General features: G+C 38.5%; 3 protein-coding genes across 4 annotated transcripts; 1 reads left to right on the top strand and 2 right to left on the bottom strand.

Moving 5' to 3' along the window:
• Window positions 1-30,654: 30,654 nt before the first annotated feature.
• Window positions 30,655-43,206, top strand: COX7A2L (cytochrome c oxidase subunit 7A2 like; the record flags this gene model as incomplete). Of its 2 annotated transcripts, none has more annotated exons than XM_084234673.1 (3): window positions 30,655-30,726; window positions 40,856-40,987; window positions 43,066-43,206. In XM_084234673.1, the coding sequence occupies 3 exons, from the start codon at window positions 30,655-30,657 to the stop codon at window positions 43,204-43,206; spliced, it is 345 nt and encodes a 114-aa protein (XP_084090799.1). The 2 variants fall into 2 exon arrangements, with proteins under 2 accessions (XP_084090799.1, XP_084090798.1); XM_084234672.1 differs by having other exon boundaries at window positions 43,006-43,206.
• A 17,914-nt stretch (window positions 43,207-61,120) lies between these two features.
• Window positions 61,121-142,891, bottom strand: EML4 (EMAP like 4; the record flags this gene model as incomplete). Its single annotated transcript, XM_084234941.1, has 24 exons — window positions 61,121-61,594; window positions 62,625-62,755; window positions 65,544-65,642; window positions 66,156-66,243; window positions 72,724-72,821; window positions 74,202-74,290; window positions 84,684-84,751; window positions 85,733-85,864; window positions 85,950-86,075; window positions 87,608-87,759; window positions 90,306-90,441; window positions 90,547-90,681; window positions 91,565-91,660; window positions 93,323-93,433; window positions 94,855-94,924; window positions 96,930-97,079; window positions 98,505-98,628; window positions 112,410-112,442; window positions 112,638-112,663; window positions 113,120-113,248; window positions 115,151-115,324; window positions 118,011-118,140; window positions 132,881-133,063; window positions 142,825-142,891. The coding sequence occupies 24 exons, from the start codon at window positions 142,889-142,891 to the stop codon at window positions 61,121-61,123; spliced, it is 3,021 nt and encodes a 1,006-aa protein (XP_084091067.1).
• On the bottom strand, window positions 124,413-124,995 carry LOC311171909 (large ribosomal subunit protein eL43). Its single transcript, XM_084234942.1, has one exon. It carries the CDS (start codon window positions 124,869-124,871, stop codon window positions 124,593-124,595), a length of 279 nt encoding a protein of 92 aa, XP_084091068.1. The 5' UTR covers window positions 124,872-124,995; the 3' UTR covers window positions 124,413-124,592.
• Window positions 142,892-144,179: the final 1,288 nt, after the last annotated feature.

Here is a 144,179-nt window from a genome sequence, read left to right as displayed (position 1 = left end):
GAACATAGGGGTAGCTCTGAAAGAAGATTAGGACTGAAGTAGGAAGAGTCCTATTTTAGCATCCTGTTACACAGATTACCACCCCAAATAGAGAACTTCTACAAATCAAAAAAGAAAAAACCTAGTATTAAAAAAATGGGCAAAGGATATGAACAGTCTCTTAATAAAAATAAATTTTGCAGGACAATGAACATTGAAAAGGTGCTGAGGGTGAGAGGTTCCTGTGCAGACAGGTCCCAGAGTGAGGGGTAGCTTTTTTTTTTTTAAGAGTTATTTATACAAGAACTGGGGCACAGCCAGAGGTGCAGGGGGTGAGAGGATTCACCAGAGACAAAGTAGGGAGCATAACAGGCAGATCTACTGAAATACACTGCTGAGGGGAGCAGCGGGTAAGACAGGAGAGGTCTACTGCACCAAGTGGGTAGCTCCCTGGCCAACCAGGAATCGAACTAGTGCTGTAGTGGCTGGCAATAGCTTGATAGCGCTGTCTTTAACCCCTGTGCCACCAGGAGGCCCTGGGGGTTAGCTTTTGTTCCCTCTGAGGGTAAGCATTGTTTACAATGCGGTAGGTCAGAAATTTCAACTCCATGTCTCCTGTGACTTCTGGGCTTCTAGTGTAAGCAGGATTCTCAGAGGGTTTGTCCTTCTGGCCCCAAACCCACAAAATGAAGGCAGAGTCCCTCTCCTGCCCCCAAGACACATGAGAACTTTCCCTTCCCATCCCTCATTTTGATGCACATTTAAAGCTCTCTGGCATCACGTGGACCTTCTCACTTTCGGAGCAGAAGAGAGAAACCTTTTAAATCTGTACAATTGGTACACGTGTTGGTAAGCATCATTTTCCTCTCTCACCCAGGTCCCTCCCTTCCCCTGTAGGTAACCATTTTTATGTTGTTGTTTCTTTGTAATTATAACTATTTGTCTGTGAGTTGTCTTTCCAGTGCTTATGTATGTGAGCAATTTTCCCTTCTTTCTTCACACATGAGAAGTAACATTATATGTATATATGTACACATACAATGCTGCATATATATAAGTATATACTGTACTTTGCTTTTTTTTTCACTTAACAGTGTATTCCACAGAGTCTGTCCATATCCAGTTAGAACTTTTCCTCACTGGGGCCTCCCTGGTGGCTTAGGGGTTGAGTCTTGGTGTTGTAACCGCTGAGTTCGATCCCTGGCCAGGGAGCAAACCCACTTGTGGTGCAGCAGAACACTCCTGTCTCACTGGCTGCTCCCCTCAGCAGTGTATTTCAGTCAAATCTTCCTGTTCTGTTCCCTACTCTGTCTCTGGTGGATCCTCCTGTTCCCCAACCCCTATACCTCTGGCTTACACCCCAATTCTTCTATGCATAAATAAAATAAATCTTTAGAAAACAAAAAGAACTTTTCCTCATTGCTTTTTATGGGTACTCAGAACTCCATTATGCTGCTGTATTTTAGTTTATTCAGCTGGTTCCCTAAACAATGGACATGTTGAATCTTTTTAATTTTGTACTATTACAAACAATGCCCCGTGAGTAACCCTGTGCTTAACTTCAGCTGCCCATTAGTTTTCAAAGCAGTTGCCTACAACCCCATCCTCTCTCCTCCTGCTCTGAATTCCCTCTGTCCTATTCTGAATTATACCTCAGTGACTCCCTACTTCAGTCTCTCCAACCCTGGATTTGAGACTTGGGCATGGACTTTCAGGGGTTGGGATCTCAATTTTCCCAGGGGTCTCAAATTGCTTCTCCAGCTTTCACTGCCCACTGTGCACCAAGACAGAAATGCTTCTCTCAGTCCCCCTCTCTTTTCTTCTGGAGGACTTTGAAGAGGTTACATTACAGCTTATTTTGCTGTTCCCCATTGGTTTTTGCTTGGTTGGTTGGTTGAAGTTTTTACTATGAAAATTTCAAATGCAGGAAAAAAGAAGGAATAAAGTAATGACAGCCCAATACCTTTCCTTGCCTAGATTAATATATTAACATTTTGCTACATTTGATTCATCTATGTATATTTTTCTGGAACTATTTCAATGAAAATTATAGACATCATGTGTTGCATTGACAACACCATACTGACAAATGGGAGTTGTGGAGCAAGCTGTAGGACGCAGGATGTTGCTGAAGAGCAAGATCCTGGCCTTTTTATTTATAGAATAATCATACAGCATCAGTTGTGAGGGGAAGGAGGGCAACGAGAAAAGGGAGGAGGTGAAACTAGAAAATGTGCTCTGTCATGTACAGCATCAGGGGTTGTGAGCACTTCTCATCTGCTTGATGACTTGGTATTGTAATTGAGATCAAGCCCTAGATCCCCAGCCAGGTTTCAACCTATCAACAAGGCGTTCCACTGATCAGCTTCTGGGGTCCCTTGTATACAACGGTCCTCAGTCCTCTGGACGTTCCCCGTCATAGCCTTCCCAGAGTGATCAAGCTTTAAGCTCTTGGTTGATTTGAAAGGCACCTTGTAAGGTTTGGCTCCTATGACTTGTTTGACCAGGCAGTTCTGACCTTGTTCAGGAATGTAGAACTGCAGGTAACAAAAAATGGTGGCTGAACAGGCTGCTTAGGAGTAGTAGTCCCACAATCATGATACTTGACTTCTAAATATTTCTGCATTTAATCCAAAAAATAAGAACATTCTCCAACATAAAAATCTTTACCACACCTATCAATAACAAAAAAAGCAAACTAATTCCTTATTTGTTAATGTGTAGTCTATATTAAAATTTTTCTGGTTGTTCCAAAAATATCTTTGAAAACTAAATTTTTTTGACTCAGTCTCCAATCAAATACCACCTTTTGCATTTGGTTGTTATGTCTCCTTTTATTTAGAACAGGACCCCCAACTCCCTTATTATTTTTAATCAAATTGACTTTTTGAAGAGACCTGGCCAGTTGTCTTGTGATGTATTCCACATCCTAGATTTGTCTAATTGCTTCCTCTTGTTCCTTTATCCTCTGCATGTCTTCCTCCCTCACTTTTTTTGTTTTGTTTTGTTCATCCCACGTGATCTCTGTTGATTTGCTTTGGTATCTTTCCAGGAGAGGTTTTTTTTCCTCCCAAGTTCCTAGACTGATTGGAATCCCTAAAGAGGCTGATGGTTTCCCTTATAATATACCGGTTGGGTCCTGTCCCTCAGCCATCCCCTGAGAATAAGAAGTCTCGCTCCCCAAGAAGATGCTTCCAGTTTCCTGCCTGGAGGGTGAAACTTGGGAGCCAGTGGGGAAGGGGTTTTGGGCGTTTAACATTCAGTCTTGCAAAGGAAACAGAAAGGCAACAGTCTTTCTGGTGTTCCTGGTGAATGAATTACCAGATCCAAGGCGGCAGTCACCTTTCCAACTGCTCCCTCCCCCCTTAGTCACCTGTCACCTGACATTGAAATTTGAAACTATGACCAGCAGTGGTTCCAACAAAGGCTCTAAAAGCAGAGACTTTAGAAGCAGCCAGGTAACCCTGCAGAGCAGGGAGATGTGGGTTGCTGCATGGGCTCAGAGCAGATGGGAAACTGTCCCCCTCTTCCCAATATTAGAGGAAGGTGGCAGAGAGACATGCTCGAGTTCACACCCACAAAACATTTCCAACATTTAGCATCATTTCCTCAGGTCTGATTCCCAGGCATGGGCTTTGGTACATCTTGACTTCATTTGAATTGAATTGATGACAGAATTCTTTAGCCAATTTCAGATGTTCTACCCTGTGAATAAAGAGATCCCCCTAGGGCCTCTCTGGTGGCTAAGAGGTTAAGCACAGCACTAGGAAGCAATCCACTGCCTCTGCAGGATGAGTTCAAACCCTGCTGGCCAGGGAGAAACGCACATGATGCAGCAGACCTCTCTTGTCTCGCCCGCTGCTCCCCTCGGCAGTGTATTTCAGTCAGTCTGCTTGTTCTGTTCCCCACTCTGTCTCTGGCGAATCCTCTCACCCCCTGCTTCTCTGGCCTGTACCCCAGTTCTTGTATGCATAAATAAATAAAAATCTTCTTTAAAAAATAAAGAGATTCCCCTAGATTCTACTATATCTCTGGTAGCTAAACTTAGGGGCCAAATTTTATGATACATGTAAGAGCATGTGACACCATAAAACCATCTTTTATTTATTGAACTAATCAAAAACCAAGAGATAAAAAGTGTTAAAAAGAGAGAGGAGTATGTGTGAAACACTCACTGTTTTGATTAATGAGGAGGCTCTGGTACACAGCTTTGCCAGGAAGCTGCAGTGAGAAATTTGGGCTGTTACTGTTGCCACATTATCTCTCCCAGACTTCCAATATTCCGGGGGTTAAGCTCCAATTCTTGGATTCCCTACTGACTATAAACAGGCCAATCTTGGGGGCACTTTTGAAAGGTAGAAGATGCTGGAGGAAGAGTTTGAGCTTGTGCTAATTAGCTGTTGTGGGTGGGGCCTGGGCCAGGTGAATCGATTGGCTCTGGGCCCTCAGGCAGCTCCCTGGGGCTTGTCTCCTGGTCACAGAAGTAAGGAGATTGGAGAAAGGTGGGCTTCTGGGCTCGGGCTCTGGATAGGGTGCTGTGAGGAGGGTATGTCTGCCTTGGGGGTTTTTAATGCTGAGCATTGAAATAGAATCCATAATACCATTTTAGAGATCTCTTCTGCCCTGATTTTCCCCCTCATTCTTTTTTTTTTTTTAAAAAGATTTATTTATTTATTTATACAAGCACTGGGTACAGTCAGAAACGCGGGAGGGTGAGAGAATCCACCAGAGCCAGAGCTGGGAGCAGAGCAGGCAGAAGGACCGAAGTACACTGCTGAGGGGAGCAGCGGGCAGTAGGAGAGGTCTGCACGCCATGTGGGACCCTCACCCGGTGGCCGGGGAGCAGCAGGGATCGAACTGGTGCTGCAGAGGCTGCCGGCAGCTTCCCAACCCAGCGCTCAACCGCTGTGCCACAGGGGAGGCCCTTCCCCCTCATTCTTAATAAGACACAAAAATACAATGAAGCAAATGGGCCCTGCATTTGAAATGCAAATCTGGCCTGCAGAGCCACATCCTGGCAGAGCTGCCCTGGAGGAAATAATCTAGCAGCTCTTACCAGAAGAGTCCTTCTAGAAGATTCCCCAAGAGGACCATGGGCTTGGGCAACAATAGCACTTCACCTCTGAATGAGGGGAACGGTGATGACCTGGGGGAATTCCTAAACCAAAGCTGGACTGCCCAGAGAAAGAAATACCCCAAGGAACATTGTTGAAAAGAGTCCAAATTGGACTCTTAGAAGAAATGAAAATATAAGCAAATCAATCATGGTCTCAGACAGATTTAGAACCTGCAAGATAACTCAATCTACGAATGCTGGTCCAGAATTGATCTATAGTTCACTGAATATTTGTTAATGTTTTGAATGAACTAAGAAAAACAGGCCTTCCTAAGGAAAGAACTAAGACTTCCAAAAAGATCCTTCTGAGAAAGGGGCAGAGCTATTCTACCAGATCCAGGGGGCCTCATTCAGAGGAGTTTGATAAACAACTCACAGCCTTTTCTCCTCAGATTTTATTTTCTCCCTCTTGATCATTCATGTATTTCATGACTTCCTCCTCCATTCTTTTACCCTAGGGAAGGGTCACAGAGCAATCACGGATACATCCAGGAACAGAATATTAAAAGCACCATCCTTGTTCTGCATTGAAGACAGAACATCGTCCATCCATGGAAAACAAAGCAAATTGTTCATCTAGGATGCTGTAGTGGCAGGAATTGACCACAGTGCAGGTTTTCTGATCCAGCAGACCGGGTAAAGGAGGAATCAGAGTCCTTAGTGGCTTTTTGCAGGTCTTTTATTGGGCTTACCAGGTACACGGCAGGCAGGGGTGCTGGGGGGCTGGGAGGCTGGTAGTCCTCCCAGCCCCCAGCAAGTCTTCACTCTATCTGGGCTCTCTGGCTTTCTCTACTTCTGCTTCTCTTGCTTCTCTCTCAACTTCTTGGCTTCTTGGCTTCTGCTGCTGCTGGCGTCCCCGTGACGCCGCCCCTAAAAGCACAGTCCTAGCCCAGGTGAATCCCATCCACCCATGCCCACACCCCACTCCAGGTGCCCGCCACCAGGCATGCACCCAGGACCCCAAGGATCCATCATCCATCCCGACAGCGGGAGGGCAGAAAAGCCCGACACTTCCCACCCCACAGATGCCCAGAATAGATCATTTCCTGGGCTCTGCACCCGCCATTCACCAGTGAAGCCAGAGCTTTTCTAGAGGAGTTTAAAAGATTTTATTCCTAATCCATTTCTTTCCCTAGAGCTTTGGAAATATGGGTTCTGTAATTTAATGATTACAGGAGATGAGCAAAAGAATGAACTAAATAAGATAACATTGGCCTGCTTTGTACTGAAGATCCAAATTTTCCAAATATAGAGCAAAATCCAATTGTGGTGCTCTTGTTTATGTTTCCTGCATAACACTCACATGAGAGATCCCTCGGGAACATGCACATGTCCCTTCCCACATAAAGAAACTTCCCCGTCCCTCCTTACAGAGTGGGGGGAGTGAAGCCCTGCGGCCTGTTTCCCTAAATTGCCCTCTCCACCTTGTACCACAGCAACTTTGCTGATGGAACAAGCATAGGGTGGAACAAGTCGTGCCCTGAAGCAATGAACATTACCATCAGTTAGCATTAGAGACAGCAAGTCCCCCAAATTCCAGGGAACTTTCTGCAGCCGATAAAAGGTAGTATATAAAAGTGATGCCACACAAAATGCAATGTGGTGTCCTGGAGTGATTGCTGCAATTGTAAGAGGACCTAAGTAGAAAAACTGGTGAAATGTGAATCAGGTCTACAATTCAGTTATTAGTTCTGCTCCAGTGCTACTTCTCAGGGGTAATAAATGCATCATGGTTGGGTAATATGTAAACGTTAGGAGAAACTAGGTGAAGGGCACATGGGTATTCTCTGTACACTGCACTATCATTGCCCCTTTTCTGCACATATAATTGATTTCCAAGTAAAAAGTCTATTGAGGGCTTCCCTGGTGGTGCACGGGGTTATGCACCGCACAATGAGGCTGTCCATGGCCTCTGCAGCACGAGTTTGATCCCCAGCTGGCTGGGGAGAAACCCAGATAGTGAGGCGGACCTCTCCTGTCTCACCTGCTGCTCCCCTCAACAGTATGTTTTGGACGGTCTGCCTGTTCTGTTCCCCACTCTGTCTCTGGTGGATCCTCTTACCCCCCGCATCTCTGGCCTGTGCCCCAGCTCTTGTATGCATGAATAGATAAATCTTTCAAAAAAAAAAAAAAAAGTCTATTTTAAAAAAAGGGAGGCCACGTTTTCATTTGTTACCGGTGGGGGTAGAAATGGGCACAGACTCCTGACGCTATTCTATAAGGGCTTCAGAAACATGCATGCCCATTGACCTATAATTTCACTCCCCGGAATTTGTCCTTAGGAAATAGTCAAGGGCATTCATCTCTGAGTCTGGGAACAGGGAAAATTGGCTGCAAACTACAGGACCCAAATTAGGGTTCTCAGGAACAATGATGTAGTCACAGCGAGGGATTTATGAAGCTACTAAAAGCAAAGATTGAGAAATAAGTTGGATGACGTGAAAGACTCTCACCCTATATTGTTGCATGAAAAAAAAAAAAAGCAGGTTACAAAGTCATCTGCATGGATGAACTCATTTTTAAAAATATCTGTGTGCTTAGAAGAATGGGAGAAGATACACCAAAGTATAAATAGTGGCTTTCTGTAGGTGAGTGAGATGTGGGTGCTCTGGGCTGAATTGTGTCCTCCTCAAATTCATATGTTGAAGCCTTAACTGTCCATGTAACCGTATTTGGAGACAGAGCTTTTGGGAAGAAATTAAGGTTAATGAAGTGACAAGGTTGGGGACCAAATTCTATAGGTTTGGTGGCCTTAGAGGAAGAAGAAAGATCTGTCTCTCCAGCTGCTTGTAACAAGGAAAGGGCGCGTGAGCACAGGGCTAGACGCCAGGAGACGCTTTTACCACCTAGTCCCTCCCGGAGGCACCCTAATCCACACTTCCAGATCCTGAACTGTGAAGAAATAAATATCTATTGTTTCAACCACCCAGCCGTGGTATTTTGTTAGCATCTTGCGCTAAGACAGTAGGTATTCTAAGTGTTCTTGGTTTTGCTCTCTTATTTGTCTGCAGCATTGACTATGAATTGCTTTAATGTTCAAAGAACAATAAATTGGAAACATTTATTCTTAGGGTTTCATTTTACTGTTGATGGAAAAAAACACATATCCCTCGGTATCCTTCAGGATTAGTTTTTGGCAGGAATAGAAAATCACCCAAAGACTTTTAAATCACCCAGAAATGAATTTTCCTCATGGAGTCACCCTGTTGGGAGACTCCTTATGTCCAGGTACTCGGAGGGGAAATGGACCTTTCACTCCTGTCACGGGCAGTAAGTTGTAGTTCAGTTTATACTGTAATTTGTAAATTGAAATGGATAAGGCAGTAATACCACTCCTTCTAATGAAGTTTGGAGACATTTTGTGACTTGCCCAAGGTTCCATATCTAGCAGTGGTGGGCCCAGGACCAGGAACTGGGCCTTTTGACCCCAAAGCAGGGTCCATCTCTGGCTGTGCAATGCTTTCTTGTGGAACAGTACTAAACCATCTCATAAGGAGGCTTCAGAGATTCCTCAGTCCTCCTGAGTTCCACCCCAGGCAAATTCTGGTCTTCATAATATTCATCTTGGAAATAGAAAGATGTTACACTCTCCCACTTCCATGCCAACCACCAGCTATTTCTGGGACATGTGTTTTCCGGAACCTCAAAGGCTGTGTAGGTTTTGATAGAATCTCAAGCAGCCAGCCTTAATTTATCCTGTACATCCACCCAATTGCAAGGTGATGCCTGGACCCCGGGTCCCAGGAAGAAGGCTGTGCTTTCTAAAAATGCTCTTCTGGACCTGGGCAAGTAAGGAGTCTGTCAGTGTTGGCATCTAGCTTCAGGTCTATCTACTTATGTATTTATTCTGCATTGGCAAGTATGAGCTTTATTCTGCATATGGAAAGTATGAGGAGAAACATCTTTAAATCCTCTTAGGACTTTGCAGTCTTTGCATTAGTGAAAAAGAGCAATTGCAAACATCAGCATTTGCTCAATTTCTTAATGTTCAGAAAGTTAAGTCAAAATTTAGGTGACTAACTGGAAGGCCCAGGGAGAGTTTGGATTGGCCTAGGGATTGCTACTGCTCTTGTTGACTATGGAACTTAAAAATTAGTTTACTCATGAAGTATCTGAATAAAAAATTTAAAAAAGCATTGTACTCTATGCACTACATGTGCACTTAACAGACATTTCTAGACTTACAGGAGATGCAAAGTTGAGCACAAAAGTTGAATCCAAGGTGCACGTAGTCTTTTTGGGGAGACTGGCATGAGTACACATCACTGCTGCCATGGCAGTGAGATTTTCAAATCCAGAACATGGTAGAGAATGTGAAAGCAATCATTTTAATTGTAATAATCACTGGGGAATATTTATAGCATTTGGGCAGGTCCAGGGATGCAAAACATCCTGCAATCTTGGGAAGAGTTCTAGACAACAAAAATTGTTGGACTCAAAATGTCTGTGTGCCTTGGTGAGGAAAAGGACAGCACAGGGCTTGGGAGAGGGCTGCAGCTGAAGCTCCATTAAAAAAGACTCTGAGCTGATGCCGCCTATCTGGTGGGGTTCTGACACGCACCAGTGGGCACAGGTTGGGGGGATCAGGAGCTGAGGCCAAAAGTGAAAACAGACAGTGCATTTTCTCAGAATGACAGGTAGTTGGAGTTTTGGACAATGGAGATAAGTCTGGGAACATGCAGTAACAGATCTTGCCCTGGAAGAAAGTTTATGAACAAGACAGGAAACAAGAGCAAAATTGTGCTTAGGAAGGTTGAATTTGGGCAATGTGAGGGCTGGGATGAGGGAGTCCACTCTACCCCTTCTGAGGTCTGTGACTTTGGGCAGGTTCTCTGCATTCCTCTAGGCCTCATTTTTTCATCTGCAAAATAACTAACATGCAGATTATTGTGAGAATCTAATGAGAAATAATGTATGAAAGTGTCCAACACATATCGCACAAAGCCAGAGAAAAACCGCTATTAGTATTTATGACTTTGGGTTTATGGATTGCTGTCCCTACCTCTAACAACTCTGGCTAATAAAGCCGACCAAAGATGTATCATTCGGTGTGTTTTAGCACACGGACTTGTTAGAAGCTGGTGAGAGGAAAAGTTGGTGAGAGGAAAAAAAAAAAAAGCTGGTGAGAGGAAAGTTCTGGGCTTTCCCCTTGGCCTTCCTTCCCACTCAGGAGCTAGAAGAGACAGAATTGGGGCCCACCCCATCCTTGTGCCCAAAAGGACTGCCATAAATCTCAGTGGAGCTCTTGGAGTCGATAGGATTTCAGAGGTGAACTTGCCCTTGAAGTTAAACTTGCATTTCATCTCGCTGAGAAGGAATTCAGACCTGAGGAGTCCTGGCCTCGTGTTCCACAGAGGAGCAGTGTGATCAGAGAGGCGACCAGCCCAGATCTGGAGCACCAGTCCCTGCTTCCCTTTACTCTTCTACATGGAGGAGGAACTGGATACAGATAATTTCCCTGCTTTACTCTCATACCCAGAAATCTAGAAGGCTCTCTGAGAGGAGAGGAAGGGAGATGTCAGTCAGAGGAGGCAAGTGCAATCTGAGGGAGACCCTTCCCTGCTCTAAAACTTCCCATAGCTCCCCAATATGGCGGGATCATGTTCAGGTGTTTCAATATGGCCTCCAAAACCTCCCTGAATGCCCAACCCAACCTGCAGACACAGACCATCTCTCCCATTCCAAGAATGTCCCTGCTTTTCCCCACACTCCCCACTGACTTTCCTAGAAACCCTTGTTTGGTGTCAGCACTGGAGTCCCTGCATCATGTTCCATTGTCACCTTCTTTCCCCCACTGTAATTCTGTGCATCTTTTCCAGTCCAGCTCAGGTGCCCCAGGCTCCGTGAACCTTCTTCCCAGCACCTCTGTCCCCACCTTGGAAAGGGCCATGGCCATTGGTCTTGTCACAGAGGATTGGTGAGCACCTGCCATCCATCCTATAGTACAGACTGTTTAATTAGCCCCTCAAAGGTGGCACTTGTGTCTTTCAATTTTGGCATCCTTAGGTCACCAGAGGTGCCTTCATCTCTTTCATAACAATAAAAGTTTCTTTACTGGGATTAAATTTTCCTTCCTCAACTATTTGATGCTTAGTAAATGGCCAACAACTCTTTGTTGAATTGCTTTGAGGAAGTGAGGAAAGATTAGAGTCCCAATTATTTCTAAGAAATAGCAGAGGCCTGCAGTTATAAATGACAACTGGCAGTTGGCTGATGGCCGGAGTGTCCCAGCTCTCTGGAGCGGCTGTGGTTGCTTTGCTAATGATCACACTCCAAAAATTGGGAAGGCTGGCACCCTGCAGAGCAAGGGGAGGCAGGTGGGCAGGAAGGGGGAAGGGAAGGCTTGGCAGCACCTGTGGCTGTATGTTTGAAAGGGAAACAAGCATTTCAGCCTGGATGTTATGACACTCTTCCAGCATTTCCTGTCATAAAACCAGTAATGGTGTCATTAATGATAGTTTTTAATTTAGACAGACCCTTTCACCTGAGCAATTTTGGGGTTTAATGACCAGTAAGCTGATGACTTGGGAGGTTGCTTTAATAACTTTATTTTTGCAAAATGAAGGGAAATAGCTGCAAAAGAACCAGGTGATTTTAGACAACACCACAGTAGTTTCAAAGTCCAACCAGAAAGGGAGACCCCACCCCAAACCCCAGTTAGAGCAAACCCACATGGTTGCTCAGCTCTGGACATTCAGAAGCTGTTGTCCTATATGCAAGAACTAGGAGGTTCTGTGGTGTGTTGTGCCAAAATCTCATTCTTTACCTTTCCCCAAGGGTGTCTCCAGAGGGTCTCTGAGGAGGCAAGGGGGCAGGAGGGCAGCTTAGTAACCTGCAGGGGCCCCATGTGGTCCTGACCCAAGGTGTCAGGCCTGAGGACACTTTTTATTTTTAAGTAACTTTTTAAAAAAGGATTTATTTATGCATACAATAACTCTTTAAAAAAAGATTTATTTATGCATACAATAACTTTTTTAAAAAAGATATATTTATGCATACAATAATTTATTTATGCATACAATCACCCAGAAATGAAGTGTAAGTCAGAGGTGCAGGGGGTTGAAAGGATTCACCAGAGAGAGAGTGGGGAGCAGAACAGGCAGAATGACTGAAATACACTGCTGAGGAGCACAGAGGGCGAGACAGGAGAGGTCTGCCACGCCATGTGCGTTGCTCCCTGGTCTGCTGGCAATCGAACATGTGCTGTAGTGGCTGGCAGTAGCTTGACAGAGCTGTCTTTAATCCCTGTCTCACCAGGGAGTCCTTGAGGACACTTTGACTAGTGTTTCCATTGTGGGGAAGCACATTTCCAGCCTCAGCCTTTTACCGATTTCTTCCTGTACCTCTAGCAGGGCCAACAGGATCTGGGTTTATGGACCCAAGTGATGCTGGAACGGCTCAGTGGTTTCAGGCTCTCTTTATCTATCTACTTGGTATTCCATTGGCAATGGAAAAAAGAAAAAGATTTAAGTTACCAGAAACTGGCTTAGGTCACTAAGATGTGACGAGAGACCAGATACAAGTCTTGAGGTTGGGAAGGGGACTTGAGTTGTGACTTCTGGCCTCCAGTCTCTATGGTCATACTCGGGGGAATGAATGTTAGACCTGCCAACGATGACCTTTAAACACCTTCACTTGACTTCCGGGCCACTGTTGCCCCTTCTTGTTGTTGTAATGCCAGCTATGGACTGCATCTGCGTACTTCAAGGCTGTTGGAACAAGTCATTTATTCTAAAAAAAAAAAATCCCGTTTTTGAAGATTATAGCACATCTCACAGCTCAGGGTGCCTGTCAGGGAGCAGACACGGGTCTTTGGGCTGTTTCAGGCCATTAACTTAATGCCTCTGATTCTCACAAGCTCTACTGAGGACAAGAGTTACCCTGAACATATTCTAGCTGGAAAAATCTGTGTTATTGTTTTCTGAGTAATGGTTGTTTGAAGTAATATGTGTATTTTTTCCCCTCTGATTATTGTGAAGATTATTTCAGCCCCTTTGGAAAAATGGTAATGGCCTCAAGAAGCTCAAAGAACAACAGACTTTCCTTTCCTTCCAATCAGATCGGATATTATAATCATCTTGCACGTGTTGAGGACTGGGACTCAGCCATCACTGCTGAGAAGATAATTAGGAGATAATGTCAGTGGCAGAGAAAGTTGTCAGAGCAGAGTGGTCCCCTGCTGCTCCCAGAGTGCTGAGTGTGGATGTTGGGAGGGTGGGGGGGGAGCGAAATCCTTATTGGAAATAAATGTGGAGGAAGAGCCAAGTCTTCCTTTGCTGCTAAGGAGCTGATCCTCTTGCAGCAAGATTCTGCCAATGGCATAGCCTACAAATGCTCATCTAGCCATCCTCCCCTTGAACTCACTTATATAGAGATTGGATATGTGTGTGTGGCAGGGAGTGGGGGGGGGGTACATTGCTGACTATAACAAGGCACAACCAAGATAAAGAGGCAGCTCACTGAATTTAATTCACTGAGAAGGCAACTAGTTTGTGCTAAAGCTTAACGTCCGGAATAAGTATTTTGCACTTGATGTTCATTCCCTGAAAATTGAATGCCAATGTCTTTCAAGATAGGTTGTGCAGCTGAAAGCAGAATGGTGGGCAGGCAGGGAACAGCCTGGTGGGGACCCCAATGTGGGCTCTGGCTGGTATCAGTGGGTTGGCCTGTTCCTCCCACTACTTGGCCTGCTTCTTGAGGGGCAAGGAAGCCTTTGGGATGGGATTCTAGGTCCAAATTTAGATTTTCCAAAGTAAACAAAAATGCAACCCTCTCTCTCCCTGCTGTATGTGACAGGCTAGTCGAGCATTCTGGAGTGTGTGTTGCTTATTTATGGAAACATTCTTCCTTAAGGTTTCAAATAGTATGTGATACCATGAATTTCTAAACGTTGCCAGTCACCAGCAGTCAACACTTGGCAGTTGACTCTGATTCCAGTGTCTCTCTGGGATGGGGATTATTTTTAACCTCTCCTCTTTCTCTGTTCCCTCTCCGTTCTTGTTTGTTCTATTTCAAAGCTGACCAGATAGCATCCCAGGCATTACCCACTTTATTCCTCCAGGGAAACGTAACTCACATTTATCTCTGATTGAGTACTTAGCACAGTACCTGGCTCCTAGTAGATACTCAGTAAGAATTGGTGGGATGAATAAAGTGAAAATTATTTTCCTTTTTAAGAAATTAGACAGGAGAGGTGACTCCCATGACTTTTGGTCATGATGCTTGAAGCTTTGATCCACAAAACCCCAATCCAGCCAAACTGAAGTTTCTCAGGGAGTTTTATATTTGCACCTGGAACCAGGCAGCTGGCCACTGCATATCCCAAAGGGTGGCATTCCCCGCTGCAAAGACTGGAAATTCACTTGCGGTCATGTTCAGAAGCATCTGTCACTGATGACAGATAGTGTGATGGCCTTTTTCTTCAAAGTCCAAACTCAAGAACCAAAAAATGAACACAGACATTCACACAGATAGGTCCTGGCATGGGACATTCATTGTCTGAAAACAGTCAGATAAGACAAAATTAATTATAACAAAAAATATAAGGAAAAAAGAGTTCATCTCAACAGAATGAATTCAGATTTACCATTAATGAGATTTATTTTCTCATGAAAAGAGACAATTATCAGAGATGGACTTTGGGCAACTGAGACTGGAAACAGATAATTATTTAAAAGATCGTGGCAAGTGTGGGGTTGGGAGAGAGAGGAGAATTAGTTAATTCAAGTCAGAAGTGCCAGTGGAATGTTTTCTGTACAGCGATCAGAGGGGAGGAAGAAGAGGCAGCTGACCTGGAGGCTGAAAACCAGTCATTCTTGAGGTGCCCAACCACAGGGTTTAGGATCTTGAGGGGAAGAGCAGGTATATTTTTATAAAAAGGGCATGTTTTTCTTTTTGTAAAACTTTGTACAATCTTAAAAATACAAAAATAGATAAAGTTGAAGGTGTACATTCATGGAATACCACATCCTAATAACAACCTACTGTTGAGCAGATGTCAAAGGCCCTAGACCTCTAAACCCATAGTCGCTAAGCGTGAAGAAGGGAGTCTGTATAATGCACAAGGCCTCCAGAGGTGCAGCTGGAGATCCTTCCCAGCCAGCTCCAGGGAGTGGGCAACTGTGACTAGATTGGTGTGTGGCTTTCACAAACCAATAGCCAAATGAATAATTGTTAGGAAGCCAGCAATGATGGCTCGGGAGAAGTTGCCACAGTCATCTTAGTGATAAGAAATGTACATTAAAACCACAACAGAATGTCATTTTTTGCCTTTCAGATTAGTTAAAATTTGAAAAATAGTAATGGCAGCAGACTTTAGAGGGTGCTTAAGATGTTCCAGCCACTGTGGTAATGACTTTGAGATTCTCTGAGGAGCACCCCAGCAACCTTTGATGTCAGTTCTGACATCCTCATTCCTGCCAGGGAATGAGGCTTAGTGAGACTAAGCAGGCAGCATAACCAAGGGGAAGCCAGAGGTGAGGACTCCACAATATGGTCTGCACGCCTCCCACTCAATCTAGGGTGGGTGAACAGGGGTGGCTGCTGTCTTTATGGGTGGTAACTTAACAATGTCTAACAAAAGCTCAGTGCATGTCCTCAACAAGCCAGTGATTTCACTTCTAGTATGAGTATGTAAAGGCACATGTGCAATGATATTTATTACAGCACTCTTTACAATGCTAAAAAGTAGATATCAGTTGTTCATTAATGGAGGCCTGGTTAAAATAAAGTATGTCACATTCATACAAATGGGGTATATAGCTAAGGGCAAGTGGGCCACCCGTGTGTGTGTGTGTGTGTGTGTGTGTGTTTACACAAGTATGTAAAGGGAGAGATCTTGACCACTTGTGTTGTTGAGAAAATAGAAAGATGTAGAACTATGTAACATCATTTCATTTGGGTAAAAATGTATATCTATATTGTAAGTTCTTTAATGAACATGTACAAAGTCAAGGCAAAGAACATTACCATATTTCCTGTCTCATTATTTGAGTAGCTTTTAAACTTCTGCCTCATTTCTTGCCAGGCAGTGTCCTTCCAGTGCCCACACAGCCCTGGCTCATTTCACTCAGGGCCTTTAGCCATACTGTCTGGCTTCCTCCCCACCATACCCATAATTAAATCTTCTTCCAGGTCAGCTCAGGATTCACCCACCACCCCTTCCATGCCTCCGGGAGAAGTTCCCAAACTGTCGCAGATACTGGGCAGTCTTGTCTCAAAAGTACCTACTTCACATCCACACACCCAATTTCACATTTTTGTAAGCCCTGTGTTTTGTGTAAGTGGCAACCACAAGATTGAGTGGTTGAAAGTGGACAGAGATTTTTCTCTCAGTGTAGGGGACCAGCAGGGCCTGAGGGCAGAGGTGGAGCCGCCTTCAGCAGTGATTTCTGTAGTGCCTTGGCAAATAGACAATAGAGCAAAAGAAAGTTCAAACACTCCTGGTTCGCAACACTTGGTCTTTGTTCCTTGAACCTATTAACCTATGGAGTTATAATGGCAAAGGTTACTAAGGTTGTTTTTATTTTTTTTTCTTTTTACAAAAGCCAAAACATTGATAATAGAAATATTGTAGGGAAAAAGCCCCCAAAACAAAAATAAAAGTAGGTACTTATAATTTCATTCCCTTTTTATGAAATATAGAAAGAAATTAGGACTAGAAAAGATCCTCTCTCCATCCCAGAGCTAAGCCTTGTGAGTTAGTGATTTGGCACAAACCAGGCTTGACTTCTGCTTCCATGCTTATCTTAATTGTACACTCTCTCCACATCCATCTAGCTACCTAGCTATCCCCCAGAAAAATGAGCTTGTATTCCCTACTGTGAGCAGTACTTATGCCCCAAACCCCAGGACTTTCTGCCATGCTCTTCAATTTGTATTCGCTACCCATAAGCTTTGGAGATGTGAAAAGATGTGAAACATCAGCAGTCATTGCGGAAATGCAGATCAAAACTACAAGGAAATACCACTTCATGCCCATTAGGATAGTTATTAAAAATGAAAAACAGAAAATAAGTGTTGGCAAGAATGAGAAGAAATTGCAAACCTGTACATTGCTGGTAGGGATTTAAAACAACTGCAGTTGCTGGAAAACAATACGACAGATCCAGCCACCCCACTGCTGGGTATATGTCAAGAGAAGGGAAAGCCAGAATGTGAACAGATATTTGAACATCTTCATAGCAGCATTATTCACAATAGCTTAACAATGAATGCAAGCCTGGTGTCCATGGATGGGTGAATGCTTAACAACACGTGATTTGTACTTAAAGCAGGATATTATTCAGTATTAAAGAAGAAGGCCATTTTGACACAAGCTACAACATGAATGAACCGTAAAGACATTATCCTAAGTAAAATAACTTGGTCACAAAGGACTATATGAGTTTCCAAGAAAAGTCAAAATCAAAAAGCAGAATGGTGGTAGCCAAGAGCTAAGGTGGAGAGAGAAAGGAGATGGATGGTTTAAGTGGTACGGCGTTTCAGCTAGGGAAAATGAGAAGTTCAGGAAATGGATGGTGGCGGCTGTACAACAATGTGAATGCACTAATGTCATGTCACCGAACTGTGTAATTAAAAATGGTTAAGACAGTAAATTTTATGTTACATATATTTTACCACCCACCCACATAGCTTTGCGAAGGGGTCAAGGATGGTGTTGTTCGACAAGGAAGCACAGATCTTGTCATAAAGCCAATTTTTGAGTCTTCCATGTGTGCCAGGCACCTAATAGCAGTTTACAAGTATTATTTCATTTTGGTCTCAACAACCCTGAGGTCAGTTCTACTGCTGTCTTCATTGGACAGCTAAGAAGGCATAGTCTGGACTGGTATCCAGGCTCATTGAGACCAGTTTTTAGCCCTCATATTTCACTTCCTTTCTAGTAAAAAACAAATCATTGGACAGCCTGTAGCTCTTGATAAGGGGTTAAATGCAGGTTCTGAAAAAGGAGCATAAGTAGAATCTTATATTCATGGGACTTGGATAAATTCCAAGTGGTTGGCCAGTTCTGGGTTCCCAGGCCCTTGACAGGGACTTTTTTGGGCAGAGATGATGGTGGTTCCCTGTACTTTTTGCCACTTCATCACTCATTACCGCCGCTATTACTTCTCCTCTCTGCCCGCCCTCCCCTCCTCTTGGAACTCACTGCCTTTTTGACATGAAAAATGTACTATAATGAGTCTCCTGGTTAATTAATTGAAAAGGAGAAAAATCCCAATCTTCAAATATGAAATGATTAATTACATAAGCATTAACACCCCTGCACACTCAGAACGGCACGTCTTCAATTTAAACTTTTTTAACATATTATTTTCTGCCGATGTATGTGTTTTCTGTCCACACGAGGCTGATTTCTCATACACCCCAGTCCATTTCACAGCAAATGGCCCCGAATGGTGTTTATCCTGCTCATTAGAAGCTTGGATCAATTAAGCAGGCTTAACCGAGCTGCCTGGCCAGAATGCACAGCCTAGGCTTGTGCATCCGTGTTCTTTGTACCCAAAGGTTGGCTGGGACATTCCACACTCACCTCTACCACTTAGAGGACTGTGCCCCAACTGGCAGACCCAGTCTGCTGCAGGTGACTCCTTGGTGTTTTTCACAAGACCAGGGCAGAGCTCTGACATCAGAGCCCTGTTGCGTGGTGCTTGCACTTTATGTTTCTTTAAAAGCTTATTGTCTGGCTCAGACACATGGCTCCAAGCTGCAGGCTTACTGGATCTTTCAGTTATTTATTCTTAACCAGAAGTGCCTCATTGTCCTATTCCTCTTCCGCTTCCCAGACTGTGCTCTGCTTGTTCCACCTCATTGGTACCCCTTCTGCTGGGCCTTTGCCTTTTGCAGGGTTAGGGCCACGACTTTAGGTCCTGCGCTGCAGGGCTGCTGGGGACTTGGACCTGAGGGGGGCCTGCGGTGGGCTGCAGGAGAGCTCTGTGTGCTGCCCCTTTCCTGGTGCCCACTGTCTGTGGATGGAGGCCACTTCATCTCCGGGGATTCACCCGATTCACCCAGGCCCAAGGGGTAGTGCTCAGATCCCCTGCTGTGAGCTAGTTGCTAAAGAATAACCAAGAAAACACGAATGTTTCTCCAAGGAGTAAGTGGCCACTTCACAACAGATGGCATGGTTGTCTAAATCAGGGTGGAGACCTGGCCTGTCATTAGAAAAAGAAGAACTTGTTTATGCTTCAATTTGTAAAAATCATAACAGCTGAAGCAAAGATCTACGGGGCTGGAAGATGGAGATAGTGATGGTGGGCACACACTGAGAACAACACTTCTATTTCCCAGAAGCATAAAATGGTATTTTTCCCACTGAAATTGTAAAAAAGAGAAGCTATTGTGGCTCAACATTTAGACAGGCATTAAAGCTCTTTTCAGTACAAATTGAAATTATTTTGTATTCCTGCAGGGTGAATTCATCAGCAGATGACTTGGAGTTCCTTCTTTCAGATAGATAGTTTGTTCTTATATCTCCTTTGACTTTCCCATCATGAGCCCCTGAAATTTGCGATCCACTAGCATAGCCACTAGTCATATGCGGCTATCGAATTAATGTGAAAATTAATTAATTAATTATTAATTAATTATTTAAAGTTAAAAATGAAGTTCTTTAGTTGTGTCAGCTACATTTTGAGTGCTCAGTAGCCATGTGTGGCCAGCACAGACTATAGAATGCTAGCATCTCCACAGACTGTTTTGTTGTATTGTTATCTACCTATATTATCAAAGTTAACTACATTTGCCAGTAACATTTATTGAATAGCATTTTGTATCTTTTTTTTTAACGATTTATTTATGCCTACAAGAACTGGGGTACAGGCCAGAGGTGCGAGGGTGGAGGACTGTGAGAGGATTCACCAGAGACAGAGCGGGGAGCAGAACAGGGGGATTGACTGAAATACACTGCTGAGGGGAGCAGCAAGTGAGACAGGAAAGGTCTGCTGTGCCCTGTGTGGGTTAGCTCCCTGGCCAGGGATCGAATGTGTGCTGCAGTGGCTGCCAATAGCTTCATAGTGCTGAGACTTAACCCCTTGCGCCACTAAGGAGGCCCCAGCATTTTGTATCTTACAAGGAATTTCAATAACAATGAAATGGAACAAAGTGTATATTTCCCTCCACCCCTGTCTCTTCTTCCCCAAGTCCCTAGGCACACACAGACCCCACCACCCAGCGCCCCAGCTCCATGGCTACATGAAGATGTTTCTTAGGTGGCCCTTCTTAGAAAAGTTCTCCGTGGAGGTCTGCAAGACCAGGAAAGGGCATAGATAACCAAGCCAGCATCTGGCACATCCTTCAGTCAATGGCCTTGCTGCTATCCCTTTTCCATTTGCCCCAGTATCCACCCTGGTTCCTCCTCAGCCCAGTTCCACCCATTTTCCCCCAGGGGCCATCCATGCCTTTAGGGGCAGGACAGCATCAAACCTCAAAACTTAATCTGAGCAGGTTGCTCAGGCCGTAAGTGCAAAGCTCCATTTGTGCCCACGAGGTGCTACTAAATGGTTTTGGGCCTCCAGTGGCCTTCAACTCAGGTTACACATGACTTCATCACGGGAATTTAATGGAAAGTGATTCCTCTGCTGCAATATTTGCAATCAATATAAAGGCAGGTTTGGTCTTTTTTGCTTTGTTTTTAATTCTGAAGCACAAATGCTCAGGGAGAGTAGTTATTCTTGCATCATTTAACTTAGAATCCTACTGAGTGGCTCACCCTGAAGCTTGCAGGATAAATGGCACATTTACAACCCACTGGAAATTAAGTGCTAGTTGACTGACAGCATTACGGCTCTCTTGGAAAAGTCTGCAGCCACCACTCCTAGCTCTTCAGTTGATCAGCTCCCAGAATGATTCAGTTAGGGATGGACAGCTGGAGCCATCCCAAAGCTTGAGGGAAGTGGATCTGCTGACCTGGTTAGCATTCATGTAGTTAAGACCTTGTGCTGAACACCGAATGTTGGCTGGACAGGCTGTGATCAAAAGGCTCTTGTGCAGCCTTGTCAGGGCTCCCAGGGAAGGATGATTTGGAGGTTCATGGGCCCAAGGGGCCTCCTTGGCCTTCCCCAGGACTGACTGATCTTGCTGCCTCCCTACCCTCATCCATTTCCAGGCTGGTGAGACTTCCCTGTACCTGTTTGTGTTGCGGGTGAAGTCTGAAAAACTTCCTCTGGATGAAAGCCCTCTGGAAATGTAGTCTCATTAGCCTATTGAGAAGCAGTAATACTCTATTGTTTCTGAAAGAATATTTGCAATTAGAGCAGGCAGAGGAGAAATTATCACGGAACCAAGTTATTAGATCCAGTCCATGGAACATTTTTTAAAAACCAAGCTCGTTTTCCTGAGAGAAAATTTAATGGATTCTCTCCCTCTTTTAAAAGTACCTGATGCCAGCATTCTTTGCTTCTAGAAGCAGACCAATGCCAAAAATTAAGGGACATTGTGGTGATGTGTCCCAGGAAATGTGCAGGGGTGTACATCAGACAGGACAACACTTAGAAGCCAAAAATGAGAGCAAAACCAATAAATCGAGACCTCCCTAGTTGGTAAAGACAGCACCAGGGCTTAACACACAGACCCGTTCTAACAGATGGTGTAGGTGGAGCAGGCAAGCAAGTCAGTCTAGAGTTGGACAGACATTCCTGGGGGTCCAGGAACCACTAACTGGGGATAAGAGCCATGACAAGTCTTAGAAACCACCCTGTCTGCTTTGGGCCAAGGCTGGGGTAGAGAAATATTCTTGGGATTTGGCGAAGCCTGTTCCATCCTGCTTTGCCCGGCCGCTGCAACTATTAGTCATAACAGTAACTGCTAGTTTAATGAGTATGTTCTAGGCATGCAATCAAAGTAGATATTGTTTCCATTTTATAGATAAAGAAACTGAGGCTCAGTGGAGTTAAGAATCTTGTGGCAGGTACCACCAATTAAACCCTGCTGATAATTAGCATCACAGACCTTTCAGTTTGAGTAGGTTAACAAGGTCCTCATTATACAACAGTGAAAAAAGGAAAGCAATTCTTAAGACTTGAGAGTGGTTATGAGCCTTTAAAACAATACAGTGTTCAAATCTAGTTGTTACCTGTGTAATTCATATCGCTATAAATCATTTATTTTGACTGAATAAGTGGAATTGGTTTAGAGAGACATTGAATGTAACCTATTCTTAAATTTGCAGAGATTTTTGTAATGCTCTCAATGTTTCTCTTTAGTGGGTGTGGGAGAGCTGGGGACAGGAAGGAAGGTGGGGTGGTAAAAGGCAAACATAGAAAAGATTCTTCATAAAAAAAGAAAACACGTCTAGAGATGATTGCTCCATAAACAAAACATGAGAGCACACAGCAATTTCATGTTCTCGTTCCACCCACTCAGTTGTTCTTAATGATTCAAGAACAGAACTGCCTGGGCAGACTTGCAGGCTCCACGTTTCTGACATCTGTGCCGAAACTGGGCTACGTGTGTTCACAGGGAGCTTCTGTCCTGAGCTTCTGCTCAGGACAGAAAACACAAACACCTTGGTTTGATGTTTCCCTTTACCCTGATTTAAATGATAATAGATGCAGTTGTTCTACAACAACATCCAGTTATTTTCCAGGCACTGCAAGGATGTGAATGTGTGCTGGGAAAGGACCAGGTAGCCTTAAGGGACAGGGTTGAACAAGAAGCGCAGAGCACATGAACACCAACAATCATGTCTCTTTCTGCCCTTCACACTGTTAGAAGGCTGGGCTTCAGCAAGTCTCTTGCTGGAAACTGTTGGGTTGTCTAGAATGGTGTGCTCACAAATTCCTCTTTTGGATCAAAGCCAGCGAGGACAGGGGTGTTGCTGGGGTTCCAGGCAGAGAACCAGTTCCCCTTGACTTGGATTTTCTGAGTTTCTAGTTGGGGTTTGGGAATGTCATCCCTTCTTTTAGGGGAGATTTACCTTTCATTAGACACTTCCTGAGATTCATGACATACTCCTTGATTTTTCCCGTGGCTTTATTTCCTATACTGTAATAGTGAAGTCAGGGGCCTCTCCTTTTTTTGAAGACTCAGGCTGATCTCCCCAGCTTTGTCATTCTGGAATCACATGGTGGGCTGCACATGCTAGTGAATTAATGCTTTCTAGTCCTGTGATCTGGAATCTTCAATTCACTTCTCTCTGAACCACAGTGGGGAAATAACTTCCCCACCATAACTGAGGGGTCAGAGGAGGGCTTGGGATTTAAATTCAAGCTGGCCTGTTACCTGTTTATCCTTTTCAGATGGTGATCTGTATTTAGGGCTGTTACTTTGGTTTCTAGCAGAAACTAAAGAAATGTCAATTTTCTGTTTAAGAATTATAAGAGGAAGGGGAAACAAGTAAAATAATGGATTTGGCATTTGAAAAATGATGTGTTTTTTTATTTTGATGCTAATTTTAAAAAGTTGGCTGTTATTTCAGTGGGACACTCAAATTCTCTCTTTAACCTTCAAACTTTCAAGGTAGATTCCTTGTCTTTGGGGGATCTTTTCACATTGTGTTCTTACCTGATAGCTCTGTCTGGTTGTCCCATGCCTTAACTAGTATTTATTAATAGGATAGACATTATCTAATGTTACTCTTGGGGAAAGTAGCAAGGAAGATGGGAGAGCAGAAAGGAGAAGTGGGTGGGAGCAATTTTTATTATAGCCAGGTAACCTTATACAAACACAAAATCCAATAAATTAAAAATTCTCATCATGCTAAATTAATTTTTGGCTTCTGTCAGTGACTATAAATCCAGTTTTACTATTTCTACTCAATATTATTTCCAATGTGCACTTCTGTACATTCCATATTTTCTTTAAACTTTTCAAGCACATATATCATTGTACTTAATCCTTGCAATCACACTGTCAAGTTGAAATCTTAATTCCATGACTGAGAGAGGTTAAGAAACCAGCCTACAGTAACAAATCTAGTCCAGGGATGGGATGTGGGCATATTCTCGATAGCTATGGAGCACCCCATGCTTTGATGTTGGGTAGAATGAGATAGATTTTTTTTTCTGAATGCAAAAAGTTCTATTACTTGAAAAGAAAATGATCCTTCAAGTTTTACCTTCTTGAGCTCCAGATATATGGTTCTTAATCTTCTTTGCTGCTTGATCACCACTTTTTCACATACATAGCTACTCAGCATGGTTGCTCATTTCTCACAGCAGCATGTGGAGGTAGTGTGCATTCATTTATTAATTCATGCATCCATCTATCCACCCATCGATCCAGTCATACTTTCTTTTCTCCAACATTGTGATCAAGAATCACATAGTGTCACCTCTAGTGGGCAGAATGGCCCTTGAGTAATCCTTCTTCTCGTTAATACTTGGGCACTGTCACTCAATAGGCTCCTTGCATCTCTGCAGGAGGCAATAAAAGAATATTCTAAATTAATTAGTATTTATACTATATAGAAAAAATTTTTTTTTAAGATTTATTCATTTATTTATACAAGCACTGGGTACAGTCAGAAGTGCGGGAGGATGAGATAGAATTCACCAGAGCCAGAGTGGGGAGCAGAACAGACAGACCAACGAAACACTGCTGAGGGGAGCAGCAGGTGCGGTAGGAGAGGTCTGCGCGCCATGTGGGACCCTTGCCGGCTGCCGGAGAATGAACTGGCATTGCAGAGGCTGTGGGCAGCTTCGCAGCCCAGTGCTCAACCACTGTGCCACCGGGGAGGCCCTGGAAAATTTTTTTTTAAAGATTTATTTTTTTATGCATACAAGAACTGGGGTACAGGCCAGAGATGTGGGGGGTAAGAGGATTCACCAGAGGCAGAGTGGGGAACAGAACAGGCAGATTGACTGAAATACACTGCTGAGGGGAGCAGTGGTTGCGACAGGAGAGGTCTGCTGCGCCATGTGGGTCACCTCCCTGGCAGGGGATTGAACTCACGCTGCAGTGGATAAGTGGATAAGCTTCATATTGCTGCCTCTCAACCCCTTGTGCCACCAGGGAGGCCCCTGTGGAAATATTTTTTAATTCTAATTTTTATGCCTTTTAAGGATGTCGTAATTATATGTGTATATGGACTTACAAAGTAATACATGCTCATTGTAAAACAGTGCAACACTGCAGACTATGTGAAGTGGAGCGTGAGAATCTCCTATAATTAGGAACCACCCTCTGACCTAAAACTGGAGAGGGCCACTGCTAATCCTTTCATTCTATGGATGGGACAACATTCTATATAATGTATTTTTATAGATGATGTTAATGTAAAATTGCATGAATCTTGTTCTGGATCTTAACTTTTTTCTATGCATAATTAAGTGTATTTAAAATGATTTAAAATAAATTATGAGTCATACCTCAGCCTTTCTTAACCAGTGAAATGAAATGTGATGTGTCAAAATTGAGTTAAATCCATAATTTCTGTGGATGTGCTTTTGACTTGCACATAACGACAAGCAGGCAGGCAAAAGTAAGGCAGCCTCACACACCATATTGACATTCAACATGGAGAAGGTCAGAGCAGGGAGTTGATGTCAATATGTTCTTCTAGTGCTGCAATAAAGCTGTCCCAGCAACTGCAATCCCAGCTGCCATTTCTCCTCCTTTGGGTGAGCAATGCACCCTGCAGACCCTCAACTCCCTTGCTATGAAAAATACCATGCTTTAACAAGGGTTTAATTGTTTTTCAGTAATACTGATATAACCAAGATTTCAGGTTTCAAAGACAAAATTTCCACACCAAATAGGGCTTTATTTGACAAAATCACTAAGAAATGACAGCTGAGACTTCTAATTCTGCCACATGAAAATTACCAAATAATTGCATGACAGGTATCATTCTGCGAATCATAAAGTGCATGCAATTCTCTATTTTGTTTTCCAATATTTTCTGGCAATGTTCTTCTTGGGGATATCATTAGCAGTTTAAAATGTTGGAAAATTTTTTTCTTCTACCTTTTTTGTTTTTTGTTTTTTGGCCTAAGAGAGAGTAGATATAAATCACAATCAAGTAGGTTAACACTTCACCACAACACAATACTGCAATAGTCCATGTTCCGTCAGGGAAACTACCTTAGTATGGGTTAAATCCACATGCACAAATGTGTTTCCTCAGGTTAGAAAATTTCTAGATTTTGGACTTTGCAAAGAAATAGTAAAGTGAGGGCCTCCCTGGTGGCACAGGGGTAAAAAGTCTTGGGGCTAACAAGCTTTCGCCAGCCACTGCAGCACAAGTTCAATCCCCAGTCAGGGAGCAAACCACATAGTGCAGCAGACCTCTCTTGTCTTGCCCACTGCTCCCCTCAGCTGTGTATTTTAATACACCTGCCTGTTCTGCTCCCCACTCTGGCTCTGGTGAATCCTCTCAACCCCCGTACCTCTGGCCTAGAGCCCAGTTCTTATAGGCATAAATAAATAAATCTTCAAAAAAAAAGAAAAGAAAAGAAATAGTAAAGTGAGGGAAAGAAGGGTTTCCTGGACACCTGTGTCCTGCAGAGACACTCTTCATGGTAAATAAGCTTGTAACAAAAGCTCAGGACTCTTATTTCTCCCCCCCAGCTGGTCACACCAATGCCAGGTGATACATGAGCCCTTCTGAAGACAGGAAGGATGGACTGAATCAGAAAGAGCTCACAATAACCTCAGCTACTACAGGGCCTACACTGGCTTTAATTTTGCCAGACCTACCAAGTGTCAAATTTAAAAAAGTCAATTCTAAGAGAATTAGAAAATTAAAAAAATTGGGCCCCCCTGGTGGCGCCAGGGGTTAAGCACAGCACTATGAAGCAATCCGCAGCCTCTGCAGCATGAGTTCAATCCCTGGCCGGCCAGGGAGCAACCCACATGGCGCAGCAGACTTCTTCTGTCTTTTCCACTGCTCCCCTCAGCAGCGTATTTCAGTTAGTCTGCATGTTCTGTTCCCCGCTCTGTCTCTGGTGAATCCTCTCACTCCCTATACCTTTGGCCTGTACCCCAGCTCTTGTATGCATAAATAAATCTTAAAAAAAGAAAATTAAAAAAATTAAGAACTATTTCACAAGGAGGCAGTTCCTATCTACATTCAGTACAAGCCGATTTAAAATTTATATTGGTCTTCCATCCATTCCTGAGTGCTTTCACAAAGCGGCCTGCCAGAGGCTATTAGCGCACAGGCCTCACAAATGGGGATGCAGCAGCATTCTGATTCACTGGAGCCAGAGTGGCTTTTGCACTCACTCAAATCACTTGGTGATTGACAAGCTTGCCTGCACTGTGAATTGTGGTTACTTCCCCTCAGAATAGAAACTAGAGAACAATCTGAAGGGATCATGATAAAAGAAAGAGCAAGCTTTGATGTTGGGTGGGACATACAAATAAGATTGAGAATACGTTGCTTTAGTGTTGTCAGAGTATGCTGCATTTTATTTAGGAAACGAGACAAAATCTTCCTATGATCAGCCACTCCATGTGACATCCCAGCCCACACTCTGCTACTGACATTTATCTCCCACTGAACAGCCTGGCTGTTGTAACATTTTCAGGATTCTTAATTTATGTCTTGCTGGATTTAAAATCAGATGGCAGGAACTTTAAGGAAATAACCAGTGTTGACAGGAAACTTTGTACTTCCCGTAGCTGGCACACCTTAGTGTTACTAAAAGTTGGTGAATGCACTCTACCTTCTTCTTCCAAAATATGTCTAAGGTGTCAGTAGGATGGAGACAGGGAACTGTCCTAAATCATTTAATTTCTCTGTTCAATCTAGAGTCTGTGAAAGCTCTTTCCTTTCACCCAATATTTGCTAACAAATTTGTTTTCTCCTTTTGGTATGAGTGGTTCATCATTAGGTAAATTAAAATTCAATTTTAGGGCCTCTCCAGTGGCGCAGCGGGTTGAGTACAGCTCTGTGAAGCTGTCCGCAGCCTCTGCAGTGCGGATTGGATTCCCGTTTGGCTAGGGAGATTCCCACATGGCGCGGCAGACCTCTCCTGTCGCCCCTGCTGCTCCTCTCAGCAGTGCTTTTGGTCCGTCTGCCTGTTCTGCTCCCCACTGTGTCTCTAGTGAATCCTCTCACCCTCCCGTGCCTCTGGCCTGTACCCCAGCTATTGTATAAATAAAATAAATAAATAAGTAAATCTTTTTAAAAAATGAAAAAAATTTAATTTAGAGTAACCAAGAAAAGTTAACTGAGATTCTTATACATAGCCAAGAGCTGTGAGAAAGTAAAATGACTCAAAGGTAAGATCAGCAACTAATATCTGTATAAGCTTTATAACTGAACTGTTGATTCTCAGAACATTAGTGAGGAAAGGTATTACGATGATTCCCACCCTACAGAAGAGACAAACAAGGCTCAGAAATGGAAATGACTGGTTGCAAATCACTCAACTTTGAAGAAATTGGGACTCAAACACAAATTGCATGTTTTTTCTATGATATCACAATGTTACTTTGTAAAAGCAGTGACTTTGGTACAGCTGATTTTTTTTTAAGATTTATTTATTTATTTATTTATACAAGAACCCGGGTACAGTCAGAAGCGCGGGAGGGTGAGAGGATTCACGAGAGACAGAGCGGGGAGCAGAACAGACAGACTGACGAAATATACTACACTGCTGAGGGAGCAGCCAGTGAGACAGGAGGGGTCTGTAGTGCCATGTGGGACCCTCGTCGCCGGCCGGGATTGAACCGGCGCTGCAGAGGCTGCAGACAGCTTCACAGCGCGGCGCTCAATTACCTGCGCCACCAGGGGAGGCCCGGTACAGCAGATCTTATGAATGTGTTGAAACTTTTGTTCTTCAGAGTGTTGGCAGTCCTGAATTTGGGCTTACACCTGCTGGTGTACACTCTAATTCTGGAGTACTGGGTCTTCATTCTCTTCTTGTCAGGATGGATTTATATTGATTTATAATGCAGTGCTTAGAAGCACAAACTCCTGAGACAGGCCTTAGCTCTGTCACTAATAGCTGACCTGGGCAAGTTACATAACATTTCTGGGCCTCATTTTCTTGTAGTGTTAAGATGGAGATGATAATAGCACCTCCTCATAGGATTGTTGTAAAGATTAAATGAGTTTGCTTATGAAAAATGTTATATACAGCTTAGTCAGTATTGCCCATTGTTCACCACATGCTTCATAAAGGTACTATAAGATGTTTGTGAAAAATCTCTGGTTAGATTCTAAAGCTAAGAAAAAATCTTACCTCTAAAGTTCAGAAACTAGTACACTCTTTTTATTAAGTACGGGAGCTCCCGGTGGCTTTCTCAGACTTTTATTGAGCTTTTACATGTAGTGCAGCAACCAGGTACATGGCAGGTAGGGGGTGGTGAGGGGGGTTGGGGGGTTTGGTGGCCAGGAGGCCAGTAGGCCTCCAAGCCCCTGGCAAGTCTTCACTCTGGGCCTCTCTGGTTTTCCTTCTTCCCTTCTCTCTCCTGCCTCTTCTTTCCTTGGCCAATGTCTCAATACTGCAGGCATGGCCCACAGAAGCAAACAACACAACTTCTAGCAATGTTACAAATGCAGGGGCCCCATCAGGCAGGGCAATCCTAATGTGGGGAGGGCAGAAAAGCCTGAAAATCATTTACCCTACACTTGCACAGAGTAGAAGCTTTAAAATCCTCTTTAAATTGAATAAAATTAATATTACCAGAACTGAAAGTGGTAGCTGCAGATCTTTCAAGCTCAAGGTCCAGATGTTTCAAGTTTTTCTAATATACCTGCCCTCTACTCCCTAACTCATTTATCTGAAAGGGCAGAGACCAGCAAAAGGATGAGTAACAATTCCTATAAAATTCACGTCAGAGTTCTGTGACACTGCAAAATTTTTATCCCCGTGCCTTAAGTTTGGGTCACTATTCATTTCTTTTGCACACAGTTCAGGGGTTTATTTTTAAGTTATTGTGGCGAAACACGTCACATCCCTGGGTATTAAAGAGCCTCAGCAGGGGATTGCTAATTTTCTCTCATTCTTAGGTTTCCCGCAAAGCTCGATCGATGGGGCCATACTCGGGCTCACCGAATGAGAGCGGAGCGATCCACAAGGTGACCAGGATAAGGAAGGAAAGAATAAGGCTAAGAGCAAGTTTGGTAAAATAATATAACCTTTTCTAACGCAACTACTAGGTGGCGACCTTGCAGCCTTGCAGCACTGCCTCTGCCCACCCATAGGGCAGTGCTCACTGGGCCCCGCCCACAGCCGCGCTAGGTCCCGCCCACAGCTGCGCTAGGCCCCGCCCACACCCTCACTAGGTCCCGCCCCAAATCGACTCAGCTGAATCCGCCGCCTCAGCCACGGGCTGGTCCGCAAGGCGCTTGCGCATTTCCTAAGGCGTCTTGAGACTGCCCGAATCTAAATAGGGGGGAAGATGACACTTCGTATTTTCCACCTACCCCAAACCTGCGGTTTTATGCTCTTTTCTGGAGGTGGTCTTGTCCTTTTCGATTCTGAGGATCCGACTTGTAGGCTATTACAGTTTAAGAGCGCTTGTTTTAAGTTAGGCGATATTTAGACAGCCCAATTTCTGGAGCAGGGTCCTTAGGCTGTGCCGACGGGCGACAGCCAGGAAGGCGGGGTCCTTCTCTTCGGGCGGTCGCGCAGGCAGCGGCTGCGGCTGGCTGGACACCCGGCGTCATGTACTACAAGTTTAGTGGCTTCACACAGAAACTGGCGGGAGCATGGGCTTCCGACGCCTATAGCCCACAGGTATGGGTAGTGCCACGCCGGCTCCGATAGGAGCAGTGCGGCCCAAGCCTCTCTGCCTTGCAGTTGAGGCGCCGTTAACGGGACGAAGTTGCTGCCAGCGGTTCGGTTTATTTCATCCTGCATTTGTCCGCGCCTCTATATCGGCTTGTTGCGGCCAAAGAAACTTCTAATTATGTAGCTGCTGTTGCGGCGGGGCTGTCCTGGCGCGGAAGTTGGTTGTGGCATTCAGCAGGTGTCAAGGTGACCCCCAGGCTCGTTGCTTGTGGGTGTTGGGGTGACTCGTGGGGTCCGCGGCGTCCAGAATGCCACCCGGCCGAGTCCAAAGTTAGGCTCTCCTCTATTTCAGGAAACATGGTTTCGGTCTCCTCAGTGCCCCATTGTCAACCCCTATTCCCGCCCCCTTCTTCTACCCCCTTCCCCCATACACACATCCCTGATGCAGCCCCAAAGGTTGCCTCGTCTAAGCATTTGGGGAGCTGGGATGATGCCACCGAGGGAAACCATAGGGGCAGAAGGGATTCATGAGTTCCTTCAAATTCCAGGTGAGCTTGGGCAGTTACATGCACGGAGCTTTCACTTTCTCATTGTTAACAAATGCCCCCCCCCTTTTTTTTAAACTTCCGAATTCACTCACATTTTGCCATTTTAGAGTTTGAATTTCCAGCTGTGGTGTAGAGATGAAGTTTACATTCCTACACTTAATTTGGCCTCAAAATTCTGGTTTGGCTACTTTGGTTTTATGACCTTGACTAGGTAAATATGTTGAGTTTCACCTGGAGAAGTTTTAGTCCAGGTTAAATGAGGTGTTTGTCAGGTGGCAAACAGTATTAAGCAGGTGACTGGTACTGGATGAGTAACTTTTCCCCGGAATATAACTTTTCCCCTGAAGCTAAGTGCAAGACCCTGTCATATTCCTATCCTCAGTGTGGGAAGGGTTGAAGTATGCATTTGGAAAACTGGACTTGAACAGTGTGGGTCCCAGGTGCAGCTGTAAAGGAAGATTCATTATTGCAACTTTTTCTGTGGGATACTGCAGCTTGCCTAAGGGTGAGAATTTCAATCTAAGATTAGATACACTATTAAGTAGGATGGGGAGGGAGCTGGAAAGGCAGTTTTTGTGGGTGTGGTATTGTGGAGAAAGGGTTCAGGTTTATAAATGTTGAATTTGTGGTGACCTGTCATGTCTGGTAGCATTTGGATTTTCATTGTGGCCTTTAATAGATGTGGTAGGTGGTGGTAGAATCTGTGGTGGAGACATCACCCAGGGAGTCTGTAGGAGAAAAAGGTGGGAATATAATTACACAACAAAAACATTAGGGATGGTGGAGGAAATTTGTCAAAAAGAACAATCCAGGGTTAGAAGGAGAATCCGCATTACTGAAACAAAAATAATAGCAAGTTCTAAAGAAGGCATTGGCAGCTGTGATCTTGTACCGATTATAGGAAAATAGCTATTTCTATCATATCTTCTCTACCAAAAAGAAAATATATTTTTCAGTGTACAGATTTTAAAGTATGTACATGAACATACTTTTTTTGTTCATGACAAAAGTATGAACTTTGTAAACCATACCCCTGTTAACATACAGAACATTCCATCACCCCTAGAAAGTTCCCTGTTACTCTTGCCCTGTCAATTCCTGTCCACCTTCCTGTTCTGACTTATTACTATAAATAGTTTTGCCTATTTATAGTAAATTTTAAATTTCAGATAAAAGGAACTGTATGGTACTGTTGTGTAAGGCTTTTTCTTTGAAGTTCATTCATATCACATGTTTTTTGTTGCTGTGTAGGATTTCATTGTATAAATAAATCACAGTTGATCTAGTCTGTTGGTGGTTGTAGATGTTCTCTTGATTTTTACCATAATTTAGGTTTTGTTATCTAAGAAGGAAAAAGTGATGTTTTATACTAAAGGTGACAGATTGAAATTAAATTGGCACTCAAGAGCAGAGATTACTCCGAGATCCGTTTAGTATGGATAGGGCTTTCAGATTTTCAGCACAGCTGAATTGTTTCTCTTGGGAATTTGAACTTGTTACTTAAGGATTTCTTAAGTTATGTTGAAGGAAGTAATATTGTGTAGGCTTTATATGAATTGTAGATTTCAGAGTAATTGTGACAGGCACCCTCCAAACCAGGTGTTCTGACTTTGGTAATTAGGAATACTTCAGTTTTTCCTTTCTTGGAAACATTAGCACACTGTAAAATGTAGATGCTTCTACCTTGCAGTGTTATATAAAGAGAATAACGTAATATGCATTAAATAACCTAATAAGGAAAAGCTAGTTCTCTAACAATAGTACAGGTAGAGATTGATGGCAAGTAAGTGTGGTGAGGGTATTTTTCAGTGGTTGGTTGAAAAGCATTTCCTTGTCTTTCTGTGTCCTGTGTTAAAAATAAAGTGAGGACCTCCCCTGGTGGCGCAGCGGTTGAGTGCTGGGCTGCGAAGATGCCTGCAGCCTCTGCAGCGCTGGTTCGATTCCTGCCCGCCCGCGAGGGTCCCACGTGGCGCGCAGACCTCTCCTGCCACGCCCACTGCTCCCCTCAGCAGTGTACTTCGGTCCTTCTGCCTGTTCGGCTTCCCGCTCTGGCTCTGGTGAATTCTCTCACCCTCCCGTGCTTCTGACTGTACCCAGTGCTTGTATAAATAAATAAATCTTTTAAAAATAATAAAAATAAAGTGAAGCCAATAAGCAAGTGAAAAGATAATATTGGTCATTAGGGAAATGCAAATCAAAATTACAGTGAGATACTGAAACAGAGCTATAGGGTGCTGCAACGTCAGTGGAGGAAGGGCCAAGATGGGCTTTTTCACCCTCATGCACAAGTACAAGACCATTCAGCCTCAGGGAACAACAACAGTGGGGTTTATTTAACAAATGGGTAACAAAGTTTCTAAGGCCACAAGTGGCCGGCTCTCTCACCCCAGTTAGTGTCCACAATGTCCAGAAGTTCCAAATGAAAGGTGGCTCATCCAAGATGTTGCTGTCCTGTCAATGAGGGCTTGGACGGCAGCAAGCAGCGGGCCAGGAGCCAACTTCAGCACAGCTGGAGGTGCTTTCAGGTGGGGCTGCTGAGATAACCTGCAGCAACAGTCTGAAGGTGAGGATGGACAGCACCAGATGCTGGACCAGACAGCAATAGAGGCAGCAGCACTGGGAGGCAGTACCCAATAAACAGGATCGGTTAACAGCTTTCAGAGGGGACGTGGACACAGAGTGCTGGTCCCTTGTCAACAGTGCTGGGTAGGACTGGCCACTAGTCCCAGTCACCACTAGTCATTACCAGTCACTAGAAGGCAGTGTAAGATATACCAGCATTAACAGCTCTTTGTGAGTTGTTGGCCCACACCAACAACAGCTCTTTGAGACACTAGGGCCGGAGCCTTTGGTGCTCCTTTTTAGGTAGGGCTAGAAGACAGTGGCCCCAGGCCTCTGCAGAGCTCTTCAGCTTTCTTCAGCTGTCAGCTGCTGCTGCTTTTTTCTTTATTCTTCCTTTTTTGGAGACCAGGAACAGAGAGTCCCAAGCTGGTGCCTGCATTGACTTATATCGTCTTTCTGGGTGCCCCACCCATAAGTCTGATTGGATCATCTTCAATCCTATGGCATGTTAGACCATTTAGCACTAATCAGCTCATAGCTCATTCATTCTCATAGCTCATTCATTTTACCATCTGCACCTGGTAGCCCTTCAGCTTGTGCTGTGGGGTCCTAATTTCAATACTACTTGTTATCTGTTAAATTCAAGGGCAAACAACATGTGTTAGTGGCAAATGTGGAAACCTGCAACCCCACTACATTACTGTAAGGGTTGTAAAATGGTGCTGCCACTTGGGAAAACAGTTTGGTAGTTTCTTAAAAAGTTAAATGTAATTTTAGCATATGACCTAGTAATTCCTGTCCTAGTTGAGATGGCAGAATGATATCGTAGCTAAAGAGAATTGTGAGAATGAAGGAGAGAGCATGTTGAGTTTGGGCTGTGGAGGGAGATAGATTATGAAGTACATAGCATGGTTGGACTTAATTTTGTGAGATATCAGTGCCATCAAGCAACTTGATGCAGAAAGTTGTAGAGTTTTATCCAGAGGTGAAACAAAGGAGTGCTTCTTAGCTTCGGTTTCATGAAAAGTTCATGATGGAGAAGCAAGTACCATGACCAGATCTACACTTTGAAAAGATAATCTCACTGGGAGAGTCTCATGTCAGGAATGCCTATTATACCCATAAGATAGTTTTGTATGTAAGAATGGAGAAAGTATTAGAGGTCTGGGCGATAACGACTTAGCATTGAGATGAGAGAGGTTTTTAGGGATGAGGAAGGAGGACTGCAAGATGGCCTGGCATTGGAAAGCTGGTAGAGCTTTCCACAAGAACAGGTTGCTCCTGAGCTGGCATGTGAAAGAAACTGGGTGAATTTTGGGTGTGCAGAGTATAAGATCTTGGGGTATCTTGGCAGTGGTAACATCTGGCTGGAACAAATGAAGGACTGAGTCACTGGATTGAACCTTGTTTCTTAGTCATAAATCAGAGTATGTTTTGGGTTTCTAGCATTTAAAAATTACATTGGGGGGGGTAATCCTCCCTCCCTCACAAACTGAATGGTAGAAGTAAAGGAAAACTTGGGGGAAAAATTATACTTTAAAAATTTGGAGCAACTTAAGTAGACTAGGAAGAATTCAACTACTAAATGTGGCTGTGGTTGAATGGCTCTGTGCGTGTGTGTGTGTGTAGGTGGGTAGAACTGCGCTCTTAATTGTAGAGGTAGTGATTGTGTAAACAGCTAAGAGATTTCATATTAAAAGTAAAACCTGTGATTGTTACTTAGTCTATTTTAACAACAGTGTTCAGCTGTTTTCCTGTTGCTGTGGGAGTTGTGGGAGAATTTACCATCAAATGCTGATTTACGTGACTTTGGTTCCGAAGTTCTTTTGTAGATTTATACAGTTCAACAAATATTTACTGAATGTACACTCTGTGCCAGTCACTTTTCTTGGGAAATAACAGTAGTGAACAAAACATGCCAAATCTTGCCCTCCTGAGCTTTCCATTGCAGTAGGGGGAGACACAGTAAACAAAGCAGAATGGAGTATGTTAGATAGTGATGAGTGCTGTGGAGAAAAATAAGGCAAGAAAGGGAGAGGCAGGGTAAGAGGGAGGACATGCAGTTTTTTTTTTTTTTTAGAGGCATGTTTATTTATTTGTTTGTTTGTTTTATACATGCACTGGGTATAGTCAGAAGCGCGGGACGGTGAGAGAATTCACCAGAGCCAGAGCGGGGAGCAGAGCAGGCAGAAGGACCGAAGTACACTGCTGAGGGGAGCAGCAGGCGGCAGGAGAGGTCTGCGCGCCATGTGGGACCCTCCTCCGGTGGACGGGGAGCAGCCGGGGATCGAACCGGCGCCGCAGAGGCCGTGGGCAGCTTCGCAACCCAGCACTCAACCGCTGCGCCACTGGGGAGGCCCAGGACATGCAGTTTTTAAAAGGGTAGAAACATTAGGTTTCACTGAGAAGGTAACGGGCAAAATCCTGAAGGAAGTTGAGGGTGCAAGCCACATAAAGAGCTTTCTAGATAGAACACGCTTGGGTAGTAAAGTGAACTGGAGCAGAGAAAGGAAGATATAAGGGGAAATATTGAGGGGTGCATGTTGTGGAGCCCCGAAAGACATTGCAAGAATTTTTGAGTTTTTCTCAGTGAGGTGGGATGCCTTCATGAGTATGTCAGCTGAGTAGTGACATCATCTGTTTTCACAAAATCACTGGTTACTGCATTAATAGTAGAGTCCTGGAAATGAGAACAGGGTGACCAATTAGGAGGCCATTGTAAAAGTCCAGGGGTTTGAGCAGAGTATAGATTAGTGGAGATAGGTGAGAAGCAATCAGATTCTGAATACATTTTGAAGATAGAACTAAAAGGACTTGTGGTGTGTGAGCAAGAAGTATTAAGAATAATTTCAAAGTTTTGGAGTACCCGGAAAGGTAGCATTGCCATTTTTTGAGATGAGCAGAGGTATTTGAGCTTTTAAGTTACTGTTAGTTAACTTTAGCACTGGAAGAGAAGGTGAAGGAATTTGCTCTAGACCCTTTTCTGTAAATGCAACTTCCTGGTCCAGTCCATGCTTGAAAGCCCTAGTGCTTGAGAACCCTAGTGCTTGTCCTGTCTAGCTCTGTAAACATTGGAAACATTGATTGCTCTCAAATTGTGAGGAGGTTTAATAGTGAGTAGTTGCAATACCTCACTACAGTATCTGTTTTATCTGTATGGCCAAATCAACTGACTTATTTATCCTGTGGTGTAATAAAAGTGGGTTAATTCCATCTCCCTTGTGGCATCTCTGAGTTGTTTTAATCATCTGTAACATGGGCTGATCATAATGTCTCATTTATAGTAAATTTAGTTGTGAAGATTGTGTAAGAAGCTGAACAAAATGCTAATTAATAAATGAGAACAGCCGAATATAGGATTTTACACGCTCTCTGTAAAGATACTTAAATATACCTGTGAAAAAAGACTGGAGAATATACAACTATAAATAGTTGATGTGATGAGGCAATGGATTTTTAGGTAACTTTAAATATTGATATTCTAACTTTTATATTATAAATGGAAATATGGAACTATTTGAGACTGTTAAGGTGGCTGTTACTCCCGTTTCCAGTTGATATTGTACAAAAACTGCTGTAGTTGTGAACATTTGATGGGTGAACAAACACACAGAAGCTAGGTGTAATCCCATCTAAAAATGCTCCTGGCAGGGCCTCCCTGGTGGCGCCAGGGGTTAGGACACAATCTGTGGGGCTGTTTGCAGCCACTGCAGCATGATTTCGATTCCCTGGCCAGCCAGGGAGCGACCCACATGGCATAGCAGACGTCTTCTGCCTTACCCGCTGCTCCCCTCAGCGATGTGTTTCAGTGGATCTGCCTGTTCTGCTCCCCTCTCTGCCTCTGGTGAATCCTCTCACCCGCACCTCTGGCCTGTACCCCAGCTCTTATATGCTGAATAAATGAATGAATGGATGAATAAATGAATAAATCTTTAGAAGAGGAAAAAAGAAAAAAAAATAAAAATGCTCCTGGCAAAACATGAATTTAATTTCAGACCACTTTTATAAATGCTTGGTAGGAAGACTTTTAAGATTTTTGCATTCAAGGGGAAATGATCATTAGGAGAAAATACAAAGAGCTCACAGAGTAAGTATCTAAAATTCCCCAGTTCAATGAGATCCCTTTTGACTTGTTATCTCTGTAGTTAGGGCCCCAGTTCCTTTCTCTGCCTCCTGAGTGTGTTTAAGTACTAGATATAGGCTAAACGCTTACTCACCAAGCTTTCTCTTTGTACGGATTCTTGTTTGTAAGCAATAGTTAAGGGGCAACGGCAAGGGCAGGTAGTGGAATACTTAAAAGCCAGGCCTCTGGTCTTTAGAGAGGCGTGAGTTTGAAATTTGATTTTCTTTGATTCGGTTTTCTCCTCTGTAAAGTGAAAATAGTTACATATCCCTAGGGGTGCATTCAGGATTAAATGAGATGAAATATTTAATATGATGCTGGTCACTTAACAAGAGCTTGGTAGATATTAGCTACAGTTATTTTATAACATTAATATCCATAATGGCAGAGATTTTATCTTACTCATTGTATATGTTCAACAAAGTATAAGTCCTCAGTAATATATATTGAAAGAGTGCATGTAGTACAGAAAAAAGACAGTGATTCATTCCTATTTATGGAACTGTGTGAGAAGAAATGGAAGCCAAGTTTAATAACTTGTGTTGCCCTTTTGATTCTAAGGCCTGCCTGGTGGGAGAACATTGAGGTTTTCAATATTCTATTTCCAATATTCTGTTTTCAGAATTCTAGATATGTCCTAGAAGGGCTCAAGAACCTGTGGTCTGATGACTGTGTCAACTTGGGCAAAGGTTTCCTTTTTCATTTATAAAATGGCAGAGGCTAGGCTTGAACTCTGCTTTATTTGTCCTAGTTAGAATTTAATAAAAGGATGTTACTTTATGGTTTGTAACTCTTAGCTCCTTAGGCAGGTTATTTTGGTGAGCTACTATAGATTGACTCTGTCAGGGAGAAAACCACAGTTCCCTTTAGGTTCCTTTTAAATGTTTAATTTTTTAAAAAGATTTGTTTATTTATGCATATAAGAGCTGGGGTACAGGCCAGAGATGCAGGGGTGAGAGGATTCATCAGAGACAGAGTGGGGAACAACACAGGCAGACTGATGAAATACACTGCTGAAGGGAGCAGCGGGCAAGACAGGAGAGGTCTGCTGTGCCATGTGGGTTGCTCCCTGGCCGGCCAGTATTGAACTCATGCTGCAGTGGCTGCGGTTTCTTCATGGTGTGGTGCTTAACCCCTTGTGCCACCAGGGAGACCTTCTTAAATGTTTCATTTTTTATAAGTATATTCTACATATGACATTAGTAACTTTATTGAGAGATAATCCAAGTATCATATATTGATCATTTAAAGTGTACTTCCATTGGTTGTTAGTGTAATCACAGATAATGTACAGTCATCACCATGTCAGTTCTAGAGCATTTTCATCACTTCAGAAAGAGACCTGGATCCTTCAACTATAACTACCTCCCCCCCCCCCCCCCCCGCTACATTTCTCTGTAGCCTTAAGCAGCCTATAATCTACTTTCTGTCTTTTGTAGATTTCCCTCTTCTGGATTTTCCTGTGAATGGGTTTATATAATATGTGGTCTTTTGTGACTGGCTTCTTATATTTAGTGTAATGTTTTCAAGGTATTCTGTTTTTCTCCCCCTACTGGGTTCTTTTTAAGCCTGCATTTGTCCTTCCTTTACCCATGTCACTGCAGAAACTACAAATAGCAAGCTTATGTTAACCCTTAAATCCATTTAACCCTCAGATATATTAGTGAGTACCTGCCGTATTCAGGTATTCCGTAAATACCTGCTTTAGGTACATGTTTATTACCATACAGTCCTTTCAGTGGTAGCTCTTATAGCTATTACACACATACACAGATGAGAACACTGGTATTTTCCTTTCCTATTTTTGGCCTTTGTCTTTTTCTTTTAAATGTTTTATATTTTTTTATTGAGGTAACATTGATTTACATCATTGTATTTGTTTTGGGTGTTGTATGCTAAAGCCTCTCAAATAAGTGTTTTCACACTGTACCCACCACCAGAGCCCCAGTAATCCTCCACTATGCTCCTTTGGGCCTCCTCCCTCTGCTGCATCTCCTGCTTGCCTCTGTTGCAGCCAGAGGTCAGGGGTTTATTATTGCTTTGGTTTTGTCTGATCCTTTGTTTTGTTTCTTTCTATTCCACATGTAACTAAAACCATCTGGTATTTGTCTTTCTCCTGACTTACTTCACTTAGTATTAAGTCCATTTTAAGGTTACAGATTCCATATTTGTGTATAACTTCACCCAAAGGAGAAAAGGAACAGCCATTAAAACTCTTAAAATCTAATTAAAAGTTCATACAGGTTATAAAGATTTTATTGGTTTGATAAGAATATAGGCACATTAGGTATTTCTAGAAGCTCAGATTGAACTTTTGTTGTTGCTTCTCTCACCCTTTGCATCCTCCTCCATCTTAATAGCAGAGAGTTGTTCTGACAGTTTGCTCTGGGAAAAGCGGGTGTTCTGTTGAAAATTTAAGAATTTTCACATTAAACTTAAAATGAAAAGCCTTGTGGGCCTCCCCGGTGGCGCAGCGGTTGAGCTCTGGGTTGCGAAGCTGCCCGCAGCCTCTACAGCACCAGTTCGATCCCCAGCTGCTCCCCGGCCACCAGAGGAGGGTCCCACATGGCGCGCAGACCTCTCCTGCCGCCCGCTGCTCCCCTCAGTAGTGTATTTCGGTCCTTCTGCCTGCTCTGCTCCCCGCTCTGGCTCTGGTGAATTCTCTCACCCTCCTGCGCTTCTGACTGTACCCAGTGCATGTATAAACAAAACAAACAAACAAATAAATAAATAAAGTTAAAAAAAAAAAAAAAGAAAAGCCTTGTAATGTTAGCGATACCTTCCTTCCTCTTGTGTGGTTGAGAAACTAACTGCCTCTTCTATTCCAGACAGCCTGCGCCTTGAAAGTTTTGTTCAGAGGCCCAGACGTGCTTTCAACTTGACATTTTCTTTTTTCGTACAGGGATTAAGGCCTGTGGTTTCCAGAGAAGCACCGCCTATCATATTTGCCACACCAACTAAACTGACTTCTGATGCTACTGCATATGATTATGTTGGGAAAAACAAAGTTCCAGAGATGCAAAAATTTTTCCAGGTGAGAGAATACGCGTTAGAACAGAGAAATCTTTGCAACAGATAGACTTTAAAAACCCTATGAGGGGGGCCTCCCTGGTGGCACAGCGGTTGAGCGCTGGGTTGCGAAGCTGCTCGCAGCCTCTGTAGCACTGGTTCGATCCCTGGCCGCCGGGCGAGAGTCCCGTATGGCGCGCAGACCTCTCCTGCTGCCCGCTGCTCCCCTCAGCAGTGTATTTTGGTCCTTCTGCCTGTTCTGCTCTCCGCTCTGGCTCTGGTGAATTCCCTCACCCTCCCGCGCTTCTGACTGTACCCAGTGCTTGTATAAATAAATCAGTAAATCTTTAAAAAAAAAAAAAAAAACCCTATGAGGGGCCTCCATGGTGGTGCAAGGGGTTAAGACGCAGCGCTATGAAGCTATCTACAGTCACTGCAGCACGAGTTCGATCTCTGGCCTGGGAGGTGACTCACATGGCCAGCAGACCTCCCCTGCCTCATCTGCCGTTCCCCTCAGTAGTGTATTTCATTACATCTGCCTGTTCTGCTCCCCACTCTGTCTCTGGTGAATCTTCTCACCTACTGCATTTTTGGCCTGCACCCCAGCTCTTGTATGCATAAATAAATAAATCTTAAAAAAAGAACAAAAAACCCTATGAAACTGAGTCTTAATCTAGTTTACTACCCACTTTTCCTCTTTTCCCTTAAGTAGAATTCTCTTGAGCCATAAACTAGAACGGTTTTGTAGTAGAAACTGCTAAGAGGGAAGGGTGATTAATTTTTGCATCTGTATTTAAGAATATGCAGGTTTTTAAATTACATATATAATTGTTGATTATCCTGTGGATGGAGGAAGCACTAGCGTGCATAACAACACTGAATAATCCAATATATATTTGACTTTGTGCACATGCAATGACATTTGGCAGAAAGTTTTCTTCTACTTCTTTTTGATAATAAAATTTACTGAACTGTTGCTAGAACTAGAGGAAGTTTGGGTTTGCTGATAAAACAGATGCCAGAATTGGCTCTTTAAATATTAACAATTTCTATATAGATAATTGAGAGGTCATTGACCTGATATATATCCATATACATCTATATGGGAGTGTCAATGCTTGTTTCTCTTGTTGCTCCTCAAAAATATGTCCTGATGCAGTACCAACATAGAAACTTTTGATGTGTTCAGTCCCCTTTTATCTGAAAAGTAAGACCTGAGCAGGCATTTGGGGTCTTGAGTTGCTGTGGAGAGGGAATTTGGAGACTGCAAGATAATGGGTTAAATATTTTGGAATCTCATTATTAAGTGGGGGTTTTTAACAGGCTTATCAGAATGAAGTCAGTTGAATACAAAATGGATTTGAATGATTAATTGACCTGGTGTGCTTAGACTTCACTCACTAATGATCAGAAGTCAAACTAAATGGAGAGTCTTTCTTTTTCTTTTTTTTTTTTTTTTAATATTTTCAGCTGTTTAATTTCTTTTTTTTTTTTTTAAGATTTATTTATTTATTTATACAAGCACTGGGTACAGTCAGAAGCGCGGGAGGGTGAGAGAATTCACCAGAGCCAGAGCTGGGAACAGAATAGGCAGACTGACGAAGCACACTGCTGAGGGGAGCAGCGGGCGGCAGGAGAGGTCTGCGCGCCATGTGGGACCCTCCTCCAGTGCCCGGGGAGCAGCTGGGGAGCAAACCGGCACTGCAGAGGCTGCGGGCAGCTTCGCAACCCAGCGCTCAACTGCTGCGCCACCGGGAAGGCCCTGGAGAGTCTTTCTTATGCCTGTAGTTTTTTGTTTAGTTTACCTTCTTAAAAAAATTTTCACCAGTGCTCCTTTCCTAGTTAAGCAATATGTAATAAAATCCTTAGAAATTTGGAATTTGTTGCATGCACGATTTGGAGGCTGCATTTTAGAAAATAACTTTGGAATTATAAGCCTTAGCACATTTATAAGAAAATGTCAGTATTTCCGTACTGAATCAGGGCTTTTCTCACTGCAGTGTGTTAATGAGTTATGAGGTGGAAACTTTTGTGCTTTGTTAGCCTATTGATTGTAAAATGTTTTTCATAACAACCTTGTCCTTAATAATTCTTGCTTTCAAGAGATCCGATGGTGTGCCTATTCACCTGAAACGAGGCCTGCCTGACCAAATGCTTTACCGGACCACCATGGCACTGACAGTGGGAGGGACCATCTACTGCCTGATTGCCCTCTACATGGCTTCACAACCCAGAAACAAATGAGTCAGCTTCATAGGACTGGTTTGCTTTTTGGCATAAACCCTTTGAATTTTCATTTTTCATTGTTTCTGTAATTTTTTTTTTTTACTTGAATGGCCTGCTTAACATTTTACAAGAAACAGATATTAAGACAACATTTTGGCTTGTTTATGAAATTCACATGGCCTTTCAGAGCTCATTCAGCAGTTAAAACTTGTTTAAAGAAATGCTGCTGCTCTCCTTGTTTGGGGTCCTGATTTCCCTGGTGGTGCTGGATGAAGGCTGTACACAGGCTCGTTAACAACAGTGTGTGCTGAGGTCCATGGGGACTTACGTGGTTGAGCATGCGGGTGTAGAAGTCTTTCTGGATTTGGATGTGACTGAGGAAGGAAGACAGAAGCCAAGACCAGGTGCTTGAAAATGAGGGGTTTGAGTTAGTAGTCGCCTTGGGGATTTTGTACTCATGTAGTAAAATGTTAATAGAAATTATTTGCAGCCTGCTTCTATTCATTGGGCAGTATGTTTCAAAGGGTTTTTGCCTCATCTCAGATCGTGACTGAAAATTTATGTATAATTGTTATGTATTTATTCCACCATGGGAACAGAGAACACCTGTTTAGTGTTGCACTTTAGACTGATGTCTGTTTCATTAATGCAGCTGTGACAAATTCTCCTTTACCTTTTAAAAATGTTATGGCTTTAAATTATGATTTATTTTGATTGTGGAATAAATACATGAATGAAAAATCTCAAGTTTGAAGTCCTTTTATATGACCTTTTTAAAGTAATTTCCGAATACCAGAGACATCTTAAACCTGATTCTAATTTGTTTTTAATTAGGCACCAGATAATCTTTACAAAATGGTTCCTTAAAATCAAATAATAGGAAGCTAATGGCATATTGATGGTTACCATATGGTTCCTTATATGGAACCTTCTGGCCCCTTATGAAATGTGCCTGTAACACGCTGTTCATTTAGACATTAATTTCCTGTACTATCACAATTGGTAGACTTCACATACCCTATATTTTGAAATATAGGTTGAAATAGCTGAAAAAAGTAGAGTTTTATGATGCATAAACTGGTGGTCTGTATCTTGCAATAGCAAAGAATAGTGACCTCTTAACTGGGGATAAAATAGTGTTTGAAAACAGGAGCATTCTTATAGGTTAGGAAGCTCTCATTTTTATAGGTCTAAACTTTCTTCTGTGCTAATATTTCTAAATTTTTGAAAAATTAGACTATAAAAAGATTGTAAGAACAGTACAATATACACTGTATGTCCTTTATTAGATGACTGGCTATTGTCGCCTTTGCTTTTTCTCACAAACACAGGCACACACGAATGTACGGATGTGTATATTTAGGTTTTGCTAAGCTATTTAAGGTTAAGCAATGGAATTACTGTAATTCAGCCATAAATACTTTAGCCAGTATCTTCTAAGAATATTTTCTTTCATAACAAGGATTCAGTCTTTACACTGATGGTAATACGACTACTTATTATATTACAGTTGACCCTTGAACAACATGGGTTTGAACTGCAAGGGTCTGATTTTACATAAGTTAACTTTTTTCCAAACCACTTAACCTAGAAATATTGAAAAAAAAATTAAAGAAAAGGTATGTCATGGATGTATAAAATGTATGTAGATGATAATCTATTTTGTCATTTATAGTACTGTTTTTTCTTCTTACGATTTTCTTTAGCTTACTTTTGTGTTGTAAGGAAACTGTATAATACATATAATAAGCAAAAGATGTGTATAATACATATAATAAGCAAAAGATGTGTTAATTGACTGGTTATGTTATTGGTAAGGTTTCTGGGTGACAGCAGGCTTAGTTAAGTTTGGGGGAGTCAGAAGTTATTCGTGGATTTTCTACTGGGGGGGTGGGCATAGGTGCCCCTAACCTTTCCATGTTCAGGAGAAACCTGTAATCTATATTTAAATTTTCTCAGGTAGCCTAATAATACATCCTTTATAGTTGTAGTTTTTAAAAAACAATAGCTTTTTAGGATATAACTCATAAGCCATATACATCACCTACTTAAAGTACAATTTACTGACTTTTATTATATTCAGAGTTGTGTAGCCATTGATTGCCACAATCAATTTATAAGTATTTTCATCACCCTAAGAGGATATCCTATCCCCATTAGAAGTTATTCCCCTTCTCTTAGCCCTGGGCAGCAGCTAATCTATTTTTTGTCTCTACAGATTTATCTTTTCTGGAGATTTCACATAAATATAACTATACAATATATGATCTTTGTGACTGACTTTTCTGTAACCTCTGATTTCAAGGTTCTTCTATGTAGTACGTATCAATACTTATTTTACTTCCTTTTTATGGCCAAATAATATTCCATTGCATGGACAGACTGCATTTTTTTTTACCCACTTACCAATTGATAGAATACTGGGTTATTTCCACTTTTTGGCTGTTACGAATAATGCTTCTATGAACGTTGGCGTGCAAATTTTTGTGGGCATATTTTCATTTCTCATGGATATATACCTGTGAGTAGAATTGCTGGTTCATTTGGTAACTCTGTATTTAACTTTTTAAAGAACTTTCAGACTATTTCCAAATCAGTTGTACATTTCCATGAGCAGTTGTAGTTGAGCAGGTTTTTATTTTGGGTCCAGAGTCCTCTAAGGATTGCATATTGCATTTAGGTGTTATGCCCCTTTAGTCACTTTTTATCCACAGTGGTCTCTAGTGTGCTTCATGATGGCCTATTGGAAGAGTTCAGGCTAATGTATTGCAGAACATTCTTCAACTTTCATTTGTCTCATCTCCTTATGTTTGGATCTAGGTTACACATTTTTCTTGGGAATTCTTCATATATGATGTGACATCCTATTTATATGATGTTATTGGTACTTGATATCAGTTTGCCCCATTATTGATTAGAAGTTAGACAATTAAGGTGTTTGCTACATTTCTCCCTAGTAAAGATACTTTTTCCCCTTCTACCTAAGAAATAATCTGTGGGGTGATATTTGAGAATGGGAATTCTTTGAATCATTTATTACTAAAGTAGTTGTGAAAAAGTGATTTTCTAGTCTATCATTACTTCTACACTGTTGACATTTTCTGTGAAAACGAATACTTGCCCCTTTAAAAAGTTGTAGTGTAAACTTCTCAGTGTGATAACCATTTCTTACTTTCATTCATTCTGATGTTAAAATTCAGCTCAAATTTGTCTTCTCTGTCTTACTGACTTGTCCTGTCAGTCTTTGAGCATCTCTTTACTTCAACACACTTGCTTTCTAGGTTTACTATGTTTTTACTCCCCCCAGTGTTCTCCCCTAACTCTCATGTGTATAGTACTCAGAGATAGATGGAAAGATATGATCATATATATAAAGGAAAAACATTTATATCTATAACATAAATATATACATATATGTGTGTGCATGTGTGTGTGTGTGTGTGTGCATATATATATAGATGCAGTCCTACTGCTCATAGTTTGAAGATTGTTCTCTGCCTCATTTTTCTGCATCATATCCCATTTTGTGACTACACCGTAATTTAACTCGTCTTTTTTTGGATATTTAGTCTTAAATTTTTTGTTTTCACACTCCTTTAATGTATAAATCATCTTTCCATGTCATTTTTACATATTGTTGGATGTTTGATAGGATAGTTTCTAGAAGTGAAACTTACAAAGCAAAGAGGAATGTGTGTTTTCAATTTCAGTAGCGAGTCCTCACTAAAACAGATGGTGCTGAGGTACCTTCCTATTTAGCCTTGATGAGGGTGCCTGTTCCTCCTCCCTGTGCCAGGAGAATGCATTGTCCTCATTTTCATCTTTGCCAATCTAATAAATGGTAGAATATCTTTGATTTAAATTATCTCTTTTTGTAATTAGTGATGTTGTTTATCTTATTTAAAACTTATTTTTAGGGCCTCCCCTGGTGGCACAGCGGTTGAGCACTGGGCTGCAAGGCTGCCCACAGTCTCTGCAGCGCCAGTTCGTTCCCCGGCTGCTGGCGAGGGTCCCACAAAAACCAAACAAACAAACAAAAAAACCCAAAAAAAATTATTACAGTTTTTTGATCTTTTCATTTTCAAGGTAAGTTAGATTTCCTTTTTTCGGTGAATTATCTGTGCATGTACTTTGGTCTACTTAGGTCCAGATATTTTTTGATAATGCTGTAAATGCGTTTGTCCTTTAGGCTGACTTCCTCAGGAACAGTCTCTGTTCACTTCTGTCTGAGTCAAACCTGAGTGCAAGTCAAGAAATTCAGTAAAACCAGTTAATGCAGGAAGGGGGATTTTCCAGATCCTGAGTGGAGCTGGGTCTTGTAAGGATCACCTTTGGGACCAAAGTGGCCATGCAGCTGTTGAATTTTCTTTCCGCAGATCAGCTATCTCCGTTTATCAGTATGCATGGTAGGAAATAGTTGTCTGAACATTGGAAACCAGCTCCAAAATCCTGGAGAAAGAATCATTGACCCATTTTGGGTTAGGTGTTTCTCACTGGACCAGTGAACTAATTTGGGGACAGATGTTAAAAAGCATAGATTGTCCCGTTCTTGGGTCTTAACTGATGACTTTGAACCTTTCATTGTATTCTCAGTTAGGATTATTCCTCCTAAGCATGTTGCTTTGAACCTTTGCCAAGTTGGTTGGTTTACTCAGAAGGGGCCCATGCCCTTTGTCAGTGCTGTCTGGATGAGATGTTGTCAGAGGGACCTTGACTTTCTTTGCCTCTTCCAGGCATGTGGATAGACCATGCCACATACAAGTCTTTACAGCCATGATGTGGGCTTACATATCCCTGGGAGCAGGAAGACTCCATGGGGTACTCAGGCAAGGATAGTTTTAAGGGAATCAACTTTTAAGTCCTCAGCTTCTGGTACACTTCCTAAAAATGAGATGCCTGGGAATATATCTGGTTCGAGGGATCTCTTATGATTTTTTCCTATTCTGTGAAGACAGACAAGTCCTCACCCATTCTAATCAGAGCATTCTGAGATGGTGCTGCTAACAAAACTTATAAACCCTTCTATTTATAAAAGCGAGCTTTCTCGGGTTAAGATTTATAAAAACAAAAAATAAGAATGGAATTGGTGCTGAAACTCTTTAACAGTAAGCAAGTTTCACCTGTGGAAATATGAACCAGGTCCTTCTGTCTATTAGGAATACATGTTGCTCAGTTTTAATAATTGTCTGTACAGTTTTCCCCTGCTATCCAAAATTAGCACATTCCTATTTGGTAGGCTATTTTTGGGTAACATTTAGCTGGTGCTGGTAGGGGAAGCTGGGCTTCTGTTGTGAGGAACACATAGCACTTGACGTAGTGGGTTGGCTCCCTCGTGGTTGAGGGTAGCATCAGCTGACCCTTGTTCTCATTGCACAAGTAGTGCAATTGGGGTGATGCAGCCATCTCCTGAGGTAGGAGGAGGTGGAGTGGTTATCGCAGTCTCCTGCTGCCAGCGGCTGTTACTTACATAGGCTTAAATCGGGACTCCTGACCTTCGTGTGGCTGTAGGTGATGGGGCGCTGTGTAACTGCAGGATGGGTGGATTTAGACCAGATGCTGCTTGCTCAGAGTCTGGAGTGTGTTAGATCTGATTTCCAAGGGTGCTGCTGCAAAATACTCATGGAAATGGGGCAAGCAGAGTGGCTGGGAATAGTGTTCTTTAGATAATAATTTTTCCTTGAGGTCTTGCATAGCCCTCCTGGGACATCACGCCTTCTCTTGCCCTGACCTTACCCTCGGTGCCGAGCTTGGTCATGGTCACATGGCTGCACTTCAGGACGTGCTTCTGAAATAGACCCTCCTGGCCCGTGACTCTGATGAGAGGAGCACATGCTTCATGCCATCCAGCTTGTCCTAATCAGATTGGAATAGTTGCCAACTCCAAATGTCACATTTTGATGATTGTGGGTTGAAGTGGCTGCCCCCAGGCTGTAAGAAGTGGTGGGTTACCTTTAAGCAGGAAGAAGTTTAGAAAGAAGTAGAAACTCATTGCAAAAAGTATTTGGTATAGTTAAAAAGTTTCCAAAGACAGTAAAGGAGAGGCCCTGGGCCCTGGGTGAAGTGCCAGGAAGTAGGCTCAGAAATAGCAGTGATTCTTGAAGGTCCGTAGTCACGTAGGAAAGCCCTGGCAGTGCCCTTCACACATGTCAGCACTCCGAAGAGAAGTGGGAAGAGGGTAGTTGGGAGAGAATAGAGTGGAGGTGCCTGAGCCAGGGCCCACCTCAAGGTTCAGCTGTACCAGCTTTGGCTTAAGTTGTCGAGAGGGTCAAGGAACTGGGAGGAGCCAAGGAAGTTGCTGCTTGGTTGTTAAGAGTCCACCTCTCCTCAGGGAGGCCCTGGCTCGAGTTGTGGAAGTGCCTTGCCTCTGGAGAGGGAGGGAGGGGGAAGGATGTAAGATCTTCCAGAATGGATAACAACTGTCAGGCTCTAAGCTCTTCTTCCCCTCCCCCATAACTCCCCTGCTTAGGCCACAAAACCTTCATGTTAGACAGCAGATTAATTTGAAAATTGAGTTGCAGCTAGATGAGTCGATGTCAACTTTAAAGTTCAGTGGTGTTTAATTAAAGCCATCCAGAGACTAAACCTGCTCCCAGGAAATTATTCTGACCGAATAATTAAAGAGAATAAAGGTTAGATTTGTGTTTCTGGATAAGTCTGTGTTGCATTTGGCATCTCCAAAACATGAATTCCATTAACCTTTCATGAACCAACTTTAAATTGCTTTCAATTAGTTGTCATTCTAATTAACATAGAGTCACACAGAAGAGCCTTTATCCTTGGTGTCTGTTTCTTTTCGCCTCTGGAATTATGTCCTCTTGAACAGCGGTCATTTGGAAATGGTTTATAACTTTGTGTGTCTGCCTATCCTTCCCTAGTCAGATCCTGTCAATTGAGCTTCAGAAAGAATTGTCCAGAGGAAGTAGGCCACTGCTGCAGCGGGAGGGCTGGGGTAAGTAGTTACTACTGTGGTTGGATGGAGGTTTAGCCTTGGGGTGAAGTTAAGGAAGAGTTAAGGTAGCCTGCCAAGCCCAGGCCTCCTCAGGCAGATCTTGGGGAAGTCTCGGGGAGCTGAGATGAGGTGAGGTCTTGCCTTGTGAGTCTGGAGAGGAGTGCCTGCCTTTTCTGCTCTTTACCATACCTTGACTTAGCTTACCTTGAGCCTTTAGGCCTTGGTGTGTGTGGTCTTGCTCCTGCCAGGATGCATCGGAGTCCTCGACTGGACCTGTATGCAGCCTCAGTCTCCTGTGAAAGCCGCACTGCCAGGCTCCTGTCCAGTGGTCACAGCTGGTGCAGTTGGGGAGGACTAGGACACAGCACTGTGTACCTGCTGCAGGTCTTAGTTGTTTGTGTATACTTCTTGAATTTTCTTGATTGATGTGGATGTAATACATTACAAAGAATTTCTGAGTCAACCTGGAGTTCCCAAGGTGTAGGCCATTCCAGGCCCCCAGAACTCATGAGGAGGGGAAGGGAGATCTATGTTCTTCAGCTCCAGGTGTGGACAGTGTTCATTGGTGATGACCAAACCCTTATTTGAATTTCTTGGGGCCCAAAATTATGTTGGGGACACTTGGGGGCCTTCGTGGAGCTCATCTGGGTGTGTGCGCCTGTGCGTGTACAGACACAGATCTCCTAACATTAGTGTGATGAGAGTAAAGAAGAGAAGAATGGAAAAGTAGGGGAGAAAATATTTTCTCCTCCATACTCTGAGTTCTTAGCTGAGACCCCATCATAAAAGCCACATGAGAGAAACAGCAGAAGGTTATTAACAAATATACCTCGAGAAAAATGAAAAAAATGAAAGAAAAAAAATACCTCCTGTGTACATAGATGATACCCGGGGGGAAATGACTTCCTCCCTGTGTGGCTTGGAACTTAGCGGTGTGTTTAAATGTGTTAACGGGGAATGGGGCGTGGAGATGACCCTAACCCTAACCCTAACCTCCTAGAGGAGAATTAGATTTTTAGGAAAGACTAGCGGGTCCTGGGAAGAGTAGATGAGAGGGGAATCCTCTCATCTCTAGTTTGTGACCGAGCTCGTCTGGCTGTGGTGTGGACTCGGCTCCCCTCCTGAGCCCATCTTCCCTGGTGGATGAAACTCCTGGGGCAACGAGGTTGTCATAGTTCCTTTTGGAGGCTCTGTCTTTAGGTAGATACAGGAGTTCAGAGAACGCCTTTCCCAGCATTTGCTGTTTTTCAAGTACCTATAATATGGCAACACAGCGTATTGTGGGGTAATATATTCTATTCTTCAGAAGTAAGGATGGCAGGAAGGAAGGAGAGCCAGGAGAGAGGACAGGGAGGAAAGAAACCTGGAGCCAGTGGTACCAGGAGAGGATCAGGTTTTCAGGAAAAGGGATGATGACCAACATCACCCAGGCCCCGAGGTCGCCCCCACACTAGCTGCTCGGAGTGGCGAGGCTGTGGGCTGTGTCCTTGGGCTGCACTGCTTGTCTTCCCACGTTCAGTAGTGGGTGTTCCTTGAGCTGTCCAGTGAGTGGCATAGAACAGACCCTGACATTGACTCAGAACAGGGGAGCAAAGATTTCCCAGTCAAGGGCATTCCTGAGAAATCTCTCGTGCTTTGTCCACCACCCCCAGCGGTGCGTATGGCCGTGTCTGTGGTTTCCTGAGTGCCCTCCCAACAAATCCCTGTGTTTAAAGTTGATAATGTTTAATAAAAAATGTAATTAACTGTAATTTAATTTAAAAGAACTTCCTTCTATTTTAATGTGTGGGTTTCCCATAGAAACCACTTCAGCTTTGGTGGCTGTGAATGGCAGCTTTATTAATGGAGCCATCTGCAGGCTTTCCTGACAATCTGCTCACTGCTCTTTGCTTCCAGTGCAAACACTGTTTATTGTGTTGGAGGCCTCAGTCAGTCATCTGGAGGGGACAGACTTCCCACATCCGAGGCCGGACAACTAATCCCTTCTCTGCTCCCTGAGTGCCAGGCCTCCTAGAGCAGGCAGCAGCAGAGCTCAGGTGCTCTCAGGACCTCCCTCCAGGGGTATCAGAGGGTTCTGGTGGGCAAAGCCCTTATGCTTTTCTTTCCACCTGTGACCAGGGGAGTGTGGCCTCCTGACAGTACAGACAGTGCCTAAATTTACCTGCTCCGACGAGGAAAAATGCCATTTTCATTGCTGTATTTCGTTTTTTATGTTGGATTCCTCACTTGTCCCAGGGAAGGCTTGGCCCATCATGACAGGAAAGGGGTTGCTTGGCTCTCACTGCTCCTGGGTCCTGTGTGGGCAGAGTCCTAACACATTCTTTCACGAGAGAGGGGATGCTTGGCTCAGTGCAGAATTAATTCATCTTCTAAATGGAAATGTCAGAGACTGGCAAACATTCCTGCTAATGATTCTGGTGATGAGATATTCATGGGCCGCAGTCAGCCACATGGAAATGGATTTTGCTGATGAAGCTGGGGGCTGTACGCTCAAGGGAAAAAAGCCTGATCACCTAATCTCACTTCTGTAGCAATTTCATGAGGGCCTGCTAAAAAGGAGATTTTTTCCCCCCCTTGTTTTATTAATTCTGAATGAGGGAAAATGATTCAGCCTAAGCACCCGAGGGGAAGGGGTGCGGGATGGAGGGTGGTGCTGGCTTCAGGAGAGGGTTTCCAAGAAAAAGGGAGTTGGCACTAGTAGTCACATCAGTCAGAAGGGAAACCAGTAAGAGTCAAGTAGGAGGGATGAGGGGTACAGAATGCCCCAGCAAAGGGGGAGCCACCCAAAGGCTCCCTCCCATCATCGCTGGTGGTGTACCAGCTGCCTCAGCCATGTGAGCCGACAACTCAGCTCTCAGTGCTCCTGGGCTGTCTCTTGCCCCTGCCGCCCCAGAGACTGAACTTTACGATCACACCTCTGACCAACACCCCTCTCTTGCCTGAGGTTCCTTCATACCCCCTTAGAGCTGGGGGTTCTGCCAGACCTCGCAGAGCAGAGCCATCGCTGGAGTGGCCGCAGAGCACCGGGCTCACAATCAGCAGTGTTATTGGAGCTGCAGGTACAGGGCCTCAAGCTCACGAGGACAGAAACTACTAAAATTTTTTTTGCATTAAGCCCCATTTTCTTTACATTGATTTCAGAAGCATAAAGGGAAGGTAATGTTTCTACATCATTATTATTTTTAAAACTTTTTATTTTGAAATAATTATAAACTCATAGTGAGTCATACATAGCCGGGTGAACATTTCTTTCGCGTCCCCTAGTGGGAAATCGTATGTAATGTACGATCCTGTTAAGACCAGGGAATTGACTGTGGTACAATGTGATAATCCAGATAGAAACGTACTTCGTTTCCACCAGTTTTGTGTGGTGAGCACATGCGTTCCTGTAGTTTTATGCCATTTAGTCCCATGTGTAGATTCACATAAGCACCATCACAACCAAGATTCCAACTGTGCATCACAAAGAAACCCCTTTTTGCTACCTCTTCATAGTGATAGCTCCCCTCTGTCCTGATCCTCTGGTAATCTATTCACTAGAAGTTCTGTCAATTCAAGAATGTTATAGAAATAGTAAATTTTCAAGATTGACTTTTTTCACTACCTTATGCATATCCTTGAGTTTCCAAGTTTGCATGTTCATCCCTTTTTATTAAGTAATGTTTCATTTTATGAGTTCTATTTTATTTTTTAGCTATCAAAATTTCACTTTGTGGACTACCAATTATAAAATTTAGGCAGTGGATAGTTGATTTCAACAGATGACCAATCCAAGATTCTTCATAATATTTACATGTTTCATGTATAGTAATGTAGTCAGAATTACCTAATTTTAAGGGAACCTGTCATTGCTGTATACCAATTCTAACCTATGCACAGCTTGTCTTTACAAACCTAGATATATGCTTCATAAGAGCCAGGGCTGAGACTTTCCCATTATTTGGCTCCCGTGCAGCCCTGCAGGGCTCCTTGCAGGAGGCAAGTTCGTAACGTGTCAGGTGAATGGACGACTTCTCTGGATCCTAGTCCACGCAAACTCCCCAGTATTCCAACTGGCTACCATTTTGAAGGTGTTGGCATGACAAGTCATTTTATTGTAGAAACTGCAGACTGAAATCTTTAGAACCATCTGCCTTATCTGGACATCTGATTTACAGTAATTGAAATTGAGATCTGCAGTTAACATGGTAAGAGAATGTCAGCTTCTGATTCCCTGATTCCAACAGGTTTTCAAGTCAGTCCAACCAGTAGTGGCTAAATGGGCATCACTGTGCAGAGGTGGGCTCCAGTGTGCCCTGTGACCTTTCCCAGGATGTACTCTGGCTGGTGGCTATGTGAACAAGGATGAAATGGGATGATCAGGTATGAGAACTTTTGCTTTTTATTAGAATGTTATTTTTTTCCTCCCTGAAGCTATTTTTTTCCTACTACCCCCTTTGTTTTCAGTTCCTTTAGTGAGATATGGTAAAAGTAAACTGACAGGAGTTGAAATCTGCCTCTGGAGCCAATTTTGTGTGATCCCACTGAAATGTTTACCCATCCGCATCAGCTACTATGTATATTCGTCGCTGTCAGTGGATGGCTCCATAGGAAAGTCTATTTTCAGGATATTGTGTTCACATTGCTGAGGAAAAGGAGATGCAAGATCAGAGTCCTGTGGCTGAGCATGGGGCTCGCAGAACCTCTGACTTGCCAAGGTTTGTGTGGGATGGAAAATGAGGACAAAGTGGAGAAAGCCCTTGGCCAATGACAGAAAGAACCTACCATGCTTCTATCTTGGTGAAACAGAAATTGTCCAAAGGTGGCAAAATAAGGGAGCAGCATCTCCCCACAAATTGGTTTAAATTGAACCGTAGAGGACTGAGGACCCATGTGCTTATGACTAAGGAAAGCAGGAAGAGCAGGCAGCTGCTGGTAGCAGGTGCCTGAGCAGACACGGACCTCTCTTGCTGGCTGAAGGGATGATAGCAGAGTCCCTTCCCCTTGTGATAGTTCCTCCTCTCCCCAAGCTAATCACTTTCTGTAGTTTTTCCTTAATCTGAATTAAATCCTTCCTACCAGAAGTTTTCATTCATCCTGATTAATAGTCACTTAGCTGGGCCTCCCCTGGTGGCGCAGGGGTTGAGCACTGGGCTGCGACCCTGGCCGCTGGTGAGGGTCCCACATGGCATGACAGACCTCTCCTGCCACACCTGCTGCTCCCCTCAGTAGTGTATTTCGTCACTCTGCCTGTTCTGTTCCCTGCTCTGGCTCTGGTGGACTCTCTCACCCTCCGGTGCTTCTGACTGTATCCAGTGCTTGTATAAATAAATCTTTAAAAATAAATAAATAAATAAATCTTTTAAAAAAAAGTCACTTAGCTGTCCCACAGTAGATCTCTTCTAGCGTGCACTGGCCCCAGAGCATGGTGACTGACCACAGGGACTCTGGAGGCACGAGGACCTGGCTTCAAATCTGGGCTTGGCCACTTAGTTTCCTCATCTGTTACTTTTTTTTTTTTTTTTTTAAAGATTTATTTTTATACAAGAGCTGGGGTGGAGGCCAGAGGCACAGGAAGGTGAGAGGATTCACCAGAGACAGAGAGGGGAGCAGAACAGGCAGATGACCAAAATACACTGCTGAGGGGAGCAGCCAGCACGACAGGAGAAGTCCGCCACACCATGTGGGAGTGTCCCTGGCTGGCCGGGAATCGAACCCGCACTGCAGAGGCTGCGACAGCTTTACAGTGCTGTGCTCAACCCGCTGCGCCACTGGGGAGGCCCTACTTTTTTTTTTAATGAAGAATTAGATCAAGAATATTCCATACCTTCCTGTTTTGCCAACATGGAAATGGTGGGGCTTTTATTACCTTACTCATCTTTGATACATATCTTCATACATACTTACTTGTCAGGTCTAGCCAGAGTAGCTGATGGGCACCAGAACAGATTCACTAAACAATGCAGCTTTTTTTTTCCTGTTTGAATATAATTTTTTTTCTTTTATATATTTTTTACATCATTTTTCATTTTTGTACAATGTATGGATTATTATCTTGGTTATAGTCCCCATACAAGTCCTACCCCCCTTGTTTTGATCCTACTCCCTCCTCCCCCCCATAGTGTCTGGTTCATAGTTGCTTGTTGATTTTGCTTTTTACTTTATTATAGTTAGTCTTTCTCCTGGTCCCTTATTTAAGTTTTCTAGATTCCTGCTATGAGTGAGACCATCCGGTATTTTTCTTTTTTTTTCTGGCTTATTTCGCTGAGCATGATCCCTTCCAGCGCCATCCATGTTGCTGTAAATTGCATGAGTTTATCTTTTTTGATTACAATGGGCCTCTTAATGAAAAAGCTCCACAAAAGGAACTTGTTTAGGGGTATAATGGAGCTAGTAGGATTTAGGATCATTGAAAGGCTTGATTGAATTAAGCACTTAAGTGTTTTATTAAGTGAAGCATTCAGTTACGGGTCTGTGCCATATTTTAACCACTGAACATTTAGGTTTTACTATTGCCCATTTCAGGTTTTGTCCTTTGAAATATAGAAGTGGTACTCTTAAGTTCTGCCAGATGTTTGGTAAATTAAAAAAAAAAGTATTCAGTAAACTATGGTTTCCTGAGGACATCACTGATGAATACAAAAATGAAATAGGCTAACACTTTCAGGGACAATAAGACTTTCCTTTATTTTCCTACTAGGGCTTCTTTTTATTCCCTTGGTTGGGAAGTTTTGTCTTCTTTATCAGTGTTAGAGGGATCTATTTTTTTCATTATTAAGTTTATTTTTTATTAATTTTTTTATTTACATCACTGTTCTTTTTTTTTTTTTTTTAGAGATTTAGTTATTTTATACTAGCCACTGGGTATAGTCAGAGGCGCGGGAGGGTGAGAGAATTCACCAGAGTGGGGAGCAGAACAGGCAGAGTGACGAGGTACACTGCTGAGGGGGAGCAGCGGGGCTGCAGGAGAGGTCTGCGCGCCATGTGGGACCCTCGCCTGGTGGCTGGGGATCGAACTGATGCTGCAGAGGCTGCGGGCAGCTTTGCAAGCCAGCGCTCAACCGCTGCGCCACCATGGAGGCCCTCACTGTTCATTTTTAAACAATATTTGCTTCCCCCGACCCCCTCAGGTGTAGTCCCCATAGTTTCCTTCCCCAAGGCACCCGTGCACCATCACCTCAGTCCCCTGTGCTCCGCCCTCCCTCCCTCTGATCCCTCTCCCTCCTCCTTGCCCCCCCTGCAGGATGTTTCTGATTTCTAATTGTCCGTTTTGCTTTGTTGTGTTTTGTACTGTTATTAGTTTGGGGAATCTATTAATGAGGGTAGAGCAAAACTTCAGGTTTCAAGATGAATGGATTAGCTCTAAAAGGTATGTAATATTACTTGTGCCCCAGTAAAATCAGGAGCTGCCCCCTTACAAAAGGGGTCACATTTAATTTTTTTTTTGAGAAATGCCTGGAGACCTTTTTGTGGGCCTTAAAGATTCCAGCCCTGGGCATTTTAGACAAAGGCTTCTTTGGCAGAGCTTAATTTCTGTGAAGGTCACATAGACGTGCAGTGACCTCACTCCACTGACACCGACACGAGCTCTCCTGTTTCCCTTCCATCCTTTCAAACTCTCTCAGTCTTTACCCTGTCCTTTCCTTCCTGTTTTTAAAGAAATGTCTTTCTCCTTATGTACATGGAAGAAGTGCAAGCTTTTAAGTTATAACACATGGAATTCTGACATAAGCATTACTTAGAGTCACTACCTGTGTTCATTTACCTATCTCCCCAACATCTCCTTGCTTAGGGGACCATTCCTTACACGGCTAAAGGAGTCGGGCTGCACAGGTGCTGTGGTAGCTCTTCTTGGGGCAAATCTGACAGATCTGCCTGACAGCCTGTTTTCTTTGTTAAAAACGTGTTTTTGTTCTTACACTTTAGTTTTTAGCTGGAAACCTAATTTATTCTAAAAGTTACGCCAATACCTCAATGTGTCCAAAATCGAATTCTTCACTATTTCCCCCTGAAAAAGTTCCTTTTGTAGAGCTTTTTCATTAAGAAAAATCACATTACTTAGTTTGTGTGTTCTGGTGCCATCAGCCGCTCTGTCTAGAACTGGAGGAGGACCTCCTCCCCCAGGACAGCCTCTCCCAGGTAAGTACACGTGAGTGGCTGAGACCTATGTATATTCAGTCACCAAAGAGGATTAATAATGAAAGCTCATCATTTCCATGGTTGCAAAACTGGAGAATATAGAATGGAATATTCTTGATCTTAATTCATAAAGAAAAATTTGTACCAACCAGTTCAGAGTTGTGCACATAAGATGTGTGTCACTGAGCAACATGGAAAAGGGGGAGAAACCGGGAAGGTAGTAGTGTGCCACTGAATGCAAGAACTTTATCGGAACTAACATTAGGGAGCAGTGACAGGCAGTAGAGTTGGGTCAGGCAGGTAACCAGGATCACCAAGTGTTAAAATACTAGAGAAAATAGAGACATGGAATAAATTAAAATGAAGCTCTGCCCTTATTAAATGGAAGCATTAATCAGAAGTAATTTCCTCTAAGGATATGAATTTGTTACTCAGAATGGTAACTACAGTAACAACAATCAATTAAAAATGCCCTTGTGATTTCTGTCCTTGATGATGGAAACTAGTAGTATAATGAAGAAAGAATCACAACACAGAGACCAGTGAGACATTTTGATTATTTTTAATCTTCAATATTTTCTGCCAAGAGACAGGAATGCATAAAAGAAATGGCTCAACATCTTCACATGAAACACTTGGATTCATTTTCATTCACAAGTTTTTCTAAAAACATCTACAAATTTATATTCCCACCCACTTTCAACCATTATCACAGATTTAATTGACCATTAAACAGTAGTTGCCAGCTGCCAGCAAGAGAGAGCTGGAACGCTTTCTGCGTATTAGTAGTGTCTTTGGAAACTACCACCCAAGAGTATCACGATAAAAAAAATCTCACTGTATACAGCAACCCCCAAGGTAACTGATGTCCCCAAGTAAACTCCCTGCTTATAATGGAGAGCTGTATTTCCCAGGTACTTAAGGAAATGCTCTTTATTCTCCTAGAACTTCTTGTTCATCTCATAGTATTTTTCTTCACAGGAACAGCACATGCTGACCTGATAATTTAATCATGGTTGCTAATAGGCAAATATATGTGCCTGACACTCATGCTCTCCGCTAACTATGTACAGAACATACTGAAAAAAAGATGGGTTGCTTGGAATCTATCTCTCTTCTCTTGAAGAGAACTACATTGAGGTTTTTTTTTTTTAAACAGTTGTAAACAAAAAGAAAGATATACACGAACATATATCTATACACGTAGAGATATACACTGAGTATTTTCAATGTGGCGTATGTCTTACATAGATACACACAAACACAGGACGTCCACACTCATTGCTTCACACGCACCCCCACCCTTACATACAGTATGTGAATATAAACATGTTCTTGGGAGTTCACTGGAGTTTGTAAATTACCAAATGATGATGAAATACCTGATTTGTATTACTCCTGAGAAGATACTAGAAGGGAATGACAGTTCTGATGCACTTTGGAATGGCACAATCACGTAAACACTTGCATACTTAAGACTTCTGAACTCATCCAAAGTTTCTAAACATAATCCAACCAAAGAAAAAAATATCAAAACAATGCAGCAAGTTAAAAAATAAATTCAAAACAAAGTTTTTTTTATAATCAAAGTATAAACAAGTATAGGAAATGCATATTTGTCAGTAATTATTTTATAGTAGGAAATACATAAGAAAAAACAGTTGTTTGACAAAACTTTAAAAAAAAAAAACTATCCAATGCATAATAACACATGCATTACCAAAACAGCAGAGGATAGCCACATTAGAATTGCAAGGCTTATAACAACTCTACCAGCAAAAAAGTACTGTATGTAGCAAGTCTGTTAAGTATGCAATTTATAAAAAATTACTGTGACTGTTATTCACACTTTATAAAAAAGAATTTGCAATTTGTTGAGTATCTTATCCCTCAATATAATTAATCTGTATAAAAATTACAACTAAACCAATAAATTTCAAGCACCAGTTCTATCATTTAAACTTACTGTATTTATATTTCTCTTATCAAAGGGACAAATTAGAAGGCTAAGCTAAAATTAGCCAAGTGATTCTTACAGTTTAGTTTTATAGGCATGTGGTTTTTTTTTTTCTTCCATTCACTTGAATACCAAACATTTGAAAATGTTTAGGCCAGTAAAGGAATCCTTGGAGGAATCAATTATTTCTGAGTATCAGTGATTTAATATACATTAAAAGCTCTTTAACAAACCATTGCGTTCTTAGATGAAATGAAGGAACTGTTCCTCATTATGACTTAAGAAAGGCAGCACCGATATAGTAGACTAACAAGCACATCTGGACATCTACTGGTAGTGTAAGAAAACGGCATTTTATTCAAGAAGGCAACACCATTGTGGTTGGCAATACTGAAATTTTTCTTAATTAAAAAATTTCCACCAGACACTTGGGGTGAAGGATATCTCAGTAAGAGAATTTTTTCCCCCTGATTTCTTTTTACTGCATCAGGGAAAAAAAATGTAGCACAGTCTGAGCCAGTAGATGAGTAACAGTGTTTGTGATGCCTCTGGTTGTTCCTGAAGAAAACATGTTCAGATAACAAGGGGTCTATTTTAAATCAATACAACTGCTGTTTTTGTTTCCAGTATTTACATTATACCACTTACATATACAGTAATTTCTGAGACATAATTAATGTTTGTTTTTTCCTACTGTTAAGTTTGGTTAATTTTCAGCTCACACCAAACTGAACCTTTAGGTTGGCTGCATGGAGACTGCAGATAAGCCTGTTGAAGACAACAGATCACATGGAAACCAAAATGTCAATCAATGTTGATCCTCCATCACTTCCCGGCCTGTTATCTGAACGCTGTCCTAAGATCACCTGCAGATGAAGGATAAAGACAGCTGCACTGAAGTCCTGGAGTTAGGATAGGTGTGAAGGTTCTTGCTCATCTTCAGTAAGAGCTGCTTCATTCTGCTCCTCGCTCACTTCATTGGCTCGTTCTTCATAAATAGGCTCACCGAGGTCTTCACTGCCTCCTTCACTTTGCTCCTCGCTGTGTTCTTCGCTGGGTTCCACAGTCTGTTCCAGGCTATTTTCCAGAAGTGTGGGAGAATTGCTTATTCTACTTTCTTCTTCAACTGTCTCATTTAAGGACTGGGAAGGAGGTGGTGTGGGAGTATCAGATTGCATGACACTTTCAGTGGAAGAGATGGGGACTTTGGTTAGAGTAGTATCTGCTACCACCTCATTTTGAGGCAAAGATAACTTCTCCACAAGTTTCCACTGAATGATGCTCATGTCTTTTCCACCGGTTGAAATCAGGTGACTGTCATTATGAGTAAAGCTGACATTGGTGACGTGGCTGCTGTGGGCACTGTATTTGTGACTGGGAGCCTATCGCAAATAAATCAGATAGGAAAATTAAACTTTACATGCCAGCTTACAGCAATGGAGGTGACCAGGTAAGGCAGGTAAATCAGCATATGAAACAGGTAATTCAAATCAAAGCCAAAGTCATCAAATCTGAGGAATTAAGCTAGTAGCAATTTCCTTTTAATGTCTATTGTTGGGAGAAACAAAACAAGAGTAATTGGATTCTTACACTTTTTTAGACTATGTTTAAAAAACAACTGAAAGTTGTTTTTCTGTCTTCTGTTTTGTATACTTGTCAGAACCTAGCAGCTTCTATTGAAATGACAGAGAACTTACTAGGTTGGCAGGATTATAGAGGATTTAGAAAAAAGTTCCCTGAGTTTTATAATGCTGGTCATATTTTAGTATGTTTTATATTTTGTATGTTTATATTTTAAAGTTTATGAGAAATTTAAAATTGCCCAAAAAAATCAAAATAAAAAAACCGAACAATATGAATACAATAACTGCCCTCTATATTTTTCCCTTAGGCTGAAAGAGGAAGGAAAAGACAGGTGTGATTCCTGCTGGGATGCTAAGAGAGGGTCCGAGAGGGTCCTGTGCTGCTTCTGCACATTCTAGTACCATTCCCGAGCTGTCCTGTACCATGGACAGCTAATTAGTAACTGTAAATATTTTTTCACCAGTGGGCCTCCCCGGTGGTGCAGCGGTTAAGCGCTGGGCTGTGAAGCTGCCTGCAGCCTCTGCAGCGCCGGTTCTATCCCCGGCTGCTCCCCGGCCACCGGAGGAGGGTCCCACCTGGCGCACAGACCTCTCCTGCTGCCCGCTGCTCCCCTCAGCAGTGTACTTGGGTTCTTCTGCCTGCTCTGCTCCCCGCTCTGGCTCTGGTGAATCCTCTCACCCTCCCACACTTCTGACTGTACTCAGTGCTTGTATAAAGAAATTTAAAAAATATATATATATAATTAATATATATATATATTTTCACCATTGACAAAATTATCTGCAAACAAAAGAGGTTTTATTAAAATGTCTATTAAATTGATTTTACCTTTGCTTTGGAGCAGGGATACTGAAACAAATGAACTTTGCAAAAGTCATCAGCAACAGCTATCACCTTTCTATTGTGGGATCGCACCAGTGCGTTGATGTCAGTGCCGTCGGATCCTTCTGGCCATACACCTTTGTTATGGAAAATAAGGGTGCAGAAAAATCAGGCTGAAAAAAATATAACTGTGATGCTACATTGTGTTTTATTTGATTTTAGAATCTTATTTTCATCTGTGTTCAAACTCTTAGCTTGTTTCCTTTGCAAATGTCTTAGTGGGTCAACACTTCATTCACTCAAGTGGCGTTTTATACAAAATCTAACAATAATAAAATTAAACTGCAAGAACTTCAAGATAGAAAATTTAGACTCAAAAGTACTCAATAGTCTCCAGCAGGTGGTGCTAACAAATTGAGTTTTAGCTTGACTCACATTAACATTAAAGGAGACTTCCCATTAACATTCTTTCTTACTGGGGCCTCCCTGGCGGCACAAGGGGTTGAGATGCAACCTATGAAGCAATCCTCAGCCACTGCAGCACGAGTTCGATTCCCAGCCAGGGAGGTGACCCATATGGCATAGCAGACCTCTCCTGATTCGCCCGCTGCTCCCCTCAGCAGTGTATTTCAGTAGATCTGCTTGTTCTGTTTCCCATGCTCTCTCTGGTGAATCCTTTCACCCTCCCACACATCTGGCCTGTACCCCAGTTCTTGTATGCATAAATAAATCTTAAAAAATTCTTTCTTACTGGAAATGTATAAGGCCATCCACTATTCTACCATGCTTTCTTACTGACTTTTTCTACGACTATCATTTATGCCCCAAAATATAAGACATAGCAAAATTAATTATTCTGAGTCATTAAAAGTCACTGAAGATCATGCGCAACATAATTAGCACAAACCTTTATTAGACTAGATTAAAATTATAGAATAAAGGGGTCGAGATGCTCACCTTCTATGGCTCAGTTCTACTCAAAAGAACAATGTTCTCGGTAAATTTGCTAAAACAAGTTAAAACATTTCTTAACTGATATCTCTTAATACATAAATACTAGTACATTAAAATAACTAGGTAAGTTAAACAGTTATTGGCCATTCAGTTTCTCTGAAGAGCCTCTGCTTCAGTTTTACCCAGAGTAATGATTGGGGACGGTCATTCTGTTTCTCATTTCTTCCTAGCCAAGTATTTTTCTCCATCTCTACAGTTTTGTTTACAGTAAGTACATATTATAGATTATTTTTCTAACATACACAGCATAAAGGAATGTTCACATCTATAATTAGGCTGGAGGAGAAAGTCCCACTTTCAGACAGCAGAGGTACATTATTAAAACAACTGTATTAGGGCCTCTCTGGTGGAGCAAGGGGTTGTCTCAGTACTACGAAGCTATCTGCAGCCACTGCAGCCTGAGTTCAATCCCCGGCCAGGGAGCTACCCACATGGCGCAGCAGACCTCTCCTGTCTTGCCCACTGCTCCCCTCAGCAGTGTATTTCAGTAGATGCGCCTGTTCTGCTCCCTACTCTGTCTCTGGTGAGTCCTCTCACCCCCAACACCTCTGGCCTGCACCCCAGTTCTTGTATGCATGCATAAATAAATCTTTTTAAAAAAACCCAACAGTATTAATATTTTGGGTATTGCTTTGGTGCCATATCCACATCCAATATTGTAATCACTGAGTATAACATCTTTTTAATTTTTTACATGTAAGACTTTACTATTTTAACTTTTACATTTATCTTGTGAGCTTTTCAGAAGGATATAATACAGATTGGGAAACTCACAGAGGAGACAGTTCTAGATTTTCAATTAGGAATGGTTCCCAACTTTTAAGTAATATCTACTAAAAATGCCTTTATATTTCAACAAATGGGGCTTGGACAACAGGATATCCACATGTAAAACAGTACGAGCGGACAAGTGTTGACAAAGATGTGGGGAAACTGAACACTCATACACTACTTGAATAAAAGTGGTACTGCCACTTTGGAAAACAATATGGAAGTTCCTCAAAAGAATAAACGAGCTACCATTTGACCCTGTAATTCCATTCTAAGTATATATACCTAAGAGAAATGAAAATATGTCTATAGTAAAACATGTACTCGAGTGTTCATAGCAGCATTACTTATAATAGCTTAAAAGTTGGAAAGAATCCAAGGTCTATCAACAGATGAGTGGGTAAATAAAATGTGGTATGTGTTTATGTGTGTGTGTGTGTGTGTATTTTTTCACACAATGAATGGGGAGTGTTTCAGGGGAAAAAAATGGAAGTATCAATAGATGCCATAGTAAGGATGAACCTTGAAAACATGCTAAGTGAAGAAGCCAGTCACATATTGTATGATCACATATTATATGAGTCCATTTATATTAACTATCTAGAATAGTCAAATCATTAGAGAAACTAGATTAGCAAATGATGTGGAATGGGGAGATGGGGAATGGCGGCTAATGGGTAGAGGGTTTCTTTTGGGGTAATAAAAATGTTCTAAAACTGAATAGCAATGATGGTTGCACAACTATGAATATACTAAAGCCACAGAACTACAGGCAAGTAGGTAAATTATATGGTCTATGAATGTTATCGGACTAAAGTTGCTATTTTAAAAATACCTTTACAAATTTAAAAACTTATGTTTTCACTTGGAGGGAAAATATGGGAAGAGTTTGGACTAATCTGTAAATTCCTTTCCTTAAATTGTTTTTCATAGATACTGAGGACCAAAAGTTTGTTAGATTCTACAGAGATCAAATCTTGTATTAGTTCAATCTTTAAGGCATTTAATTTCCCGGAATCTGGCATTAATAGTGATGACACTAAACAACACAGATGATTTTTCATTTAGCAATTTAAACAAGTAAATATATATATAAGGACCCCCAAAACTATCTTTCCCCATGAGGTATCATGTACTTACCGAAGACCTGAAAGCCTAGTACACAGGTATATGTTGTCCAATCGATGTCCTTACACTCTGATCGATTCCTGATTAGTTTGCAGCCACTTGGAATGTTCCCTTTAAATTTAGAAACAGGAAGTATAATCATAGTGCTTGTGTACAAATGTATTTGAAAGTGCATCTTGATTCAAACTAGCCACGTTTACTTGTATTTATAATCCATACACTGAAAAACATCAAGACACATTTAAAAAGGAAAAGAAAATGTTTACTTTAACAGGGTGTATAGAACTACAAATTGTTTCCCATTGAAGTTTTTTCCTTAAAAAGCATAAATGCCCGTCCAGTATACTGCTTTCTGCCTCCAGGAAAAATTGCTAAATACAAAAGCATTCACAGCAACATCAATCTCACCGAGTAATTTACATGTCCACACACTTAAATGAATTCATTACTTTCTTGGAGAACTGAACCACATTTGAGATTCTTGTTGCTTTGACAGCTCAGAGTAACACATGGTCTGCCAAGCTAGAGAGGCCAGCATGCATTCTCCCACAATTTAAACTGCATAGTCTGCTCATTATTGCCCTGACAGACATGTCCAGACCCTAGGTTATCACTCATACTTACAGTACAATATCTCATAGTCTCCTGAGTTAGACATTATATATGTGTTGTCTGGAGACCAGTCAAGGTGTGTGATATAACTGGAATGTCCCTAGGAAATAAGAGTTCAGATGTTAGAGAGCATTTAGAGTTCTGAATGGATAATAGTTTAATAGCTAGTACTGTTTTTTTTTTCAGTTTTCATTCATCTGGAATTCCTAAAGTGTAGACAGCAATATCAATACCTCTAGAACTGAACAGGGCCATGGAAATCTTAAGTTTTTTAAAAAAATCTTTTGTTGGGAACCAAAGATGAAGTTTTATGAAGCTATCAGTGACAGCTTAAGAGTTCTGGCAGACGTTGGATCTAATGGAACTCAGCAGAGTGGAAACATTAGGCACTTGGAACTTGGGAGTATCCTACTGGCCTTTTTATCCAGATATCAACAACAAGCACTTAATACCCATGCTAGAATAGTCCAAGAAAGATAGTCTGTGTCCTAGTGGCCACGTCAAAAGCCACCTCGTCCTCCGGTCTATTTCAAGTCACTGGCGTCCCTATTGGAGTGGTTCCATTTTTGAGAATGAAGCATTGATTCTAGTCTTTTTTTCTGGCCTGCTCTTTGAATATCCATGGTGCACCCCAGAGACTGAGGAACATCTATAAATACACTGTTATGTGGAGTTCTCCCAGAAACCTATCTCCAAAGAAGGTTCCAGGGGAAAAGTCACCCAAACTGCATTTCTTCAGAACAGCTGGACCCAATATAATCTAAAGTAGTGCTGTCCTGAACTTTCTGTAGTGATGAAAATGTCTGTTTGCAGTCCAACGTAGCAGGAACTAGCCATCTCTGGCTTCTGAGTAGTTGACATGTGGCACTTTGTGCTCCCAGGAAACAAATTTATTTAACTTCATAAACAAGACATTGTGGCTAGTAGCTGCCATGTTGGATAACATAGGAAGACAAGAGTCCATCTTTTTCTCTACCATCTGACATACCTCTTATCGACTGGTAAATTCCTATATAAACAGATCTGTTTCTGGACACTCATTTCTGTTTCATTAGTCTATCCCCGGCCAACTGTGATAGTTCTGTGATGTGTGGAAAATTTCAGACTACATCAAATTTAGAGAATAAAGTATAGAGAAGAGATATTCTTGTCAAATCTTTTCATCCAGAAACATGTCTCTATTTTTCCAGTTTATGTCTATCGGCAATGCATCCCCAAAGCTGCTGTGCTTTTCTTGCTAGGTTTATTCTCAAAGCATTTATAGCTTTTACTGCTATTGCAAATAGAACCCCTCACCCTCATCACATTTTGATGTTTTTGCTGGTTTGAGGGAAAGCTGATCTTTAGTAACTCCAGAATGGACTACTCTTGCCTATCCAATCCACATCCTCCCCTTTTGTTAAGTACTCAGCTAAAATACTGTATTTCCTAACCTCTTTTGCATCTAGGTGTGGCAAAAGTCGTAAGTGGGACTTCCAAGAATAAGAGAATTGACTTTAAGGAAGAATGCTTCCCCCCCCCACCCCGTCCACCTTGCTCTTATACATTCTTCCTGGAACTAGGATGTGATACTGGCGTTTTAGCAGCATCTTACTGAAAATGATGGAATAGAAAAAAAGAAGGATCCTGAGTCACCATCTCTCTCATTTGTTTAAGTCACCAGGCACTGCAGTATAATTCCTTTTATAGTAATACTGAATCCTATGGCTTGTTGTATTGGCTTTATGGGTTTTCTTGGAGATTTCTGGGTAGACAGTTAAAAAGTTTTTTCCTCTTCTTTTTGATGTGTATCTTCAATTACCAAAATCCTGGCCAAAAACCCCATATTTTCTCACACTTCTTACCTATCCTAATATACTTTTAATGCTTTTAGCATATCACTGCAACTTAAATATATTATATTTCCTGGGCTAAGATCTTGCATAGCAATGTCAAAAGGTACACAATAATGTGAATCAAACAGAAAGGCTTATTGCCATTCAGGTACAAAACAGAAAGGCTTATTGGCAGTCAAGTACAGAATAACAGTTGTGATCCCATTACAAATAGAACACTTAAAATCTTTCAAGGAAAATATACAATGTCCATAATTAGAAAAATGTTTTTGAATTTTAACAGACATATGTTAAATGCTGGAAAACACTCCAAGGTACAATCCAGTTACTGAAAATAATGCTGGTGCTGCTGCTAATAAAACCTGACTTTTACTGAGTACTTTCTATGTATAGGGCATTATATTTAAGTACTTTATATATAGTATCCCCACCTTTAATCTCAAAGCAATCTTAATGAGGATGTCTACTTAGAAGGTCAAGACATTCAGGAGGCAAAGAGAGGTTACCTTTCCTGAAGTCACGTAACAAAGAATTGATGGAGCAAGAGTTCTAACCTAGGTCAGATAAATCTGGATCAAACTGAGTACACCAAAGATGGGCAGAAAAAAAATTTAAAGTGGACTTTTAAGTAAAGGAATTGATAAGTAATCATGGACCTTTTCTGTTTATTTTCAAAGTTGTACACGAAAAGCTGAGATTAAGAAACATATTGTACTTAAGGAACAAAACTACGAAACTTTACAATACTCAAAACTCACATCGAGGGATCTTTGAAATAACTAGTGCCCACCTAGTACCTAGGACAGAGGAACCATCTAAGATCAGCTTCAGCAGCAGCTACTGGCATACTGTTGGTGTAGGCACCAAGCTTGTCACCTTCAGATTATACTTTGGTTTCCCATGTACTATTTGGCCTAAAAGGAAGTGCTGACTGGAGGCAGCTCATGTTCTGTCCTCTGGCATTTAAAAATCTTACTTTAAATGAATAAACTAGAATTCTTATTATAAGTTGGCTTCCTGAGGCTTGGAGAGAGAAAACTTAGTTGCTCTGAGGGAAGTAGGATTCAGTCCCTTACCAGTTACAGCTCTTGTTCTCAACTGACACCTTATAAACCAGCTTTGGAGAACTTGGATGATACAAATCCATCTTGTCTTGTTTCTTAGTTTATAAGGTTGAGAGCAAGATCTTGGCCTATAATGACTTCATGAAGCACATCACTGATTGGGAACTCAAGCATTAGCCAGCGACCCTCTACCAAGAAGTTCCCTTTAGTTTTTTAGAAGTCATCTTCTAAACTGACATTGCCACATAAAGTGATGCCGTGAAGAGGGGCAGGCTGCTTTCTTCCAGTATATTAGAGGGACATTTCATAAAATTCTAAGCCCAGTATGCTTCTGCAGCTACAGGGTTACTTAAATGTTGACTAGTAACAGGAAAAAATTGGTACTAAAATAGTAAATAGAGACATTTTATCTATTTATTTATTTTTTAAGAGGCATGTATTTTTATTTATTTGTTTGTTTGTTTATTTATACATGCACTGGGTACAGTCAGAAGCGCGGGAGGGTGAGAGAATTCACCAGAGCCAGAGCGGGGAGCAGAGCAGGCAGAAGGACCGAAGTACACTGCTGAGGGGAGCAGCGGGCGGCAGGAGAGGTCTGCGCGCCATGTGGGACCCTCCTCCAGTGGCCAGGGAGCAGCCGGGGATTGAACCGGCGCAGCAGAGGCCGCGGGCAGCTTCGCAACCCAGTGCTCAACTGCTGCGCCACCGGGGAGGCCCAATAGCGACATTTTAATAAGGATTCAATCTTCACAATAATCCTATAAAGTGGGAACTATTAGTCTCCAACTTTAAGATAAAGATGCAGAGAAGTTCATTAACTTGCCTAAAGTCACAAACTAGTAAGCAGCAGAGCCAGCTTTAGCCCAGTTTCGTCTGTCCTGTATCATAGCAGAGAACAAATAAAAACAGTTAATATGAGATTTTAAGATTGGCTAGTGGAAGCAGACAACAAGGAGAGTACAGGTGGAGGCAAAGCACAAAATAGAAAATAATTAGAAGAACAGAATGGTTGAGCCTTTCATTATAGCCTCACACAGTACTATGCTCTGTCACAGTGCCTAAGGACTATCAAAATAATACTTTCAAATGCTCTAAGGCAAAAAGCTGTTTAACGAGAAGGCTAGTCTAATTTGATTGATAAACTTGACATTTCTCAACACTTCCAAGGTCATACCATGTTACACACTTCAGTTTCCTTTCAGGACCAGTTGTGTTGCAAGAGCGCAGGATAATAATATACATAATAGAAAATATGAGGCATTATACAATGCAAACTTTGCATTGTATAATGGTTCAACTCCCACTTCTCTGAAACACCATAAAAGCATCCATAAAATGAGGGTTGAGCTAAGTGCTACCTGTAAAATTGTACAATTACATAGGGTTAAATAATATTTGATATACTATTTATTAAGACATGAATCTTTTTAAAAGGCTGCGGTAAATATAAGAAAAAATTGTTGCCTAGTGGTAAACTTCAGTAATATGAAAATTTCTTTCAGTGGAACATTTTATTTGATCATGTTACACAATGAGATACTACTGCACTATTTCATATCATCACAAATATTAAGAAAAATCACCTAAAAGATGGATGAATTTAAATAAACTGATGGATAAGATTCATAAGATTCATAACCACGGCAAACAAAAATAACTATGAGGTTGCTTACAGACTAGTTTATAGGCTGGTTTTAGCACATGGTTCAAAATATGCAAAAAACCCCCCAAACAAGCCAAAAAACCAAACCAGAAAGACAAATAAGTATCTGCTTCAAATAAATGACCTGTGTTTTATTTGTTTTTAATGTCTTACTAATATGTTTACTTATTCCCTTAAAAATCATTTTGTGATAAAGATTTTTAAAGTATTTGTGCCAATAATTCATTACAATTTGCTAATTCTAAATTGACTTCCTAACATACATACATACATACCAAGCTACCACATTTTCTACAAGAGTTTACATGACTACTATGTATTATATGCCAGACACTATTCTATATAAAATTTTAAGTACTTTGTATGCATTAATTCATTTTAATCCAGTGAAGCAGAAACTATCACTATCCTCACTTCATAGACGAGAACGCTGGAGTATGAGGTTTAAGTAGCTTGCTTGTAAGTGGTGAGGTAAGAATTTAAATCCAGGTAGTCTGATCCTAAGTATGTGTACTTAACCACTAAGCCCGGCTGCCTTTCTCATCCTCTCCTCAAGCTCTAACGTGTATTTTTCCAGGTAAAGGGACAACTTTTTCATGCATTGCTAGTACCTAGAATATTTCTGTAGTTAGCATAATACCTGCTTTAATCTAAGTGGTCAATATGTTTACAGAACCGAATTTAATCTTCACCTTACAATAATAAATCTAATCGCTCAATCAGAAATGGGCAACAAATTAAAGGAAATATGTTTCTGTTAATTTTCATAATGCAGTGGCAGAGAGGTGATAAAGGAAATTGTTGGGTGTTGGAGATGACCAGGAACATGGGATAACAGATTAAAAGTGAGATAGCGGGGCCTCCCTGGTGGCACAAGGGGTTAAGACGCAACCTATAAAGGGCCTCCCCGGTGGCCCACAGCCTCTGCAGTGCCAGTTCAATCCCTGGCTGCAGGTGAGGGTCCCACATGGCGTGACAGACCTCTCCTGCCACGCCCACTGCTCCCCTCAGCAGCGTACTTTGGTCTTTCTGCCTGTTCTGCTGCCCGCTCTGGTGAATTCTCTCACCCTCCGGCGCTTCTGACTGTACCCAGTGCTTATATAAATAAATAAATCTTAAAAAAAAAAAAAAAAAAGGCAGCAACCTAGGAAGCTGTCTGCAGCCTCGTAGCACGAGTTCGATCCTGGGCTGGCCAGGGAACAACCCATATGGCACAGCAGACCTCTCTTGACTCGCCCTCTGCTCCCCTCAGCAGTGTACTTCAGTCGGCCTGTCTGTTCCCCACTCTGTCTCTGGTGAATCCTCTCACCCCCCAGACCTCTGGCCTGTACCCCAGCTCTTGTATGCATAAATAAATCTTTAAAAAAAAAAAAAGTGAGTAGACTCTCACGTCTGATCTTACTCCATTTTCTGTTCTTTTCTTTTAGATTTTTAAAAAAGATTTATTTATTTATACATACAAAAACTGGGGTACAGGCCAGAGGTGTGGGGGGATGTGTGAGAGGATTCACCAGAGACAGAGTGGGAAACAGAACAGGCAGACTGACTGGAATATACTGCTGAGGGGAGCAGTGGGCGAGTCAGGAGAGGTCTGCTGTGCCATGTGGGTAGCTCCCTGGCCGGGGATCAAATTCATGCTGCAGTGGCTGTGGATAGCTTTATAGGTTGTGTCTTAACCCCTGCGCCACCAGGGAAGCCCTGTCCTTACTCCATTTTCAAAGTGTCAGTCTAAGGGTTTTCTATGGAAATAGCGCTGACTTAAGAAATCACCTTTAAAATTTGTCAAGAAAGTAGAGAGAGTAATATAAAATTTGCATCAAAAGGAGAAACATTTTCAGAGTATACTGTGAATTACAAAATTCTCCTGCTAGGTAATGTCAGTTTTCAAAGGGAGATATTAAAGTTTAATGCAACTAAGGATAGAAAACAATAGATAAGTCAATATCAATTTTAATTCTCTTTTTAACAAAAATTAAATGGTCTGAAAATTATTACAACTATTTTACTTTAATACTTACAGTGCACTTTCCATATCTGTTATATTTTCTTCCATTTTCTGAGACTGCATAGAGGTAAATAAAGTTGTCATGAGATCCTACAGCCAGCAGGGTGCCATCTAGATTGAAACAGGACAGTGTTAAAAGTGTTGACCAGAGAAATATACTGATAGATTTATTATCTTCAATAATTACCAACAGTTATTTTATTGGACCTATGCTAAATGTTTTTTTTTAATCAGTGTTGTTAAATCTCATCAATTTAACTTAAGTTGATATTTGATGAATCCTTCTATCACAAAGTATACTAGAAAAACTTCTGGTCATCTATATAATCCCTTTCTAGAGATGCTCATGGGCCTTGGACTCTACCCTCATCTCCTTCTAGTTAGTTAAAAATTGAACCCAGGCAGGTTAACCTGCTTTTATGGCTTTAGGGATAGAGTATTCATATGGCAAGCTAAGTGTTCAATTCCTCATTTCAGCTGAGCAATATGATCTCTTCAACTACCGGGGAGGTTCTCTTGGGAAGGAACCACATTCTTTTATGGTCTCCTCCATTGTACTTACTGCATAGCAGATGGTCAGTAAAGTACATTTGATCTTTGGATTTTAATTGCTACATCTGTAGGAGTTATTTGCTATTACAACACTCAAAAAAAAACCCCACAAAACCCCAAAACCAAAACAGAAAAATGCTTCTGCTTCAAGTAACTCTTTAGGCTTCTAGCTTGAACAAGTGTTCTCCTTCTCCTCAAGAGAATAGTATGCTTTCCTTTGAAAAAAGTTACAAGTAGTTAAAAAGATTCTTTGGACCCCACACTGATCCACCAATCATGGGAATCTATTTTCAAATATAAGTAATTGTGACTCAGACTAACTCTAGGGAAGAATGATGTGGATCAAAACAATATTAATAATGGGAAAGGGAATTAGACTGTTACAGAAACAATGAACACTTTGAATAAAGCACAAAGAATTATTCAAACAAAGCTAAAGGGATTTATAAGATTTGTTTAATGAGTTGTTGAGTAATTTATCTAATTAAAAAATCAATCACTACTATGTAACCAGTAACGATGTAATGAGATTTCAGATAACCTGAAGAACCTAAAACTTTGTATTTTGAGTACTACTATAATTTCTTTTATCTTCTCTTATATACACAAAGAAAAGGTTGCTAAATATGTAACATTAAGACTCAGCCTAACACTTATTCAAAATTGTAAGTATGTGCAATTCCAAATTAAAATAAAAGGAACTTGATTATACAGTATTCTGCCTCCAACTGTAAATGCAGTATTAATAGTTCTATATTTATATTTGCTTCATGATTTACAATGTTGTTTAACTTTAGCAGATATTCTGCAGTTTCCTGAAGAGGAATTTAATCCTTTGGCGGGAGAAATATACTCAATAGTAGTGAGCTTTATTGGAAGTGAAAACATGCAATTTCAGAGGAGTGCTATGAATGTCAGGGTGAGGGTATATCTGCTTACCTAGTGAGTATCGCATCACTGAGAGCTGTTCATTCCCGTCTGTGTGGATAGAAACTAGGTCTCTAGTCTCTGCGTCTAGGACAAACCACCTGTTAAGAAGTAAAAACCAAAATTTCTTCAGATATTGCACTTACAGAAAAGAACGATGGCTTATTTCTCATCTGAATTTCACTGCCTGGCCAGACCACGACACACCTTCTCAGCCAGATGACTTGCTCACTTTTATCTCCTACATGAGACACATTCACACATCAGGCCCAGACATCATGCACTGCATTGGGGGCACTGGACGTTCAGAGACCTTGATATGCATAGATGTGGTTCTAGGACTAATCAGTCAAGATCTTGACTTTGACATCTCTGCTTCAGTGTGTTGCATGAGACTACAAAGACATGGAATGGTTCAGACAGAGGATCAATATATTTTCTGCTATCAAGTCATCCTTTATGTCCTGACACATCTTCAAGCTGAAGAAGAGCAAAATAGCGCAACCCCTGCCTCTGAAATGACATGAAAAGAACAACTTTCTGGATAGCTTCCCATTTCTCTCTTTAACTAAACTCCAACAGACGCCCCTGCTCTCTATCTAAGATAAAGATCCCAGGGTGTTAGGGGGAAAAGGATGTCCTAAAGCTAATTCCATACAAGCTTTGTGGACTCCACCCCCACACCCCAGGCCAAAGCCAAAGACACTGGGAACTCCAAATCCCATCACCACCAAAGGGAAGGTGGCTGGGACCTGAGGGTGGGGTTAAGCAGCCAGGTTGGTACAAGGCCAGAAACGTGGGCTTTGGAGGGGTCCCCCATTTTGGCTCTCCGCCAGCTCGCAGCGTCTGGCCAGCTTGGAGAGTGCTTTTTGGGTTTCCAGGTCAGCGGATCAGGTAGGACGCATTAAAGACTTTATTTCCCTCTTTTCTCCCTGAGTTGTACATTTTCCTTATTTCCTTTTCCCTTGTAAATAAACCTTTTATTAACCTTTTGTGTATGCCTGTAGTGGAGTATTAATAAGTCCCTTGTAAGTGCGCGGGTGAGGACCCACAGCCAGGCAACCCGTTCAATATTGGAGCTGCCCTATAACAGTGGCAGCAAGTGCATATAATATCATTATGCTTACTCTCTTCTACCTCAGAGGGGCATTCTCCATAACAATTAATAATGTTGAAGTGCTGTATTTTTACAGCTAATTTAACCTGTGATAATTATTTTAAAAAGATTTAGCACTAACTGAATAATGCAGATCTTAGGGGTGATTAAGGCAGCATTTGATCATAGTGGACATTGTTACAAAATGCACCCAGTCTATTTTAACACACCAATCCTGTTTATAGTGAAGTTCTTTTCCAGTATTTTAAATAAAGTAGTTATTTTATAGGGGATACTTGAAACCAGTATTTAAGCTTTAAATGACAATAATATTGGCATAGAGAAAAAGTAGCAAATGTTTACTATATCAGTTTCTAATGTTTACTATATAGAATTTCCTGTAATATATTTATATACTTTTTCATCAAAATGGAGCTATCAGATGTTTGTAACTGCATCATCTCTTTTTTTTTTTATTTTTTTTTTTAATAGAGGCATGCTTTATTTATTTGTTTGTTTGTTTGTTTGTTTATACATGCACTGGGTACAGTCAGAAGCGCGGGAGGGTGAGAGAATTCACCAGAGCCAGAGCGGGGAGCAGAGCAGGCAGAAGGACCGAAGTACACTGCTGAGGGGAGCAGCAGGCGGCAGGAGAGGTCTGCGCGCCATGTGGGACCCTCCTCTGGTGGCCGGGGAGCAGCCGGGTATCGAACCGGCACCGCAGAGGCCGCGGGCAGCTTCGCAACCCAGCGCTCAACCACTGCGCCACCGGGGAGGCCCTGCATCATCTCTTTTTATCTATCATCTCACCTTGTAAATAAACACACACCTTTAAACAAACAAACAAAAAGGATGGCTGACATTTTATCCCATTTTAAATTTCAAAATGTTTTAAGAATATTAATGAGAAATTGCAGAAATTTTAATAGTAACCTGTATGACATATTTCTCTCTTCTGTGGAAGGATGAATTCATTTTGTAAAATGCTGCTGCTTACAATGTAAATATATGGCCATAGGCATGTTCTTACTTCTGTTTAGGTATTTCACTGAATGCCAACTGTATCTCTTTACTAGGAAAGTCTCATTGGAAAATGACAGGATCATTGCTTTTGAAGATTACACTAGAATCAAAGTGCCAGTCTCCAAGATGGTAGCTACATATAGTAGGTAGCTCACAGAATGAAAATGAATGATAGGAGACATAGAAGAAATGTTAGGGAAGATGAAGGATGTGGGCTGAACTTAACACTGAGGGTGAGCAGTAGTTAGGCGGTGCAGGCAGGAGTGACAGCTGCACAGCAACAGAGGTGGGAAATAGCAGACAGTATGAAGGTGAACAGCACATGGTATTCTTGCCTTTCCAGTACCTCTAACAATTGCATCAGAAGTTCTTTTATTCACATTTATGGGAAGCTAAAGTGCAAAAGCCTCATAAGAGGTCAAACAATTAATTAAATACAACTACATAATAAGTGACTATTATAAGAACTTTTTCTAAGAGCGTTTGAAGGGATGGTGCTTCAAAAGAGTCTGACAAGACAAAAGGCATATAAAGCAAAGACTGAGAACTTAGAAAGGACAACTAAAGGTTGGATAAATGAGAGGAAGGCAGGTCATAGACAACATGTGGAGCTAGTTGGAGGAGTTTAGAGTTCAGCACTGCCTGGCTTCAATTAAGCACTAAATATCTGTAGAATGAATAAATGAACAAATATAAAATATGTCTTGAATATTACAAAGCCAGTTTTAGCATGAATTATTTAATAGTGTGGTATGCAGGAAGAAATGTCTGGAGCAGCAAGAATGGGATTAGACTAGAAAAATAAAGTCATTATTTTAATGTCAACTGGAAGGGACAAGAGCATCAAGTTTTGTTTTTAACTATTCAGATGGGAAAATTTTTATCACTGAAAATAAGTCAATAAAAGGAACTGTAAGCCCTATAACTAAAATCTATAAAGGGATCATTTCCCTTTGCTTCACAAAATATTATTTAGGAAAGGGCTTGAAAGACTTTTTAAATAATGTTTAATGATACTGCTTAACATGCCTTAGTGTACTGAAGGTAGGAGATGAAACACTAAAAAATTCCATCTTTACCTATTAAAGAAATTGCTTTCTAGTTAAACATTCATGAATGAATTTTAGTAACTTGTGAGCTAGATGTTGAAAACTTTTAAGTAATTAACCTAACTTGTTAATTCTGTCTTCTGCTCAGGTAAGAGAAATAGCTACTTGTGAATATTTGAATTTGAAGGCCAATCGTCAGGAAAATGGCTTTGAATCCCTGAGCCATCTTTAATGGTTATTTATTTCCATTTCAAAAGGTGGGTAAGAAACATACTTTATTGCAATTGAACAGTAACCATAGATTATATAGTTTTCTTCGAGAATTTTATTAACCAATTTTTATGGCTACAACTGAAACTCCCTCCAACAATAATTTTAAAGCTCCCACCATTTTCACTGCATGAATTATGTTCTCTTTTCAGAAAAGACTTGAGCTCAGGACCTCTGTCCCTAGAAAAGTTATGGAAAAGACAACAGATCCTCTAGCAAAGGGAATTTTCTAGAAATAAGTACTTGTTTTTCTGTTTTTTAGTTGTATTCTTATTCTAATCTAGAGAATATACAGTGGAATCAAGATTCTGCCTTAATGTAATTTGGAATCATTACGGGCCTTCATATTGGTGCAAAGGACCTAATGGACCTTTCTAAATAACAGCTGTTAAAGGCAGAGATAGGAAATCTTTGGCAAACTATTTCAACAATTCTGACTTGTGTGATTACCAAGTACAAAAATGCAGTGCCATCATTTAGCTTGATGACTTTTTAAAAAGAAACTACACTGATTTCTTCAATGGCAAAAAAAGAATCTTAAGATTTTAGAGCTTGAAACTATCATACTTTAAAGTTTCTAAATATATTATTGGTTCCTAATAAAAGCTGTTCCTAATATAAGTTTAAAATATTTATCATAATGCTAAATGTGTTCTGTTGGTGTCAGGTTTCTAAATATCTCCCATCCCCCTTCATCTATTTGTAAAACTAGGAATGTAAAGTCAAAAACACGGGGAAGAAAGCCCAATTCAACCCTCTTATTTTACAAAAAGAATACTGAAATCCTATAATCTCAAAGACTTGACCAATGATCAACCAACTAGATAGTGGGAGAACCAAGATGGTGCTCTGCTTTGTGCTTTTTCCTGTAACATACCAGGGAAGGCTGGGGAAGATCTTCTTTCTTTGTCTTTGAGATAAACTAACATTTAGGGATCCTGGGAATAAAAGAGATCATAACCTAACGGGGAAGCTTATAACCTAACTAGGAAGACAAGATGACTTCATAAAATGGTACATAGTTCAAAGTAATATGGTCTATATACATTCACACAATAGGGCCTGTGAAGTTTCAGAGCAGGGAGTAAGCAATGAAGCGTAGGTGGTCTAAAATTTCATCACAGCAAATGTGGCAGGAAGTGATGAAGCAGAAACAGGCAGAGAATAGCAGTGAAACTACAAAGAGCAGGAATATATATAACAACTTGGCCATTCTAGCTGGAGTGGTGAGGGAATGATTTTTAATGGGCTTCAAAGTCTGGGATAACAAGTTTGGATTCCATAGTTTAGGTATCAAGAAGATATAAGAATGTTCTAGTCCAGTTAGTTCATAGTTTCTTGCATTTGCTAGATCATTCCCTCTGCTAGACATGAACTCCTCATCCTTTACTGCATTTTCAAGTCAAAGAACTCTTTCAAGGTAGGACCAATCCCTCTTCCTCTGTGAAGTGTTCTCCCCTTTATATCCTTATATGTTACATAGTATGTTCTATATACTGACTCAATTCTGTGAATTTCTTTCTTTGAATCATTTTCCAAAGTTAGCCTTTGCTTTTAATTAATTCTTCCTGTCATTGCTTTAAGCTTATTGATTTCTCCAGTTTTGGATTTCTCATCTCTATTTACCATAAAATAAAATGACTAGCAAAATTCCTTCTTAAATACTATTGTTTTGGTTTGAAAATGGAACTGTGTGCAGCAAGATCAGTGTAAAGTTCTGTTTAAATTTAGAGAATTTTATCTGAACTAACAGATATGACATCCTGGTGGTATAGTTTCTCTGAAGGGTAGAAGTGATGTAAATATTAAACTTATTTGAGAAAATTGTTTAAAAAAATATTAAGGGGAAGATGGTTAATTGGGATCTTAGAAAAAGCAAGCAGAATACATTTCTACTATTATTCAGAGATTACAAACTTCCAAATTCATAATAGTACAGGTTCACATGTATTGTGAACTTTATGAAGAACTTGAAATTCATCAAGAAATCCACATTTGAAAAAATGAGAGAATGTTATATTTGAAACTAAAGTGTGGTGTGCTTAAGAATAATTTATTAAATGTTCAACAGTCACTGGCTCAATCAGTCTAAGATTTTGGCTAACTACTAACAAATACTAGTATATACCAATTTCTATTCACTCGTACGTATTAACTCTACATTTCAGTTTAGGAGTTAGTTATCAGTCTTATTAAAAAGCCCTCAGTGTCAGTATTACTCAGATACCAAAATCTAACAAAAGACATAGTAAGACAACTATAGACCGATATCCCTTATGAATAATGAGGCAAAAATCTTCAACAAAAATACCAGCAAACTGAATATAGCAACTTATAAAAGAATTATACAGGATGACTGAACAGGATTTATTCCAGGAATATAAGACTGATTTAAAATGTGAAAATCAATTAATGTAAAACTCCATTAATAGAGAACAAAAACCATGTTATTTCAATAGACCAGAAAAGGCACTTGAAAAATCCAATGCCCTATCATGATTAAAAATGCTCATCGGGGTCAAAACAAGGGGGTTGCAATTGTATGGGAAATATAAAAATAAAATTTAAAATGCTCAAAAAAAAAAGAACATAAAAAAATGCTCATCAAGTTAATAGAAACTTCTTCAACATAATAAAAGACAACTATGAAAAATCTACAACATTATGCTTAAGGGTGAAAGCCTGAATACTTTTCTCTAAGATAGTGAACAAGATAAGAATATCCTAGCCATTTTCATTAATATTGTATTGGAGGTTTAGCTAGGATAATCAGGCAAGAAAAAGAAAAAATATTAAGACTGAAAAGGAAGAAAACTATCTGCTTGCAAATGATCTTATATGCAGAAAATCCTAAGGACTCCACTAAGAAAGCTATTAGAACTAAGGTTAAGTCCCAAAGTTGCAGGATGGAAGATCCATATACAAAAAGTAGCTTTATTTATACATAACCAGCAATGAAAATTCCAAAAATGAAATTAAGAAAACAATCTCATTGACAATAGCATAAGAGAATAATGTATTTAGGTATAAATTTAACAGAAGTCCAAGATTTGTACCTAAAAAATAAAAATATTGTTGAAGGAAATTTAAAATCTAAATAAATGGGAAAACATCTATTCATAAAGTGGAAGATAACATTAAGATGGTGACATTCCCCAAATTGATCTATAAAGAAAAAAAAAATCCCTATCAAATGCCAGATGGTTTCTTTGTAGAAATTCTTTGTAGTTAATCTTAAAGTTCATGTGGAAATTCAAGGGATTATGAAACAACCCTGAGAAAGAACAAAGCTGGAGGACTCACACTTCTGATTTCAGAACTTACCACGAAGTGACTATAATCAAGACTGTGGTAATAGCACAGGACAGACATATATATCAATAGAGCAGAAATGAGAATCCAGATAGAAGCCTGTATGTCCATGGTCAATTGATTTTTAATAAGGATGTCAATACTATTCCAGTCTTGTCTACAAATGGTGCTGTTGTAACAACTGGCTATCCACATGCAGATGAATGAAGTTATACATCTCCCTCACAACACATATAGGGATTAACTTAAAATGAGTCAGAGACCTAAAATTAAGAGCTAAAATTATAAAATTTTCAGAAGAAAACAGTCTTTATGACTAAGAGATAAGAGAAAGTAGAGATTGGGTTATGTTAAAATTTTGTACTTTTGGGTCACAAATGTTACCAAGAAAATGAAAAGGCAACCCTTGAAATGAGAGAAAATATTTTGCAAATCATGTATTTGATAAGGTACTGTATAGAGAATATATAAATACTTGTAACCCAACAACAAAAAGACAAATATATCTATTCAAAGACAGACACAAGATTTGAACACATCTCTCTTTAAAGAGGCTAACAAGAAGCCAATAAACACATGAAAAAGATACTCAACATTATTAGCCATAGAAAGCAGATGGGGGTATTGAGGGGTGACTGTTAATGCGCACAGCTTTTCATTAATAAAAATGTTCTGAAACTATATTGTGATGATGGCTGCATAACCCTGTAAACTTACTAAAAACTACTAAATTATATGCTTTATATTGGTTAAATTTTATATTATAATTTATATCTCAATAAAACTACAAAAAGACTTCTTACTATATGATGATCAGGATATTAAGTACTATGTCCACGTAGGGCTATGAATTTACATTTTCCCTTTAATTACATTAATCTTACTTATCACTGTGATAATTTATTCACACTGTGCACACTTTTTTTGGGGGGTGGGGAAGATGGATTTTTATTTGGTACATGGGGATGAGTTAAGACTATCAAGTGCAACACAAAACTCAACATGCTCAATATGTATGCTTCAGATTTCTACCACTGGAAACAATGAGTTAAGACTGTTTAAACATTCCTCATGTGCTTAGTTTTTGATTACAAGTAGATTTCTAGATAAAGCCTACATATTGACACAAAGACATCTTTAAATATTTTGCTAGTCACCAGATCTTTTGGTGCATGCACACTTTGGATGTGCTTGCTGTATTATATTTAAAAAAAAAATTCTATGTTCTAAGTGTGACTTTTTTCAGGCTTAGTGTCAGTGATGATAACATGAATGGCCACACTAAAGAATTTTCAGTTTTGTACAGGAATTAACAGACCCATGTAAAAACAAAAATGAGTGAGTGCTCTAAGCATCAACAGAAACTAACCAGATGTCAAACTAAAGTTAGGAGTTGTGTACAGAGTGGTTCTAATCTCCAACTTCACACCAGAAAGGATTAACTGTACTTTTAATTTAGTTATATCACTTTCATTTTTAAGGTGTTTTCTACTCACAATTCAAAGAGGAAACAATTAGCTTAACTTTACCTTAAGCCGCTTAAACTGAGTACTTTTCATTTTAAACTTATTAATAATGATTTCACAGCTACATAAATATAGGAAGCAATTTCTGTGAGTTTAAATCAGATCAGTTTTTCCTTAAAAATTTTAGCTCTGTATGTGTGTGTACATTACACACAACACACACACACACACACAGCCTGCATTCATCCAAAGAAGTGGCGTTTCTTAATGATTTAAATCCCTATTGTCCTCACACTCCATTCAGTGTTTAACTCCTTTGTATATATACATAAATGCTTAAAAAAAAATGCCAGCCAGTGATACAACCATTAGAAATAAACTTCCCTTAATTTCTAAGCAATGCTGTAAATACCATAATTACAGCTCAGAGTACTGGTGGAATAGTGGAGAGTTATAACCTTTGGAACTATATAGAAACTGAGTTCAAGTCACAAGTGATTGTAACTTTATGGGTCTTAGGCACCTCACAGGAGTGGAGGTATACTATTATTTTTTTAATTAATTTTTTAATTAGTTCCCATAGAGTTTCCTTCACCAATGCACCCGTGCACCATCACCTCAGTCCCCTGTGCTCCTCCCTCCCTCCCTCCGATCCCTCTCCCGCCTCCTGCCCTGCAGGATGTCTCTGATTTATAATTGTCTGCTTTTGCTTTGTTGTGTTTTGTACTGTTATTATTTTTTTTACACTGATATCTTATTTGGTTCCCCTATATTCCTGCTGTAAGTGAAACCATTCGATGTTTTTTTTTCCTTCTGGCTTATTTCTCTCAGCATAATTCCTTCTCGTTCCACCGATGTTGCTGTGAATGGCATGAGTTAATGGTTTTCTGAAAACTAGTTCGGTACTATAGCTCAGATTGTTTCTTACATGCTCAGGACTAATTTTATATATATACACAATAGAAAATAATTCCTTCCTACTCCTATAAAGTGACCCGCCATGTACCTGTTTATTTAGTCCAGGTGCTTTCAAACCCTGTAATAGTTTATTATTGACATATATTTTGGGAAAACTTGATAGTACAGTCACTTATACTTGCAAAATATCACCACTTAACTCTCCCAAGCAGCCTAATTGTAAAATTCAGTTATTTCATACTGACTCAAATAGCATCGCTAGTGACACATCCACTTTTCAAGTTACTCTTGCTTTAAAGCCCTATTTTCCCACTATTCTGGAAGATTTTCTAGCAGTATATGAGGAGGAATTAGAATGTTTTGGCTTTCCAGAGTTGTTAATTTATGTTCAATAAAGGGAAAATTTTGGTAGGAAAAAAGAAAAAACAACATCCAAACTTTAGATGACCAAGCTTAGTTAGAATTAAATACAGATGGATTTGAAATTAAGTCATATAAAAAAAATGTATTCATAATAGCTATACCTCAATAGAAGTTAGCATTCCATAATTTCTATGGATTTACTTTTGGAAACTGACTTCATATTTTTCCTTTGCATCTTTACGAAATAATTTATTTATGATTAGGTCTACTTACAGAGATAATGAAAAGGAATCAATTAAAAATACACAACTAATAAATGTTACTTAAGCTTGGAAAGGTACTATACAAGGTCTGCAAAGACAGTAACAATTTGAGGAATGTATTTACTCTCTGTTTTTACTGTCTATCTGTGTGGTCTTCAGAATAGCAGTATGACAAAAGTTATAGCACAAACAACTTACAAAGGTTCACCCCAGTTATTTCAGTTCCCTTCAGAAAAGATGAGAGTAGTTTTCTGATACCAGAGAAAATTTCAGAGTCAAGTCTGCTGAATTTTTGCTTTCACAACAAAGCCAACCCCAACCTCCTGTTTATAACTTTGCAGCTACACACCCTTCTACTCCCACTCCCTCTTTTTATAGTCAATCTTCCCACCCTCCACTTGTAACATTTTCTATTATAATTACTTATAATGTTTATTTTTGATTCTGCTTCTACTCCCCTCCCCCCTACACACACTAAAATGCTATTCTACAAGGGCAGGGATTTTTGTTTTGTAAACTGAATATCCTGAACACTCACAACAGTGTCTAATAAATAGGAGGTGCTCAATAATGACTCAGTGGCTGAATGAGTACACATAACAAAGAGCAACAAGAATATTAGAGTGTTACTTAAGAGATTAATTCTCCAGATCAGACTGAGAACACTCCTGAATAATGGTTAAACATCCCACCATTGCTGATGACTCAGCCCACATGTCCCTTAAAGACCCTACCTGCCTGAGTGCGTTCCTATGGCCACCACTGTGCCACTTGGATGAAAATCTGCACAGTGTCCTGGTTCCTAGAAGAGAGACAGACAGCTGTTGGGGAGTACACGAGAAACTCTCCCTATATATATGGGAATAGTAACAAAAACATCTGAAAATAACTTGGTTCATATAAACATGGAATCCTAATCAATTTTATTGTAGGTCCTCCTCCCTGGTGGCGCAAGGGGTTAGGTCTCAGCACTATGAAGCTATTGGCAGCCACTTCAGCAAGAGTTCGATCCCTGGCCAGGGAGCTAACCCACATATGATGTAGCAGACTTCTCCTGTCTCACCCACTGTTCCCCTCATCAGCGTATTTCAGTAGATCCGCCTGTTCTGCTCCCACCCTGTCTCTGGTGAATCTTCTCACCCCGCACCTCTGGCCTACACTCCAGCTCTTGTATGCATAAATAAATAAAATAAATCTTAAAATTTTTTTTTTATTGTAGCCAATGTGAAATACCACGTGCGTATGAGAGGAAAAAGAATTTCAGCGCAGGAAGGAGATATGCTGGCAGAGTAGTGGAAAGGACAGCCAGCTTGTGGCTAGGCAGATCAGGATAATAGCAAATATGTACACATGTCTATAATAGAGTCTGCAAAGAACCTGTATATACATCTTTTGGACAGAAAAGGTGGATATCTGGGTGGAGTAAGGAAAAAAATATAGTAAGAGACCAACTTAAAAAGAAGATGGTAGAGTCTGTGAGCGAGCAGCATACAGCAAATCCAACCAGAGACCAAACCTTCCTGTAACAACTAATGTTCCAAAAATATGTCAAATCTTTTTTATTTCTGAATCTGACAGAAAAACTGAGCTTCTGTTGTGCTGCTTCAGAGTGGATTCAAGTTATACTACATGACTAACCACTTTCCTCTTAACCCCAAGTCCCTTTACCAGACTATACAAATACACGTAGTTTTAACCAGTGCTGAGTCCCCTTTCCTGCTGCTCCCAACCACCACTTGGGGGAATTTCCACAGGGATTATATTTACACCTTGCTTTACTTACATCTACAAGCCTGGTCCATTCCAGCCTGTGTTCCACTGAGTTCCACATGCACACTTGTCTGTCCTGAGCACATGTCAAGAGCAAATCTTTGAAGGGATGTGTGGCAAGACCCCAAAGCTCATCGGTGTGACCCTAAAAATAAAATACACCCATTATTTACCAAATAAAGGTTATCATTTAAAATAGGATTTGTTAATGGATAAAATCATATCATTACCTGTACTTCTATTTGGAAGCCATCATTAAATGTTGCCCGTAAAATAAAGTTTCTTGATGTGCCTACTAAAAATTGATCTGCTTTTCCTTCTGCTACAGCTCTGATTGTTCCATATTGATCAGGAACCTAAAAAAATAAATTTTTAAAGTCATCATACACATACTAACATGCATTGGTTACTACCTGAAAATAGAATTTATAGTTGTAAGCAACTGTTAAGTAATAAATGACAGAATTTCAAATTTGAAAACTAATCTTATGCTAATAATATAATGTTCCACATAATTACATTTTATTGCACATGATATAATACATTTTCAATATTCTTTGCTTAATTCAATTTAAAATTTATATTTTACATTTCAAGACTAAAGGGACAGTAGTAGGGAGAAAGGTGTAAATCCTATTCAATCACATGCAGTTGTGGTCTGGTTTTGTTACTTATAATTCACTTTGTTATTAGTTATAACTTACTAGCTATGTTATTTTATCAAAGATAATTTTTTAAATCCATAAATGAGAAAATACATGCTGTTGTATTATTGATTATTGTAAGGATCAAAATTTAAAAATAATTGCAGGTGAAATTTTTTTGTAAACTAAAAAGCACTATACTGTAGTGTCATAACTGTCATTACTAGGACTCCCTGGCAGATTAATTCCATTTAATGCACTGAGGTAGGTTTATTAATATAATAGTGTTATATTAACAATACAATGATTCCAAAGAATGATTTTCTGAAATAATGCAATTCTTTTTTCTTTATGAAGCAGGATCCAAAATGATCCTAACAGCATGAAGTAATTGAAATCTAAAAAAAAATCCATGATTATGTTAGAAATGGCAATGGGAGGAGTAAACTAGATGGTGTAGATTTTGATTACAAAGGATATGAGTTATAAAATAGTACATGAAGTCATATTTCCTTTTTAAGTAGCACCGTGAGTTTAAGATTGTAATACAGTAACTCTTTGTTTTCTTGGAAATAAAGCCCAAGAGAATCCTCTTCTTTTGAGAAGATTTTCTTTGGAACACACGTTACACTGAGCAACAATTCAAAATTTTAATCACCAAAAAACAAAAGCAATGTCAAACTCTGTGATATTTGCTTTTGCTTTGAGAAACTTAAAAATACTATATTTAACAACTTTATTTCTTGAGATCTCAATACAATTACCAAACTTTCACTGTGCACATAATAGGTTTTATGGATACATTTGATCCATTCATGAAGCAGACATACACAGATTAGCGATGGCACTCACTGTTTAAAAGATTTTTTTTTTAAAGACTTATTTAGTTATACATACAAGAACTGAGGTATAGGCCAGAGGTGCATGTTGTAAAAAAGTAAACTGGTTATTTTGTGTTTGCTGGATTAGAGTATTTGATGCATATATACTGAATTTTAAGTTTGCATGGTTATATTCTTTCATCACTAATAAGTAAAAGTAAACAAGCAATTGCTCTGCCTCATCTTTTCTTTTTATTCTTTCAAATTATTTTAATAAATAATCTGCCTTATCTTGTTTTGTTTTTTGGAGGAAATGACAAAAATGTGCACCAGTGTCTCAGAAAAGTATAAGTTATCTTAATGTGGAAAAAATGCCTGAGTTTAGAGCATTTTTAAATTTTTATATCCTACTTTCATCCTTACCTCTATTTCTCTTTCTGGATTCAGATCATGATCCCACAGAATTATTTTTCTGTCTTTCCCTCCTCCAGTTAATAACATCCCATTCCTCATTTGACAAAGTGTGAACACACTGCCATCATGAGCTTTGATTTGTTTGCTGATCTGATAAACACCTAATATGATGAACAAAAAATAAAAACACAAGTGATAACATTTTCCTTCAGATATTAATGTCTTTTGGAAGAAAACTATCAGAATTACAGAGTAAATTATCAAAAAGTTCCCATGACTCAACAATCATAAACCTATTTTTAATAAGTCTTTTTCAAGGTAGGTAGTTAAATTTAATATAATCTTTTATATTATGTCAATATTTATTTACTTTGAATGTATTTCAAGATACATTCTTACAAAATGGTCAGCTAAAGTAGTGGTAACTATGGAGTTAGGTAGGGTATTTATTACTCTTCTGATTTTATATTTTTAAAATTAGTCCAGCTGTAGCAATGCAATGGCTGACTGACAGCTCAATTTCCTGTTTTCAATATAGCCTTCTATGCTTCTAAACACAAAACCTTGTTACATACTTAAGATCTTAGAATTATGAAATGTTTAATAAATTAAAAATAAAACTAAAGAACAAATACTTGATCAATAATAAAAACAGCTTGTGGCATGATCACCCCCATCAGATTTCCTACTCTCTACCTTCCAACCACAGGAAAGTTGTTTCCTGTGAAACATCTAATGCTAGTTTGGCTAACAATAATTCTGTGTTTAAAATTCAAACAAATTACCAAAACTTCCTTTAGATAGTATTTACTTACAAAACAAATTCAAAGTTTTCTTTCTCATGGGCCTGTACTTCTAACACTTCAATTTAAACCAAATGTTTGAAATATTTGCCAAGAAAAATAATTATATTTGGAATTTAAAAACCTATTGTACCTTCCGGCTTAATCGTGGCCAAGTCTATCCCTTCTCATCACTAACAGAAACAAAGTTTTCATAAAAAGCAACTTCACCTTGCCTGCCAAATAAAGATATTTGGAGGGCTTTCTGTGCCTGTTTAACTATGAAATCAAACGTCAGGGAGACGTTAAAATTTATATCTTCTTAGCATCTGGACAAATGGGGTCACGGTGATTATCTGGAGAGCTGGAAAAATATTGTATCTTAGTTCCTTAAAGGAACTTGGCAAAGATGAAAGAATGAGGATTTTAATGGTGTTGTAGGTAATCTCAACTTCCCAATTTCCACTTAAAAAATGAGTTACTTCATGTAAAAAAATTTATTTCATATTTATAGGAAATAACAAATACCTCACATCCACTTAAACAGAAAATACTGAAACAACCTAAGTATCCATTAACAGAAGAATGGATACAGTTGTGGTATATATATGGTGTGTGTGTGTGTGTGTATATATATATATATATACACACACACACACCGTATATATGAGCATAATGCTCTCATATATATGTGTGTGTGTATATATATATATATATATATATATATATATATGAGAGCATTATGCTCAGTGAAGTAAGTCAGAGAAAGACAAATAATGCCTGATCTCACTTACATTGGAATCTAAAAAAATGAATTCACAGAAAAGAACAGATTGGTAGTGACCAGAGGTGGTGGAGGGAGCGTGGGTGAAGGAGGTCAAAAGACACAAATTTCCAGTTGAAAGATAAATAAGTTTTGGGGATGTAACATACGGAGAGTAACTATATAGTCAACAATACTGCAGAAAAGATTTTAAAAATTCTCATCCCAAGAAAAAACTGTTGCTATATGAAGTGGTTCTAATGCCTTAAAGTTTCCATTCAAACTGCAAGCTACTAATGGTGTTTTCTCAGTTCTGACTCTTCCTGCACTCCCCTCCCCATACACTTATACTCCTGTAAACTCCATTCCTTTGTTTAGGGGCACTGAATAGTTTGAGTTTGTTAACTTTTTAATAACTCACTTCTATAATCCTTGTAGGTACTTTTTCAGATATCTAACTTCGAGATAAAAAGATCCTTGGCTCCATAACTTTTTCTCTTCTATGATGAGCTCAACGAGTTTTAAGGATTTTATGAGTAACTCACAAAAACTATCTTTAATCCCTACCAGGTTTTTCAATGGTTTAGTATATATTAGTTTAAACTGCTAAAAGAAATTAAAAACACTACTATTTACATAAAATCGTATTTCCTTCAAGTTGGCAATCTCTTGATTCTGTTAACACTTTTACATGGCGAGTTTATTCACACTATCCTGGATGTTGCACACACACAACCATCTTTTGCCTTTGTTTGCACTATTTGCCTAAACTGGGATCAAGGTACCATATCTTTTGTAGTCTTGCACAGTTTTTCAGTAGCTTAGCTGAAGTACCATTTATTCTGTGAAGACTTCCCAAAACACTGAAAATCAGGATGATTTCACTCTTAATCTTTAAAATACCATCTATGACTACACATCATCTTTTTCTAATTTATTGGTATTAACCACCTAGAAGGAAAGGTTCAGTAATATATGCTTAATAAATAAACAGTTTAATTTTAAAATGATTACCATGAAGAACCTTAACAATAAAAAGGTAGATGGGTGGCCAGCATATTGTTCCATGGCAACACACACTCTCTCCTGGTCTGTGTAAGAGATGGGACTGCAATAGCAATATTTGCAAATTAAAAAGTGAATTTATATGAGAATACTGTACCTTTAGGTCCTTTCCCAGGTGTGGGTTCTATAGTAGTTTTGCTCCATATAAGTAAGACTCCACCTGAGTCTCCAGTAAGAACATCTCCATTTCCTAGGAATGCCAAGCACTGCACAAATTTTGGTTTTTCATATTTCTACAGTAAAACAATGAGAATTTTTAGTTTTCCCTTTGGCATGATGATTTTATTTTTACTCAAAATTCAAAGCTTTTAACAATGTTATAACATTTTGATCCTTACCCCAAAAATCCCCTGTTTTCTTGTTAGTGAATTGCCACTCCATGTCCAAAAGAAAATATGAGATTTACCACATGTTATTATGGTATTTGCATCTGTTGGATGGAACTCCACAGCCAAAACAACTTCATTTGTTGTCTGTGAAAAGAGAAAAAAAGCCTTAGATGGTTATAGAGCCTTTTCCCCAGCAAGTCCCAACTATCAAATATAATGCTACTGATAATTAAAGGCAGGTATATTTTTAAAAGGAAATATCTTAATACCTTAAACACAATATAGCCGCAATTATAAATGCTATATTATTTTATGTAATAATCCAACAAACTTAATTAAACTTAATTCCAGGGTAATTTTTTTTCAGTAAATTTGCAAAACTTTGAAGAGTGAAATAACACATTTTGTTAAAGAAGTAGTCAAATAGTGTTCAGTTTTATTTTTATAATTTATTTTTATTTATTTATGCATAGAAGAACTGGGATGCAGGCCAATGGTGAGGGTGTGTGTGTGTGTGTGTGTGTGTGTGTGTGTGTGTGTGTGAGAGGATTCACCAGAGACAGAGTGGGGAGCAGAACAGGCGGATCTACTGAAATACACTGCTGATGGGAGCAGAGGGTGAGACAGGAGAGGTCTGCTGTGCCATGTGGGCTAGCTCCCTGGCCGGGGATTGAACTCATGCCACAGTGGCTGGCGACAGCTTGATAGTGCTGGACTTTAACCCCTGAAACACCAGGGAGGTCCCTAGAGTGTTCAGTTTTAATTTTGGGATTAGACAACTATCTACTTTGGCAAATCAGTTGCACAATATGTCTGACATAGCAATGAAACTGGCTTAAACTGCTTGACTATTTTACTTTGTATAAGTGTAGTGTTAATACCCTAAGAGTTATGACAAGTCAATAATTTGATGAATTTCACCAGATGTGTGCTCTTGCATTTTAAGAATGTGCAGTATAGTTCTAAGAGATCACAAAACAAATAATGTATTCTTAAAGATAATAATTTAAAAAACCTTTAAATCTACCTTTATTTCTGCCACTTTTGATTTTTTCTGCCAATCCCATACAGTAATCATATGTTCATTGGAGTCATCAATAACACATAAATGAACACCTGAATCCTAAAGAAAAGTGAAAGACACTGAAAATTTTCAAATAAGACTGGTTTTTAAAGACAAAATATCATACTATAAAAACTGTGAACATTAAGGTAACAAAAAAATCCTTTAAACTGATAGATCCTTAAAATATAGTGAAGATTCTCTTACAAAAAAAATTATTTTTAAAATGTTTTCCCTAGGAAGATAGTCACTTGCCACCTGGCCAATTCTATTATTCAGAAATAGCAAATAATTAATTTTGAGATATCCTAGACCCTTCTGCATCTTTTGCTTCCACCTTAATAACTGTATTTAAAATGTTTTCCCTTGAAGGTAGAGTGAATGTACATAACTTGATGGAATAACTAAAATTAAGGGCTACACGAAGGTTTGCTGATTTCAGTTTTCTATATGACTTAAATTCCTTATAATCTATTTTACTGAAACCATTTTCCTTCACATAATTTAAGTCTTCTAGTTTAAGAAATGTGAATATTAAAAAAAAAATTTCCTGGTGACATTTGTGGTATATACTTTATAATGTCTATGGGACATAAAAATATTGTGGTGAAGAGAGGTACTCTAAGGGAGGGCAGAGCTTACACTCTTTCTCTTAGTTTGTATTGGAAAATTTTCTTAAACTATGAAAAGTTAAGAGCATCCAAGAAGTATCCAAGATAGTCTTATCATTGTAACAGTGATACCAACAACATGACAACAGTTCCTGCTATAGAGATTTTAGGAGGAAAAAGGGTAGTAGAAACATTTCCTTTCCATCTTCTTACATCCCCTTTTCTAAATAAATACCTTTTCCCTAATTTCTGACTCACTGCACTCTAGACATTCAGTACTTTCAAAAGTTAGTAAAGTTCCTAAATTTTCCTAAATCCACCCAAATATATCTTTCTGCTCTAAAAATGTTTCTTCCTCCTCTATATTCCACAAATGCCCATAATTCATAACATAGCTGTTGACAAATACGAACTGAAGGGATATGATAAATACATAAATAAATTTTAAATCATAAATGAGGTCCAATAAAATATAAAGGGATATTTATACCTGAAAATTTAAAATGTTGATCTTAAAATGTAGAATGTCTCCTGTATATTCTATAATAATTACATATAACTGAAGAAGAAACAGAATGAGTAACATCTTGTTTTATTTTCCTCTCAGAATAAAGCCACAAGGTACTGAATTTTAAGCCCATGCTGTCATCAATTCAGAGCTAAGATAATTCATGATTTTCATGATTAAAGAGGTCTGTTACTTTTACTCCAAAGTGACATAAAAAAGCTAGTATTTGTGTAGATTTGGCAGATTTGTGAATTTTCTAAATCAAACAGATCTCCAAGATTCAAGAAACAACAAAAGCACATGCTACTGCTCATTCAAATTGTATTACACTGTGTGTGCATTCTTCTACTTCCTGCTACTATATTGGAATCCTATTTCAGGACAGAATAAAATTAAATATAATCAAGTGTAATATTATGGATCCTATCTATATCAAACTATTTTAGTACTTAGGTCAAAATGTTGGACAACACTAAGCAATAGATAATATCTCATTTTTCAGCTGAGAGATCATTTTCTACGAGCACATACACATAAAGCTGAGCTTAACTTTTTTCTGCTTCTTTGTTCAGTTTGTTTGCTTCTTAAAAAATTGTTACTTACTGCTTTGGAAAAATCCAGGCATCCTACTCCACGCTCAAAAGTTCCAAGTCCAATAATTTGCAGTGTGGATAGACTAACTGAATCCCACACTCTGACGTGGGGTTGCAGAGGCTACAAAAACAAAGGGGGAAACAGGTTAGCAAGCCTAATTGGCACTCAGGTGGATGCAAATAAAAACCACTAGTTTTTACAACACAGTACATACAATCTGCCATGTTTTAAAAAATGATAAGTACTAATAAAAAATAGCTACTCCATTTAGACATGCCCCTAAAGACCTAGAGCAGGTATTATCTTCTGGCAGAAAAACAAATTAACAATTTTGATAATAATACCAGCAAATAATATGAATATTTACTATGTGTCATACACTAAGCATATCACATTTAATATCATATTTTATTTAATCTTCATAATCTTATTAACTGTGTACAATTATAGTCACCATTGACAAAAGAAGAAATGGAGATATGGAGATTTAAATAACTTGCTTGAAGTTATAGAGCTATTATACAGGATTCTAACCCATGCAAACTGCTCCACACTGCTTTTAGCATTACCTTCATTCTTGGAAAAATAACACACACAAAAAAATCAGTGCCCAATAAATTACTAAGCAAACAGTCCTTAACAGAACTGGGAACTGGAAGGGATCTTAGAAATCCAATACAACCATTTAACTCCTTTTCGTTAAAGAAAGTGAAGTCAGAGATGTTATCAGTATGGTCCATATATGGCAATGAGTCATTGCTGATATTTACTGTTGAGTCTTATAAATAAGGGGCCAGTTATGAAAGCCATTTCAACAACATTTCATATCTAAAGATTTTTAAGTATTCAGATCTAGTTATACATAAAAAACGCAGGAGGTCTATCAACTTAAGAACACTGAAGTACAACCTGATAAACAATAGTTATTCTATGTGAAGTTTAGCAATCCTCCCATTTTTATATATAAATAGGATTTTTTAGGGAACACTGACTTTTTAGAAAAAATATTTAATATAAAGTATGTTTACCTTTTGTTGTTTGGAATTTTCTTATATGCTAATATTTTACCCTGCTTATACCAGAAATCCTTTAGTAGTTATATTTTATTTATTTTTTAATATTTTTTTTATTTTTTTTTATTTTTATAGAGGCATGTTTATTTGTTTATTTATTTATGTTTGTTTGTTTATACATGCACTGGGTACAGTCAGAAGCGCGGGAGGGTGACAGAACTCACCAGAGCCAGAGCGGGGAGCAGAGCAGGCAGAAGGACCAAAATACACTGCTGAGGGGAGCAGCGGGCGGCAGGAGAGGTCTGCGCGCCATGTGGGACCCTCCTCCAGTGGCTGGGGAGCAGCCGGGGATTGAACCGGCGCCGCAGAGGCCGCGGGCAGCTTCGTAACCCAGTGCTCAACCGCTGCACCACCGGGGAGGCCCAGTAGTTATATTTTAAAAGTATAAATGTGTGGTGGCTAAAATTACAATTTCATTCTAAGAGCAACATTCCAGATTCATGTACAGCATAAAATTGTGCCACTCACCCTTCCATCTTTATCCACTCCAGCAATCTGTCCAGTTGCAATCCTAATTTTGTCAGGATGTACAGCAAGGCTAAAAGTAGTATTAACAACAACTTAAAAATACAAGAAACATGTGAACAGCAGAAATATGCCTAGAATCCTATTTTTCAGTTTTTACAGTAAAAACACACCAAAACTTATTTTATTACTTTAGCAAATCAAATGAGCATCAATTATCTAAATGATTTTTTAAGTTTGACCTGTACTTCCCTTTCTTGGCTAATTAAACTGAACATTAAATTTTAAGAAAATATTTATTCACAATTGTGGCATAATAAACATTTCATTTGCTTATGTCCCGTTCTAGTCTACTATCCTCAGGCATATATAGTCACCCGGTTTTAAATTACAATGAAGATGCACTACTGTATTGTGTATTTTCATCTATTAAAGTAAGCATTTTTCCACTTTGCTACATAATCCTTACCATATTTTGACTCATCAGATCTATCATTTCTGCTAATCCATGAAAGAACACAGCAGTGAACAACTCCACACATAGTGCCTCCAGTCTTTTATTATTTATTTGCTAGACTCATATAAGTCAAACTGGGTGCAAAGAATTTTAAAATATCAACTGAAAACAGTACATCATATATGCTCAAACTTCTCATGATACATATATAAACTATTAGCAAAATTTTAAAAAACAAACAAGGAGTAAGCTAAACTGAGAAAATAATCTTTTTTGGTTTTAGTATGTACTGCTCATTTCTTTCCAGAAAACTAGCGGCAATTTAAGTTGTCCTTAGAAATAAAAACGTTTCAAAAGTTTCACTACTATTTGCCCATATTAAGAATTAGGTCTTTTAAAATGCCTTGATGATATGATTGGGAGGAGTATATAATAATAGATATATAAAGCTTCCCCATTCTTTCTTTATAGCAGGTGGTAACTTATAGCTAGTGCACAACTTCACTAGTCCCCAACTGAAAGATATTTAGGCTGTTTTCAATCTCTCTATCATACATAGTGTTGTAATAACTCTGTATATATTATTCTTCAAGTGTAAAAGACAAGATTTTAATTATATCTAAAAGCTTAACAAATCTTTGTAATATATTAATAGACATTAATTTTTTGAAGCTATAATTGCTAGAGTAATATGGATATAAGAAAGTGTTAAATGCTGGGATGCGTTCAAAGCAACAGGTCAGTGAATTTAATTAAGGAGCAACAAAATTGGGTAATTTTATTTTTTTAATAAATATATATATATTTTAAGATTTATTTATTTATTTTATACAAGCACTGGGTACAGTCAGAAGTGTGGGAGGGTGAGAGAATTCACCAGAGACAGAGAGGGGAACAGAACAGGCAGATTGACGAAGTACACTGCTGAGGGGAGCAGCGGGAGTGGCAGGAGAGGTTTGCGCGCCATGTGGGACCCTCGCCCAGTGGCCTGGGAGCGAACCGGCGCTGCAGAGGCTGTGGGCAGCTTCGCAACCCAGCGCTCAACCGCGGCGCCACAGGGGAGGCCCAAAATTGGTTAATTTTAAAGGATTAAAATTAAGCAGTTCTCACATTTTTTATAGCCACAATTTATTTTTTTCCAAACAGAAAAGCCTCAAGTTCAAAATTTATCTGCACAAAATAAATCCTCAGTAAATTATTTAGTAATCAATAATACCCAGAAATCTGTAAAAGTCCAGAGTCCCTAACATTTATTTGATACTTCTGGTCAGAAGAAAATGACCATAAGGGATCTAAGAAAACAGAAGAGGTCCCAAGTGAAATAGATAGGGGATATGTTTCATTGCTGCTGACACCATGTTATTTTTGGAGACCTCTAAGTTCCCTTTCCTTTTAAAAATATAGTCTATAGGGGAAAACATATATATATATATATATATATATATATATATATATATATATATATGCGCACACATATATTTCTATTCTACAAAATATCCCACAATATCCATACATTCTGAGCTTCCTGTAAGAAGTCATTTTTAATAAAACTCAAATTTGAAAATACACAAAAACAAAAGCATGGAAAGAAAAAAATGAACAAATGTTAAATGATACCAACCATTTCACACAGTCTGTATGACCAAGGTAGTGTCGTTGAGTTCTTTCCTCATAATTAAATAGTACTACTACTGATGCTATGAAATAAACTATTTCCCCAGTAGGAAGAAGGTAAACATTAGCTCGACAATCTTTTCCTCGATAACCGTATCTTAAAAGAAAGAGTCAAGGTTTTCAGTAAGCATAGTTTTCAGAGTGTTAAACTGACAATTTTTTTATGGATACTAGAGGGAATCAAAGAAAGATTAATGAAAAAAAGACTGGATAGAAACTAGAAAACTCATTTCCTGCAATTATCTGGAATCTTTTTTTAAAAAATTATTTATTTATGCATACAAGAACTGTTGTACAGGCCAGAGGCGCGGGGGTGGTGGTGGTGGTGGTGGTGGTGGTGAGAGGATTCACTAGAGACAGAACAGGCAGACTGACTGAAATACACTCCTTAAGGGAGCAGTGGGCAAGACAGGAGAGGTCTGCTGTGCCATGTGGGTTTCTCCCTGGCCAGCTGGGGTTCGAACTCGTGCTGCAGAGGCTGCAAATTGCTTCATAGTGCTGTGTTCAACCCGTTGCGCCACCAGGGAGGCCCCTCTGAAATCTTTTTATGTCTTAAGTTTCCTCATTTGCCAGATAAATGTACACTGAGTTCCTAATATGTGTTAGGCAGATAGTTGAATGTTCATTTTTGTACAAAACAAATGTGGGACTTGTATCCCTGAAACTAACGCTCTTGCAAAGATGACAAAAATAAACACCAGGTGTATCACTAGAAACTGTGGAAAGAAAAATAACAAGATGCTAGGAGAAAGCATACAAGGAGGATTTAAATGGAGCAAGAGATCAAAAGAAGAATTATCAGAGCAAGTGACAATTATACTTGATATGTATGACAACTAAGAGATATTTAGACACAATTACGGCAAGCAGAATTTTTGTTAAAAAGTTGTAAAGAAATGTATGATTGTTGAATTTACCCAAGCTAATTTCTGTCCATAGGAGGGAATGATTCAAGGGCTGGGGGAAGAGAGATTAGGAGAATGGAGGCAGAAAGCAAAGTTCAAACTATTAGCTTCTTTTCGCGCAACAGTTTTTAAGAGCTTTTATAGGAAGTGAGAATTTCTAAGTGAAATTAGGAAAGCTCTATTTTAATTCTTAGAACAGTATGATGAGGTAGGGGTTATTAAGTGAAGAAAGAAAGAAACATTCATTGGGAGCAAGTGGCAGAGCCAAGACTTCAACACTGATCTTCCATTTCCAGTCTGGTACAGTTGCTATCACACCACAAAAACCTGCTGCAATGTTTATAGACTAATGCTTGCCTTATCCTAAGGTGCCAATTTGGTGGCTTTAAATTGCTAATAGCAATATATATGTAATATGTGAAAGGATTAGAGATGACACCTCTTTACCTTCCCAAGTGGTTATGTTTATTTTATATATATATGTATCTATGTATGTATGTATGTACGTATGTATGTATATGTTTTGGTATGTTAACGATTTGGTAGAGATTAGGTAAACTAATTTTTCCTAACTAAAAACAAAGCAAACAAATTTGCTGTCATGGCAGAAAGGATACGCCCACTCCAGTTTGAGCTTCTCAGGAGGCAATTCTGTTCTGATGTCATCATAGTTGTCAACATCAGAAGGAATAAACATTGTAATTGGCCGACCTCGCATAAACATTTTAACATATTCTCCTTCTGTTGAAACACAAAAAAAAAAAATTAAGTGAGTTGTATTTTCTGAATAATCAAAATAGAAAATTAGATTACTAATGCGATACATTAAAAACCAGCTACTTCAGAGTTCTAGTCTCATAATAGAGCTGTTTATTTGTAAAGGCCTAGTCCAACTTATTATAGGAAAAAATACTCATTAAAGAAAATGAGAATATTTTCATAATTAAAATATAATTTGTTTGTATAAGTTGACACAGTTCTAAAAGAAGGTCAGGAAGGTTGAGGTAGAAAAATACGAAAGAAAATAATTTTATGATAGAAGTTTCTCTGACAGTTGAAAAGAAGAAATAGATTACCTGGAGAGACAATAACCATATCCACCACACTAACTGAGCAACATACTGATATTTAATGACGTACAAAATACATGACCTCAAAATATTCTGAGAGGAGTCAAACACCCTCAAGAGTCAGGATTGGAAGGGAGACTACAAACTCTGCTACAGGGGAGGAAAAAAGAGGGAAATTATATAATAAATTGACACCCTAAAGTAAGTAGGACAAGGAGATACAGATAAGATGACTTAGGGAAGTAGTTGCAGCTGGTAATCATTTAGTTATCATCAAAGTCCAGCTATGCTGAAAATCATCAGGAAGCATAGCCCACTCTTAGATTCAGAAGTAATAAAGACATATACCATGTGGTGTTAAAACCATGGCGTGGGAGGTCCCTAGCCCTTTCTTAGATTAAAACCTGAGATCAAGCACACTGCAATAATAATAAAAATAACTTGAGCTTCTCACCCACAATGGGACAGTTTTTTAATCTGACTGAAAAAAATACTCGCAGGCATTCAGCCAGTAATGTGTCTTTTCTCCTTCCACGATTTGTTTTCTATAAACTATTGAATGTACTCTACTCTTTAGTAAGTTATCATTAGAGTCCTATGGCTGTATTAGCCTCTCATTGTTCCTAAGGTTTTATTACCCTCTGGTGTTGACAGCATTTTCAGTCTGTTTCTAATTCTATTTTCATATCATGCCAGACAAGTTATCAAGTGCTGGATATTTCTTCTCTCTTTCTCTTTTAGGTTATTGTCTAACAATTTCCCAATCACCACCAACATATATTAAACCTATTTATACGTAAACTACTAGAAATGTTGAGGCCAATGAAGGGTGTTTGGTGGTATTTTTTTTTTAATATTTATTTATTTATTTATACAAGTACCGGGTACAGTCAGAAGCGCGGGAGGGTGAGAGAATTCACCAGAGCCAGAGCGGGGAATAGAACAGGCCTACTGACAAAGTACACTGCTGAGGGGAGCAGCAGGCAGCAGGAGAGGTCTGTGCACCATGTGGGACCCTCCCGGGTGGCCGAGGATCGAACCGGTGCTGCAGAGGCTGCGGGCAGCCTCGCAACCGAGCGCTCAGCCGCTGTGCCACCAGGGGAGGCCCTGGTGGTATTTTTTTAAGGGTACAAGAAGCAAAATAAGCCTATCCATTTGTTTAAATGAAGTTGTTTCCTACTGTAAATATTGAATTGATTCCAGACTTGTCTTTTTAATATTTTTAGTTTTAGACAGTTACAGATCTTACAAACACTTACTGGCATATGTTAAATGTAAGTTGTCTTAGAACCCATACTCCTAATTAAAAAACTGTTTCCTTCCACTGTTTTAAAAAAAATGTTAACCAAAAGTGGTTGTAGGCACAATTGTAAAGTAAGGGAAGTGGGAAGTTGCTCTTCCTCCCCTTCCACCTCTTAGTAGTGATATGCGTCCAGCAAAGAGAACAAGTAAGGGATAGTTATCAAAGGGGAAAAAGCTCTTCTTTGCTAACAGAGGCAGGTTAGAATACCATGTTGATTCTTTTATCAACTGTCAAGCAGCACAGCAATTAAGTAAAAATAAAGGATCTGTTGCTTATCAACTTTAATATAAAAATGGCAATGGATGTTACAATGAAAATGTTTTTCCCTGTTGGAAACTGGCATTTTGTATGTTGAAGACCAACTATGTAATAAAGGCACAGTGAATAACTCCTGCACTGAGAAGGAGTTAATTCCTTTTAGAGGAAAGAACATGACCTGTGGAAAACTGGTCAGGATTTGAATTCCAGATTTATCACTAACTACCTGTATAACTTTGGCCTCATTTTCCTAATGCACAATATATACTATTACTTACCATTCAGTTTAAATAAGACATGACACTGTGAAGTATGAGGTCCCTGACAAATACTTATTCTCTTCCCTCTGCGGGGGAAACTGCTATAATTTCCCGATGTCTAGAAACTGCTTACATGATTTAACATATTTAATATCTCTTCTTAAACTTTAAAGTGACTGTCTGCCAGATAGCAAGTATAGGCAAATTAGTCAGAAATCTGTTGGTTCTATCATGTATATTTTAAAACAGAGGTCAGGAAATGCAAATAAGAGCAGTGGTGCAACTGAGGATGACTAGGGCTGGGGGTGCTGGATATAACCCATGTGCCCTCTCAGAGAGGCAGCAGCTGGTCAGCTCCATGAAAGATGTGGGCCCAATATTGCTAGATCTTCCCATTTTTCAAGAGAAATAGGAACTCTGTAACTTGTGAAATCTTAATTTTCAAAAGTTCCTCCCTTGCCAAGGAAAAATACTGTTTGAAAACATACCTTTGGTTTGCATATAGCACAGCACACAGGTCACTAATTTGCAAACATCCCCACTTCCCCTTCCCATTTTTTAAAAACAAAGAGTCTTTATCTTGGGAAATTAGGTAAAATTATACAGGTCAAGAGCCTCTTTCCTCCTCAATTATTGTTCAGTCGAATTCTCACTTGAGACAGACTTCTTAAACTTATAGTCAAACGATTATAAGTCAAAGGATTCAGCAGTCAATTTGTTTGTTTTACTCCAATGCTACTTTCTAGCTATCTTTATTGTTTGCCATGAAAATCAAAGGGAAAAGGTTGGGCATAGAATTGGTCAAAGAAGAGTATGGGATTAGTAATATTACAAAGTCTGGTGATCCAAAGAATATGAAGAAAAGAAATTATTAAACTATCTCATGTAAGTAGTAAACATGGTATAAAGCTATTAGTATCCAAGAATGAAGTTGCTGCTTAGAGAAATGTAACCAATCTCAACACTATCTCCGACTTGGATTTGTGAAAATTCTCTGGATTGAAAGACAAGCTATACAGTACAGTAGAAAGAACAAGAAGCTTTGTGATAGGCAGACCTTGGTTTGAATCCAAGCATTACCATCACTTACTAGAGTATGTACAAAGAAAGTATTCTTGAATATGATCACTTAGGGTGTGGCTAGTCTGAACTGAATTATATGCTGTATTAAAATACATACCAGATTTTGAAGACAGTATGAGAAAAAGGGAAAAATCTCATCAATTATTTTTTATAAAGATGATATCTTGCCATTTGTGATAACATGGATAAAATTTGAAGGGATTATGCTAAATAAAACAAGTCAGAAAGAGCAATACTGCATAATTTTACCCTCATGTGGAATATAAAGAAACAAAACAAATCAACAAAAACATGTTGGATTCTCACAACAAAATGGAGGCTAAAAAGAGGGGAAGAGATTGGGGAAAGGATGGGAGGAATGGTTAGAGGGGGCCTTTGAATAGTGGTTAGGTAGCAGTTAGAATGGTGGTGGTGTGTGTATATCATGTTTGAAGGGGCATAAAGGTAAACCAATGCTACCTCAATTTTAAATTTTTTTTATATTTGTGCATTGAAACAATACTTTTAAATAAATTAATCTTTTTTTTAAAAGATTTATCTTTATTTATACAAGCACTGGGTACAGTTAGAAGCGCAGCAGGGCGAGAGAATTCACCAGAGCCAGAGCGGGGAGCAGAGCAGGCAGAAGGACCCAAGTACACTGCTGAGGGGAGCAGTGGGCGGCAGGAGAGGTCTGCGCGCCATGTGGGACCCTCCTCCGGTGGCAGGGGAGCAGCCGGGGATTGAACTGGCGCTGCAGAGGCCGCGGGCAGTTTCGCAACCCAGCGCTCAACCACTGCGCCACCGGGGAGGCCCTTAAACAAATTAATCTTATCTGTGTCTTTTTACACTTCAAAATGTGGCTACTGTGGCTATGATTCAAAATGTGGAAACCTTTCAAATTACATGTGTGTTATACATTCTATCTTTATTGCAGTGTACTACAGAGACATAGTTGAGGCCCTTAGGATAATCCACAGAAGTTCAAATACCTGATAATAAAGTTTACTTATAATCCAAATAGTGCTAGCTTGGGCTCTGGATCCTAACATTAGTGAATCAGAGAGTATAACAGAAGAGGAAGCTGTTTCTGCTGCTGAATTATCTTTGGGAATTCCGAGTGAATACCAGGTCAAAAATTGAAAATAAGTCTGATGCTACAGACTTATTATTTTGTGTCCTTCTCATATACCTCCTAGTACTTCCCCCTTCAGTCTCTCCAGGTTTTGCTAATTCTTCTATGTTAGCATCTTTCCTAGATTTCCAATCCCCCAAAGTGCTTCAAATTACAAAATGAGATTGAAGTTCCCAGATTGAAGTGCTTTGGTTATTTCAAGTACTTTGAGAAAAGCGGTATTGGTGAAATGATTTATATTGATGCAAATAACTTGTTATTAAAGTATTTACATATTTAAAAGATGCTCATTAAAATGTATTTTTCACAGATTGTAACAAATGGAAGGAAAATTTTAGGCAGTGTAGTTAGTATCAAGCATATGCTGTTCTAAGATCAATTCCTCCAGTGATTTTTTTCTTCACAGCTTGCTTTATTTCTGGACAGGGATTTTTTTTTTTTTTAAGTAGTTTTTCAAAGGCAACAAGCGAGCTTCAGGGGTTTGAACTATGACTGCATTTATTTGTGTAATGGGTCCTGCCTGTAGAAAGTCTTCTGAACTTCTAAGAATGCTTACAGCTTAAAGCATCTTTCTCCGAAAAGTTTCCACTAATTTAGGAATTAACTTTCACTTGTTATTTTATAATCTTTAGAACTAAAGAGTTTCCCCAAACTGGAATTTGAATTTTTAAACTAAAATGTAGTAGATATGATGCTACTGAATTCCAGAAATAACAGAATATTAAAAAAAAATCCTTACTTTGAACTTTTTCTGATACTATTAGTCCTACTCCCTAAAACCACAGAGCTAAAGAAGTGGGTAGCCAAGATGCTACAAGTCTTGACTATAATTTTATAAAAGAAAGTGACAAAGACCACTTCAGGTAGTCTAAAATCTTTTCTTAAAAAGAGTTTCTTTTCAAACAAAAGATTTCAAGTCCTAGTTCTAATAACTCAATAATTCTGAAATATTCATTGGACTATTTTAAAATTCCAATGAAACGATGTAAGGACCTTTGGAGTTTGAATAAGGAGCATGATTTGTACTATCATAAAGTCTAAATTACATACCCTTTTAAAGGGCTAGCTGTAAAAACATCATAAAGTATAGATCCCCAAATTTAAAAGGAGAGAGGAATTCAGCAGGATATAATCTAACCTTCTTACTTTTGGATTTAAAAGATCCCCAGTTATGGTGCTTGCCAAATATTACGCAGTTAGTTTTACTAAGACAAGAACCCAGGTGTGAAAAACTTGACAGTACTAAAACGATACCTTAATTTTCTTTGCCCTAGGAAGAGTTCTAATGAATGGCAAATTTTACTGAACTCTTAATTACATGGTGGGAGTGGGGGCTTGAAAACACACAGTGAAGATATGAAAGAGATGAACTTTTTAGAAACCTACAACAGTGCACAACCAAGATTTACACAACTGCTAATCAACTCTTACACTAATTACAGTAATAAGTCAACTTTCAGTTAACTTTCTTAAATCTAAGCCACCTTTATTTCTCTTTGCTATTTTCTTTACAAGTGGGATCATTAAAAATTACTTAAAATATCAGATATGGGAGTTTACTTATGCATTTTAACATTCTTTTTTTTTTTTTTTTTAATAGAGGCATGTTTTTATTTATTTATTTGTTTGTTTGTTTGTTTTGTTTATACATGCACTGGGTACAGTCAGAAGCACGGGAGGGTGAAAGAATTCACCAGAGCCACAGTAGGGAGCAGAGCAGGCAGAAGGACTGAAGTACACTGCTGAGGGGAGCAGCGGGCGGCAGGAGAGGTCTGCGCGCCATGTGGAACCCTCCTCCGGTGGCCGGGGAGCAGCTGGAGCAGCTGGGGATCGAACCGGCGCCACAGAGGTCGCGGGCAGCTTCGCAACCCAGCGCTCTACCGCTGCGCCACCTGGGAGGCCCTACTTATGCATTTTAGATTATTTTGACTACTTAAAAAAGGCTTTCTTTTGGAAAAATGGTACAGAAATATATTCTAACACTATACAAGACACATAAAACTTCTAAAAGCCTTGCTATAAATGCTAAAAAAATTTTCTGAACTAAGCAAGATATAGTTGTATTTGAAAACTCTTTAGACTACTCACTTAAATCCCCAGGAAAACTTATTTTAAGCATTAGATATATGAAAAGAGTTTTCATTTTACCTGAATATACCAAGCTGCATTTTCTAAATGAGAGGTTAAAAAAAAAAAAAATTCAGATGTCTAATATTTATCCCTTTAGCACTTTCTCAATTAGCTATAGCAGGAAGAGATTCAGGCGACCACAGGGGAATAATAAAAATCTTCATATGAAATTCTGGCTAAACAGAGTTCTGGAGATATTCCACTTTATCTTTAATGTTCTATTTCTTTAAAGATAAAAAATCCTGAGTCAAATAAAGCAAAATGTAAAGATCTAATAAATCTGGGCAATCAGTATACGGATGCTTGTTCTATTAACACATAGTTTTAGAAAAATTAAAATGTTTCAGTCTTAGATATTTTAAGAACACTAAATTTTTTTATCCTTTTATTTTATTTTATTTTTAATAATAAATTTTATTTTTATATTCCCCATACAATTGCAACCCCCTTATTTTGACCCCAATCCCTCCCCTCCCGCCCCTTACCCCCCATAGAGTGTCTCTGGTTCATAGTTTTTTGTTGATTTTGATTTTCACTTTCTTACAGTTATTCATTTTCCTGGTCCCTTATTTAAGTTTTCTAGATTCCTGCTATGAGTGAGACCATCGGGTATTTTTCTTTTTCTTTCTGGCTTATTTCACTGAGTATGATCCCTTCCAGCGCCATCCATGTTGCTGTAAATTGCATGAAGAACACTAAATTTTTTGATTAAATTATTTTTGAAACATAATTATGAATACAGTTTGTAAATTAGTATGTGATTAAGCTTATTTTTTTAAATCTTGGTACATGTCACTGGTTAATTGTACTTCTTTTTATTAAGTTTAATTACAAATTTCAGAATTCTCTTCAAAGTGCTTCAGAAAAACATCAACAACTGATAGAGTGAGCAGTACAACTAGGAGTCTAGTGGCTATCCTGGACAGAATGGATGTCTAGCTGTGATAGCTCAGTTACTTGGCATATTTGAGAAATGAAGGCTTTCTGGTTAATTGCAGTTTCTGCTTTAGTTTTAAAACATGCCTATGGTTGTGAAAACATAGCAGAAGTGAAAAGTCTCTAATCAAGTTACAATAAATGTGCAAAAAAGACTATGAAGTTCTCATGAAAAGTCATATTGCCCAGATGTAGAGGGGACAATCGGGGCTTATTTCTCAGCTGAAAATAAGAGGGTATTAAGAACACAGATTCTTAGAAGTGTCAGGATAGTTTATATAGAAAAAAACACTTGATAAGCTTTAAACATATTTTAATCTAGAAGACTGTTACCAACAACATCAAGGAATCTGATGTTTGCTTCACAGGGCTTTAGAAAACCTCCAGAGAAAAGCCTCTTTAGCTCCCTTTTAGTCTCCTTTTAAAATATAGAGAATACTTGGACAAAGTCCAGACCCAGGGATACAAGTAATGTTTACATAGCACATTTTTGTTTGTTTGTTTTTAAATATTTATCTATCTATTTATTTATTTAATTTATACAAGCACTGGGTACAGTCAGAAGCGCGGGAGGGTGAGAGAATTCACTAGAGTCAGGAACTGAACAGACAGACTGACGAAACACACTGCTGAGAGGAGCAGCGGGCATGGCAGGAGAGGTCTGCACTCCATGTGGGAACCTCGCCAGCAGCCGAGGATCGAACTGGTGCTGCAGAGGCTGTGGGCAGCTTCGCAGCCCAGTGCTCAACCGCTGCGCCACAGCCTACATAGCATATTTTAAAGTGGGCCAGTATTTAAACTTTAGAAGTGGTTTTTCTGGAAATGCAATATTTGGTTTCCTGGCCTTACTGTTAATTCATATTAAATCAGACTTAAAGCTCAAACCCTTCTCCCTAAATTCTAGAATTAGGATGTTTGAGTAGCCACCTCAGTAACAAGAAGAATCTATCTGTAGCTCAGTTAAAACCTAGTGACTCATTTTTGGTTTGTTTTAAACTGCATACCTTTTCCTTTCATCAGGTGATAATATATCCCTCTCAGTCGGTAACAAAATACACAGATAGTGTTAGTAGAATACTTTTATCCTTTATTCTTTTTTTTTTTTTAAGATTTATTCATTTATGCATACAAGAGCTGGGGTACAGGCCAGAGGCATGGGGGTGAGAGGATTCGCCAGAGACAGAATGAGGAGCAGAACAGGCAGAATGAATGAAATACACTGCTGAGGGGAGCAGCGGGTGAGCCAGGAGAGGTCTGCTGCACCATGTGTGTTTCCCCCTGGCTGGCTGGGGATGGAACTCGTGCTGCAGAGGCTGTGGATTGCCTCATTGTGCGGTGCTTAACCCCTTGCACCACCAGGGAGGCCCACTTATACTTATCCTTTATTCTTATGGGTAATTTTTAGCTTTTTTTAAGATACAACACTCAGTTTACACAGGTGTAATGGGTTTTAGCACACATACTTGAAGACAATGGGTCAAAAAATAAAAAAGCATTGAACAAAAACATGCATTACTCTACTGAAAGGAAGTTAATGGAAAAGGTGTTACAGATGAACAATGTTTCTGTTTTCCCCTATAATTTTCTCAGGAAAATGGAATTTTGAGCTTTTCCCCAAGCTACATTCATAATCTTAGTTATAATAGCATTCTAATTCTTTAAACTTCTGTGATAGGTGGTAAACTATCCTCAAAACTAGGTCTCGTGTTTACTCTTCTTTCACTTTCCTCTGTAAATGAAGTGCTTAATGAAACTTCCAATGCTTAGAACAAACCTGTATTTTATAAATGTAATAGTTAACAAATACAAGTGACCTCCCTGCTATTCCTTAACACCAAAGGTGAGTCCTTACCTCAGAGGTTATGCACTTGTTTTCTCTACTCATTAAACTTCTTTCTCCAGATATCCACACATTTCAATCTCTCCTTTCAGATGGCTTAAATGTCACTTTATCAGAAATATCTTCCCTAATGCTCTATATAAAATAGTAATTCTCTACTCATATTTTTTCCTAACATGTATTATCTCCTAATGTAGTAATCATTTATTATATTTCTTTTATTTTTTAAGATTTCTTTTATTTATTTATACATACAAGAGCTGGGGTGTAGGCCAGAGGTTTTGGGGGGGCATTAGAGGTTCACCAGAGACAAAATGGGGAACAGAACAGGCAGATTGACTGAAATACACCGCTGAGGGGAGCAGTGGGTGAGACAAGAGAGGTCTGCTGCGCCACGTGGGTTTGTTCCATAGTTGGGGATTGAACTTGTGCTGCGCTGGCAGTTGATAGCTTCATAGTGCTGAGACTTAACCCCCCTGAGCCACCAGGGAGGCCCCTATTATGCTTCATATATACAGAATGTAAGTTCCACAGAGTTCACACATTGTATCTGCTCTATCCCTGAAGGCCTAGGACAGGTCCTGACAACATAAACACTCAATAAATATTTATTAGATGAACGAGTGTTTAAGATATATATCTATCTGATAAAGAAACATCAGAACTATAATAGTTGTTAAAATAACAAGATAGCTAGGGTTTTCTTTCTCCAATTTTATAAGTTTATAGTATGTATTTAACTATTTTTAAATCATTTGAATACTGCTTGAATACAATAAATTACCAAAGAATTTTAGAAGTATGTCCTTTAAAATGATTTTAAAAGTATTTTTCATATGAAGCCATTTTTTAGACAGGTAGCTAGGTTGCTAATGAGAATTAATCAATTACTTCTCCATTTTTTGAGAGCTTGTTTGGAGGTTCTAGCAGGCGAGCGCAGCTACTCGTATATCCTCGACCGAAGACCAGTCCGTCTCTATTCGGGGAAGGCCTTCCTCTTCAACCGAGCACGCAGCTTCGGGAGGGACGCACATGGAGCGGTGAGGGAGGAAGGGGACACCCGCCTAGCCAGCCAGATCAGCCGAATCAACCCTGGCGATCAGTGGGGTGACAGATGTCGCAGCCAGATCGCCCTCACATCCTACTTCTCCATTTTTTAAGCCATAACTGTTCTTACCATATGTAGTTAGGACAGTACTGCATTAATTTGGATGCGAAGCAAGAATGAATGTAATCTTAGAGCAGTGAGGCAGCACTGTAAGAGAAAGTGAGTGTGTGATTTGGTGACTAATGAGTTCCCTCTTCCAATTAAGCAGCTTTCTCCCCAATAGGGGATCTGTGTCATTCAGGTTCTCAACAAGACCAGGCAATTAATTATGTGATAATTCTTAAGAGTTTAAGATACCTTGAGAGAAAAATAATTTAAGATTATTCAAAGCTGAAAAAAAAAAAAACAGTAACATGTAGTCATTTGAGGACATTCAGGTTCTACTGTAGAAATGAGGCCATTTCCATATTTAAAAAACGTATCATACTTGAGAACTACTATAAAAGTGAGCTGGTAGACTATCCTCATTTTAATTATTACAAAAATCCATTTCCCCAATAAATAATTTTATGAAAAGTGCCTATAACCCCAAGTTAGCTCAAATAACTTTTCGAATGAATAGTAACTACTACATGTAATAATTAATAGGAAAACTCATTTATTTAGATTGACTTGATGTGCTAAGTATTTCTCTAGTGATAGAAGCAGAATCCAACAGAAGTAAGGAGAAGGGTATTAAAAAAAGGTCTTAGACTTCAGAGTGTAGATAAAGATCTAAGTCAATAAGAGGTTTTTTTTTTTTTTTTGAAAAGTGGCATAACCTGCCTTTTCCTCCCACACAAAACCTCAGAGTCTCCCTATGTACATCTTATTCCACCTCCTATTGTTTCCATCCTTCTGCCTAAGTGCTGATCACAACACACAATGTCATAGTTTTCCTACTTTACTGTGCCTAAAGATACCTTTCAGGTAAAGGTTTCTCCAGCTACCACTCACCTAAATGTACCAAATGTAAATAGGCTTCTTCTCAAATCAAAGCAGATAGCTTAGAGTAAGTCACCACTGCCAATGTCAATAAAGAGCTTAAAAAAATTAAATAAATCACATTTTTAAAAGATTATTAAAAATGACAGGTATTCAGGGATTAACATCTAAAATATAAGAAAATATTTTGTGGAATATGACTTGCAAAACAAATACCAAACTTCTAAACATAACTACAGCCCATATCAAATGAAGATCATCTATTTGTAGTCATTTTTTCATCTTACGCTTCATATTTGAGTGCAAGTTTTTGTTGCCAGACTCATATATTAATAGCTAAAATTTATATAGTATTATGTGTCAGGTACTACATTTAAATTATTATCTTTAATTTTTATAACTCTTGAGGGTTTATGATTGTCTCAATTATAGATTTAAGAATGTAACAAGGACTTACGAATGCAAAGTAACCTGCTCAACATCACGTAAAGTATATAGTGGAACCAGTCTCTGGACTCCAAAATACATGTGTTTAAAAATCTATACTACCACTGCTTGTTACACATGTCTACAAGTAAATTAAATTTTATAGACAAGTGCTAACATCCAAAACGAAACTCCTATTCTTTCCACAATCTACTTCTCAAATGTTTATTTTAGTAGCTACCTCTTACCTAGTTGCTCAAGCTAGTTTTCACAGATTCCCTCTGCTCCTTACCTCCCAAGTCCTACCTGTAATCTCCTAAACCATCTAGAAGTCATCTACTTCTTTCCATAGGCTCTGCTCAATTTCAATCAGGTTGGACTACAAAACAGGTTGAAGCATTAAGAGTTTTTCTTGAAGGTACATTCCAGTGATGAGTCTATTCTCTAGATTGAACACAGCTAATTTAGTGGCAAAGGAATAGACTCAAATTCCAAAACTAAGACTTAACGCAAGCAACATTTGACATCATTAAATTACAACATCTGGAATAATCTTTGAGTTAATATTCTTGTAAAAGAATTTAACTTTTTTTTTTTTTATTTTCTTCCCTAGCTTTTTATTTCATTCTCCCTAGACACTGGCTAAAACTCTGAGTTATGTTTTTGTAGCAAACTCCATACCTTCTTAAAAGTAAAATGCAAGAACACAGATCCTCCACTACCTCAAATTATAGTCAAGTTTCCCATATTTAGGGAAATCACAGGGGTCAGTATATTCTCAGTGGAATGGGTAAGTCCCACCCTGGGAAAACCACCACTGTGCTCATGGTTTCTCTTCTGCCAGATTAATGTGTTTAAATGTATTTATTCATTTGTTTATGTGAATGATTTTAAAAATTGTCACCACACAAGCTACTAACTTACTATATACTAATCTTAAGTTCTTTTTTCCTTCCAAAGAACATAGCACCACAGAGAAAGAAGCAGGTAGTCCTTTTTCATTTACCCTAGAGGATTTTATGAAATTCAAGCTTTTTATGAAATTCAGCACTTTTTACACAATGTTTTTTTTTAAAAAGTACTTTTATGTATGTTATTTCATTTAGTAGTCATGTGAAGTAAGATTTACAGATATTATTCTCAGGTTAAAAAACTTTGTAGATAAAATTTTACTTTTTCCTTAACGTATTTCAACCATTACTTAATCTATGCCTAATTATAAAGAAGGGAGAAAGTTAAGACCTAATTAAAGGAGAAGATTGACAGCAAAATTCAACTTCACTTAGGATTTCTATTGAAAAAAGAATGATCCAAAGATTACAAATATTTTTTTCCATAGCAAAAAAGCAAAAATCTACAAAACCAAGTTTTATCTCTACCAAAATATTTATGCACATTGTAACTGGCTAATATAAAAACAACACAAAAATAAAGATAACTGACACATTGAAATAAGCTGTAAAAAGCATGCACAGTAAAAACATGCTTTCATTTAAGAACAGCATGCTTCAATTAAATTTGCAGGCAATCTAAGGAGAATGTAAAACTAATGTATAAAACTTACTTACTTTGCAGTTATATTAAATACACATTGACAGAAAGTCTGCTTTCCTTTTTTGGTCAGAACAAGCCAACAACAGCAAGTAGCCAGAAATTAAAATTACTATTGAAAGAAAATTTTAAGAGGAAATGGATTTGCTAGACTCCGATTTTCAGCTTTAGCTTTAAGATATGAGTGATTATTGGCAATGAGGTTGGCAAGACAGGAAACTGAGTTAAAATTTATCAATCTTTTAAATGGCTTTTCTAAGTACAACTTTTTTTTTAAAGGGGGGTTAATTAGTATTTTGGACCTCTTTGTAATGAAACATGTATTTTATACTGTTAAACTTGAATAATCAGATATGGCAGATATAAGAATTTTTAGAAAAATAGTTGAATTCACTAATTAAAATTACCGTATTTCCTTTACTAAAAGGAAAGTCAGGTAGTATAAACAATGAAAAGCCAAATAAGAGATCCAGGAAGAAATTAACTTAGAAGGCGACCAACTGCGTAGCTTATTCTTACCTTGGCTGTTTTTTTCACGGGTTGACATTTTTGCTGGTTGAGACAAAAATGACATATCTTACAATAAAAATTGGGCATTTTTAAAAATGACTATAATAATGCACTTCTCTTTGATTACTGTGAGTGTACTTCAGTGTACATTTAAATAAGCCAAAATTCTTATCAATTAGCAAAGATTTAACTGATGTGTAAAAGCAAGATAATTTTTAAAAGGCATTTTAAATTTACCTTGGTTGATGATGACATCTTTATGCCTACAAAAGAAATTCAAAGATATTTATTTTATAATTTTATTTGACTGATCATCAGATCCACTCAGCTTCTATGCCTAGTACAGAAAACTACTTAGACATGATATTTAGGCATCAGTATCACTGGTCTTTACTAATATATACTGTTTTATAAAATAATGAATAATCCATAAGACCACCAAAACAGTGAAAGCATGTAAAGAATTTATGAATAAATTGAGGATTATGAATAATCCTCAAATCTTATAAACTTACTGAGATTTACTATCTGAGATGGGGAGCATTAGCAAGAAGATATAGCTTATCTCAGAATGCATAAAAGAAAAATAATACTTAGAAGAAATAAACAATGTAAATTATGCTCTGAATGATTCAAACCAGGCATATGATTGTACATGAGAACAAGACAGTCACAGAATTATTAATTTTTACATGTAATTGAGAATGTATAATACTTACTTGTCTGTATTTTTTATAACTTTTGATATCAACTTTGATGATGAAACTGCCCTCAATAATTTATTACGACTATCATCTGAATTTTCCCATGAATTATGCAATTTTTCAGCTGTTGATGGTCGCTTTATGCTGGAAAAAATATATTAATTTTTTAGAGAAAAATTTCATTAGTAACAATGATATGCACGGACAGTTTTTATAGAACACAAAAGCAGCTGTTAACATTTCCTTAAAGCTAATCCAGAAAAGAGAAGGAAGGATTAGTTGAAAGGTTCATCATGGATGAGTGAAGGAGTTAAACAAGGCAATCACCAAGTCTGTTTCATAATTTTCACTATTATTGAGAACATTCACTTGAATAAATGTTACTTGATAAAAAAAAAATCTAACATTTTTGTTAATAGAAAAAAATCCATTTGTTTAAATTCCTGAGTAACAATATTTCTCATAATTCATGAAATTATATGAAACTGTAAAAAACTATATATTTTAATAGTCATTAAAGATAGCCATTTTAAATTTTTATGTCCTCAAGTAATTAAATTATATATAGAACAAATGACAATTTCTCAATATATTGTGCGATTAAAATAAAATTCTTGTTTACATCTTTCAGGGACAGTTTTACTCATGATCAGAAGTAAACATGTGTTACAACAAGAATACTGTATTCTCAATACTGATTTAGTGTATAATGAAGTTTTTTATTTATAAATGATTTTTTTTGCTGCATTGATAACTATCCTACAACTCATCCAGTCTTCAATACTTCTTGCAATAGTATATCCAAAGAGCAATTTAGAATGGCAAGCACATTTCCAGGAGACCTTAAGAAGCTGAAAAAAAAAAACAGATCTGGGGCAAGAAGGCACCAAGTCAGAGAAGATATCAAGTCAAATCAGAGCTTTTAAGAGATTGGTTATTTTTAAAAAGCCACCTTTACACAATTCAAAGTTGCATGACATTAATAAGCTATATCCAAGAAAACTCCACGAGACAAACTAGGCAGAAGAATTACAAACCATTTAGATAGCGTAAGAATCTGCGTGAGGCACACAAAGTATTTAAAAAAAAACATGCATCAATCAAGTGAAAAGTGCTTTGTTTTCCCAAATTTCCAAGAGTTTTAAGGCAAAATATTAAATTGATGAAATAAAAATATATCATAAATCTTTTAGGAATAGTTGTCATTTATCTTACTAAAATCCTAGTCAGTTCTGGGGATGTTTTAATATTTTCCTAAGATTTCCAAGTAGAAGTATGATGATAAAGTATATCTATACCTAATCATTATGTTTGAGCCACCGTTTCTAAAGCAGGCAAATTTCATTTCAGTGGTTTAAATATTTACTTATAAGGCAGCTGTAGCACTGAACTCCCAGCATGCAGGCTGAGATCCCCAATTTAGGTTCACACACAATATTAAAATGTTTCTCCCTTCTCCCCTTCTCATAATTTAAAAATATTAATTATTAAAAACAAAGAGAGAAGCCCTCAAGCAAGCCTTTAGCATAGAAAAGACCAGGTGAAATGGATTCATTTTTCTACTCAAGCAAGAACTTATCCTCCCAAAACCCCAAATTGAAATTGAGATGCAGTCACAATGAGGAACCATTTGTTGAGTAGGGTCCTTGCAAGTTGAAGGTTGTAATGATACCAAAATATGATGGGGATAATTGCATATGGAAAGTTTCTATCCAAGACTATATACACTTATGCACAGTCATACAGAAATTAAAGTATGCTATAATTTTATTACAAACATTGTTTTGGTTTTAGAGTAGGTTATTTCTGCCTTTGTTTCATTAAATTGTTTATAACTTGGATTTTCTGCAGTTTTAACTGAGAAATTTGACTTTAAAACTTCATTTCCCCAGTGTGCCAAAATAGAGATTAGAGCAACAAATAAGGGAAAAAAATGCCACCAGGCTTTTCACTTGGAATTCAAAGACAGCCAACTTTTCCTAAAGTCACAGAATTTAGGTATCATTACAACCATTCCCTAGCTCTGTACTTGGGGACAGTTAAAACCTTTTGGTGGGAGTAGAATTCTTGCTTTCTTGAGTTTGTCTGTGTATTTGGAGAGGCTGAGAAGAGGGCTGGGGAGAAGGTGATGCTCGAATATGTGGACTTTGATCATTAGAATGAGATTCCTCTTTTTTTTCTCTCTGTCCTTGTGGTTTTTCTTTCCTTTTTTCTGTACCACTGTAAAATAAAGTATAACATGGAACACACATATTTAAACAAATTTAAAAAAGTATTATAAAAATCAAAATCCTAAATCATACAGCTTATTCGATTTATTCTGCTTTCCGTCAATAATACTTCTTTCAAAATCCTGGAAGCTATTAAAATCTTCAGTGAAGAATTTCTAGAATTCTAAGGCAATATATCCTATGAAGATCTGGAAACAAAATGGTGTCTAATGCATTTTTCCATCTTGGCAATTTGGGGGGATAATAGAAGAGCTGCTAGCTGACTTCAACTTACCCAAATTATAGCATCAATGACACTTTCCAATACCTCTGTAAAACATACTAACTAATGTCCAAGGCATGCTAAATGCACATCTTAAGTAAGTTACTCTCTATCCTACTAGAAATTTTCTAGTTTCCTTTACATACATTCCTCTTGTTTCTTCTGTATACTTCTCCTGATAGCTGAGTTTTAAATTTGCCAAGAGTTAACTGTTTATGTTATGTTTGCTGTTTTAATTATTTAAGTTAAATACAAATTGACACTACATAGAAAAGAGAACTGTCATTTCTCATGTAACTAAGTTGCATATTCTGAAGATTCCATAAAAATTGAGTTACTAAAAATTGCTGTTAAATTTTGTGAGACAATTATAAAAGACTGAGAAAAAATATACAAAGAGATAGGTTCTAATCCACATGTTTGCAAGTGCTTAAAAGTTCTTATTCTATCTTTAAAAATAAAACTAAAAATTATTTTAAGTGACTTATTGGGTATATTTAATATAAGATAATCACAAGGATTCTAATCAGACATACATACATAGAAGAGGGCATTTCATAAAAAAATTGACAAATGAATATATGTGACTATATTTTAAAAGACTGAAGATATTCATGTATACATTCTTATGATTCTGCACTGACTCTTGATTAATGAAGGATATGCCATTCCTAATCACAATGGATTAAAGTCCTTATACTGTATATATACTTTTGACAATATTACAAAGCAGATGGAATCAAAGCTTTAATTCCAGGGTTGAAAAGATAGGAAACTACCAACTGCCTACACTTCTTAATCAGAGGACACTTTGTAATTTTACTCTAAGGTACAAAATCTACAAGGAACTATGTTTAAGAACATCTTAAATATACATAGTATCGACAGTTTAACTCTTACAATTGTTAACAATGTTAAAACATAATTGTGAGAGTGACATTTCTTAATCTGATTCAGTTCTGTTATCTTCTGACTTCATACTGGTTCTTGACAGTTTCCTTCATGTTCAGTTTTTTTTTTTTTAAGTATGTGCTCAGAAATACAATTCTACTTTAAAAATATTGGATTGACTTTGAAGTTTAAAACTGTTAGAAATTAATTCTTCCTTGTCAATGTTCAAACTATCCTGAAAACACAGGCTATTAGTCTTATATGTGGGCCACTGTATTAATAGAGATTTCCTCCTAGGTTACTTAATGGCAAATACAGAGTATCATTAACTAACAAACTCAGCCGATCTTAGATTGCTGAGTCACTGTCACGCATAATACTGATCACGGCACAGAACCTGTAAGAAAAAGGGATGAATCCAAGCTATTACTGGGTATAACAAATTTTATTTAAAAAATTTGCTATTTATTTAAAAAATTTTATTTAAAATTGCTATTAAAATTTTCCATTATGTTTTTTTCCCTTAAATTTGTCTTTTTCTCCTGAAAGTAGAGCCCAGGTAATACATTTTGGCATGCTTTGGGGAGAAATTCTATATAATAACAATGACTTCAAAGATTAAATTCTAGAAAGGACTTATTAAAAGGCTGAAAGGTGTCGTCATCTCTTCACTACTTCTGTAACCAAATGTTGGTTAACATCTATAAATACACACAAATGAATAATTCAGTTTGGCATTAGCTTATTGAAGCAACCATTTTTCATGAGTATATTTAAAATATCATTCTAGTACTTCAGATTTTTTCCCTCAATTTTTCTTTGAAGAAAACAGCTGTAAGGTTATATAGTTTATCTCTTCTGGTCTCTCCAAACTATATGGAATAATTTGGTAGGAATTACACAAAAGCAGAAAAATCCTGTAAGCAATTGTATTGGAACAAAAAATGAAAATGAAAAGAACATAGAGAACGTGTATTTGTAATCTACTGAAACATTTATATTACAATATTTCCACCATCCTCTTGCCCACCTCCCCCAAGGCATGCACAATATAGTACTGAAACATTCTGAATTAAGTTGTAATTTTGATCATGATGAAAGAACAAAAGTTATAATAGTGTTTAACCTCTCACTAATATAGATATATTTACCCAAGATTCTATTTCTCCTTTAAAAATGCTGTGTAAAATGTATCACTTGCTAAGGAAAATTCACTTTTATAAGCATATTTAATATACTGATGTTTACCTCATCAACAAATGCTTTCTAAAAGGAAACCAAACCAAACCAAACTACTTTCTTCATTAAGAATGAAAATCTTCCTGACACAACTCAACAGCTACCATGAATGTTAAAGCTAAATGAGTATAAGGTTGACTATCTCTAAATTCAAAGAATTCAAAGGACATGTTCAGTTGAATTCCAAACAACTCTATTTCATGTTTTTTTAAAAAGTAGACTAAGTTATCACATTCTGATAATCCTGCAATGTTAGCTCCCCCTACCTCCCACAAATGAATACCTTTTAGCAGCAGATGAAAGCGTTTCTTTCCTTGCAATTGAGACAGAACTGGTATGACTTGGTTTTCTGTTTGCGCCACTTCCATTGGTAATACAGGACATGGAAATAGCTTCTCGAAGGCCTGGCTGGCCTAAAGGTGGTTAAGAAAAAATGCTTTTACAACAAACTTTAAAATATTTTTCAAAGATAAGAGCTTTAAAAATTAAGTCCATTAGTATTCAGAACCACTATACAGATTGCTCCCCCTAGTAACAACTTACAATATTACCAAGATTTAATTTCATCACAACAAATCAAAAGAAAAGTTATTCTGAGCTTCTAATCTGCAGGCAAGCTCTTGCTCTAACTAAATGGTTTGCTCTCCATGCACAGATGTTTTAAGGCACATGATTCAAAGTTGTGCCTCAAGCAAAGCACAAAATCACATTAGTAATTTTCAGAAACAGCTCTGGCTTTGTTAAAATTTAATTAATTAAAAATCTTAGAAACCATAAATATTAAATCTTAGAATGCTGTTCCATTAAGTAAAGTATAAATATATAAAGTAGCCTCTACTTCCTCCCACCTTCTTTCTCAATTTATACATAATATTGGTGTGGTAAGGAAGACTTATAGTCAGAAAATAAAATATCCACATCTAGTAAGAGTCAACCTTATTTAAAGATTTGGAAATAGAGAACAGTTTTGATTTTTGGACACATTTTCCTCTCAAACACACAAGAAAAACCTAACTTTTAGATTTGGCCAATTTCATGGTTTTTTGTTTGCTTCTCTTCATAAAAGCACAGGCTGTAGAAAGTTTTTAGTACAGAAATACAGAAAAACACAAAAATACTAGGAAAAATTATACACTAACAAATTTGACAACTGAGAAGTGAGTAAACTAGAAACAAACACTCCATACCAAGTTCAAATCATGAAGAAACAAAAACTCTGGGCAGACTGATTAGTAAAAAGACTGTTCAAATTTTCTTCATCCTCTTAATGTCATTAAAAGAATTTTTTTTTAGCAATTGCCCCAAATGACTTACCAACTTCAACTTAGTATTTCTAGAAATGACTAACCTAAATTGACATATCAATACTGACAACTGTTGTGATTCTTTTCTCAGCAATTTCAGTTTTACGGTGAAATATTTAAGTTACTGATTATGAAATACTCTTCTGAACATTAATATATTTGTAAGAAGAAATCATACCATAACCCTTAAGTGAACATTACTTAAAATGCTACAGTGAAGATAAAACTCACCAGCTAAAACTTTGTAGGTCTTCTAACCCTGTTCTAATTAGGCATTGGTGTAAGAACTGCAGTTTACAGGTAAAGGAATACAAATATGCTTATTCATCCATTATCAGAAGTGAAATCTTGGTTTTGACTCTTGAATAATGCAAATGTAAATACTCTACCATTAGAACTGAAGTCTGTGAACCCCTCCCTGAGTACACCCCACTTCCTCTTCCTAAAGGTTACCACTGAGTTCAGGTGCTTCTGGCTTGTAATAAAACTACTTAACATAACTTCCTGAGTACCTAGCTACAATAATTATAGCCATGACAGAGAATCTGAAAATGGTTTGAAGAGGGGAAAGAAGATAGAGATTTCTTCAGAGCAGGCCGAGGGTGGGCTGTGAAAGTCAAAAAGCCAATACTGGCTTTTCAACAAAGAGTGAGTTAGATGAGCACTGATTACTTGCATCAATTCACGAAGTAAACTGCATCTATTTTTACCATCTCATTCAACTTATAAACCAGTTGCTTTCTGACTCTCCCCCGCTACATCGCTGAGTCCTGCAGGTTTCTCTTCCTGCGTCTCTGAAATGATCTCCATCTCTCCATTCTGCATGTTATGCCTATCATCCTTAGCTTTGGTCTTGCTCCTCTTGTCCATGTGTCAGATTTATCTTTCTGAAACATTGATCTGCTTGCTCACGTTTGCTCTCTTAAGTTAAATAAAGCCTTTTATAAAAGGGAAAACCAGAAACCTGTATTTATATTAACACGATACATTTTTGAGTCACTTTATTTAAAAATTAATCAAACACCTTTGATAACTTCTCATTATCTCACTCAATGTCATCTGACCCTGACCCACATATACACCTTTGTTTTCCCTTCTTTGTCAAAGACTAGTCTTGCAGCCTGACTGAAGAGGTTTAGTACCAACCTGTTTCTCAAAAAACCTTGTTCTGTCAACTATTCTTTCTTTCCCTCTTTTAACCTGTCTTAGCTTAGGCTACTGGAACAAACTACAAACATTTATTTCTCACAGTTCTGAAGGCTGAGAAAGGACAAAGATCAAGGTGCTAAGTCTGAGATCAAGTTCTGATGAGGACCTGACTCCTACAGCTGTTTTCTCTTAAGTATCCTCACATAACTTGGGGGAAGGACAGCAGTAGGGATAGCTAGCTCTCTTCCTCTTCTTTTCTTCTTAGGATACTTACTCCCATTATAGAGGCTCTACCTTCATAACCTAACTTACTTCCCACAGGTCCTAACTCTAAACATCACCACAGCAGGGATTAAAAATGAGTTTTGGATTTCACAGCATAATCCCTTTTCAAACTCTCCCCTTTGATGCCTCTCTCTCAGCATATAAGAAAACACACACTTAATATATGCCTCACATGTACTCTAAACTCTTAACTCTCTTTGATCCTGTACACACACACACACACACACACACTCTCTTTCTCTCTCTCCTCCATTCCAAAGCTAATTGGAAAAGAGCCAATCTATCTGCGCTCAAATCTTCTGCAATCTTGCCATCATCTAACCACATCATACAAATTCTTCTTGCCAAGATCTCTGATGGTTTGTTACTAAATTGAATGGATACTTTACAGTCCTCATCTTGCTCTTGTTTTCTTCATAACACTGCCAATCGTTCCCGCAAGGACAATATTCAGGTAAGAACAATGTCCTTGAGTTTCTAGGTAACTGCCCTTATGTGAATTTCTTCTTAGTTCTGGATCATTTGGTTCTCACTCTGATTTGCTGAATCTTCTTGTCTTGTCAGACTTTGTATCTTGGCTCTTCAGATCTCTTGTCACTATCATACCATACCTTTCTCCTAACCTGCCCTTGCCTAGTGAACATCTCTCCATGAACTTGTGTGGCTCTTCCCCCATCAACACAACAATTCAAAATTTCTACTCTATAACATATGTTATTTATGGTGAAAGTTATCACTTCCCATTCACTGTACAACCAGAAAACAGGAAATCAGCTGTGACTCATTTTCTTACTGCCAACATTCAATGAGTAGGTCCTTTTCAGTTTCTATATATCCTCCCAACACCCCATTTTTTGTTGATACATACAATAAATTGTATATAAAACATACACTTTACAAAGTTTTGACATCTTTCTACCTTGAAACCATCACTATACTCAAGAGAGTGAACAGTCATCATCCTTAGAAGTTTTCCTATGTCTATAATCCATCACTCCCCTCCCTCCAATCACGGTAAGTCTTCATTTTCTAGAAATCTATATAAATGGAATCATATAGTATATATATTTTTTGCCTGGCTTTTCTTCATTCAGCATCATTATAGTAAGGTTCATTTGAGTTGATAAGTTTATCAATAGATTATTGTAGTGTAAAACTGTCTTACTAAATAGGTATACAACAGTGTATTTATTCATTTCCCTGTTGACACTGGGTTGTTTCCAATTTTTGACTATTACAAATAAAGCTATAATGAAAATAAATGTACAAATCTCTGTGTGAGTATATGCTATCATTTCTCAAAGGTTAATACCTGGGGTATATGGCAGGTAAATGTTTAACTTTTTAACAAACTGCCAAGTTGTTTTTCAATTTGGCTGTACTGTTTTACATTCCCACCGGTGGTGTGTAAGAGTTTCAGTTGCTCCACCTCCTAGCAAATACTCGAAACGATGAGTCTTTTTAATTTTAGCTATAGTACCTAGCATGTAGTGGTGTCTCGCTGTGATTTTAATTTGCATTTTCTTAATGCCTAAACGCATTAAATGTCTTTTAATGTGCATATTTGTTATTCATATATTTTCTTTGCTGAAGTATTTGTTGAAATTTTTGGCCTATTTTTAAAGTGGACTTTTTTCCTAATCACTAAGCTGTAAGAGTTCTTTATATATTCTAAATAAAAGTTCTTTGACAAATGTGTTTTATAAATATTTCCTCCTGTTCTATAGTTTGCCTTATTTTATTCTTAGATAGAATAAAATTTTGATAAAGTTCAATAATTGATCTCATAATTTGTACTTGATTGAGTACTAGTTAAGAAATCTTGGTCAAATGCAAGATCACTACAATTTCCTCTTGTATTTTCTTATAGATGTTTTACACACTTACATTAAGGACTACAATCACTTTGACTTAATTTTTATATATAGTGTGACATAAGAGTCAAGGGGGGTTTGTTTTTTGAGCATATAAACAAAATCTAGATTTTTATTTCCCTCCCTACCCTTTCTAGTGCCCAACTTTTACATTTGCTCTAGTACTTGGAATGGTCTTCACCTATAAGACGTATACTCATCTTTTAGGTTTCAGCTCAATACGTTGTCATCAAAGAAGGCTTTTATGATCACCATACCTAAGATGCCTCTCTTAGTTTACTCTTTTATTCTGATGTACTTTATTTCCTTCACAACCCTCATTACCATTCAGAATGATTTTTATGTAACCATTTGGACACCTTACTTGTTTTGTACATGTCCTCATGCTTGTATGTATTTCTGTGTTTGGCACATAGAAGGTATTTAATATCTGAATGATTAAATGACCGTGTCTTCATCACTATTGCCTGAGATTTCGTTTCTGGATTATATTCAGTTTATCTCTATTTACTCTTCTTCCTGTATCACCCTGTTCTTAAGGTATTCTCTATAATGTGCCAGAATGATCCATTTTTTAAATGTAAGTTAACACTGATTCTTGAATACTACTAGGAAGAAAAATGTGCTGCCTATGACAACCATAAGAAACAATCAAATGTAAGATGCACTGCAACTTCAGAGATGTTAAATGCAAGATGTTAAATACAGGCATCTAAGAATTAATGGATTATTATAAATCTACCTGTCACTCCTCAGCTTAAAAATCCTTTAATGGCTCTCCAGTGCCCTCAGGATTAAAGCTAAATTAAAGGAATGACTATGGACTCCATCTACTAGTCTAGGCTCATTTCTTGACACTCCCATTTTCACACCCCATGCTTCAGTTTATTTCGAATCCCTAAACTAGGGACTTTTATACTCCTTTGTGCCTTCGCATCTGATTCCACCCCCCCATCCTACCCCGCACCCTTGGCATATGCTAGTCATCCCTGCTTGCCTAAACTAACGTGTATTCATCATTCATCTACCCATCAAATATTTACTCAGGCCTATTATGATCCTAGCTTTATGTTTACAAAAGAGTACAAAGGCAGCCACTGGCATCAGAGTGAAAAACCTTTCCAGAGAATTATATAGGCAAAGAAAACATATGACAAGTACTGTAACAGAGTGATATGAACAGAGTATTGAAGAGGTACAAAGACATAATTCTGTAAAGATGCTTAGGGACAGTTCAACAATGGCTCCCTAGAAAAAATGCAGAACAAAGTCTTAAAGGGTTAAGTAAGAGAGAGCCAGGTAAAAAGTAGTAAGATATTGGGATCCTATTCTAGTATGGTTAAAAGAGCAGAAGGAATATAACAGTGAAGTGGGTGTTTATGTGTGGTTGGCCTGGGGGGGAATGAAAGGAGGATACAGACAAATGCCCTTTGATGTGTTAAGAATATACAAGAGAGAGCACTGGTCTAAGCACAAGATGATGGGGAACTAAAACGAGAAGTGAGTAGCATGAATGGACAGGAGGGCAAAGTTTTAATGCATAGGCCTTAAAAGGTGGAGTTTAGTTTGGAGACTTTTACATTTATGAATTCTGAAGGAAACAGAACCAGAACAAGGTAGTAAGTAGATAATTCTTAAGTTCTGAAGCCTTGAATATAGACAGACAATTTGGGAACTGGTACAAAGAAGTGACTGTTAAAATCATAAAGACAGATGAGTGCTGCTGTTTCCCTCTGCGAGGAATCTTCAACTCCAGTTTAAGCTACATATTAATCTTAGTAACAAATTAAATTTACCCTTTATACTAATTGTCATATAGTTTTGGAATTATTGGCTTATCTGTCATTTCACTTAACTTCAAGTCCTTTGGGGGCGAAGGCAGTTTCTTTTATTTCTTTAATCTCAAGTACCAAACAATGCCTAGTACTTTGAAAAGATGAAAGAAACAAACAACTGTCTATACAGGAAGTGATGTGGAGTAATCAAGCTGTGTGGCATTGTCCTAAATACTTTAGACTTGTTATGTCCCTTAATTTTCACCATAACTCTAGAAGGAATTTATTAATATCGTTTCAATTTTGTTGATGAAGAAACTGAAGCCTAGGAGATTACTAACATTACTAACATGCTCAAGGTTGGTAAGTAAGCAGAAAGGAATAATTCTATCTAGTGGAGATACATTTTTTTTTTTTCTCTATCTAGATTAGCCCATTTATTTATGATGTGCTGGCAGTGGTCTAAACTATACAATTTCTACTGGTCTTTCAATTCCTTCAGTCTTCTGATGGCAGACTTTACTGTGACGGCAGAAGTAGTGTTGTAGGTCCAGGCACCACCAGCCACCGTTTTCATGCAGGAACCACAGTGCCAGATTCCCACAGCTCGCCTCTTCATCTTGGTTTTGCCACAGAAGGAGCAAGTGTACTTGGCGTGCTGGCTGATTTCAATCTTCTTCACCATTTTCCTAAGGGAGGCACCGTAACGGGTCCCATATTTACCGACGATCCCCACCTTCTTGGTTCGTTTGGCCATGTCGCCGTAAGGTGGGTGAGCGCCTAGTGGAGATACATTTTTAACTGTACTAGGATAACAGGTAGGAATTCATCAGATGGAACAGGGGAGCAAGAAAACTGAAGCAGAGCATACTACTAAATCATCAAGGTCCTCAGATACTTATAGAAATAGCAATAAAAGACCAAAAGAAGATTTTCATGGTAACTTTTAAAACGATAGTTTGAGATAACTCTCCCTACTGGGAATCCCTAGCATTTGAATAAAAAAGTGAATTATCGTCCAAGGTAGAGGCAATAAATAGAAAACACAAAGCAACTGTGAGTGAATGCTTATTTTTCACTTGTGGAATCTAAAGTTGTATTCCTTGACATGTAGAATATTAGTAACTTACTGGAAGAAAAGATCATAAAGATTAATTTCTGCAGTTATACAAATTTATGACTGAAATGCATTGTGTATTTGCATGTGCATGTGTGTTATAACACTTTCTCTCAGGGCTTAGGCATTAAAAATTCTGAGCCACAATTCTCTCAAAGGTTAGCCTGCAAGACTGAAAGTAACAGTGACCTCAAGTAATGAAAAGTACAAAAGTAATTTCATTTCTGAGCAACGATACAGCTGAAATACAAGAAATTTAGGATAAACGTGTATAAGCCAGATACTTAGTTTTAATCACAGTGGAAATCATCATAATGCCGGGGTAAAAACTGAATAAAAATTTTCATACTTTATTATGACATAAGAATATTAATCATGTTAGACCCAAGCACCTGACCTTTCTGATGTCTTGGCGTGACAGTTCCTAAATACTAATAAGTTTCACTACACTCAAGATCATCACAGTAAATCACTAAAAACTGTTACATATTCAAATTATGAAATTTCTCTTGCCCTCATCTGTAGTATCCTCTTATTCTTGCATCTATCCCAATCCTTCCTTCAAAGTGTTAATAATACATCTTTCTGTTTCTCTAACTTTCTTCTCCTCCTCTCATCCAATTTAACAAGTATTTGAGTCATCCCCATGCTAGTAATGTTAGTAAGAAATTGTCCTTCAAATAACTTAATAAAATCTAGCAGTAGCAACAAGTACATATACCAAAAGAGACATACAAATGAAATTTTAAAACAATTCCAAGAAGAGACAAAAAAGTAGATCATGTTTTAGGAAATAATTTGAAGTCCTGAAGGACAGAAAAATTTTTGATCATGAGGAAGGTAAAGATGTTCCACGGAGGAAGAACATTAGCTTATACTGAAAATCTTTTATTTATCTCAGATTCCCTATCATATGCCACACAGCTCCAACTGTATAGCTCTTCTACTCTCTTCATATTTTCAAGTGCGCTGCTATCTTTTTCAACCTCTGTTGATTACTCAGCTTTATTCTTTGAGAAGACTGGGGACTATGTGTACTCCACAGAATTTTACTTTTTATATTTGGAATTTTATCTGTACACATCTTTCCTACTGTCTCAGAGGAAGGTGTACATAGTCCATTCAATTCTTGGCCCCTAATTTTTTTAAAAAGTATTTTGTGTAGAGGGCCTCCCTGGTGGCGCAAGGGGTTAAGACGCAACCTATGAAGCTAACCACAGCCACTGCAGCATGAGTTCGATCCCCAGCCAGGGAGCAACCCACATGGAGCAGCAGACCTCTCCTGTCTCACCTGCTGCTCCCCTCAGCAGTGTATTTCAGTCAGTCTGCCTGTTCTGTTCCCTACTCTCTCTCTGGTGAATCCTCTCGCCCCCCCCCCCCCACATCTCTAGCCTGTAGCCTGCTCTTGTATGCATAAATAAATCTTTTTTAAAAAAGTATTTTGTGTAGAAATGATAAAAGAAGCATTTGACTCTCCTAGAGAAATAGTAATTACATGATAACTGCTATCTGATCTGAGGCAAAATTCACCCACAGACAGTATTTCCCGTTATATACCGTTTCGGTTTCACTTTCTGTGGTTTCCGACAACTCCAATCTGAAAATATTACTTACAATAAAATTATTTTGATAGAGACCACATTCACAAGACTTTTATTCAGTACACCATTATAATTGTCCTATTTTATTACAAGTTATTGTTATCTCTTTCTGTACCTAATTTATAAGTCTAACTATTATAGACAGGTATTTATAGAAAAGAAACATAGTATATATAGGGTTTAGTATATCCATAGTTTCAGGCATCTACTGGGGGTCTTGGAATGCCCCTGTGGATAAGGAGAGAACTACTGTATTTTTATATATGAAGAACAGCTTAGAAGTCCTTGAACTGTTGTCAAATAAGAGGATAATTTCTCATTCCCACCACAACTATGAGTCATTGTAACCCAAGGGTCCCACAAAGGAAATTCATATTTTCCAACCTGATTAAAGTAATTTACTTGTCAACAACACATACAATAAACCAATGGACAATCCCTGTCTTCTCACAAATGTTACCTGGAGTAAGAGCTAAATGACACAGATCTGTGCCTGTACACAATCTATCCCAGAGTATACATAATTAGTAATGTTTCTTTTCAAGAACTGACATCCTCTATATTTTAATGTTGCTCCTGGGTTCTCTCATTTTCTCAAGAGACAGTTACAAGGCTTGATACTTTTGCTTTATCAGCATTTTCCCCGATTTAAGTAACTGATTCCCATCTTCAGATAAATTTGATGTTTGCTTTTATACCATTGTGTACTAACAGCTTGTATTCACATAATGTCACTGGGCTATATTCTCAAATTACATTCATATGGTCACCCCAAGAGGTCTTAATGGGTTTTGCAGGCACCAGCTGTGACATAATTTGTCTTTCTGGCAGCTAAAATTGTTAGTGTTCCCCAGGCCTTCACTTTTGCTCCAGAGTGCAGGTAATGTTTTTTTCTTTTGGCAGGGATTCAGGTGCAACTGGTGCATATATTTCAAACATATACCGTCAAAAGAAAAGAATTCTCTGACAGTGAAGGTATACGAGATATTATTTAAACCTTAAAAGCTATTAGGAAAATTTTCTACCTCATTTAAGTTTCTGATATAATAGAGTTAAGAAAAAATGGGGCTTAGTATTGTTGGCACACTGGAGAAGATAAACTAAAAGATGAGAACTAAGAATACTGAAATGTTTAGTTAGGTGTGTTTCTGATTTTGGCATTTCTGAATGGAAACAACACTATGAAGTGACACAGTAGACTGTCATTAATCAATTAATAGTAGCACAGATACAATTAACATTTAGTTTAGCCATATCTAAAGTCATATTACTTTCCCCACAATAACTGCCATCTTGCAAAAGTAATAGTTATCTTCAACAACAGGAAGTTGAACTATACCTTTAACCAGTTTCACAAAACAGTTGTATCATATATATCCATGGAGGCTTACTCTTACCTTTAAAGAAAAACTTTTTGGAAAATGTGACTATCTTAAGGAGATGACAATGATTATTGTCCTGTCAGTAATTTATGTAAAAGTGAACATTAGATTCTAATTTTACAGAGGACTAAAAAAAAAAAAGGCCACATATAAATATAACAACATTTTACATGGCATCAGAAACATTAAATTTTAATGGAAGGGGGTAAAAACTTTACTTTAAAATATTTTCCTTAAAATATTCCAAAAATTCATTCCACTAACATATTAATCCTTTAAAATACATTAATCCCTTTAAATATCAAAACTGATAGTTGATTTTAAGCCTATATACAAATACCAACAGTGAAGAACGACTTAATATTTTTTCAATTACTCTCTATAGTATTTATATATATGTAATGTACATTCCAAGATAAAGCTGCTTAGAATTGTCAATAATAAAATTAATGAAACTTTAAAAATATCTCTCTCTTGATGCTTTTTTATCAACATTGGAAAATAATGGTTGGCCAGGTAAATTTTTCCAGTAAACAGTGAATCACATTAATTTCTAAAACATTATTTCCCCCAAATTATTATATGATCAATCCCTCCCATCAATCCATTTTGTAAGCAGCAATTTCAAAGCCTGTGTCTAAGGTAACGAAGTAACTTAAAGAATAATCACTTGTGGAGTCTATTTCAGAATGTAATCGTGTTAACACATTGTAAGGAGAGCAGTGAAAGTGAACTTAGGAAGTAGAATGCAGAGGGGGAAAAAAATCTACTCTCGCTCTAATAAGGTTAATGAAAAATAAGAGTACCCTGTGGCAAGAAAAAGTTCCAATGTAGCAGCTGTAGGTGGCTCTGTGGCTCCAGAACTGTGGATAAGTCTGTGGGTAAGTCTCTCCTAAAGAACCTTGAACAAAAGGAATCCTAAACTCACTTTAGAAACAAAGAAATTGTGACTAAAGGACTACAAAGGACAATTTACAGTAAGTATGTTCCTGGGGAGTAGGAAAGAAGATAGCTATTTCATTATATTTGTATTTTATGACACTGAAACAGGTAGAAGCTAAGTAAATAAGTAAATATCAAAGAAAACAAAGTCTTTAAAAGTCCCTATAAATACTTTACTGAAATATCTTAGTAAATAAAAATGAGAGGAAAGAGTTAAATGTAAACAAACACTACCTTAATAAAAGAGAAAAACGTTTATATTTTTCTCAACACAAAATTACAATCAATGTACTACAGTTTTAGCATAATAACTTAAAATATTTTAAAGGCTACTATGAACAATTTAAAAAATAATTTTTATTCATGTTGTGTATAATAACCCATTACGATATCATTTTTTTCTTACAGGATTTAAAATGAAGAGAAGTTAATGGCACATACACCAATTACAGAGGGGAAACTTGCTCTCCATGCAAAGTTTACTCGGTGTAAGGTCCATATGAAGCACAGTGACCTGAGATAAGCAGCCTGGGGGCTCTTAGTAACAACCTTTTGCTCAGTTCCTGGTATGCAACTTAATACCTGGTATGAATCTTGCTTCATGTGAGACCATGTACTGCCATGAGGCAGAATGGACCTGGGGGTGGTGGGGGCTCCCATGACTACTGACCCTTACTCCTTGGTATGCAACTGTACAACTCACCTCTTGGTATGCAGCCACGTCATATCTTACCATGTACAGCTGCCAGTGCAAACCCACCCCCTGGAATCTTGTAAAAACTGGAAGTATATATAAGCCCCGGACTGCCCACGAATGGGGCTCAGCCTTTGGATGCGAAATGCTGAGTCAGCACCGGTGCAATAAACCTGCTTCTTGTTAGCTCCGGTATCTAAGTTTCCTTTGTGCCATATAACACATACACATTAACTGATCTAGTTCTTCATTCTACTCGAACAACTCCAAAAATCCTCTTATAAAAATCAATTTATAACCAGATAACTTTTTTCCTTGGTTTGATCTTGGCAGTTCTTAAAGTTGGTTCTTTAAAAATTTATTATAACATTATAAGCCAGAGTGGCTTCTATCAACTTGCCAAACTCTCAAATCCCTTATCCTCTTTCACTGATATAATTGTCTTACTAATGCAAAAGATCAATCCTGTCATCTTTCTGTCTCTCTACAATGAACATCTAATCAAGTGCTTGAGGATGGGATATACAAAAAATGAAAATCACAAAACAAGACAGACTGAATGCTCCCCCCCCCCAAAGTTTCCCACCTCAATACTTTCAGGGTCACTTAACATTTCTTTCATAAGTCTCTGATCTTCAATTGCATTCTAACCATTCCAAGTATTTACTACCCCCAAGGGCATCAAAGTCTCCAGGTGAGACAGTGATAAGGAATGAAATTTCCAAAGCTGACAACTGTGAATATTTTACCACTTCCAAAGTTCATCTCTTTCCATTCTATTTCAAAAGTAGTCTTTTTCTCTAAGACTAACAGTTTCTTACCTACTCTAAGATCTTTCCTCAAAAGCTCAGGAAATTTGTTTCAATTATCAGCAGCCCTCCCCTACCAATATCATCTTCCTCTCTGCTGCCTTTTTGTCCTCAACATATCTTTGTGCTCAAGTCTACAATGTCTTTAAAAAATTAAAATTAAAACTGGCCTTTAATTTAGCATCTTCTTCAATTACTACCATCTCCCCTCTCAGGAAGTTTTTGAAAGAGTGATTATAACCCCACAATTCTCTTCAATTGCTGTTTCTCAAAATAGAGCAATTTGATTTACAAAGCTCTCTCTGCTAACAATGCTTTTTGAGGGGTTTTCAATATTCTCGTATATGACAAATCTAATGATTGTCTCTCAGTCTTTGTTTTATTGACCTCTTTGTAGAGGCTAGCAATATGAACCACACTTTCTGCATGCAAAAACACTGGAGCTCTTAATAAAACTATCCTGACCCTTCTTATTTTATAACCTCTTTCTATGACTTCAACTACCCATTAGCTCAATATTCCCCAATTCTTATTGCTTACCAAGACTCCCAAGAGCACTAGACCTGTAATTCAGCTATTTGCCATATGTGGCCCAAACCCAACATTCAAATACTAAATTCATAATCTTTCTTCCAAATCTGCTCCTCATATCTTGTTAACTATCTTTTGTCTAGCTATGAGTTATGTCAAGACTACCCCCAAAGGTTAAGAATTTGCATCGATATATTGTGGTGTAGATTGTTAAGTCAATGAATATTCTCACTGTCCCTATTGCCAGAATGGGGATAATCATGCCTATGTCCATCTAACTCTACCAAGAAGAATATGTTCAACTGCTGATTAATATGAAAGAATTTAAAATTCTTTCTGGATGGCAGCTCTCCTGCCCACCTGTGGCTATACAGGTGCCTCTCTTTTTCTTTCTCTTTTCCCTAATAATGAACCTGTCCTTTTTTTAAAAATGTAAAAAAAAAAAATTCTTTCTGGGTGGTTGGAGAAAGAGAAAGGTCACACCACATCTACTCCAAACTCAAGAGTAACAGGGTCCTGATAACTATTTCTTTTAACTTGTGAAAATTCCCAATATCTGGAAGTTAAAATTCCTATTGTATGGGGGTTGGCAGTAAGTTTCTAAACTTAAAAACCTTCAGGATTCTGCTGGCTACTACCCACAGAAAATTTAGAGTGAAGCTATTTAACTATAATGAGCTTAATAATTTACATGCTAAGGAGACTGACTTTAAAAGTACATGAAGGGCCTCCCTGGTGGCTCAAGGTGTTAATACACAACCTATGAAGCAGTCTGCAGCCTCTGCAGCACGAGTTCGATCCCCAGTCAGCCAGGGAGCAACCCACATGGCTCAGCAGACCTCTTCTGACTTGCCCGTTGCTCCCCTCAGCAGCGGGGAGCAGTCATTCTGCCTGTTCTGTTCCCCACTCTGTCTCTGGTGAATCTTCTCACCCCCCACACCTATGATCTATAGCCCAGCTCTTGTATTCATAAATAAATCTTAAAAAAAAAAAAAAAAAAAAAGGGCCTCCCCGGTGGTACAATGGTTGAGCGCTGGGTTGCGAAGCTGCCCGCAGCCTCTGCAGCGCCGGTTCAATCCTCGGCCGCCAGGCGAGGGCCCCACATGGCACGCAGATCTTTCCTGCCGTGACCGCTGCTCCCCTCAGCAGTGTATTTCCGTCCTTCTGCCTGTTCTGCTCCCTGCTCTGGCTCTGGTGAATTCTCTCACCCTCCCGCGCTTCTGACTGTACCCAGTGCTTGTCAAAATAAATCTTAAAAAAAAAAAAAAAAAAAAAAAAGGTACATGAGTGCTTACCTGCTATGTTCAAGATAAACTGCTCAGTACTATGGGACATAAATAAAATTCCATTCCCACCACAGTAAATTTGTTATGTAATTGGAAGGTACTATATTCACAAATAATATGACATATGTAATAGTATGTGGTATTAAATGGTATGATATATGTAATAGTATATGCTATTATACAAAAATTTCTAATTTAAAATAATAAATAATAAAGTCTCAGAAATTCATGGGAATAGGAACATGGGAATAAAAAAACTATACAGTATTCAAAGAGAAACTATAGTTTTATATTTCCAATTTTGATGTAATTTAAATTTAAATGGTAAAATGTACAAGTTTTACATATTATCTCAAAAAAAGTTAAAATCAAGATTCTTATTACTTTACAACAAACTTAATTACCTTTACTTGGGACAGATTTTTTCACTGAGGCTACATGGTCTTCAGAAATTGCAAGGCGCCTCAAAACATCAGCCAAAGCTGCCTTTAACACAGTGATTTCATCTTCTTGTTGTTGAACTCGTAATTCAAGAGCTGAAAGGCGATCTTGAACATCAGAAGTACTTGCAGCAGAAATACTATCATCTATAAAATAAAGAAAACATGAAATATTTTACAGGTCAACTAATTAAGAAATAATCTAATGACAAATTAGAAAATCTATGAATCTTTAAAATATAAAATCTATGAAAACCATCATTTTTGAACAGATTAACTTCTGTAAAGATTTTCATAACTGTTTCAACTAATTTAAAATATTAAATGCTAATATATCTGACATACAATTAAAATTATGAAAATTTCCCTCACATAATTTTGTTTTTTTATAGAAATGTTCCCCAAATATATGACTTCATAGAAATATGATAATTTGCAAGAGAGCAAACTACTCAAAGCATCCTTCCTAATAACCACATGACTGTCATACTTCTCTATGAAAACAAAAAAGGAGTACAAATAAAACTTCATTTTCACTTTCTGTATCAGACAGGGAACCCCTCCCCTCTCACTTTCATGATTAATTATCAAAAAGTACTCTACTTTTGTCTATACTCCAAAACTATTATACTCACAAAAACTGTATTATAATTAGGAAGTCTTTTGGTACTCCTCTCCACCTAACACCCAAACTTCTTAAAAAAAAAAAAAAAAAAAAAGGTATGGTTTCTATGAAGCACATAACCAATATCGACCTTGGGTATATAACAAAAACAAAATGATTTATATAAAGTTTTGCTATAAAGCAATTACAAATTATTTCCAAAGCTGTGCAACTTCAGAGCACACAGTCTGTCAGTCAGAATCCACGTGTATAGAAAGATCAATTGTTACTGGCTAACTCAACACATGTGGAGAAATTCTGGGGGAATTTTGATTCTTATATAACAACGGTTTATAATACTGTGAAATAAATTGAGTCAGTCATTCATACAACAAAGCACAGTGTGTCATTTTCCACAAACTGAGATAATGTGCCACACATCTTTTAAAATAGAAAATGTAGCTCAAAGTTTCAGTCAAAAAAAGAGCCCTCAGTATTTAAAAATCAAATACAATACTTCAGATTTAACAGTGAAGATGCCAAAATATCTGTCAATCATACATATGTACATTCTTCTGCCTTTACAGGTATTTTCAATGACAATCTCTGTGAAACTAGTATGGAAGGAAAAATTGGGTTTTATCTTCATTTTTGACTTCAAATTCTGGACCATACTAAGTAGTTGCATAACCATAAACAACTTATTTTACACTTGAGTTTCAATTTTTCATTTTCAATTTTTTTTACATTTATTTATTTATTTATACAAGCACTGGGTACAGTCAGAAGCGCGGGAGGGTGAGAGAATTCACCAGAGCCAGAGGGGAGAGCAGAGCAAGCAGACTGACAAAGTACACTGCTGAGGGGAGCAGTGGGCAGCAGAAGAGGTCTGTGTGGCATGTGGGACCCTCGCCGGCGGCTGGGGATCGAACCGGCGCTGCAGAGGCTGTGGGCACCTTCGCAGCCTAGCGCTCAACCGCTGCACCACTGGGGAGGCCCCATTTTCAAATATTTTTTATGAAAAAGGTACCAAAGATGTGTGACAGTCAATAAATGTTTAACATACATCAGCAATGTTAAAAGGGTATAAAGAAATGTGGGCATATTTGTTACATATAAAGGCAGATTTGTTAAACTCCGAGATGATTAAGAAAAGGATCGGTAAGAACAATTTACTCTTTCGCTTTTGATTGAGGTCTTTGTCATTTCTCTGGAGATTTTAGCTTATTCTAGCTAATTCCTTATCTTTGTAAGTGTATTAGATGACAATCACTATTACTTTTATCAGCCAGAATGCTTTCTTTCTCCGGTAAGAGGAACAGGTCTTCTCTTTTGTGAAATGCCACTATTTTTTGAGGTCCCTTTAGGGCTGTCAACAAATGATACACTCAAACTCTTTATTACCTACCCCACATTATTAATAGGATGAACTAATGAAATGGTCTTTTTAGCTGATAAAGTATGAATGACTCTTAGCAATTTCAAATGGTTCTATCTAACAGCACTACAGGAATGATAGTGAGCTATGCATTAAACCAAAGGTAATCCTCTCAAATTTTCCAAAAAGAGGTGGTGACCATCCTTCCTGGTTTACCACTTGTAAGGACACAGACCTAGAACTGCCACTAATAGAGTCCTGACTGTCCTGAGTTCCAGTTCTAGTCTCTGAAACTGTAGATCTTTAATTCTTAAAGCTGTTCTAATATTCCTCCTAGCTAATGATGTAACCTAGTAAATTCCCTTTTGCAAACTATTACTTGTAAGCAGAACATTCTGATTAAGTCAACAAATTATATGGATAGGCCTTTCTAATTTGTCCTCAATTCATGATGGATGAGTTACATATTTAAATAACAATCATAGGTAAATACTTGATTTTTATAAACCTAATCTGTTTAACTCTTTTGGGAAGTCAGTAGAAAGATTATCAAACAATTACACCAAATTTACTGTATTTCTGTGTTTTAGTATTGACATAATTAGCTTTTACTTTTGTAAGTCACTTAACTCTTGAAGGCTTGTTTTTTAAATATGACTAGGTTTTTACTTTTTGAAATGTGGATAGTCACGGGAAAGTTAAGGTTTAGCTTATAAAAATCCTACCACAAGCTGCTAGATACTGTGATAAGACACAAAGATAGTATTTCAAAGGGTTTAATAAGCACAAAGTTAACTATTAACAATGTCCTGCATTTATATTGTACTGTTCATATTTACTACGTCATACCCCTCCTCACACTATCTGCACTTTTATATTTGAGGAAACAGCTTGAGAAGTTAAATAGCTTGTCCAAGGTCACCAAACTAGTCTTGATATCTAAGACTCAAACACAGAACTCTAGATTCACAATTTAGGTGCCCTTATTTCATGTTGCAGTCTAACAATCACAGGGGGACCAATAAATACATGTTTACACAAAGCCTAAAAAGAGATTTGAGTTGAATGATATTTTCAAACATTTGTTTTAAAAAGGTCTTTTTGGCTGCTGTGTGAGAATAGACTAGAAATAGGTAAGAGTAAATGCAAGGAAACCAACTGCAGAAATCCATGTGAAAGGTGATGATGGTCTAGGTTCGGGTTAAGTTATCCATGTATATTAGCCTGTGCAGGAAAAATATGCCTGCTATTTCAGTATAAATATTATTATAACTCTCCTTTTATCCTCAAGTTTCCCAGTTTGGATGATTAATTATAGGGGCACTAAGCAGCTATGGAGATGCAAAGGAACATATAGTTGATCTCTACATTTCCTTATAGCTCTAAAACTCTATAACCTTGTCTAAAATTTTGGCTCTTTATTTTTTCAGGAGCATGAGTCTCATTGGGAATTCAATAAAAGCCTTGGAATAGTGCATGACTGTAACTCTGTGACTGGCTTCCTCATGTATAATTTCTTCATGCTAATTAGTACTTATCTCAACTTGAGACTTATTATATGAAATAATGCACTAGCACTGTCATTTAATGAAGGCTCAAAAAGTTACTATCCTGAGTGTGATGCTCATTAATACACTGTATATTATTGCCACAAAATTGGAAATGACCTACAATCAATAGATGGGGGTCAATAAGCTATGATGCATTCATACCATAGAAAATCATGCAACAATTAAAAACAATTAGATGTATAAGCTAAAAATTTTAAATCTACAAGGCAACTTCAGTGTAATAAGCAAATTGTGAAACAATATGTACTGAATAATTTTTAGTAAAATACACACAAAAGTATAATTATAAAAATCAATAAAAATTTTATTTATATATATATATATAGATAATGTACACATAGAAAAGCCAAGACTAGAAGCATACATGTCAAGCTGATAATTAGGTTACTTCTGACTAGAAGACTAAGACTAAAGGGAAAAGAATAAAGGGGAATTTTTGCTTTTTAATTTAAGTATTTCTGTATTTGAATTTCACAATAAAAACATGTCATGTGTTAAACTCATGTTTAAGTAAAAATGCATTGCTTCTGAAGCTTGACTTAAATTTTTGCCAGGCACAGAGTTCCAATTTGTTTAAATTTTATAAAGGAAGATACTAAAGCATAAAGTAATTAAACTTCCATTCACTGATTACTAAAGCTAGCATAGAGTCTACCTTAAAGACTAACCCCTCCCTCCCACTATAATTTTATAGAAAAGTAAACTAAGACTATGGGGTAATTAGGTAAATTACTTAGGATCACAAAGCAAATGGGTTAGAGCTCCTGCCTCAGATGACTCTTAGAAACAATCTCTCTTAACTCTTTCCATTTTGAAATCTTTTTCTTATTTTTTTTCTCTAACAATCTCCAATGGACCACACTCCCATTCATAATAAACTTTTAGGAATAAAACATCTGTTCAGTAAATAGAATGTATCTATTTTGGGGAGGTTTTAAACTTCCCTTTGTTAATCCATCTATAATATAATGTTCCTTTCCCTACACAATGGTATTCCTCCTTTCTTTGTTCCTTCTCAAAATAGTTCTAGCCTTGAAAATATGAATTACAAATGAATTCTCAAGGTTTCTTAAACTCATGAGGGGGGCTGGAGAAGGAAACCCATTTATCTCTTTACCCATGAGCCTAATTTATTTATGGGCTTTAAATCTCTTATTAAAGATTTGAGATTAGAGATCTGAAATTAGAAATTTGTATACAAATTTGTATGTAACTAATAAAACTTTATATAACACTATATTTAGAACCATATTATAGTTCTAAAACTACAATACCTGCGTGTTCTTGCTGTTACTAAAATGAATTATACTTAATTTAGCTTCTGAACTGCCAAGTAATATGTGTCACCTTTGCAGAGATAAATATATTGTATTCTATTTTAAATATCCCAAAGTTGGCAATTCAGCATTGTCAGAATGAGATACTCCTCTACATTCTAGCACCTTTTGGATGTCAATGATTTTATATAAATCTTTCTCAAATGGCTTACTTTGTCTTCCTAACATGGCACACAATTATAATGTAAATGGTATAAAACTGGCAAAATAAATGTGACAATAAATGGTATCATGTATTCCCCATAATACATAGTAACATGAACTTGTATTCATTGCTGGTAGGACTTAAACTGCTTTAATAAGTTTGGCTTCATTTGGCAAAACTAAAAATGCACACACCCTACAGACCCAGCAATTCCATTACTAGGTTTATGTATATATCCTGACCTATAACAGAGTTGGCAAACTTTTTCTGTAACGGGCCAGAGAGTAAATATTTTAGGCTTTGAAGACCATATATTCTCTGTAGCAATTACTTACACCTGCCTTTCCAAAAAAACAGCTCTGGATAAACGTAAATAATTCGGTCTGGCTATGTTCCAATAAATCTTTATTTACAAAACATATGGTCTGCCACGCCTGGTTTCCCAATCTCTGCTCTTGTACATATATACCAAGAAACATATTCAACAATAGACTACTGAAAGACCACTGGATTAATAAGGAAATCAAAGAAGAAATAAAAAATACTTTGAGACAAGTGGCAATGAGGACACATTTTAGAATGTGTGGGACGTATGAAACACAGCAGAAGGAAGTATATAGCAATACAGGCCCACATCAAGAAACGAGAAGCCAAAGAAAACAGCCTAATTAATCTCTCATCTCAAGAAACTAGAAAAATAAGAATTAAAAATACCTAAAGCAAGTAGAAGGAAATAAATAGAAGTCAAAATGACAGTCCCTAAGATCAATGAAACCAAAAGCTGATTCTTTGAAAAAATAAACAAAACAGATAAACCCCTACCTAGGCTCACAAAGAAAAAGAGGGAGAAAACTCAAACAGGATCATTGATGAAAGAGAAATCACAACAGACACAGAAATCCAGAGCATCATTCTTTTTTTTTTTTTTTAAGATTTATGTATTTATTTATACAAGCACTGGGTACAGTCAGAAGCGCAGGAGGGTGAGAGAATTCACCAGAGCCAGAGTGGGGAGCAGAACAGGCAGACTGACGAAGTACACTGCTGAGGGGAGGAGCGGGAGTGGCAGAAGAGGTCTGCATGCCATGCGGGACCCTCGCCAACGGCCGGGGATCGAAATGGCACTGCAGAGGCTGCGGGCAGCTTTGCAGTTCAGTGCTCAACCACTGAGCCACCAGGGCGGCCCCAGAGCATCATTCTTAATGGAAAAAAAAAACACCTGAAAACCTTTCCACTGAGATCCAGTACAAGACAAGGATGTCCACTCTCACCACTACTATTACAAATTTAGAGCAATTAGGTAAGAGGAGGATATATAGGAATCCAAATTGGGCAAAAAGAAGTAAAACTGTCATTATTTACAGATGATATAATATAGAGAATCCTAAAAAATCCATGGAAAATTTAATTAAAACAATAAACCAGTTCAGTAAAGTATCAGGTTACAAAATCAATATATAAAAATCAGTTGCCTTCTTATATGCAAACAATCAGCCTGAGGAGGAAGAAAACCATTTCATTTTACAACTGTAGAAAATAAATAAATACATACATACATACCTGGGAATAAACCTAACAAAGAAGGTAAAAGACCTATACAAGGAAAATTATAAAACATTGTTAAAAGAAGTAGAAGACACAAAGAAATGAAAGATATTCCCTGCTCATGGACTGGAAGAATCAACATTACCAAAATGACGATCCTTCCCAAAGCAATTTATAGATTCAGTGCAATTCCAATAAAAATCTCAATGGTGGTCTTCAAAGAAATGGAACAAGCATGGCCGAAATTCGTATGGAATCACAAAAGACCCTGAATGACCAAAGATCTACTGACTGAAAAGGGGAAGAATGGGGTATTACACTTCTGGACTTCAAACTGTACTACAAAGCCATAATAATTAAAATAGCATGGTGCCAGAACAAAAACAGACACACAGACCAATGCAACAGAATTGAAAGTCCAGAAATAAAATCACACATATATGGTCAACTATTCTATGACAAAGAAGTAAAGAATATACACTATAATAAGGAACACCTCTTCAATACATGGTGCTGGGAAAACTGGGCAGCCACATGCTAAAGAATGAAACTACACTATTATCTCACATCATGCAAAAAAATAAAATCAAAATAGATAAAAGATTTGGATGTAAGACCTGAAACTGTACCATATATAGAAAAAAACAAAAGCAAAACACTCCATGACATAAACTTCGGAAACATCTTTGAGTACTCATCTCCAGAAGTAAGGAAAACAAAGGAGAATATAAACAGCTGAGACTATACCAAACTAAAAGGCTTCTGTACAGCAAGAGACAGTAACCAGAGATGCCCCACGGAATGGGAGAAAATATTTGCAAACCATACATCCAATAAGCGACTGATATCAAAGATCTACACACAAAGAAATCACACAACTCAACAAAAACAAATTAAACAACCCAATCAAAAAAACAGGCAGAAGAAGGCCTCCCTGGTGGCACAGCAGTTGAGCACTGTGGGTTGCAAAGCTGCCCGCAGCCTCTGCAGTGCCAGTTTGATCCCCGGCCGCCGGCGAGGGTCCCACATGGCGCGCAAACCTCTCTTGCTGCGCCCGCTGCTCCCCTCAGCAGTGTACTTGGTCGGTCTGTCTGTTCTGTTCCCCGCTCTGGTGAGTTCTCTCACCCTCCGGCACTTCTGACTGTACCCAGAGCTTGTATAAAGAAACAAACAAGCAAACAAATAAATAAATCTTGAAAAAAATTCTTTGTAAACAAATTTAAATATTTTCTCAGTAAAGAAAAACAAAGTTAATTTGGCCTCTAATATAAACCTATTTAGTAATGTGCCTAAATTTTCAACACCAATTTGGAGAATTTGTAGATTTTTATGCACGTAAATGAAAACATTTCTGTAAAATATAAATAAAAATATGATATACAGGGCCTCCCTGGTGGCGCAAGGGGTTGAGATGCAGCCTATGGAGCAATCCGCAGCCTCTGCAGCACTAGTCTGATTCCCAGCTGGGCCAGGGAACTGCCCACATGGCGCAGCAGACAGACCTCTCCTGACTTGCCCACTGCTCCCCTTAGCAGTGTATGTCAGTCAATCTGCCTGTTCTGTTCCCCACTCATCTCTGGTGAATCCTCTCAAACCCCCCCCCCCGGCCTGTACCCCAGTTCTTGTATGCATAAATAAATAAATCTTAAAAAATATATGACATATAAAAAAGCATTCTCGGGCTGAGACAGAAAAAACAATACAATACATAGAAAGGAAGATCATCTTTAAACACTATTTTTTCAAAAACAACAAAACAAAACAAAATCACAACTGATTTGTCACATTGGTAAAATTTACATCAGAATGCATTCAGGGGCCTCCCCTGGTGGCGCAGCAGTTGAGCTCTGGGCTGTAAAGCTGCCTGCAGCCTCAGCAGCGCAGGTTCGATCCCTGGCCACTGGGCAAGGGTCCCACATAGCGCACAGACCTCTCCGGCTGCCCACGCTCCCCTCAGCAGTGTACTTCGTCACTCTGCCTGTTCTGCTCTCCACTCTGGCTCTGGTGAATTCTCTCACCCTCCTGCGCTTCTGATTACCCAGTGCTTGTATGAATAAATAAATAAGTCTTAAAAAAAAAAAGAATGCATTCAGAAACTTAAATCATTTTTTAGTTTTATTCTAAAATGGAACTAGATATCTTTTAATACTGTCACATAAAAACATAAATGTTTAAGTACTCTATCAAGACGACATGAGCTAGGGCCTCCCCAGCGGCCCAGCGGTTGAGCCCTGGGTTGTGAGACTGCCCACAGCCTCTGCAGCGCCGGTTCGATCCCGGGCCACCAGCTAGGGTCCCACCAGGAAAGGAAAAAAAAAAAAAAAAAGTCATGAGCTATGTAGTTTATAACAGCTAAAATTTATTTTTGGAAATAAACCATAAGAAATTATATTCACGAAATCACAGCTCATGTTAAGATTCATTTATGTAGGAATTAGTATTTCTTATTTAATATTCCACTTTCAAAAGTCAAAGTTTTCTCTCAAAAGCAGCTTTAGTTAAGGCATTTCAACTGCTAAAGCTTCCAAATTTTCTTTCTCTAGTAAATGACAATATTACCTCATGTTAGCAATATATTTATATGAAAACAAGATTAATTTCTGGTTCTGTGAAATAACAAATAATGTTGCTTACTTATTTTTCTATTTCTAAAAACTTTTTTCCTTACAATGTATTCTGACCAAAAATTCATCTACTACCATAAAGTATAAGAGAAATTGTGCAATATAAAGGAAAGCAAAAAATTATTTTTGCTATAGCACTCTAAGCATGATGGCTGGTCCCAGGGAAGAACTTTACTCCTTCTATCACCAGAATTACTCACTTATTATTAAACAGGCCTCCCCCAGCCCCAAATTCTTACTTAATTTAACTCAGTTAAAAACATACTCAGATAATTCTAATTTTTATGCAGTTGTCTGGATGCGCTTAATAGAAACAAAAATTAGGTTTAATTACACAATTTCTGATTTGGTATTAATCAAGAGGCATTTTTCTATTATTTTCCATTGAAAGCTCCTTTTTATTTTTTTCCCTCTAGAATATTATAATGACCACCCTTGGATGGGGGGTGGGCAGGGAAAAAACAAGTTATACAAAGACTACTCTGCCCTTACAATGGAAGTATATTTGTTCATAAAGGGGTATAGAGTTACATATTTTATAGAAGTATGCAGGCAAATATTTACGCTGTTACTGACACATATATTTAAAGGGGGAAGGGAGAGGAAGGAATTTAGAATCATTCTCAAGTTTAAGACTTCTTTTGTCACAAGTAGTAAAGTCTATGAGACAGATATGAATTCCCAGGAAAGGAAAGATACATTACCAGTGCAGAAGTTCGTAAGTGTAGAAGAACCATACACTGAAGGGAGACCGGGCAAACTGTCTTCCATTCTTGCCACCTACGTTACAAGCAACATAAACCAGTGCTGTCTACGTTTCCTGCTGCTTTCCCAGATAGCTCCAGAGAAAATCCCGGCTCTCTAAATCTCACGACATACTTTACATTCTGAGGAAATCCTCCCAGTACAGATGGCCTACCACAAAGTACTTCTATGTTGGCACAAATAAAAACTTCTTAAGATAGCTCTTCTCCTGCCCCTTTGCTCCCTGAACTAAAGGAAAGTTCTCCACTTATTTATATAGAGACAAAGAAACTGAAGGGGAGAGAGCAAACAGAGTACACAAGCAAAAGAATAGGATACAGACAAAACCTTGGGCTGCTTTGGGGAGTGGCTACACTCCAAGCACTGGCAGAAACAGAGTTAGTGAGCCACAGGAATATTCACTACAATAGTTCACTGTCCTCAGGCACTACTTTTCTGACCTTTTAAATGGTAAAAAGTAAGGTATAACTGTTTCAAATAGTTTTTTTTTTCCTTCTGAAAGTGATATAGGAAACATACTAACTAGTTGCTGTAAATAAAGTTAAAGCCCCCATAGTGAATATTTTCTCAATTAGGAAACAAACAAGTGGGCAAAGCAAGTCATATTTCCCTTTTTTTTTTGGTTTAAAATAAAATTAAAAACATACAAAGAAACTAAAAGAACTTTCTTTTTTTATTTTAGTGTTAATACTAATTTAGTAGCTAACTTAGTATATAACCTTTTTCACAAAAGTAAGATAATGAAAGTAATTAACACTGTGAACAGTCTTACTTTTTAATTCACTAATAGTAAAATTGTTTAAAAACAATTCAACCACACTAGTAAGTGACCTATAAAAACAATTTATAACTGGTACAACAATCTTATTTTATTATTATTAGCACCACATAATAACCGAGATAATCTAATCTTAAATTCATGCCTACTATAAATTGTAAATAAATTGTAGTTATAAATACCTGTCTCGTAAAACCATATGAAAGTTAATGAATGCACATATATTTATTCTTTTGATAATTATTTCTAAAGCTAAGAGTGAAAAAATTCACACAAATAGTGTCAAAATAAAGCTATTGGTAGTTTTTCTCTTTAATTTGTTGCTTTTAAACTTTTCAATTCAGAAATTATAAATTTAAATCACTACAAAGTAAATTTATAAATTTAAATCAATATAAAATGAAACGTGTCTGCTATAAACACACATACCTATCTACAAAAAAACTGAAGAGGATAACTTAAATCAACCTGTACATTAAGAGCTGTGCTACAAAGATTAAGATAAGGATAAAGTAA

The sequence above is a fragment of the Talpa europaea genome (assembly GCF_964194135.1).
Source record: "Talpa europaea genome assembly, chromosome: 6".
Classification (NCBI taxonomy): Eukaryota; Metazoa; Chordata; class Mammalia; order Eulipotyphla; family Talpidae; genus Talpa; species Talpa europaea.
The sequence above is the reverse complement of the archived record's forward strand: the minus strand, read 5'-3'. Positions and strand labels throughout refer to the sequence as shown.

Excerpts from the sequence above, each read along its gene's own strand:
- LOC311171909 (XM_084234942.1), bottom strand. The coding sequence starts at position 124,871 with ATGGCCAAACGAACCAAGAAGGTGGGGATCGTCGGTAAATATGGGACC.